The sequence below is a fragment of the Bos indicus genome, chromosome 15, assembly GCF_029378745.1.
Source record: "Bos indicus isolate NIAB-ARS_2022 breed Sahiwal x Tharparkar chromosome 15, NIAB-ARS_B.indTharparkar_mat_pri_1.0, whole genome shotgun sequence".
Classification (NCBI taxonomy): Eukaryota; Metazoa; Chordata; class Mammalia; order Artiodactyla; family Bovidae; genus Bos; species Bos indicus.
The window spans coordinates 39344211-39488389 of NC_091774.1; the positions used below are offsets into that span (position 1 = coordinate 39344211).

General features: G+C 39.1%; 1 protein-coding gene and 2 pseudogenes across 2 annotated transcripts; 2 read left to right on the plus strand and 1 right to left on the minus strand.

Annotated features, from left to right (window-relative positions):
- Nucleotides 1-38763: 38763 nt before the first annotated feature.
- Nucleotides 38764-116707, minus strand: FAR1 (fatty acyl-CoA reductase 1). Of its 2 annotated transcripts, none has more exons than XM_019975126.2 (12): nucleotides 116360-116707; nucleotides 81462-81657; nucleotides 73637-73812; nucleotides 60395-60574; nucleotides 57244-57421; nucleotides 56081-56125; nucleotides 55841-55959; nucleotides 54693-54760; nucleotides 52572-52743; nucleotides 45665-45794; nucleotides 43368-43495; nucleotides 38764-41674 (listed from the first exon to the last, which is right to left on the minus strand). In XM_019975126.2, exons 2-12 carry the CDS (start codon nucleotides 81648-81650, stop codon nucleotides 41512-41514), a joined length of 1548 nt encoding a protein of 515 aa, XP_019830685.1. In that variant the 5' UTR covers nucleotides 81651-81657; nucleotides 116360-116707; the 3' UTR covers nucleotides 38764-41511. The 2 variants fall into 2 exon arrangements, with proteins under 2 accessions (XP_019830685.1, XP_019830684.1); XM_019975125.2 differs by lacking the exon at nucleotides 52572-52743 and adding an exon at nucleotides 53049-53220 and having other exon boundaries at nucleotides 116360-116686.
- LOC109569598 (small ribosomal subunit protein eS24 pseudogene) lies at nucleotides 102492-102907 on the plus strand (annotated as a pseudogene).
- A 3464-nt stretch (nucleotides 116708-120171) lies between the features above and the next one.
- Nucleotides 120172-121198, plus strand: LOC109568819 (ragulator complex protein LAMTOR3 pseudogene; annotated as a pseudogene).
- The last annotated feature ends 22981 nt before the right edge of the window (nucleotides 121199-144179 follow it).

The window sequence follows — 144179 nt, forward strand, 5'->3', positions numbered from 1 at the left end:
TAGAGAAAGCCCTCATGCAGCAGTGAGACCCAGCACAGTCAAAAATAAATAAATAAATAAAATTCATTTTTAAAGGAATGAAAAGATCTATTTGTGTAAAATGCAGGTCAGGAAGCAACAGTTAGAACTGGACATGGAACAACAGACTGCTTCCAAATAGGAAAAGGAGTACGTCAAGGTTGTATATTGTCACCCTGCTTATTTAACTTCTATGCAGAGTACATCATGAGAAACGCTGGACTGGAAGAAGCACAAGCTGGAATCAAGATTGCCGGGAGAAATATCAATAACCTCAGGTATGCAGATGACACCACCTTTATGGCAGAAAGTGAAGAGGAACTAAAAAGCCTCTTGATGAAAGTGAAAGAGGAGAGTGAAAAAGTTGGCTTAAAGCTCAACATTCAGAAAACTAAGATCATGGCATCTGGCCCCATCACTTCATGGGAAAACAGTGGAAACAGTGTCAGACTTTATTTTTGGGGGCTCCAAAATCACTGCAGATGGCAACTGCAGCTATGAAATTAAAAGACGCTTACTCCTTGGAAGGAAAGTTATGACCAACCTAGATAGCACATTCAAAAGCAGAGACATTACTTTGCCAACAAAGGTCCATCTAGTCAAGGCTATTGCTTTTCCAGTGGTCATGTATGGATGTGAGAGTTGGACTGTGAAGAAAGCTGAGCGCCGAAGAATTGATGCTTTTGAACTGTGGTGTTGGAGAAGACTCTTGAGAGTCCCTTGGACTGCAAGGAGACCCAACCAGTCCATCCTAAAAGAGATCAGTCCTGGGTGTTCATTGGAAGGACTGATGCTTAAGCTGAAACTCCAGTACTTTGGCCACCTCATGCGAAGAGTTGACTCATTGGAAAAGACCCTGATGCTGGGAGGGATTGGGGGCAGGAGGAGAAGGGGATGATGGAGGATGAGATGGCTGGATGGCATCACCGTCAGCACTCGATGGACATGAGTTTGGGTAAACTCCGGGAGTTGGTGATGGACAGGGAGGCTTGGTGTGCTGCGATTCATGGGGTCGCAAAGAGTCGGACATGACTGAGTGACTGAACTGAACTGAGGATATAAAATTTCTCCATATTCTACCAGGAAGGACAAAGGTAATCACCAGAGACAATTTTAACCCTTTATCAACCTGGAGACAACTTTAACCCCTTAAACAGAGGAATCTACAAACTTCACTAACTGGCCTTTATCTACAATTGTGTGCATGCCAAGTTGCTTCAGTCATGTCTGAGTCTTTGCAATGCTATGGACTGTAGCCTGCCAGCCTCCTCTGATGGGATTCTCCAGGCAAGAATACTGGAGTGGGTTGCCATTATCTCCTCTAGGGGATCTTCCCTACCCAGGATCAAACCCATGTCTCCTATGGCTCCTGAATTGCAGGCAGATTCTTGACCGCTGAGCCACCTGGGAAGCCATGTTTTCCTATATATTTGCCTTCCCACAGTTTGTTGCTCTTAAAGACTCAAGGTTATTTTCCTTTGTCTTGTGATAGCTCTAAAAATGTATTGTTCCTTTGCTAAAATGCTGTTTAAGCCTAAATTCTAACCAATCCTTTGAGTTACTGATCTCTGAGTTCTCCCATATGTAAATGTGACACTCTAGTGAATAAATTTCTGCTTTTCTCTTGTTAATCTGTCTTTTGCCAGCCCAAGTCAATCAGTCCTCAGGCACAGAAGTTAAGAGGGTTGTTCGAAAGAGAATTATCCTTCCCCTTACCACCCAGTCTCTGATATGTTGTTATGGCAGCCTGAGGTGACTAATACACACTTTTTGCAGCTAGGTCTCTTGAACAAATTGTTTAAGCTGACTGAGTCTCAGCTCCCTTATCTCTAAAATGAAAATGGTAAACTAATGGTAATTCTTATTTTACAGGACTCATGAGGGTGGAATGAGCTATACAATTAGCAAATGGAGTTTATTTGAAAGCTCTTTGTAACCTGTGAATTAAAGTAAAATAATAAATATTCCTTCCATGAGTGCCCTGGATTAATAAAAGATCAAGATATTTTCAATCATTGCATCAATTTAATTATTGTACTAACCATAATATCTGTCTCTTGGATATATTTTAAATATATATGTATAATTAACCAATAATCAAAAACTAATTGATCACAGATGTATAAAGGTTTGCCTTTCAAATTCAAGGATGGTAACCAATGCCAATAAAACCATTTGGGGAATTTCTATGTTTTCATTAAAAAAAAAAAGCCCACAGAATTCCAAATATATGAAGTACTCCAAATACAGCCCATATAAGAGATTTCTTTGAAATGCTTAACATCTTTAGACATATGCTGAAACAGGAGTCTTCAACATTCATTTTGTTTTTACTAGTATTTCTGTTACATAGAAATCTTCTAATAATAAGCATGGACAAAAAGATATTCACATAGAAAATATATTTGTATTACAACTTATATAAATATTCCTTTTATCTTAGGATTTTAAGAGAGTTTCTCAACCATTTTTATCACTGCCCTTAAGGAGCCTGGTAGACATCTTTCTCCCTAATATCCCCAGTGAAATTTTAATGCCACCAATATACTGTATGTATATATATATGTACACACACATACATACATAGAGTATATATACTGCTTAGATATATGTCTGTGCTTTATACACAAAGAATATAAACAAGAACCAATTTCCCTTAGTGTGATAATTGCCCCTGTCAAGAATGAATGACCTTAAGAAGATTCATACATTGAAGCATCTAATTGGTCTTCACAATAAATCTGATAGAAAATGCATTCAGTGTGAGACGTGAACCTGTTTTGCAGAAGGCATACCTGGACATAAAAAAGGCAAACATAGCCGAAGGCCTGGTTTGAAGGCCAAGCTGTAGTTACCCCAGGAACTACATATGACTAGCCTTGGAGGGAACTGTCTACTGAGAACTCATCTGCATGAGGAGGCCGAGAGTCTTCTGGGAAGGAACACAAGTTTGGTTTAGAGACAGCGAGCCAGTGGGGGAGGTGAGCAGAGGCCTGAGCCCAGTGTGGAGTCTGTCTATAGACTGCTCTTTAACCCAAGGACTTATGGGTTCCCTGGTGGCTCAGTCAGTAAAGAATCTGCCTGCAATGTGGGAGACCTGGGTTTGATCCCTGGGTTGGGAAGATCCCCTGGAGAAGGGAACGGCTAACTCCAGTATTCTTGCCTGGAGAATTCCATGGACAGAGGAGCTTGGCAGGCTACAATCCATAGGATCACAAAGAGGCAGACACGGCTGAGCAACTTTCACTACTACTACCAGACTCATGCTGAATCCTAAGGCAAAGGAGCTGTAATGTAAGAGAAATAAAAACTGCAATACCCTACATGCCCTCCCACGGCATACGGAGCAGCAAGGCACCTGCATCACCAGCACAGGGCCTGTGAGTGTACAAGTAGCGAGAGGACTCTCGTGGCTAATGCAGGTGACTTGTGATATTGTCCTTGTGCCAGTTTCAGCTCCCCTCCGTAGTGGCCTGGGAGCCCTGGCTCACCCTCATATCGCAATGGATGTTGATATGCCCACAAATAGCATCTAAACATCTTAGCACATCATCCAAGGTGCTTCATGAAAGAGGCTAAGCCTTTCTTTTGCGCTCTGGTGTTAAAGTCAGTGAGACCCAGGTTTAATTAAGCAACTTCCCAGAGATGAGTGGCAGAGCTAAATTCAAACCCACGACTTCTGACTCCTAGTTCTTGTTCTTCTATTACGGCATGTTTTCTGTCTCTGATACTGAAGCAGACTTAGGGGTTGAGGGATAGAACAGTCAACTTGTTTTAAGAAGACCTTTGAGGGGAGAATGGAGATGTTTTGTGCTCACAGAATTGGTATTGGGGAGTGAAGAGGTGGTGACAGGGACTATCCTACACACCAAGAGGGACACCATCCTTCCCATGGGTGAAGGGCCTGAAGCCTCCTCTAACCTCTACTCACCTGTATTCTCATCCTTCCCCATCCCAGTTCTACAAACACACACACACACAATTTAGGTAAAATCAAAGAAAGACTGAACAAATATCAGTCACCAACTATAATAAAGCTGAACGCATTTCCCAGCACAAGTCTGAAGGGACCTACTTCAGTGAAAAGATCAGGCTTGTTATGAACCCAATAAGCTCAGTTCCAAACAATAAACAGCCATCCTATTTTGCTCATTATGGTAATGATGGATAATAACTTTTGAACTTCCCAAAGAATAAGAAAAACTGAATTTAAAGTAATCTATGAAATTCCCTACATGATCCAGTAATTAGGACTCCTCACTCATACTGCTAAGGGCCCAGGTTTGATAACCTGGTCAGAGAACTAAGATCCCGCATGCTGCCTGCCATGGTCAAAGAAAAAATAATCTCAATCAACTTTTTGGGTAAAATAACTAAGTTCACTTATATTTGTACTTGTGGTGATCCTTGAACTCATCTTAGATTTTCAAATGGTTTACTCTTTCCCATGGGTAGCATCCCCACGACTGGAATTTGCCTCCACTCAGGAACAGCAATTAATTAAAAACTGACTTGAGCTCAGCAGCCAGTGAACTCAGCTTCAATCCCACCAAGACCAAAGAAACACTTAGGATAAGGCGCTTCTGACTGTGAAAAAGAAAGCACATTTCTTAACAAATGTCACAAAATAATGACCCAAGGGATAGAGCACTTGTGCAAAGCGAGTGCTTGGGGACGTCGTAAGAAATGCTGACATCCTGTAATGCCAGTTTAGGAGTCAAAGCCTAGCAGTATTTCCTCCTGGAACAATTATCTACTTTCTTTGTATGTTTAGGAGACAATTAAGCAAGAACAGAGGAAGATGCTTTCCCCAGGACCCTCAAAGGGTGAGCTGTGTAAAAACAGATTTTAAGGTGGGAAAAATGCCCGGGGAATTTATGCCAAATGGGTCCCCACTCCCAGTGGGTCTGGGCTGGTTTAGACATTTCTCTGCAAGAGAGTAGAAGTTCCTGTTTTTCCCCTCTGGGCACCAGGACTGTGATTCTATGTAGAGACTGGGTTGCTCTCCTAAATGACTCTTTTTATCAGTCATTGATTCAACAAGTACTTATTGGATGTCTACTCTCTGCCAAGTACTGAGACAAAACTGGCCTAGCTAACATGTTTATTAAGTGCAAGGCCCTGTAGCAACTGCCTTAAATGCATTACCCAGTTAATCCTCAGGATAATGCTGATCAGTTGCCATTTTCCCCATTTTACAGTTGAAGTCCCTGAAGCCTGGTGAGTCTATGTCATTTGCTCAAGGTCATAGTAATAGTGGTAGAGAGAGGATTTGAATCCAGGCACCCAGCTGGAGAGTCCATGTCCTTAACCATTTTGCCAGAATGAGAACCACCACTTGGAACTATTAAGGATTCAAATATACTAAAACATGATTGTTCCCCATTCTCCCTGTGCCCTGTCAAGGAGCTCAAAGTCCCGAAGAGTGAAAGCAATAATATTTCAATATTCTCTGGTAAGAGCTATTGTCATATGCTGTTCAAGATACGCAGGTGACACCAAATACACAAGTAACAAAAGAAAAAAAGCAACCAACTGGACTTCATCAAAATTAAAACTTTTGTGCTAGAAAGTTAAAAAACAATCCACAGAATGAGAAAATATTTTTGCAAATTATATATCTGTAACATATCTAGAATATATAGATGATTTTATATAAAGAATTAAAGTAAGTTAATGTTAAAAGTGATATATCAAAGGATAAAAAGACAAATAACCCAATCAAAAAGTGAGCAAAGGAACTGAATAGACATCTCACTAAAGGGAATGGCTGAATAAGTACATGAAATGATGCTCAGCATCACTACCCATCAAGGAAGTGTAAGTCAAAACTGCAATGAAATACAACTTCATACCTACTAGGATGGCTACAATAACCTCACACTGGTCAGAAGGGCCATCATCAAAAAAAATCTACAAACAATAAATGCTGGAGAGGCTGTGGAAAAAAGGGAACACTCTTATACATTGATGGAAATGTAAATTGATATAGCCACTATGGAGAAGACTATAGAAGTTCTTTAAAAAAAGCTAAAAATGGAATATCATATGACCCTGTGACTCCACTTCTGAGCATTTACACAGAGAAAATAATAATTTAAAAAGATACACGCACCCCAATGTTCACTGAATTATTTACAATAGCCAGGACATGGAAGCAACATAAATGTCCATCAACAGAGGAAAAGATGAAGTTGTGGTACATATATTCAATGGAATATTGTTCAGTTATAAAAAAGGAATGACACTGGGTCATTTGTAGAGAGGTAGATGGAGAAGGCAATGGCACCCCACTCCAGTACTCTTGCCTGGAGAATCCCATGGATGGAGGAGCCTGGTGGGCTGCAGTCCATGGGGTCTCGAAGAGTCGGACACGACTGAGCGACTTCACTTTCACTTTCATGCATTGGAGAAGGAAATGGCAACCCACTCCAGTGTTCTTGCCTGGAGAATCCCAGGGATGGGGGAGCCTGGTGGGCTGCCATCTATGGCGTCGCACAGAGTCGGACACGACTGAAGCGACTTAGCAACAGCAGATGGACCTAGGGATTGTCATATAGAATTAAGTAAGTCAGGAAGAGAAAAACAAATATCATATATTAACACAAATATGTGGAATCTAGAAAAATGATACAGATGAACCCATATGCAAAGAGAAATAGACACAGATATAAAGAACAAACATATGAACACCAAGGGGGGAAAAGGGAGTGGGATAAATGGGGAGATTGGGATTGGCATATATATGGTACCACGTATAAAATAAATAACTAATGAGAACCTAAAAAATGACATAACAAGTGATGGTGAGGATGTGGAAAAAACAGAGCCCTTATACACTATTAGGTGAAAAATGGTGCAGCTGCTTTAGAAAAACAGTTTGACAATTTCTCAAAAGGTTAAACAGAGTTACCACCTGATTCAGTTTTTGGATACACAAAAACTTGTACGTGAATATTCATAACATATAAGCATTCCTATTCATATGCTAGTATTTATGTAGCCAAAAGGTGAAAACAGTGAAAATGTCCATCAAATATTGGATAAAATAGAATAGAATATTATTTGGCAATAAAAAGAAAGGAAGTACTGATATATGCTACAACAAGGATGAAATGTTATTATACGTATTGTATTATTCCATTTACATCCATATCCATAAGAGGCAAATCCATAAAGACAGAAAGGAGAATAGTGATTGCTAAAGTTAGAGACAGTCGGAGGAAATGCAGAGTGACTGAGAATTGTACAGCGTTTCCTCTGGGGGAGATAAAAATGCTCTCAAATTAATTGTAGTGATGATTGCATAGCTCTGTGGATATACTAAAAAACCACTGAATTACATATCTTAAATGGGTGAATCATACGGTATGTGAATTATACTTCAATCAACATTAAAAAAAAAAAGACACTCTGGTTAACAAACAGAAGGAAGCAATCAGCTGGGAATGACTGCACTGGGCAAGAAGTGCTAGGGTGCCAGTGTGGTGCTGGGTGAGTGGTGATGCAGAGTGAATCGGGTGCAGCTTCTGTTCTCAGCTTGGCCAGTCTTTCCAGATGCAAGGCGAGTTCAGACAGTCGTGAGAACATCAGCATTTGTGGGGCACAGGGTGTGTGAGCCCTACGAGCTCCTGGGAGGGGCATACCTCCCCCAGAAAATAAGGAGCAAGGGGTGTGAGGTCACCTTCAGGGAATGAAACTGAAATAGAGGGTACCCAGTATGAGAGCAAAGAGATGCAGTCTTGAGGAACAGGGTGAGTCCCTGACCTCAAGGCTCACCTGGAACTCATTGCAGGGTATCGCCATACCTACAGCTGCTGCTGCTGCTGCTAAGTCACTTCAGTCGTGTCCGACTCTGTGCAACCCCACAGATGGCAGCCCACCAGGCTCCCCCGTCCCTGGGATTCTCCAGGCAAGAACACGGCAGTGCTCTAAGGCAGCAGTCCCCAACCACCCAGTATGTGGACCAGTATAGTCTGCAGTCTGTTAGGAACCGGGCTGCACAAGAGGAAGTGAGTGGTGGGCAGCAAAACTTCACCTGCTGCTCCCCATCACTCCCCATAGCTGGCATTACCACTTGAGCCATTCCCTCCCATCCCCACCCCTACCCCTACCCCACTCCCTGTTTGTGGAAAAACTGTCTTTTAGGAAACTGGTCCCTGGTGCCAAAACAGTTGGGGACCACTGCTCCAAGGGAATGAATTTGTTCCCCAACATTTAGCAATTCCTGGAGACATTTTTTATTGTCACAACTCAGGGTGGGTAGAGTGCTACTAGCATGTAGTGACAAGGCTCAGGACGGCCACCCAGCAACAAAGAGTTATCTGGTCCAAATGTCAATGGTGCCAATAACTTTGGAAATTCTGATCTAAAGCAAGTAAACATTGCTCATAGGGCAATGATCAGCTAGAGATAAGCTTAGAACAGGGAGACCCACAGAAGCCAACTACAGCAGAAACTATAGGTTGAATAATGTTCCCCAATTAACAAGAGTCCGACACGACTGAGTCCGACACGACTGAGCGACTTCACTTTCACTTTTCACTTTCATGCATTGGAGAAGGAAATGGCAACCCACTCCAGTGTTCTTGCCTGGAGAATCCCAGGGATGGGGAGTCTGGTGGGCTGCCGTCTATGGGGTTGCACAGAGTCCGACAGGACTGAAGCGACTTAGCAGCAGCAGCAGCCAATTAACAAAAAGATACATTGAAATCCTATCCCCAAGACTTCAGAAAACAATCTTGGAAATAGAGTCATTGTAGATGGGAGAAGGCAATGGCATCCCACTCCAGTACTCTTGCCTGAAAAATCCCATGGACGGAGGAGCCTGGTAGGCTGCAGTCCATGGGGTCGCTAAGAGTAGGACACGACTGAGCAACTTCACTTTCACTTTTCACTTTCATGCATTGGAGGAGGAAATGGCAACCCACTCCAGTGTTCTTGCCTGGAGAATCCCAGGGACGGCGGGGCCTGGTGGGCTGCCATCTATGGGGTCGAACAGAGTCGGACACGACTGAAGCGACTTAGCAGCAGCAGCAGCAGATGTAATTAGTTAAGATGAAATCATACTCACAGGGAGCGCAAACCAGGGCTCTCTGACTACCTAGAGGAATAGGATGGGGTGGAAGGGAGGTTCAAAAGGGAGGGGACATATGTATACCTATGGCTGATTCATGTTGATGTATGGCAGAAACCAACACAATATTGTGAAGCAATTATCCTCCAGTTAAAAATAAATTTTTTTTTTAAAAGATGAGATCATACTGGGGTAGAGCAGATCCCTTGACCCAGCATTAGTGGCATCCTCATGAAAAGAGCCAGAGAAAGCAATGGCACCCTACTCCAGTACTCTTGCCTGGAAAATCCCATGGATGGAGGAGCCTGGTTGGCTGCAGTCCATGGGGTCGTGAAGAGTCGGACATGACTGAGCGACTTCACTTTCACTTTTCACTTTCATGCATTGGAGAAGGAAATGGCAACCCACTCCAGTGTTCTTGCCTGGAGAATCCCAGGGACAGGGGAGCCTGGTGGGCTGCCGTCTATGGGGTCCCACAGAGTCGGACACGACTTAAGCGACTTAGCAGCAGCAGCATGAAAAGAGCACCATGTGAAAATGAAGACAGTTATTGGAGTGTTGCATCTACAAGCCAGGGAACATTGAAGAAGAGGTCTAAAATGGGATTCTTTCTCACACCCTCCGAAGGAATCAACCCTGTCAACACTGTGGTTTCAGACTTCTAGATTCCAGAACTGTGAAAGAATACATTTTTGTTGTCTAAGTCACCCAGGGTATGACACTTTGTTACGGCAGTTCCAGCAAACTGACACTTTATCCAGGCACAGTTTATGGGAGACAATGCCTTGGCCAGTAACATCCTGGACTGCCAGACACAAGCAGCATTAAGTCCCTATATGTCCCTTAGTTCTATTTCCAGGCTTACCAAGTTATAGATAATTATGATACTCACTGGCCTTCCCCGGTGGCGCTAGTGGTAAAGAATCTGCCTGCCAATGCTGGAGACACAGTAGACACGGGTTTGACCCCTGGGTCAGGAAGATACCCTGGGGAAGGAAATGGTTACCCACTCTAGTATTCTTGCCTGGAGAATCCCATGGGCAATCCCAGAGGAGCCTGCTGGACTATACAGTCCATGGTGTTGCCAAGAGTTGAACACGACTGAGTAACTAAGCACGCACACAACCTTGGAAAATCCAAGTTATTTTCTCAGTTTAAGAAAGAGTATTTGCAGCTGCTGAATTTGTTCTTGGAGCTCCGAGTGGTCCTTTGACAAATTACATTCAAGAGCGCCATCGCCTGGCCAAAGTTTAAAATAAAAAGAAAGTGAAAGAATAAGCAGGTGCCTAGATGGTCTTGTGCCTTTAATCAGCAGCTTAACTACTTAACCATGAAAATGAGCTTCCCCAGGCTAATGAGAAGTGCCCAATTTGCAGAAACCGGGCGTTTATTTTTGTAGCACAATTTTCCAGCTGCCTGAATCCGGAGTCTTTTACCGGGTGTAGCATCTGCTTAAGCTGCGTCATTGGTGTATATAGTTTTGCTTAATGGCCCCTCCTGGATGCTGAGAGGCAGAGCATGAGCTAGGTTTCCTAAGTTTGAATATTAGATTCAGGAAATTTTCTGGGTTCAGCCTATAAGGACCCAGGAATAAGATTCAAGTCTATTTATATTTCAATACTAGACTCAAAAAAAAAAAAATGATAAGGAGATAGGTTGAAATTTGATGACATTGTGTAAAAGCAAGGAAAATCAATGAGAACAGAAGCAATGTGGTCCAGGGTCAGCACATCCACAGCTATCTATCATTTTGCTCTTTTAAAAAATACAAGTGTTTCTGCAGTAATAAGATATATGTGTTCTTTGGAGAGAAGAGAAAAAAAAAGACAGTTTCTGCAAAATTGCAAACTAAAAATAATAAGACTTATGGGGAAAAGAGGATTGAGGCAGACAGTTTAAAACTTACACAATTTTGCAACTAGAGCACTAACAAAAGCAGTAACAATCATTATTTTACAATATCAGCAGTTTCAAAAGAATGCTCAGTGCCTAATAAATAAAATATTTTGCAGGAAACAAAAGACTTTGCCTTAAAAAGAAAAAAAGAGAGAGAGAAAGCAATTTGATAGCAGGCAGTATGAGAGAAGCTGTGGTCTTCTGAGTCTTGGAAGTAAGGAAATGCAGGATTGGGGGGTGGGATGGGTGTGGCACTGAGCGGGAAGTATTCCTCGATGACGATTTAGTGAAGGCGTCCAGGAGACAGGGAAAACCATGCACCACACCCACCTCCCTTCTCAGTTTACTGCCACCAGCCATGGTCCTAAACTTTGCTATCATCTTCTGACAGGCTGCAAATATCACCTATGAACCAGCACAATTTCCACATTTCACTGCCATCATTCCATTTATCAACCATATTTGAACTAATTTCTGTTAAAATCACTCACAAACACACAAGTGTTACAACAAGACAGACTGAATGTGGGCTGCCTCCCTGGCACACATCTGACAATAACCCCTGCTGAAAGGATGGACCTGTCAGCCCCGCTTCCTCCTCTGGCTCTCTCCCTACAGACTCAATGTTGGATTCCCAGGTGTCCTCACCTCCTGCTATGGGGGCGCCATCAAAGTTCTGGGCTCCGAGGCTTCAATTATGTCTGAGGTGCTAACAGGTAGTTAGCAATACAGTATATAGTCGACAATTTTACTTTGGTTACTAGTGAAGGAATCTAGACTCAAACTATCTTAAGAAAAGGATAACGCTTTGCTAACCTAATCCAAAATCCAGGTGTAGATATGGCCTCAGGCTCAGCTGGAGTCAGGTGCTCAAATCTGGTCCCTGTCTCTCTTTCTCACCTTCACTCTACCCATCTTCTACTTCCCTTGGTGATAGTGTTGTTCTTTTCTAGGCCCTCTTCCACTGATGGCACCTGGATTTTTCAGATCCATAATCCTCCTAGCTACCACCACCAGAGGAAAGAGAAATATCTTTCCCGATAATTTTTGCAAAACAACAGCAGCAAGCAAACAGAAAGGGTCTCACAGACATGGCTTGACGCAGTGCTCCCCAGCCTTGCCCTAGTCCACCAGGGATGACCAGAGAATGAAGCCTCTGACTGGCCAGGTCAGATGAAGGGCTGACCCTTGGATGCAGGGGTTGAGTCAGCGCCAGCCAAACCACATGTACTTAGAGAGGGAGCAGTTCCTAAAGGAGGGACAAGTTCGGGGGCAGTTGGCAAGAGCTCTCTAGTCAGGAAGGCCTGGCTCAGGTGCTGTTTTTCTTGGCCGTCCTGTCCTCACGGTGTCCCAGACACACCTGGACCTGAGTCAGTGGTCAGGCGCTCCAGTGCTAGGACTGCTGTCTCAGCTGTGCCTACAAAGCGAACTAGCAGGCAACTGACTGAGATATTTATTCTAGTTTACGCCCCACCCCACCAAGCTGAAGGCAAATGAAAAGGTAAATTTCCCTCCTATCTCTGGAAGCACAGACAAGCATTTGTGTCCTAAGTGATCTTCGCCTCGTGAGAGAATTAACAGGGTATTATTTTCTAGGACCTAGCCACCTAGAACCTAGAGCTGGATTGTTCCAGAGAGGAAGTATCCCAAGGACTGAAGAGAGGGAAAACCCCCAAACCAAAAGAGAATTACATTCTCTGAGGCTCAGCCTAGAAGGGAGAACCTGGGTTCATAAATGACCATGACCTTCACCTCACTTAATATCCCTAGGAGGAGATAGACTCAATAACTGTTAGGATTCTTTTTATTGCAAATGACAGAACACACAGCCAAACACACCTAAAGAGGAGAAAAATGATGAGGTTGGGTAACTTGTTTATTACTAAAAAGTGCATGGGTAACTAACTTCAGGTATGGGTTGATCCAGGGATCTAAAATATATCATGAGGACTGTTTCTGTTCATCTCTCAACATTGCATTTCCCTCTCTCCATTGACTTCATTGTCAGAATTCATGTAATGTTCCCCCAGCAGCTATCTCAAACAAACACAAACACTCACCCTGGCTTCTCAACATGTGTGTTTTGTATTAGTCGCCCAGTCGTGTCTGACTTTACGACCCTATGGACTAGAGTCCACCAGGCTCCTCTGTCCATGGAATTCTGCAGGCAAGAATACTGGAGTGGGTAACCATTTCCTTCCCCGGGTATCTTCCTGACCAGGGATCAAACCCAAGTCTCCTGCATTGCAGGCAGATTCTTTACCATCTGAACCACCAGGGAAGTCTAAATATATGTCAATTACTGAGCTAGTCACTAAAACCATAGGACATAATACTCTAATTGGCCAGTCACATGCCTCTTCCCTGAAACTGTGAGAACTGGGTACTATAACTGGAAGAAGTCAGGTACAGATGCTGACCAACAAGAAACTACTAGAGGCTCTAAACACTGGGCAGAAGGAACCAAGGCTTAGGTAGGAATCTTGGCAAAGACCTCTGTGCCTGAGCTTGTTTTAATGTGCCCAGAATCTGCTGCTTCTGAATGGATTCAATAGAACATGAGCCAGGAGAACCAAGAGCTGTACCCACCTGCAAAGAGCCTTCTTTGAGGGATACTTATACATAAACCCTCAGGGGTCTTGCATAATCACTGGGCAGGAAACATGTGCACCTAGGCATGCACATGTGTGCACACACACAGGCAATGACAGACTTCACTTTTCTCATTCATTCTGGCAGATAAAGGACTAAGCCAAAAGCTATTTGTTCTGGGCTGTGATGTTTCTAACACTTAAATAACTCCAGTGGATTCATTTTCACCATATAAACTTTGTCTCCAATCTACGGTCTCTTTCCTGTGGTCTCTGAGCAATTACAACTGTATTCCACTCTACTCTCCTCTTACTTCTTTCATCATTTGTAAGTCAACTCTTTCCAGGACTCTTTCACCACCTGGTGCCATATTTCACTCTCACACTTGTCTTTGTTCTGTGTGCAGTCCTGGCTAATCTACAAACTAATCCTAAACTACACAGTCGAAGGAGACACTTATATCCCTTCAAAATGCTTCTTCATTTACATTAGAAAGACTTGGCCAGAGGAGACAGTTGACAGAACTATATATTAAATCATCAGCACCCCTAGCAGGGGCAGCACGGTTTGCAGGCATCAACCCACATCAAGGAGTAGAAAAACATGAATGGACTCAGCCCAAGCACAGGTATGCAGAAAAATGGAGGTTGCAGGGAGGGGTGGGTTGTAATTTGGGACCATGGGGAACTCCTGTGTGAGCAGATGGGACTCACAACAATCAAGATGTGAGATTCTACATTAATTCAGTGTATTTTACACTCTCAGGCAGGTAAGCCAGGGGGATTTAAGGTTACATGGGTAATGTTATCAGTGGCCAGTAAACACTAGGTATGGCCTCTGTGGTCCCCCATCCACCCCTTGACAATAAAAGCCCCTCTAGCCCAAATTCTGTTGTTTTTGTGTTTCGGTCAGAACTCTTAGCATTTTACCTTATTGTCATTGTAGTCCAGCTCTTCCATGTCATACTGTGTATAAAGTGAACATATGTTCTCCATTGCCTGGCAACATGAGAAAAGGCTGATATATGAGGCTAAGTGAATAAGCAAAGATGATGATACTCATTCACTCATTCAACAAATATTTAGTCTAATATGTGCCAGGCACTGTACTGGTTCCAAACCAAATTGTATGTGTTCTATATGTTAATCACTCAGTCATGTCCAACTCTTTGTGACCCCATGAACTATAGCCCACCAGTCTCCTCTGTCCATGGAATTCCAGGCAAGAATACTGGAGTAGGTAGCCATTCCTTTCCCCAGGGGATCTTCCCAGCCCAAGGATCAAAACCAGGTCTCCTGCATTGCAGGCAAATTTTTTACCATCTGAGCCAACAGGGAAAACCATTTATTTAAAAACAAACCTAATAGTAGACCTGATACATCCAGATGATGCATTTTTCCTTCTGTGATTTTACTACTGAGAGAACTAGTACTTGTTACTGACATTAATACATGCACACACACACACACACACACACACAACACACACCAAAGCCTTAACAAGGTCTGGCTAAACATCGTAACACCCAGCACAATCTCCTGTTTTCAAATGTCATTCACTCTTAAAATCATGGTTGGACAAGCTGTCCCTCCATACTGAGAATGACCTGGGTCCAGACATAAGCAGAAAAGAAGCATTGCAAAAATAATTCTGTCTCAAGAGAGCTTATACCCTAGTTGGAAAGATAAGAGATACACCTGAAGTAGCTGCTGCTGCTGCTGCTAAGTCACTTCAGTCATGTCCGACTCTGTGGGACCCGAGACGGCAGCCCACCAGGCTCCCCCATCCCTGGGATTCTCCATGCAAGAACACTGAAGTGGGTTGCCATTTCCTTCTCCAATGCATCAAAGTGAAAAGTGAAAGTGAAGTTGCTCAGTCATGTCCGACCCTCAGCGACCCCATGGACTGCAGCCTTCCAGGCTCCTCCGTCCATGGGATTTTCCAGGTAAGAGTACTGGAGTGGGGTGCCATTGCCTTCTCCGCGTGAAGTAGCTACATGTCTTCAAAAGTGACAGACACTTTAGAGTTGGGACACTCAATAGGATTATTTTGTGCAGGGATGGGATCTTGTGACAAGTTTAGTGTCACTTTTGAGCCAAACACTTAATTGTCCTTGCAAGACTTTCAGAATTCTCTTTTCCTCTGGTACAATAACCAGCCACCATTTGTGTTACAGCAACTCCATTACTGTGGGTTCCTGTCTGTCATGAACAGAACCCCCTGCCCACCTGTGATGAACATGTTGCAGGAACGAGAAATAAACCTGTTTTTGCTTGAAGTCATCAAATGTTGGAGGCTGTTTGTTACCACAGCATAATTTTGGTTATTCTGACTGAAACAGCAAAGAGACAAAATGGTCTAACCTCTAGAGCAGGGGTCCCCATCCTCTGGGATCTAATGACTCATGATCTCAGGTGGAGCTGATATAATAATAATAGAAGTAAAGTGCAGAATAAGTGTAATGTGGTTGAATCACCTCCAAAAACATCCCTTTCACCTGCCCCAGTCCGTGGGAAAATTGCCTTCCAAGAAACCAGTCTCTGGTGCCAAAAAGTTTGGGGACCACTGCATTTTACAGCATAGAGAAGAATATTAAAGAACTGAGACTCTCAAATGCAGTTTTTTTTTTTTTTTTTTTTTTTTTTTTTTTTTAAGAGTTCCCTTCCCAGGTGGCGCTAGTGGTAAAGAACCTGACTGTCCATGCAGGTAGACTTAAGACTCAGGTTTGATCCCTGGGTTGGGAAAATCCCCTGGAGGAGGGCACGGCAACCCACTCCAGTGTTCTTGCCTGGAGAATCCCATGGACAGAGGAGCCTGGCAGGCTGCAGTCCATAGGGTCGCACAGAGTCAAACACTACTGAAGCGATTTAGCATGTATGCACGCCAAACTACAGGCTACAAAACTTGATGTTCACTCTCTACAAGTCTGGAAGGATTAAGTACTGTAAAGAGAAGGGTCTGTGGGGGGATTTCCCTGGTGGCCCAATGGCTAAGACTCCACACTCCCAAGACAGGGGCCTGGATTCAATCCCTGGTTAGAGAACTAGATCCCACATGTTGCAACTAAGACCCAGCACAGTCAAATAAATAAATAAATATTTAAAGAGAGACAGAATGATCTGTGAGCACTTAGAAAAAAAAGCAGAGACCATAAAGAGTCAATGTGGTTTAAAGACAATCACAACCAACTAATTTTAATTTCCTTTGAAGACAGATTTAATGTCAGTCCAGGTTTTGGCAGGTAATTGTGTCCTCATATTAGGATGGCTTTAAAGACAGTCTTATAAAGAGACTATACACAAAGATGAGCAGATATAGGAAGACCACAAGGAATAGTATAGTACCCTGGGCTAGGACAGTGGGGATGTAACCACCCGAGCCTGAAGGAGTGAGGGTGAGAGGGTAAACCTGGAGCAGAGTGACTGTCTGCAAAGCCACATGACCTGGCCAGCTCAAGTAATCTTGAAATAAGGGACTTGAATACATAACCCAACTCGTCCTTCTCTTTTCCTTCACATTCTTGTCTCCACTGGCCAACCCCAACTGGAAATCCAACCAGAGGACAGGGGGACCATTGATGTAGTCCAGAGAAGTCAGCCTCCTGGGCACAGAGCAGACCAGAGAAGGGTGGAGAGCAGATCTGGAGGGGCAAATAGAAGAAATCCAGCTGAGGGTTACAGGGAAAATTGAATATACATGACGTGCCTAGTCTTGAGTGAGGTACACAGCACACAGTTTATATTCATTGAATAGTGCTATTTAAATGCATGGGGACTTCCCTGGCAGTCCAGTGATTAAGACTCCGCATTCCCAGTGTAGGGGGCATGGTTCAATCCCTGGTCAGGAACTAAGATCCCGCATGCCTCAGGGCACAGTCAATAATTTTTTATTTAAAAATAAACGAATAAAAATGAAATGCACTGGACATACGCCTTTAGGGCCTAGCCCAAACGCCAAGACAGGAAAAGTCCCACTTAAGAGGCTGTTACATGTTTGCAAATCTCTTAGACAGCTGCCTGGCACATACTCAGTATTCAGTTATTAGGGAAGGGAAGAGAATGGAGGTGGAAGAAATGTTATTTTAGTAGTGGTAGTTGATGTTCTTAATATTTATCACCCTTTACTCACCTGTAAAATAATAATAATTTAAGCTCTGCCTACTTCACACGGTTACAATATGGTTTGCGTGAAATAGCGTGTATGAAATAAAAGCTCTTCAGGCTGTAAATATTTGCATAAACAGTGGTTGCCACAGTGATAATAATCCTGATGGCTGCTGTAATATCCTGGCTTATGCCAGGAGCGCCTCCGTAACTAGGCCTCAGGAGCCCAGGCTGCTGCGGGCTGGCTGCGAGCCCAGCCGCTCTTTCCATTGCATCAAACCGACCTCTGGGTCGCCGCCAGGTGGCAGTGGAAGCCCCGCTGCTGTCCCGCGGGGACCCGGGAGCGGGCCCCGCCCTGCGGGGTAAGACGCTGCGCTTCTTCTCCGAGGCACCCAGCATCAAGCACCTTTTGCATCTAGGGCTTGATGCTAGGCACTTTGATTTACCCAAAAAAAGCTTCTAAGATGTGGTCCAGCTTTTAGGAGCTGCTAGTTAACAAAAGAAATAAATCGAGCCCTAAACGACCCGTCCAATAGTGGAGGTCCCAGCAGGGTCAGAGAGGGAGGGGCTGACTGCAGTTGTGGCTTGACCTGCGTGGGAGGGGGCGGGGGGAGGAGCTTCAAGAGGTGTGACTTTTGAGCTGGGTTCTCACGAAGGAGGGCTTCTTTCCGTGGAGAAGCGGAGGGTTGGGAGGGACGTTCTAGGCAAAGGACTAAGCAAGTGCAAGAGAATCTGGTGTATTTGGAAAAGGGGGAGGGCATTTGGAAATTATTGGTAAAGGGGTGGGTGCTATGGGCATTTCGGAGAAGGCAATGGCACCCCACTCCAGTACTCTTGCCTGGAAAATCCCATGGACGGAGGAGCCTGGAAGGCTGCAGTCCATGGGGTCGCTAGGAGTCGGACACGACTGAGCGACTTCACTTTCACTTTGATGCATTGGAGAAGGAAATGGCAACCCACTCCAGTGTTCTTGCCTGGAGAATCCCAGGGACGGGGGGGAGGGTGCCTGGTGGGCTGCGGTCTATGGGGTTGCACAGAGTCGGACATGACTGAAGCGACTTAGCAGCAGCGCAGCAGCAGCAGCTATGGGCATTTAGTGAGCGGTGGCCAGTGAGGTTGAATGTCTCCAAACGTGCAGGATAGTTCTGTATTATGAGGACACGTCCTGCCTGAAATGGCAGCAGCAGCCCCATTGAGAAACTGAGAGTCTGGGTGGGGAAGGAAAACTTCAATGTTAGATATAAGCATGCGGAGAGAGATTAGGGCCAAACAGTAAAGGCTAGGTGCTGGGCTTTGGCCTTCTTGCAGGTTACACAGAGCCATTGAATTCCTTCTCGGCTACAGGGAATGGTTCCCACCATTTCTAAAAGCCAGCAGGCATCCCCGCAGAGCTCTGTGGGGAGGTGATGTGGTAGATGTGCCCACATGGTGCTCAGGTGTGCTCCCCAGGCTCACCCTGTTCCCCATGGCTCTCGCTCATACTCCCAGTCATCCTGCCCCTGGCCCCAGAATGATGCCATTCTCCCTTTGAAACTCTGGACTAAGAGTGGATAGAAATAGGCAATTAAAAAACACCTGCCAAATTGAATTCACTTCCAGATGGGGTACACCAACTTAGTGAAACTAAACCCTCATTCCATGTTGCTCATGTATTTTTAGATTGGGTAAAAGAGGGCACAACTAGACTGTCAGAATATTTGCTCCGAGTCTGTGACAAGGGTTTTCATCCCAGGAGCAGGTCAAAGAACTTGTCTGCCAGCTTACCTATCAGCTTGCCTGTTAATCATGATAGGAGATAGTAATTATTAAGCAAGCTACTCTGAGCCAGGCATTGTCCCAATATATTACATACATGATCACATTTCATCGTCATGGTGTCTCAATTTGCAGGTAAGAAAACTTGAGGCTGCTGCTGCTGCATCGCTTCAGTCATGTCCAACTCTGTTCGACCCCACAGACGGCAGCCCACCAGGCTCCCCCATCCCTGGGATTCTCCAGGCAAGAACACTGGAGTGGGTTGCCATTTCCTTCTCCAATGCATCAAAGTGAAGTCGCTCAGTCGTGTCTGACTCTTATCGACCCCATGGACTGCAGCCCACCAGGCTCCTCCATCCATGGGATTTTCCAGGCAAGAGTACTGGAGTGGGGTGCCATTGCCTTCTCCAGAAAACTGAGGCTAGGAGGGGTAAATGAGTTTCCTAAAGTGCCCAAGTGGAGAACCAGGCCTTGAATCCAGATCTATCTGATTCTAAAGGCCTTTGCCCTTTCCCTTATACCAGCCTGTTTATCTCAGTCACAAAGAAATGGTGGTTTCTTGAAAGGGGGGAAAGGGACCCATGGCCAGATAAGTCCCAGGCAGTGAAGACAGGCATGCTCTCAGCTGCCTGATAGGACAGGTCTGAAGAGGACTGCAATGGGTTGTTCCCTGCACGATGGTGGGAGCGCTTCATGCCCATTACTCTCCAGACCCTCACTCGGTTCAGAACTGGGCCAGGAGAGCTGCAGTATGGAAACAGGAAGGAGAGCAGAGTTTGGGCAGGGTGTTACCCCTCAAAGTTGCCTTGGCCAATTCCTTGCTTTGGTCTGGGGCCTTGGCTGCACGGGAATGTGTTGATTTTGCAGCTGTTCCATAGGGAAAAGAGGAGTCAGAGCCTGCGGAGGCAGCACCTCACAGAAGCACCTCTCCCCCAGGGCACCATAAAGGCCCATAGCTCAGTCACCAGAGCCATTACACAAGCCAGAACCACCACTGGGTGTTTTTCTTTGCCTCCTCCTGGGTGAGGGCCAAGTCTGAGGGCTATTATCCTGCCTGAAGAAACAAAAGAAATTTATAGCTATTGAGATTGGCCTGTGAACAGCTGCTATGGCCTTAAATTCCTTGGATTTGGGGCAAGGAATCAACAGAATAGTCTTTTCATCCATCCATCCATTTATCATCTCCTATTTTCAAGCACTGTGCTTGGCCTCAGGAAATTAGAAAGGAATAGGAATAGTTCAATCCTTAGATTTGGGGGTTGCAATAGAGGGAGACTGAAAATATAAACTCAACGTCCCCAGTTCTTAGCAGCTTATGAATACAAATGGTGGCTCATTCATTCAAGTAACTCACTCAGAGACTTCAATTCCCTGCAGAGTGTCCCTCAAATAATTTCTTGAAGGTTCCAAAGAGTGTTTGACCTACAATCATGAACCACCAACACTCAACCCCAACCCTATAGCCTGCCCTGCTTCTCTCTAGTCCATGTCCTATGTTCTCACAGCTGCACAAGGGACCCTTTACACATCCAGAGATGACAGTGCCCTTTCTGGGGAAGTCATGGCTACTCCAACAAAGGTCTTCCTTACTTTGGGTGAACTTGAGCCCCTCTCCCAACCCTTTGTCCAGGTGTCCATGTGTGAGTCACAACCTGTGCAACCATTCAAGGTAGGGCTGGGTGCCAAGAATGCTCCCCAGACCTCAAGGTCTCAGGGTGACAAAATGATACAGGCCCAGGTCTATGCTGAGGAGAGAACAGCTTCTCCTTACAAATATTTGCACTTTGTTACCTGGGGGCCAGCTAGTGCTGCCAGAGCCTCACAAGGTCTGACTCACCAAGGACTCAAACATTTCAAGGGGCTTGGCAAAGAATAAACACCTCTTCTGTACAGCTCAAATGTCCTCCTGTCTCCCATCTTTCTCAGTTGTCCAATCTCACTCAGTGCTTCCCCCCAAACTACCCTCATGCACATCAGCTCTTGCCAATAGACTCCAAGGGCAGCCCAGTCCACCAATTCCGACTCCCATTCTAGGCTCAGTTAGAATGCTCTTTTGCATAAGTAATTACAATGCAGGGGTAACACAAGCTATCATAGGTGCAAGCACAGAGGAGGAGCATGTAAATCAGACCCGTGTCTTGGAGAAGGAACATCAGAATTGAGTATTAAATAAGGAGTAGGAAAAGTTAAAGGGGAAATAAAGGATAACAAAGGCTTCCCAAGTGGCACTAGTGTGAAGAACCTGCCTGCCAATGCAGGAAATGTGAGAGACACAGGTTCAATCCCTGGGTCAGGAAGATCCCCTGCAGGAGGGCACAGCAACCCACTCCAGTATTCTTGCCTGGAGAATCCCATGGACAGAGGAGTCTGGCTGGCTACAGTGCATAGGGTCGCAAAGAGTTGGACACGACTGAAGCGATTTAGCATGCATGTAAAGGGTAACAAATTCCAGACAGAAATAACAGCGTGAACAAAGTTGCAAATGTCTTGGTGTTGCTGGAGTGTAAAATGCAAGGCAGGGAAGAAGAAAGGAAGCTGGAGGGATTAACAGGAGCCAGATCAAAGATGGCTTTATAGATTGTATTGAGGAGATTGTACTTTAAAGGAGCCATTGAAGGTGTCTAGCAGAGGAGTGCAATGGCACCCCACTCCAGTACTCTTGCCTGGAAAATCCCATGGATGGAGGAGCCTGGTGGGCTGCAGTCCATGGGGTCGCTAAGAGTCAGACACGACTGAGCGACTTCACTTTCACTTTTCACTTTGATGCATTGGAGAAGGAAATGGCAACCCACTCCAGTGTTCTTGCCTGGCGAATCCCAGGGACGGGGGAGCCTCATGGGCTGCCGTCTATGGGGTCGCACAGAGTCAGACACGACTGAAGCGACTTAGCAGCAGCAGCAGCAGCAGAGGAGTGAGATGATCAGTTGTGTGCTTTGCAAAGATTGTTCTGGTTACATAGAATGAGTTTGAGGAGTGCCAGAGAGGAGTGACTCTACTAGGGGGCTGCTGGAGAGACTGAGATAAAAGATGATAAGGACCAGAGTAGAGCAGTAGTGAAGAGAGGGAAGAAGAGCTGGAGGAGGAGGAGAAAGGAGACGAGGGAGGGGATTGAAGCAACTTTATAAATAGTGAAGCAAGGCTGCTTCTCAGGTTTCTGGTTTGGGCAACCACAAGTATGGAGTGACTAGGATAGAATAACATAGGAACATGTCTTAAGATATACAGGAGAAGGGAGAATTGAAAGGTGGGAAGATGATCAGTTTCTTTTTGAAAATGTCTTATGTATACCTTTGCTTCCCTGGTGGCTCAGATGGTAAAGAATCCACCTGTAATGCAGGAGACCCAGGTTGGATGCTCCAGAATCACTGCAGATGTAACTGCAGCCACGAAATTAAGACACTTGCTCTATGGAAAAAAAGCTATGGCAAACCTAGACAGGGTATTAAAAAGCAGAGACATTAGTTTATGACACAGGTTCGTATAGTCAAAGCTATGGTTTTTCCAGTTTGGATGTTTGGATGTCAGAGTTGGACCATAAAGAAAGCTGAGCGCCAAAGAATTGGTGGTGTTGGAGACTTTTCAGAGTCCCTTGGACTGCAAAGAGATCAAACTAGTCAATCCTAAAGGAAATCAGTCTTGAATATTCATTGGAAGGACTGATGCTAAAACTGAAGCTCCAATAATTTTTGTCCACCTGATGCAAAGAACTGACTCATTGGAAAAGACCCTGATGCTGGGAAAGATTGAAGGCAGGCAGCAAAGGGGACGACAGAGGATGAGATGTTAGATGGCATCACCAACTCAATGGACGTGAGTTTGAGCAAGCTCCAGGTGAAGGACAGGGAATCCTGGTTACTTCATGGGGTCACAAAGTCAGACACAACTGAGTGACTGAACAACAATGTACATCTTCAAGGGGTGACAGGTGGACTCTGGAAATGTGGATCTGAAGCTCAGGAGAGGTATCTGAGCTGAGGATACAGACTTGGAGTCACTAGAGGGGAACTCATGCTTGTGCACGGGTCCCTGCCAAGGAGCATCTGAAAGAGAGAAGAGTGCTGAGGAGAACGCTTGTGTGAAGAGAAGGTGGAAAAGGACAGTAGTGTCAACAGAGCAGATTGGGGACATCCAGGGTATCACTGTGTTAGGCAAAGCCCAGGGAGGGGACAGATCAAGGAGAATGGAGCAGTCAACTGTGCCAACTGGTGCAGCAAGATTGAAGGAGATAAGGACTTGCTGACAAGCACCCGTTGGATGTGACTAGCCAGAGTGCAATGTATTGAAGTGTGGGTGGCAGGGAGGGAGCTAAGATAGAAAAAAGCAAGAAAGAACTGCTCTTTGAAGACTGGAGGTGACACGAGAGAAACAAGAAGGTATTCATGTGGAACGGAGCCAGTGGAGGGAGTTTCTGCCTCTCCATGGATATGCATGAGAAGGTGGTTGAAGAGGGAAGGAAGCAGGGGGAGTGACAGGTTAGAAGGAATCAGAGAGGTAAGTGTCCTGAAACAGTCAAGGCAGGTAGGGCACCTGAGGCCTGACGGATGGGCCTGGCCTTGACCAGGTGGAGGGATGCAGCTGCTGAGGCCCAGGGAAGTGGGCAGTGCTGAGGTGGGTCTGTAAGCAAAGAGGTTCATTGCCTCGGGGTCAGGAGTCGGGGATGCTGCAGGAACTTGTGGAGTGTGGAGAAGGGCACTAAGTGGCAACAACAGGAAGTGGGCAAAGCAGCCCACCAAGGATGCTTAGAAGAATTGTGCTTTTTCTTTTCCCCTGTAGCCTAGGTGCAAGAGAATTTGCCCCAGCAGAAAATTACAGCTTGAGCATTCATGCTAATCCTTTCTTTCTCCTTTGGCTTTTCTCCAAAAGTCACGTTATCTTACAAAACCTTAACCTGCCTTTTTATTGCCACATATGCAGCATGTGCCAGGGCTTTGCGGGAAGGCCTACAATTGCCCAGAAATAATATTACTGCTGAAGTTTCTAAAAGGTCTCCCTTAGACAGGGTCTACTGGAATATTGGCTGCAGGGTGCCAGTCCTTCTGAAGGCCATTTTTCCTCACAACCTGACTCAATCTGCCTGGGTGGTGTAAGCAGGTTTGTTTTGGATATGGAAGCTGTCTCAACTTGGAAAACAGTTCCAGGTTAAAGACTACTGTAGAGGAGTTTTGGGCTTGTCCCAAGCTCCCCAAACAGCAGAGGCCTGAGAAACAATGGCTGCAGCCCCAGGTACACCAAGGGCATCTTCTTCCTTCAGCACAGGGTCACCACCAGTCAGGTGAGGCTGATCTTCCTCTTTCTCATTCGCTGTGACTTTCTCTCTTTGAAGATCCTGATGGGCGAGGCTCCAGTCAACCCCTTAAGCCAGGCTCCTCCTAAGTCAGCCCTGGGTCAGGGAGAAGGCAGCAGGAGCATAAAGGAGAGTAAGGAACTGACAAGTAAGCCCATGTGAGAAACAGGACCCTCAACTCCAGGAGGTATTTGACCTTCTGTCTCCACTGTCTGACTCTGTGGCCCTCCCACCTGTCACAGTCGCTGTTAGTGCCCTTCAGCTCACTCCAATCTGTTTCCTCATCTCTCATTTCTGGATCCACTATACTTTCTTCAGTCACTCAAAGGTCAGCTGTATTCTGTGCCCAGACACCTCAGGGCTCTGGCTCAAATGGACTCCTGCAGACTCTAGGACCTAGCTCTCTCATGCAACCCCAGGCACCACAGGCCCAGGCCTGACTTTTTTTGGCAGCTATTGCCAACCCAGCCTTGCCATGGCCTCATGGCTGGTACTTTCCCCCATGGGCTGACTTCTCAGTGCCTCCCACTTGCTTGACACTGGCTTCTGGGCTCAGAAGTAGGGGAAAGGCTGACTAGCTGAGGCCCTCCTGTTGTGGGTCCAGTCATCCACCCAGGGTCACACTGAGGCCTTCCATGCTCTGTGACACCACACTGACTCTAAGTTCCTTGAGGACAGACAAGGTGTCGTAGCCACAATTACCGTAACTTCATCCCAGTGGGGCTCCATGGCAGTTCTGCTTCCTGGTATTTCAAATGATGAGTCCAGTTGGTTCCAGAATTTTCTATTTAGAAGGAGCTAAGGAGTAGCAATCAGGTTGGGAAGATTGACAAGGGGACTGGTCCTACAGTTCCATTTTCTTAGCAGGCACTTTTCTTGTGTGGTAGACAAGTTTACTACCACATTCTCCTTAGAGGGCGGGCTTACCACTCAGCTGCAGGGAGTGTGGTCAGCAGACAGCCTTTGGTGCTAGTTTCTACAGGGGCTGCCTCAGCTGAAGAGCTGCATGTCCGAAATCATGCCCTCACCAGGGTGGGCCCTACCTGGTGATTGAGGGAGGTAGGGTATCTAGGCCCTGCCATTTTGGCTTGGTAGGAGACATCTGACAGGCAATGCTGACTCCTGGGCTCCCTGCCCATGGGTTGAGGCTCTATGCCATGCTATACTATGCGAAGTCACTTCAGTCGTGTCCGACTCTGTGTGACCTCATAGCAGCCTCCAACACAGTTTGACTTCTACCCCTGCCAATCCTGCCTCCACTCCTTTTCACAGGTATTCAGAGTTCAGTTGCTCAGTCATGTCCGACTCTTTGCGACTCCATGGAATGCAGCATGCCAGGCTTCCCTGTCCATTACAAACTCGGGTTCATTGAGTCGGTGATGCCATCCAACCATCTCATCCTCTGTCATCCCCTTCTCCTTCTGCCTTCAATCTTTCCCAGCATCAGAGTCTTTTCTAATGAGTTAGTTCTTCGCATCAGGTAGCCAAAGTATTGTAGCTTGAGCTTCAGCATCAGTCCTTCCAATGAATGTTCAGGACTAATATCGTTTAGGATTGCCTGGTTTGATCTCCTTGCTGTCCAAAGGATTATTATGAGCCTTCTCCAACACCACAGTTCAAAAGCATCAATTCTTTGGCACTCAACTTTCTTTGAGGTCCAACTCTCACATTCATACATGACTACTGGAAAAACCATAACTTTGACTATATGGACCTGTGTCATAAAGTAATGTCTCTGTTTTTTAATATCCTGTCTAGGTTTGTCATAGCTTTTCTTCCATGGAGCAAGCATCTTTTAATTTTGTAGCTGCAGTCACCATCTGCAGTTGATTTTGGAGCCCAAGAAAATAAAAGTCTGTCACTGTTTCCATTGTTTCCCCATCTATTTGCCATGAAGTGATAGGACCAGATGCCATGATCATTCATTTAATTTTAGGCCAGCTTTTTCACTCTCCTCTTTCACTTGCATCAAGAGGTTCTTTATTTCCTCTTCACTTTCTGGCATAAGGATGGTATCATCGACATATCTGAGGTTACTGATATTTCTCCCTGCAACCTTGATTCCAGGATGTGCTTCATCCAGCCTGGCATTTTGCATGATGTACTCTGCAAATAAGTTAAATAAGCACGGTCACAATATACAGTCTTGACATATTCCTTTACCAATTTGGAGCCAGACCATTGTTCCATGTCCAGTTCTAATTGTTGCTTCTTGACCTGCATTAAGATTTTTCAGGAGGCAGGTAAGGTGGTCTGGTATCCCATCTCTTTAAGAGTTTTCCACAAATTGTTGTGATCCACACAGTCAAAGGCTTTAGCATAGTCAATGAAGTGGAATACGATGTTTTTCTGTAACTCTCTTGCTTTTTCTATGATCCAACAGATGTTGGCAATTTTAACTCTGGTTCCTCTCTCTTTTCTAAATTCAGACTGAACATCTGCAAGTTCTCAGTTCATGTACTGTTGAAGCCTTGCTTGGAGAATTTTGTTTGCTAGTGTGTGAGATGAGTGCAATTGTGCAGTAGTTTGAACATTCTTTGGCATTGCCTTTCTTTGGAACTGGAATGAAAACTGAGTTTTTCCAGTTCTGTGGCCATTGCTGAGGCTTCCAAATTTCCTGGCATATTGAGTACAGCACTTTAAAAGCATCATCTTTTAGGATCTGAAAAAGCTCAGCTGGAATTCCATTCCATCACCTCAATTAGCTTTGTTCATAATGATACTTCCTAAGGCCCACTTGACTTCACACTCCAGGATGTCTGGCTCTAGGTGAGTGATCACATCATTGTGGTTATCTGGGTCATGAAGATATTTTTTGTACAGTTCTTCTGTGTATTCTTGCCACCTCTTTTTAATATCTTTTGCTTCTGTTAGGTCCATACCATTTCTTTCCTCTATTGTGCCCATCTTTGCATGGATGTTCCCTTGGTATCTCTGATTTTCTTAAAGAAATCTCTAGTCTTTCCCATTCTATTGTTTTCCTCTATTTCTTTGCATTGATCATTGAGGAAGGCTTTCTTATCTCTCCTTGCTATTCTTTGGAACTCTGCATTCAGATGGGTATATTTTTCCTTTTCTCCTTTGCCTTTTTCTTCTCTTCTTTTCTCAGCTATTTGTAAGGTCTCCTCAGACAACCATTTTGCCTGCTTGCATTTCTTCTTCTTGGGGATGATTTTGATCACCACCTCCTATATAATGTCACGAATCTCCGTCCATAGTTCTTCAGGCACTCTATCAGATCTAATCCCTTGAATCTATTTGTCACTTCTACTGTATAATCGTAAGGGATTTGATTTAGGTCATACCTGAATGGTGTAGTGGTTTTCCCTACTTTCTTCAATTTACGTCTGAATTTGGCAATAAGGAGTTCATGATCTGAGCCACAATCAGCTCCTGGTCTTGTTTTTGCTGACTGTATAGTGTTTCTCCATCTTTGGCTGCAAAGAACATCATCAGTCTGATTGATGATTTTGGTGATGTCCATGTGTAAAGTTGTCTTTTGTGTTGTTGAAAAAGGGTGTTTGCTATGACCAGTGTGTTCTCTTGACAAAACTTTGCCCTGCTTCATTATGTACTCCAAGGCCAAACTTGTCTGTTACGCCAGGTATCTCTTGACTTCCTACTTTTGCAATCCAGTCCCCTATGATAAAAAGGACATCTTTTTTGGGTGTTAGTTCTAGAAGGTCTTGTAGGTCTTCATAGAACCGTTCATCTTCTTCGGCCTTAGTGGCTGGGGCATAGGCTTGGATTACTGAATGGTTTGCCTTGGAAACAAACAGGTATCATTTGTTGTTTTTGAGATTGCACCCAAGGACTGCATTTCAGACTTTCCCATTGACTATGAGAGCTACTCTATTTGTTCTAAGGAACTCTTGCCCACAGTAGTAGATATAATGATCATCTGAATTAAATTCACCCATTCCAGTCCATTTTCGTTCACTGATTCTTAAAGTGTGATGTTCATTCTTGCCAGCTCTTGTTTGACCACTTCCAATTTACCTTGATTCATGGATCTAACATTCCAGGTTCCAATGCAGTACTGTCCTCTACAGTTCTATTCAGACTTTACTTCCATCAATAGTCACATCCACTACCAGGCCTTGTTTTCACTTTGGCTCAGCCTCTTCATTATTTCTGGAGCTATTTCTCCGCTCTTCTCCACTAACATATTAGGCACCCATCAACCTGAGGAGTTCATCTTTCAGTGTCATATCTTTTTGCCTTTTCATACTGTTCATAGGGTTCTCAAGGCAAGAATACTGAAGTGGCTTGCCATTCCCTTCTGTCTTCTCCAGTGGACCACATTTTGTTAGAGCTCTCCACCATGACCCATCTGTCTTGGGTGGTCCTACACGGTATGGCTCATAGTTTCATTGAGTAAGGCAAGACTATTAATATCACAGGTATTAATCCCCAACAAACAGCTTGATCCCAAAACCCCAACCCTCAGTCTGTTCTCCAAAACCCAAACTGCCACATTTAAAAAAAATTTAAAGATAAACACAAATATCAGTATTTTCTAAAATTCTTGTAATTCAAGCTTTTCATACATTTGAGAACAGTCATCCCTACTGAGGAATACCAATAGGTGACTTGGGGGAGTTAGATGATGGCTAAAGCCCCTCCAGCCCTCCGTTTCCACCCCACTAATACCTGGTAGAGTTCTTGGATTTGGAAGCCTTGCGGTTACAGAGAAATTTAGCAAGGGGTACATCAGAGAAAGGGAGCTGGGTGGCCCAAATGGATGAAGGGGGAGAAAGGGAGCTGCAGATTTCTCCCTGGATATCAGGCACCTCCCTAATCAGATGGCCAGAAACAGTGCCACCGTCACCTCCTTCTCTCTCAGGAGGGACTATCAGAGCCTTGAGGAGCTCAGGATTGAGGGTGATCTTGCTAGGTGGAGGAAACAGAAAGCACAGTCTGGAGCTGCTGAGGTGCCTGGAAATTTAAGATATCAGAGAGGAGGAAGTTGTGCAGAGAAGGAGCTCCTGAAACCTGTATGAGAAACCCCTTGGCTCTTTGGCCATGTACTCGTCTGTAGATACACAGAGCAAGATACCATAGATCTGTCAAAAAAGAATTACCCATGGGGTTTTGTGTAAGCTAAGTGAAGATTCTGAAGGTTGAACAGTTCTGGTGTTCTGACTAGCCAGAATAAAGTGACACCTCAGGCATTCAGTGGAGAGTTCAGAAGGGCCATCTTAGAAGTATAAGTCTGCTCTAGCCTTAGAATAAGGGCTACTCTAGTCCCACCCTAATAAAGCCTAAAAGTGAGTCCCAGTTGGATCACACCAATGAGTCAATACATTAAACTGCCTAAAAGAAGAAAAACAATACTCTTTGAGGAAGAACACAAAATCCAGACTCTCCAATAATGTAATATTCACCCACATGTTCCACAAGCAATAACAATAACCAGACATGGAAAGGACCAGGGGAATATGACCCATAAGCAGGAGTAGCAACAACAAAAACAAAACAGTCCAAAGAAACAGATTTTGAGAGGACACAGACACTGGCATTAATAGCCAAGGACTTTAAAACAGCTATTATAAACACATCCAAAAGGGAGTTCCCTGGCGGCCCAGTGGTTAAGACTGTGCCTTCCAGTGAAGGAGGTGTAGGTTTGGTCCCTGGTTGCAGAGATAAAATCCCACATGCTTCATACCCCCAAAATAAAAAAATATAAACCGGAGAAATACTGTGACAAATTCAATAACTGCTTTTAAAAATGGTCCACATTAAGAAAAAAAAATCTTTAAAAAAATATATGCAAGATTTAAAGAAAAAGACAGATATAAGGAATCTCATCAGAGAAATGGAAACTACAATGAAAGAAGAGAACACAATGAAAATTCTAGAACTAAAAACTATAATATTTAAAATAAAATTTTACTGGATGGGCTTAACAGCAAATTGGACAATACAAAAAAAAAAAAAAAAAATTCAGTGTTTGAGAACAGGTCAATAGAAGCTATCCAAACTGAAAAACAGAAAGAAAAAGGACTGAAAATTTAAACATAGCCTTGGTGATTTATGAGATAATATTAAGCAGCCTAATATATTTATATTTGGGGTCTCAGAGGAAAAGAGAAAAACTGGCACAGAAATGATTCTGAATATGGCCAACATATTCTAAATTTGATAAAACCTATAAACCCACAGAACCCAGAAGTTCAGTAAAACACTAGCAGTATAAACATGGGAAAAAAACCCAACAATACCTAAACATCCATCATATCCAAACTGCTACAACAAAATAAGGCAGCCAGAGGAAAAAAGGCACATTACCTATAGGGACCAATGATAATAATCATTGACTTCTCATGAGAAGCTAGAGATCAAAAGACCATAGAATGACATATTTAAAATGTTAAAAAAAAAAAAAAAAAGTCAACCTAGAATTCTTTTTCCAGAGAAAATATCCTATAAAATGAAGATAAAATATAGACTTTTCAGATAAACAAAGTCTAAAGAATTTATTACCAGCAGACCTACACTACAAGATAAGTTAATGCTTTCAATGCGTGTATTAATGTATGCTCGGTTGTGTCTGATTCTTTGCAACCCATGGACTGTAGCCCAGCAGGCTCCTCTGTCCATGGAATTCTCCAGGCAAGAATTCTGGAGTGAGTTGCCATTTCCTTCTCCAGGGGATCTTCCTGATCCAGGGATCAAACCAGAGTCTCCCACACTGCAGGCAGATTCTTTACTATCTGAGCTACTTCAAAGGGAAATGGCACCAGCTGGAAATACGAATCTACATGAAGAAATGAAGAACTCCAGAAATGTTAAATACTTATTCTTAAAAGTATTTTAAGACAATACAAAGTCTTGTTTTTATTAGAAGAAAAACAGTCGACTGTTCAAAGCAAAGACATTAACAATTTATTACAGCTTATAACATTTAGAAAAGCAAAACAAGAAAAAAGCTTAACAACTTTATCATGAAGAATGGGAAGGGGTAAATGGAAATATTCTGTTGTTAGGTTCTTATGTGTTAAGTGGTATAACATGAATTCCAAGTAAATAGTGTTAAGCAGAAATAAATATGAGCAAGCTGAATTCTGTAATGTATACAAAAGACACTATACCAGAACTACATTGGGTTTAATCCTAGAAAAGTGAGGTGGTTTTTTCATTTTAAGTGGAGTAATTCACTCTGTTTGCAAATTAAAGGAGAAAAAAACAAATAATCTTATTGTTTTTCCTGTTCTAGAATTGTCCTTTTCTATCCTGACAAGCTAACTACGAAACTTCTGTGAAACTTTTAACCAGGCCACTTAGAGATGCTTATCGTTGACAAAAGATGGCAGGTATCACTAAATGATCATTCTTCACATTCTCTTCTGCTAAGCCTCTTGGGTCTCAAACTTTTTCTCAATACAGGTATCAGTTATCAAATGAATGGCAATAATACCTAGAGTCTGTTTGTGATCCCTGGTTTGGATCAGAACGAGAATGTGGAATGGAATTTCATCAGAACTCTGAGACCACTTAGGAACAATAGGTTAGAAGACTAATACTATTATAGTAACAGTAATGATTATGATGACAAGTAATGAATCAATGCTATCAACTGCCTACCTCCAGATATTTTGTATGAGAAAAATTCCTTATTGCTTAGTAGCAATCTGTTTTTGGATATTTGCCATTGAAAGCACTCTTGATACAGACTTGAAGCCTAAACTTATATCTGAAAGATGGGTGAAAACAGACAAAATTTTGCAGAGAGGCACATCATGATCAAGACGAGACAGATGAGAACTTTGGTGACAAGCAAGTGGTTGGGGAAAGAGGAATAGGAAAAAATGTGATGAGAATGTCGAGAAAGGAGTTTTAGAAATTGTGTTATGTGAACTTGATCCTAGGGGCAGTGTATAAATGGGAAGTCACTTAGGGGTTTTAAGGGTCTGAAGTATGAAAACTAACATATCAGAATTGTGATTTAGAAAGATCATTCACTAGCTGAAGAGAGCATGCTTTGGAGAGGAACCAGGCCAGAGGCATGGAAATCAGTTTAAAAAATGTCATCATGATACAGGTAAGAAAAATGCGGTCTCTGGACCACACTGGTAGCAATGAAAATAGAAGGTAGTTAATATACCCCCATTGTTAAGGGAATAAAATGGCAAAGATCTGGTGATTGGTATAAAAATTAGTCTAAAGAAAGGGAAGAGCAAAGAATGATTCCCATTTCTAGTTTACCCAGGTAGCTGATGGGGTCCGTCAGATGGAACAGAGGAGGGAAATTTGGGGGACAGGGAGAAATTTCAAAGATCCTGAAATCTATTTTTGGACGGCCTTGAACAGTCTCTTCCAGAGCTGAATTCATCTTAAGGAATGGATGAAGGGCTCTGTATTGAAGTATTACAACTTTAACTCCATTGTCTGACATATAATAGAACAACATGTGTGTGTGTGTACACTTGTGTGTTGGAAATGGGATGTATATATAAGGGAAAACAAGACTAGGTTAAAAGGGTGAAACTATTTTTTTTCCCCCTCAGGCAAAGAATTTACCTTCTGTATGTTGATGGGCTGACCAAATCTGTGAATAAGCAACTGGTTCCATAGTGATTTATATGGATGAGCAAGGATGAGTTCCATGTGATGACGGTGCGCCCGTATCAGGTACTGACAGAGTGGTAGCCAACTTGAAAAATTAAGAAAGGTTGTAAACATTTTTTCAGGATCAATCAGTAGGCGTTATTCCACCACATTAGTGTTCTGAACTGTGTTAGCAGAAGGGATCAGCATTGCATAATGTAGATGACTGTGTTTCCAAGCCAGACAGGAGACGGCACGCTGAGACAAGTAACAGAGGTCAAGGAAGGGCCTCCAAAAGTATGAGCAAGGTTAAAGCAACAATGACAGTGAAATTGCAGGCAAGGGGAGGAGGTGGTAACTAGAATTCTGAGAAATGTGGAGCTGTAGGAGGGAGCAGCAGCATTTGGTAAAGCAGTTCAACAACTGCCAAACCACAGCCCAGAGGGAGTGGCTGAGGAACAAACTGCCCCATGCTTTCTCTCCTGTCATTTACTCTTGCTGGTGCCTCTCATGGGCTCAATCCAACTGGAAGCCAGAAGGCAAAGGAACCCAAATGTGTCATCCACAAAGGTCAGCTTGATGTGGCAAAGAACTGCATGGAGAAAAGTGTGTGTCTACAGGGGCAAAGAAGAACATTCCACATGAGAATTTTCTTTTCGGGGAAAAACATTTTCCCCTTCCATTTATTATTTTTAAATTTTTTCTGCATTAAGATTATGCTAATACATGTGCCCAGTAATAAGGAGGATCTCCGGATACACCAGGACCTTAGTATCGACAATTCTTGAAGAATCTGTTCTTATGCTCTGTGATGACCTAGAATTTTATTGTCTGTTAAGCAGAGTATGGATATATACAATATGCTTGCAGGTAAGATGCATCTGACAATATGAGAGATAGGAGGGTGCTCCTAACATGGTATAAGTTACAACAACACTGAAATTATACAATGAGGAAACTGAGGGCTGAAGTGAATGTCACAGCAGGGCAGGCATTCCATATACTCTATTGAACGTTACCTCTTGTCAGAGGGGAAAAGTTCAAAAGTTGGCCTAGGCCTACAAGATCATTCTGGTATACTGGGAAAGAAGGCAGACAGATGATATAGCCAGGTCAAAATGTGCATTAGGCCATTCTGCTGTGCTGCCAGATGTTACACGCATAGTCCACCTTCCCAATGGTTTCAGCATCACTGAGCTGAGAAGATTCATAAAGCTTATCAGGAGTTTCTGTTATCTAAAGAACACACCGCTTGAACCAGCACACACCAGGAATCAAGTTGCCTTTCAATCTAGACAACTGTAATAGATTTCTTTGGATAACTGTCTTTATAAAGAAAAACTCTAGAAGTATTACAGGCATCAGAACTAGTACTTTAAGATCTACTAAGATTTCAGAAGATTGTGTTTAGCATGACTTTATATCAGTGGATAACAAGCAGCCAATCAATGTTTATTGGTTAAAAGTAATATTTGTCATTTGTGAAGCTTCTAACTTGGGGCATTTGTATCATCTTCTGTAAGCATCTCTAGGTGAGGGGAGAAAAAAGAGGTTACTGGTGTCAGCTTTCATATTCTTTTTGGCAAGTTCTTCTTGATTGCAAAATTTTGTATATTAAAAGGAAGCTTAACACTTCTGGGGCTGATAGAAGGAAGGACAAACTTCATGTTCTGAGTTAAGTTGAGACATTTATTGAGTAACTTCCATGTGCCAGGTTGCTTAAAAAAACGGGCCCTGCCCTACAGGAGAGCTCACAATAGTACGAAGGAAACACAGTAAATATATTTTCAATCTAATGGGGGTAGGTTCTGTTTTCATACAGCTTAAGGCAAACTCCCGAATCATTTCAGATTTTCTCAAGTAAAACATTCTAAAATTAGCAATACTTTCAACTACCTGCATGCTATGGTAATTATGAGAGGTTCCCATGGCACAGGCTCTAGAACTCACCTTTAAGGACAGAAACACCTTCTCCATCTATCAAGAGTTGAGAATCCTCCGTGGGAGTTGCCTCTCCATAAACTCACACTTCACTGATGTGTAATGTGAGCATTATAATGGGAATTACAACAGGGAATTAAGCTAGTTAGAGGACTGTGGTTACTTGGCTGCACAGAAAGGACATACACTCATGGTTGGTACCACATAAAGACCAAGTAAGAAACTAGTAAGCATAGAAATGAATATAATTACCAAGTTCATCAAAAACATAACAAAGACTTGGACAATTTCAAGGGTGATCACAACATAGTAAGTTGTTGCTCTCTAATCATGAGACAAAAACGCCATCTCAAGATCTGGAGTTTCAAAACAGACCTTTTTTAGGTCCAGAATGAATGGACCTTTTTTTTTTTTTTTTTAAGCTTTATTCCCCCTCAGTGTCCTTGCACCCCTATCTGTAAGATACTTTAAAATAAAACTTTTGCTTTTGTTTATAACAAACTCAGGCTCCTTGCAGAAAACGGGGGGAAAGTCAAAGAATAAGGGACAAAAAGCTAGATAACCCATAGTTATCACATAAAGCTAACTTCTTGAACATTGTGACTTTATTCCTAGGAGGTCACATCTTTTCCTATGTATCACTACATGTTTTGTATCATGTTTTATGTGTTGATCTTTAGCTTTAAGACGTTCTCCCAGGTCCTTAGGACCTTGCTGGTATCTCACGATGACTGACTATCCACACCAGCAGTTCTCCTTAGTGTGCTTCACAATCACTTAGAGGGTGTGTCAGAATAGGCTGCTGGCCCACCCCAGTTTCTGATTAAGTATGGGTGGGACCTGAAAGCCGCATTTCTATTGAGTTCTCAGGTAATGCCAGATGCTCACTCATGCTGCTGGTTTAGGGTCACACTTTGAGAATCACAGAAAACTGAAAAACACAGAGACAAGTTGTTTCACCACTGGCACCATTAACACTTAGTGACACTATTTGAGTAGAATTTTTTTTCTCTTAAATTGATTTCATTTAGAAAATGAGTGTAATAGGTCAGTTCATTGAAACTCCAAAATGTATTCATATTTAACAGTAACTGGGTGTGCTTTGACTAGGAGAACCTTCTAAGTGGTTTTGACCATAGCCACTCCACATTCCATAGTGAATTCTGAGCACACAGAGGCCCTACTGGCGCCCAAATGTCCCCCCAACCTCATCTTCCATTAGTCATCCTTGACTCTAGCACCAAAATATTTACTCATGGCTCCCCACACTTCCCTTTACAGATGCCCTTCTCTGTACCTGGAATGCTTCCCTTTCCCAGCATTCTTCCAATCAGACTTAAAACCACAATTTGTATGAGCTCTTCCCTTAAAATACTAAGCAGTATATCACTCCTTTGTGCTTTTAGTATTTTGTTCTTTATATGTTAATTAAAACTGTGTTTACCTACCTATGTTAATTAAGTCACATGATCCTACATGGTAGGTAGTGTGTCATATTCCAATTCAAACCACTGACAAGTTTACAGTGTGCTGAGTGATACAGATAAACAGATAATTGCAACAGATAAAACATAGTGCCTAACACATGTACACGTTTTCCTGTAATAAAAGACAGTATAGCATACTGGACATGTGTAGCAGACTTTGACGCTAAACTACCTGAGTTCAAACCTTGGCTCTGCCACTAGCAGTGTAATGTGGATAAATTACTAACGTCACACACCTTAGTTATCACACCTATAAAACATGGGTAAACAGAGGTGCCCTCCTCAAAGGGCTGCTAGGCAAAAATGGGTTAATGCATGTAAAATGCTTAGGGTTGTGCCTGGCACACTTGCTCAACAAGTGTTCACTAGTGTTATTTCTACACTGCAAAAGGTTCAAGCTGGTTTTCTTCTCAAGAAAAACAACCTAGTTGGGGAAAATGACAGAAAATTGTGAAAGATGTAACATAAAACAGAAAAGTAGGTATTAGATGTCAAAAAATTAAGGACTAATGAAATAAAAACACATTCTCCTGGGATGACTATTTTAAATAAAATTGCATTCACCCATATGTTTACGTTCAGGTGTGTTTGTTAAAAAATAAAGAAAGCCACTCTAATACTAGGTTGAGTCATATGAGATTATCTTTGTAGTTCAAAGACCATCAAGTATTGGCATTAATAATTCGTGTTTCAGCCTCAACTTTCTAGTTATACTTTGCTCTCAAAAACTGAAGATAAGCTCTTCACAGATAAATGTGGAAAAAGTGAGAGAGAAAGAAAGAGAAGAAAGAGAATTAGATATTCTGTATAATATTCTGTATAACAGCAGAAAATAAAGGAATTCTGCTTCCAAAGCACCTCTGGAGGATCCCTAATTCAACCCCATAAAGCTGTAACATACAACTAAGTCAGATGTCTAGGAGAGAATCTTAAGGTAAATATTTTGAAGAGAATATTAGGAATGCTTATTATTTTTTAATGAATTCAGAAAAATCTCCACTGTCTCTTCATCTTGTATAAAAATACAGGTATTGTATGTGATCTGTGATGAAGGAAGAAAGGGAAGGAAGGAGAGAGGGAGTGGGGAGGGAAGAAGGAAAAGGAAGGGAGAAAGAAATAAAAAGACAATTATAGGCTTATTAGCCAACCATAAAGATACTAAACTCATACTTATCACTTAACATTTATCTATATAAATATAGTTTATAGCCATCAACTTGTAAAAGAGCATGTCAAACTTAATGTTAATAAAATTTGTTTTAATAAAGAAAAATCAAAGGAATTAACAAATATGCTCAAATGACAAAGATGATTTGTTTAGGAATCTTAGTGATAAAGATGTATGCTAAGAGTATCACCATTAAAAAAAAAAAGACATTCATTCTATGAGTAGAAAATACCTCAAGATAAAAATATTAATTCAATAAGAAAATATTTCATATTTCTTTATCACAGAGACTGTAGATTTAATTAACTCATTTCTATATTAAGTTATGCAGTATACATTCCTTTCTCTAGTTGCTCATGCAAAAGAATAGAGTTTTTCTCAAATAGAACAAGTCAGTGCCAACAGTTTCAAGTCATGACTTAGAGTCAAGCCTAGAAGAGCTTGACCTGGAAGGCCATTTATATTCATCTGTACCCTGGCCTGATATCAGCTCTCTCCTTTTTTATGGTTACACTCTATTACTAATGAATGGTTCTTTATACTTACTCAACAGACAAGTTACAACAAATATATTTATAAATTAATATGATATCATTCAATGGGGAGGAGAGTACCTAGAACCTAAGTGACACCCTGGCACTGTTTTCAGAAAAACCACCTTATTCCAGCTAATAAGTAAAAATAATATTTTAACAAAAAGTATTCATCCTGCCTATGTGCTTCCTCTAAAATGCTGTGTAAGAGACTTAGAATTCAATAAAATTAGGATACAAAAAAATAATGAATACACCTTAAGAAAGGTAAGAAGTGAGAACTGTTTCCTATAATTCTAACCACATTACCTCATGAGTAACTTTCAGGACAATTATTGTAAAAAACAATAAATACTATAATGGAAATATAGGGATTCATTTATTACTTTTTGGTTTACAAACAAAGGCACCCAATAATGCTTGTATTTCTTATAAAAGACTATCGATTTACATTTAAAACAAAAAAGCAAAAAACCCTGAACCAGTCCCTACAGACAAGCATAGAAAAGGAAGAGAAATAAGATTTTCCCTTCCTGCTTCCAAACTTTATTACACAGATTCAGAAAATGTTTATTTTATGCCATCCCCAAGTCAAAGAATGTATTGCCATGCTTCTCGGTGATGAGTTATTAAACATATTAATGTTGCCAAGTCAAGTTTACTTACAGTTACAATGACTTCACAAGTGACAAATGCATATGCCAGAATTATAAGAATCAAGAGTGAATAGGGGAAAAAAACAATGTTTAAAATATAGCTTTATCAAATGAGTTAAATGATTTATTAGATTTATTCAACAGGCTATCCTGTTAAAATTTGAGTCTGTGTGTAAAAATATAATCAGAAAGAACTAAAAAAACCAGGCCTAGCAAATGACATCAATACAAAGGATTTCTAAAATCTTTATGTTTGCGTTAAGCTCAAAGTCAAGTTGGCAAGGATTAACAACCTATGTATGTTTTATACTAATTTTAAAACTTTTAAGTTCCAGAATGACATATTAATTTATTCAATAGCTTTCTTTTGACAAAAGAATTCTAAACACACAAAATTAATGCAGTGGCCTTAGCACCCTCCCAATTATCATTTCCTCGAGTTAGATTACAATAATAATGACAGAGTTCAAAGACACACACCTCCCATGTACTTCACATGCCTGCTACAGTTGTGCCTGATTCTTTTGCAAGATACAAAGATAAGTCATCTAAGTATATTTGGCAGATGTATAAAAATCATACAAATGTTAGCTTATTTTCAACACATTATGGAAATGTATTGGAGAGATGGAGCATTCAAAGGATAGAGCATCTACAGTTAATTATGTGGGCCACTTTAAATCAAAGGCATCATCATTTATTCCATTCTTAGACACTGCCATGGTCTCTCACACCTTATAAAAGGTATGGTCCTAGACCAGAGACTTCAGTATCACTGCAAAGAATATATATATATTTATATTTATATACATATTTCTTTTAAAATAATGTTTTAAAAGTTTTACTACAGAAAATCTGGCTTCAACATGGAAGCATTTTCCTTTTCAAGATTATACACCTGCATGGAAGAAGGTGATTTCCTTTACATTTAATTTTTTCACAATAATAAAATAAACTTCTTATACATTGCATCTGAATTGATGAAGAAAATTAAGATTAAAGTTCTATGTAACTTTTTGTATTGTAAACTGACTTCATTAAACATATTCAAGATACACTGTTAATGATTTAAATATAGTACAACTTGATCAGCTAAATTAGAACATGTTATGCTGATCTGTTAAAGCAAATGTGTGTTACAACAGTAAGGAGAATTAACTACTATTAAGATTTAAAGGGAATTATAATGTATCATTAAAATATACATCAATGTTCTTGCTATTACTTGTTTCTATAACTCATTTCTTTCTAAAAGCTAAAACCACATGCACAAAAAATAAAAGTTATCTTAAAACTCATTCAACAGTTTGGTACTTTATGTGGTATGTAAATAAAGTTCTTTATTTAATCTTATACACATTATTTTATGCATTATTTTTCTTGAAGGAATTCAGCTCTCAAGGTCAAAAGTTAGTATGTGTTTACACACATATGAAAACATTTTCTTAATGTTATGACTACCTGCAAATACATTCTTCCATAGTAATGTACTTTTAGTTTTAATTGGACAGTATAAGCCTTTTAAAGTCCTATTAATAAAATTTATTAAGGGAGTAGAGCACAAGTATGATGAATTCCTCCCTGTACCCACACCTGCTTGTCAAAGTCTCAAGTAATCATCCAGCTTCAAAACATGAACAAAATGTCACAGAATTGGTTTTTATTTGGTCATAATGTGGTCAATAAAAATGTACTCCTATTCTTCTTAATAGTAATAGGTTTAGTGAATTTTCATTTTCCTTCTAAAAACACATGGCATATGCTGATACGGATTCTCAAACTCATTTAGATCCAGTAGGGTCTCTATAACAATATACAGCCTTCTGATTATGAAAGTAACTGATTGCTTATAGAAAATGATATGTGTCAGACCTCAAATCAGAGAAGGAAGGAAACTGAAAATGTTTTTCACATTTGAGACCATTCAGTAACTTATAGGATGATGTGAAAATAGTTTGGCTGTAATTTTAACAAAACTAAAAATCACTTAAAACTGATGATAAAAATCAAACACTGTAGAATCAAATATCTACCAACTTAGCTAGTATTCCCATTCAAATAAATGCTTTCCACTGCACTAAATATTATAATTAGAAAATCACTCTATGTTAAGGCATATTTTAATTAGTATGTTCCAGAATTGCACAGTTATACTGGTCAGTGTTCCTATCTCCCCCTCCTACCCTTACCCAACCATTTTCCCCCAGGGATCAAAATGTTAAGTCATGGTTTTGGTGGCTATTACAGATTTGAATTGGCATACCACAGTGTATTCACTAGGCTTTTATGAGCATACATTAAAATGTTACATAAAATGTACCATAATTTACTCCACATTCTGAGCTAAGATGGTTTAATGTCTTGACAAAAGGTGAAATGACTTAAGTACATTTTACATTTTATGCATTTAGACCACCATATGCATAGACGTTCTAATGCTAAATTCTTGTCTTCAGTATCTCATAGTGCTGGATGCTCGGAAGTAAGACAGAAACTTGTAACACAGACTAACCACAAAGTACCAGATGTTTCTTGCCATTTGTGATCTTGCAATAAAAATGCGCCAAATCAGGATCACAAGGATAGTATTGAAACCATAACGTATGTTTCTCAACCTGGAAAGCAGATCAAGAGATATATTGGATACTATCTTCTAGAAAAGAATATTGTTGGATAGCAGATAATTCATATTCAAATCTTAATCTAATCAAAGTTCAAATCCATATTAATTTGAAACTTACTTAAAAATTAACTAGAAATTAGAAAGTTAGCAAACATCAAAAACACCTGACTGTGCACATTCTGGACAGCAGTCCATCAAACAATGTATTATTTCTATTAACAATAACACAAAGTTTTTTGTAACATTTGGGATGTAAATTTACTTCTTAACAAGTACAATTAAGCAGCCTTCTGTATGCCCTAAACTGTGCTAGGCAACAAGTATGTTAGGTAAAATAGAAATATCTCTTGTAATTCCAGAGTTATCTCATCTAAAAAGGGAGATTCATTACATACATCATCCTACAGACAAAATAAATATTTTTGGACATCTTTAGCTGCTTACAAGTTGTCAGACAAAAGAACTTACTCCTTCAGTTATAGCTGTCCGTTAAGATCAAAAATCAACTGGACAAGTCCTCATACCATGAATGAAACATGGTACTTGCTCTACCGAGGAAGACACTCCCATTCTCAAAGAGCAAAATGCATATTATCTTGCTTATGTTTCAAAACATTTTTGATGTTTTTTTAATGGTGTTAGAAAGGAATCTAAATTGTTTAGGTATGCCATAACATTACATAAATTCCACTAACTTAAACAGGCAGTGAAAGATACAGGACTACAGTTGATTCTTCAACAATGTGGGGGTTGGGGCATCAATCCCGCACACAATTGAAAATCTAAATATAACTTTAGGGTCAGCCCTTCTTACCTGTATTTCTGCACCAGTGAATTCAACCAACTTCACACAGTGTGGTACTATAGTATATATTTATTGAAAAAACACCACATATAAATGGACCCACACAGTTCAAATCCATGTTATTCAATGCTTAACTGTACAATATATAAACAATGGGTGTAGACAAAAGAACTTTGCTCTGCCACTCAATGTGACCTTTCAAATACAACTTCCCTAAGTCTCTATTTCTTCATCTACACAACTATCTGCCCTATAAAGTCTCAAAGAGTTGAAAGAGCAAGAATAATGTGAAAGTTTTGAAAACTGTTATAAAAATTGTATTAAAAATTACTATGAATAAAAGAGATTACTATTAAAACTAATTGCATCTCTGAATAATGGACTAATAGTAATTTTTTCTCTTGTTTTCTAAGTGTTTTTTAACAATTAGTACATATTAGTTTTATAAGAGACTAAGGGAAAAGGAATAACTATTTTATAAACAAAGAAAAAGCTCTATACTGAATAATGTATTATTAGATCTCTTTTCCTCTTCTAAAGATGTATTTCAATAAGGTAGAAGAAACTTTACATTATCTCCAGTTTAAAATACATTTTTATTATCTCCTGATATCTTCACTTCTTCAGTAGCAATAAGGGAAGATCAAAGTGATATTTAAAACTAAATTCCACTTGACTTTCTTACTAATGAATAGTATAAACTGATGAAAACAGTAAGCTTCAATAGTCATAGGTTAAATCAACACTACCAGAGTTACAGTCCAAAGGCAACCACTTTCCTAAATACAATATTATTAGCAATATCTCAAGTTAACAGCTTAGGAAAAAACTAGTATTTCATAAAGAAGACAAGATGAAATCAAACCCATATAAAACTTACTTGTTCAGATGTTTTCTAGCTGCAGGAAGACCAGACATTTCTTCATTCAGTACATATTTCTTAGTTCCCATACAGTAGTTCTCTATATATTCTGCCCAATGTAACTGCCGTACATCAATATTAAAAGTCTACATAAACAAAAAAATTACTGGTTATTTTCTTGAATAATTTTCTCATAATTATTTCATATAAGTCAAAAATTCACTTTTTCCAAAGGCTAATTCCACAGGACATGCTTACAAAATGTTTACCATATTAATTTTAAAATCTTACTGCTACTCACAAAAAAAGTTCTTACTCCTATTTCATTATCTTCCATTAAACACAGAAACAATACACTTATTTCCAGTTTCCTTCTATCCACAGTATCTCTTCTTTTTGAACATCTTGCATACTATACAGATTAATTTTCCTAGAGAATAGTATTGACATTAAGAGAAAGAATGTGGCTTTCTTTAAGAAGAATGAAAGCCGGCTTAGGAGTTTACGTAACAGTAAGTAGGCCATTTGATGAAAATAGTAGATAAATACAGAAAAGAAAGCCTTACAAAAATGCTACTTCATGACAAAATAAGAGGGATATAATCTGCTCAGAGCTCTTCCACACACAATCAGGTAATTTTTTTGGTGTGATAAACAGATTATTCATAATTTAATTTACCATCACACTTCTCTGAAAATAGCAAGCTCTAGACTAAAAATAAAAAAGCTACCATAAACAAATCATTAAAGTACCACAGCACTGAAATGGAGACTTAAGATATGAGATAATATGAGAAGGTCATACATTTGTATAATTGGATTCCCATAGGAAAAATGAAAAATAATAGAAAAAAAGCAGTATCTGAAAAGACAATGGCTGGAAATTTTCCCAAAATTGTGAGACATCAAGCCACAGATTTAAAACACACACATACTATATATACACACATGTATCTATACATATTAGAGTAAAACTGCTGAAAGTCAAAGAAAGAAAATTTTTTTAAACCAGAAAAGGCACTGTAGATTACCTCCAAAGAAACAACCATTAGTCTGACCACTGACATCTCAAAGGAAGCAATGGAAGCTGTAAGATTATGAGACAATGTCTTCCAAATGCTCAAAGAAAGCTTGCTAACAGAATTCTATAGCAGTATGAATATCATTGAAGAATAAAAATATTCCAAGAATAAAAACTGAGATAATCTAACATCAATAGAAGACAAACACTAGAGAAAGTACACTAATGGGTACTCTTTAGGCAGAATGAAAATGATTCCAGACTGAAGTCTGAAATCATTAGAGGAGGATGGAGGAAGAAATCAGAGCAGTAAAAAGACAACTATACTGGTAAATCTATATGAATACTAATTGACTAGAGTACACGTTTTAGCCTTTGCATTATCCAAGAAAAGGTGGAAGTACCAATATTTTATTAGGCCTTGCTAAATTAAGAAATGATACTGTAAAGCAGGAGCAAATTAGCCCCCAGGCTTCCCTGATGGCTCAGTGGTAAAGAATCCACCTGCCAGTGCAGGAGATGCAGGTTCAGTCCCTGGGTCAGGAAGATCCCCTGGAGAAGGAAATGGCAACCACTCCAATATTTTGCCTGGGAAATCCCATGGACAGAGGAGCCTGGTGAGCTACAGTCCATGCAGTAGAAAAGAGTTGGACACTACTTAGCAACAACAACAACAAAGCTGAACAAAATAATCATTTCTAATTATGAGATTTAAGTAGAACACTAAAGTAACATACAACCACATAAGTTAGTGGGGGTAGTAATCAGAGCTAAAACATTTTATGGTCCTAAGTATCATTAAGGAAGAGGCTATCTATACAAATCACTCAATTTTTTGTTAAGTATGCATGTTCAAATATCTAAGGTAACCTTAAAAAGAAAATTCATAAGAGTTTAAGTTTCAAACTAACAGAAAGCAAAATGTAGAATGGCAAAAAGTAGAAGAGACTATTTGAAAAACAATTTCTGAGACGTTTTCCTTAAAACTTAAAACAGTATTTGGGGGGGGAAATGCATAAAAATTCTCTTTGAACCTGACATTAAAAGAGAAAAAGAGAATCAACATTTCAATCATGCTTTGAAAATATTTCTGCTACTCTCATACTTAATTAAAAAATTCTAAAATAAAGCAACTTTATTTTATTACCAATTATGATTGAAAATGGGACACTATAAATAGATCAACTTTCTTATTGCATAATGGTTGTAGAAAATATCCAACTATTTCTCAGGTTGCTAATTAGCATACTCTAATTAGTATGCTTCTTATTTTCTAATATAAAAAAATACTTGCCTTTTTATCTTCAGGGTTTAGTTGATTCATTAACATATTGACATTGTCAGTACTCCAAACCCAAGAATTACTTGTGAAATATTCAAGAAACACCATAGCTTTGTGAAGACGAGTTATTGTTTTCATCATCCTGTATTTTAAGAAAAATTGAGATTCATAATTTGCATAGATAAGGAAAAATCTCACCACCACCCAGGGAACCAGTTTCTATTTTGAGACACTGACAGTAAAATTGTAACACGTAGTTCAATAAGTGTACCAAATCACCAGGAAATAAGAATATTTCTGCATCTTGGAACATTATATAAATGCAAAACAAAGAAAAAAAATTAAGCAGCAGTAAATGAATTTAATATTGCCTAAGGAGAGTTCTGCTGATATATGAAATGGAATATTTCAAGGCCAAATTTTCTACATATAATACTAAGCAAATAAATGAATTCAATTAGCATTCTTTTCCTTTTTTGTTCCTTAAATCACATTTTAGTTCAGCTTCGTTTTAGTAAGATTTTCTGTGAATTCATAACATACTGTTACATTTTAATCTCAACTCTTCAGCATCATGGAAGCAAAGTATACAGAAATATTCATTTGCCATTTAGTTAACTCTCTCTATATATTTTAAACAACTTGCTCTTGAACACCAACAGGCGCCTGGATGTGCCATGAAATCAATGACTCATGGTGACAACTTTCTCAAATAGATATTCAATATATTCCCTAAACTTCCCAAATCCCCAATATCCATCTTTATAAAAATAAGAAAATTTGATACTTTGTTTCTTTTTAAAAGGGTGAGGGGCTTTAATCTTTAAATTTGGCATTTTATATATCATGGTTCACTGTAAGTCATTAATATCATAACACTAACCAGAACAGTAACATCTACACAATAATAATTATCAATGATAGGGAGAGAAATAGAAGGCAGAACTTTTTGAAACACACACACCAAAAATTCCTAATCTCTGATAAAAAGAAAAATTATATGTGAAGAAATACTTTAAAAGAATTCTATTTATAGTCCCACAATTAGGATTAGCATTATGCAGTTTAGAGATCTCCAAATCAGGGCTTAAGAAATGCGAGAAATAGAAGAAAATGAGAACATTAGAAATGAGGAGGAAACCAAAAGAGTAACATTAGCTAAGCAATTCTGACATTTTCAACACATTTAGAAAGAAATCCGGAATACAGAATACTGAAACACAATGAGACAACGTGGACAATGTATGTAAAGAAGAACTGTACTTCATTAAAGAAAGTAATTACAAAATAAAACCTCCATTAAACACAGAAAGAATTAGTGAGCATCAAAGGCTAAATCTAGACAGGAATAGTTCAAACAGAAAGAATTTGAAGGGAGGAGAAGATGTACAAGATTGGTAATTAATACTCACTATCACAGCCAGTATAGTATACATGAATCACACATATACACATATTTGGTTAATGTGGCTTTCTAACATACACCTTATTTAAAAAGTTTTTCTTCCTAACTCCATTTTCACTGACAATTCTCACTTAGTCTTATTTTCAGATTCATTCAAGTGACAGAATTACCCTAAGAGTCAATCAGTGATTCCACAATAATTACAATAAAAAACTGGAGAGGGAGAAGGAAATTCGAAAGGTCATATATATATATATGTTAAATTCACAGAACATTTATCAAGTAATAAAAGTCTGGACTGAATACTATGGGAAATATAAATAGAAACTTAAAACTCTGCCCCACTAGTCTTTGGTTAAACATGCTGTAAGAGCAGATGCCTGGGACCACATTGCCATGTATGTTCTGAATATTCATTCTTTATTACAGCAACCTGAAACAAATTCTTAAAAACTTTAGAGAAGGGCAAGAGCCTAACGATCATCTAGTCCAGGGTTTCTCAATCTCAGCATTATAGACATTTTAGGCCAGATAATTCTTTGTGGGAGGGGGCTGCCGTGTGCACTGTAAGACACTTGGCAGTATCTCTGGTCTCTACCCACTAGATGCCAGGAGCATCTACCCAGCTGCGATAACTAAAAACATCTCCGAAAACTGTCCAATGTCCCTTGAGGGAGGCAAAACTGCCCTCCACGGAGAATCACAAAAATAAAAAATTTAAGATTCAGAGAAGTTAAACTAGAGAAAGTGAAGCTAAATAATAAAACAATAACAAAAAAAAGGAGGCCACAGAACCATTTTTCTAAAATACCATTTTTAAGAGAAAATAACTACTACATTTCAGGAGCTAAAGCAGATAACTTATACTACTTCTATATGTGATAATATCATGCATTCTAGTCCCAAGAGACTAGTCACCAGAATCCATATGATGCATATCTGAGTTGTATTTTTTAAATTATACCCAGATATACAGTAAGTCATATTTTTATCAAGCCGAATGACACTCGGAACAAGGCAAATGAGTAAAATGGACACCATGAATGACATGACTGACATTAGTTTAATGCAGAAGCAGGCATTATATTAAGGTCCTAATGTAAGGTGTCGGAGAAGGCAATGGCACCCCACTCCAGTACTCTTGCCTGGAAAATCTCATGGACGGAGGAGCCTGGAAGGCTGCAGTCCATGGGGTTGCTAAGAGTCGGGCATGACAGAGCGACTTCACTTTCACTTTTCACTTTCATGCATTGGAGAAAGAAATGGCAACCCACTCAGTGTTCTTGCCTGGAGAATCCCAGGGATGGGGGAGCCTGGTGGGCTGCCGTCTTTGGGGTCGCACAGAGTCGGACGCGACTGAAGCGACTTAGCAGCAGCAATGTAAGGTGTAGAGGCCACTACTTTGCTCAGCAAATAATCTGAACAAATTTAATAATATAAATTGTAAGACTTTATATTTAACACTTGAGGCTTCCCTGGTGGCTCAAATGGTAAAGAAGCTGCCCTCAATGCAAGACACCTGGGTGGGGAAGATCCCCTGGAAAAGGGAATAGAAACCCACTCCAGTTTTCTCTGCCTGGAAAATTCCATGGACAGAGAAGTCTGGGAGGCTACAGTCCATGGGGTCTCAAAGAGTCAGACATGACTGAGCAACTACCACCATGTATTTAACATTTATAAAATTGCCTAAATAAAAAACCATTATGTCTCTTGTTGCTTTTAGAGTGAAAGCTCCCAAAGCATTCCTGGTTTGATATTTAGAAAGCCTTGTACAGGACAAACCTCAGTTAAGAAGACTCTTTATTTGATGCTTCCTATTTGTAGCAAATTTTAATTCCCAAAGGTGGCTGCAAATATTATCTCCCATCTTATACGTTCACCTACAGTATCACCTTAACTATTAAGAGGTTCCATTAAGAGGTGAAGGTAACATACCAACAGAATGAGGTGGAAGTGATACTGTGACTTCTGTGGGGAGTTAAGAAAAAGTAAGGTAGCTTTCTGCCTTGCTCAGTGGAATACTCACCCTTGAAGCCTTCAGAGGTCATGTATGCTGTTCAACTCCCCCTGAGGCTGCCACACTGTGAGGAAGCCCAAATTAGTCCATGTGCAGAGACCACACTGAAAGGTTCTGAGACTATATGAACAGAGACAGATGCCTGGCCACCCAGCTGCTCGGCACCCTTCCTTTCCTTTACCATTCCCTACAGTGTACCTGGCTCTAGTCCCTGTGACTGCAATCACTTCTAAGAGAGAACCATCCCATCAAAGCCTTCTAGAACTTCTGACCCACAGAATGAAATGATTACTGTTTTAAGATACTAAGTCTGATATCAATTTTATCTAAATTAAAAAAAAAAAAAGATTCTAAAATTTGAAAGATTTGTCATGCAGCACAAATAATGGGAACAAATATATCAGTACTGGGAGTGAGGGACTGCTGTAATAAAAATCTAAAACATGCAGTACTGGCTTTAGGATTAGGTAGTAGACAGAAACTGTGAGGCCCTTGAGACCACTGATAAAACATGGAAGGACCAAGGATGTTAGTGGAAAAAATAAAAGGGCTATACGGAAGCTGTTGGTCAGAGTTTAAAGGTAAGTGAGGAAAATAATGTTGGAAGTTAGAAGAACAAAACTATTGCCTATGGTCACATGGAAAATAGAAAATGTATCAAATAAACTTGATGATCTAAGCCAAGATTTCCTCAAAGAGGACAAAGATGATCTTAAAAAATGAACTATCTGGTTTTAGTAGAATTTGGAAGGAATGTAAAATTCTAGCCAGGAATTCATTTAGAAACAACTTCTGATCAAAGATCAAATCGAGAATGCAGATGTAAGATTCTGTTAGGACCTCAAAAAGATTAAAGTAGTATACTTCATAGAAACTTTCAGACAAAAGTTTCATTCCAGATGTTAAAGATATGTCTTACAGAGGCTCTAAGAGGCAGGATTTAAGAGTCTAAGGATATAAGAGGCAAAGATTTAAGACTCAAGGGTGCTGTTCCACAGCAACTTCATAAGGAAGCCAAGACAGAGAAAGGTATGTCTCAAAAAGATCTGTGGGTATGGCTTTGGTCTAATGGACTGGATTATTTTAAAACAAATACATGGGAAACACACAAAATTTTAAAGGAATTATGAGTTTATACTTAAAAGGACAGAGACAGTACTAAATGCAAAGAGACCTCTGCATTAAGGTTCAGCAAACCAGAGCTTAGGGCCAAATACATCTATTTTTAAAATAAAGTCTGACTGGAACACAGTCATGCTTGTTCATTTACATATTGTCTGAGGCTGCAGAACTGAGTGGTTATAAGGTGGAAGCTACATTTAACAGCAGAGGTGAAAAGCTGCAACAGAATCCATATGGCTCACAAAGACTGAAATATTTACTATATGGTGCTTTACAGAAAGCTTTTGGATCTCTGCTCTAAAGACTCCCAACTTTTTGTGGGCAGGAAGTAGAATAAGAAGGCAAACACAGGCCTTTTTTTTTTTTTTTTTTAAACGGGAAAAGAAGGATGACTCAGGAGAGAACCAAAACCTCAAAGAACAACCAGAGAGGGGGAATGAAACCCTAACTAAGAAACCATCAAACATACCCTGCTGGAATGCAGAATTATTATGGACCAGTGATTGCTGTGTGCCTCTTACTTTTTCTCTTTTGAACTAGACTGTCTAAATTATTTCCTATGCTTGTCTCACTATTATACGTCGCACGGGCAGGAGGTAACCTGACACTTTAGTTCACAGGTTTTCAGATCAATATTTGAGGAACTGTATCTGAAAAAGCGTCATCCACAATTAAAACAGATTTCACTAACCACACTGGCTTCAAGCTTTTGTCAGAGAGGTTTTGTGGGGAAAAAGCAAGAGTGTTTTCCATGTAGGAGGAATATAAACTGTTGGGACTAGAAGACTGACTATAGCAAACTGCACTTTCCAAAAACAGTTGCGACAATACCTTTCAGATATCTCACCAGCTCATTTACAAGATGATCTTGACTATTCTCTATATCCCTGCTCCTGGAATCTTGGAGCAAAAAAAAAGATCTGTGACTCGCCTGGGACTAAATGAATAAGATGGAAGTAGTGCTGCATGATTTTCTAAGGTAGGTCAGAAAATGCACATTGCTTCCACCTTGCCTGCTGAAGCACTTTTCCTTGAAGCCTCCAGTTGTCATGTAAGCAGTCCAACTCCCCTAAGGCGACCACTGGTCCTTGCAAAGACACTCTATGAAAAGATCCGGATACCACATGAAGAGACAATGATACCAGCTGTTCCACTACACGTCCCCCTTTCAGTTCCATCTGACCTCAGTCACATGAAAGACCTCTAAGCCAAAGCTGCCCAGTGGATTCCTTCCTAAATTCCAGATGCTGAGAGAAGCAATAAACCAAAAGAAATAATAAAATGACCGCTGCTGTTTTAAGCCACTAAGTTTGAGATAATTTGTTATAATAGATATTGATATATCTATTATAAATTATTTAATCAACTCTGGTCTTCATTTAAGTTTACTAAGCCCCCTTTTCTGTGTAAAGCATTGTGATATATTTAACTTATTTTACTTTTTGAACCTAGTTTTGACTTTTCTGTCCTAATCTACATAAAATCTATTAATATCAAGATAGCATGCACTGTTCAACACCACTCATATATTTCAATATTTAACATACACGATGAGAAACATAACAAGACAACTGAATCCACAGAAAATTCCCTACATGTAACTCAAATCCTGATACACTATAACTAGCAGATATCTCGCTTTTATTTTTTGAGCAGCTGACGAAAGTTCTGGAATCAGCCTCTTCTTTACACTTAAATACTCAAATCCTGAACTCTCCAATCAAAGGCTCCACTACAAATGCCAATGTAGTTAAAAAAATAAATATTTTTATAGTATATTTCACTATAATTGTGGTAAAGACAGTAGGATTACTTAAGTTTGTGAGCTTTCAATAAAAAAAGGCCTTTTTATAACAACTACAAGAAATCAAGTTTTCAATTTGTTAACTTTTGTTTTAAACTATGACATTATCAACCTGAAAAATTAGTCAAAAACTGTAATTACAATATTATAAGCTGAATGGGAAGCTGAGACAGCTCAAGCAATTAATTTCCTAGAAGCATCCTAGGTTTTTTTCATATAAAACTGTACAATCCACTTAAAACAAAACATTTAACCCTTAATCCCCTATAAAACTCACCTCCAAGTTATTAATGGGGAGAGAAGGGCTCAATTTCAGCTTATAATAACAATGACAACCTTGACGCTGGACATTTCCTGTAATATGGGATTTTGGAGGATCAATGGCCCAATAAGATGAGATCCACAGTCTCCCCAATATCCTCAATTTCTAAGAAATGTTCTAGCATCCGGATTGTGATTGTAATTAATTAGGTTAGTAACTAAAGGTAAAGCTCATGCTAGCGACTTTTTGTCTCTCCAGCAAGCCTCCACCACCTTACCAATACAGTGTATTTACTGCTATTCTTCTTACCACGGTTTCTGACCTGTCAACCTGAGTGCAAGATCAAGCAATAATGCAGGTACTGTATGTCTGACACCCTTCCAATAATGAAGCAATAAGTTGTTGGAACAAAACTTAATACTGGGGCGCCTGAATACTTGGTTTAAAGGATTCATCTTGAAGAAATGACTTAGATAATATCCTGCAGGAAAAATAAGCATCAAAGCATTTTGAATGTTATTTTGTTATTCAGAAAAAAATACTTAAAGTTAGACCTAGAATTCAGCATATGACAATAATTTATCATCCAAAATTTAGAACAGAATGAATTATAACAATACCTTTGCTTTTCTGACAAATTCTTAAATTCTAGAGTCTTCTCAGTCACAAAAGGCCATTAAGCCTTATCATAAGCATAAACAAATACAGAGTTAATACGCAGTTTAGTGTAAGCATGGGTTGTTTAACAGTCAGAGGAACAGATAAGACAGAGCTAGTCACCATTACCTTGGGCTTCTTCCAGTCATCCTGAGGTAGATATCATACAGGAATGCTGGGGCCTTATGGCTTACAGCAATCCAGTAATAATATAAAAGGTGATTGGAGGTTAGATTTACATTGGGCCGTCTGAAGGCCTGTTCGAGAGGATTCCTCTTGAAAGTGGAAATTACATGGTATTCTGAGGAAGAAAAGTTGTGTAACAGCTTTGATAATAACCATGTAGTGAAGTTTTGTAAAAAAAATCATGTTTTTACAAAGCAAAATATTTTACCAAAGATGTCAGAGTGTGCTCATTTAAAAAACAAACATTTCTACTTTCTATAGTAACTAAGGGAATATGGGTATTAAACTGCTGAACTCAAGTAGTTTTAGAACTCCCACTATTTATGAATTTTAATTAGATGAATGAATTTTTGCTAAAATTCACTCTTAAAAATCTTTTTAATGTTTTACCTATATCAGTTTACAATGTCACTTTCTATATTTCACCTCTCACGATAGCTTCTTTCTTTCTGTTCCTCTTTCCAGATTCTTATTACTGTACTTACTTAAAAAAGAAAAGGGAAATCATCATCCTTTGCTTATGAATAATTAAGTTGCTCAAATTAACATTATCAACAAGCTTAAAACAACCCCAAATTAACTTCTGCTGTAATTTATCTAGGTTATACAATATCAAAACAATCAACTCTATTATCGTCTCCGTTAATACTTCAATGGAAATGTTTACTGAGATATTCACTAGAAAATAAAGCTCAATTTGATTTTTGCTAAACTTTGTAACACAATGAAAGACTACAAAAAAACCTAACTCATTTGAAGTGTTTTAAAATTCTTAAAAGAACACCACTAATTATCATAAGATTAAAAGCACCCTAGATTTTTTTCCCTTATATTCTCTAACAGTCAATCATTAAATAGAAATAAAAATGTCATAGAATAACCTCTAGGATAAAAGACAAAGATTTACTTTAAAATCAAAATTATTCCACAAGGGTAACAAAAACTGTTTAATTAGAGATAGAATAAGACCTAGTACACTAAATCAACACTGTAAATATATTTTACTTTATATTTGACTTAAAAATGATTAAGTTTCAGTACGTTCTAAGTTATACTATTCCTGTTTTGAAACAAGTAACAGCATACACACTATTGCTGTGAATTTGTGAATTTAACAGATTAATAAACCCAACAGAAAATATTCTGGCAAAATGTATCCTACTTGCTTACTCCTTCCTCTTAGGACAACTAGCTATTTCCTATGATATATCAACTCTTGTAGCTACGAGTGATACTGCCTGTGAATAAGGAACATCAGGATTAAGAATGCCCATGAGGGAGGAAAAAAGGTTTATTTCCATACCATGGGTATCTATGGGCATTGCTGCAGATGGCAGCAGAGAAACAATAAGGGTCAGGCAAGGGTGGGATGAGGAGGGAATACACAGCTGGGTATTTTTAAATTTATGAAACATTATTAAGGACCAAAAGGCAGTATTAGTCGATGTTCTAACACGGCAACTAAAATAAGAATAAACTTGTAACTGGGTGGCTTTAATGCCTCATGGATTATTCTAATGTAATTGGTGAACATTTTAAGTTTATAAAAATTTATTCTAACATTCAAAACTACAGGTAAAATCATACCAACTTCACCCCAGTGGAAGGGATTAGTGCTTCCTGTTGTACAGTTATACACCATGATGTTTCTTGGTCTGCAAAGACAAAGATCAAAGCAATGAAAAATTTTAAAAAGCTAAACTTAACCAATCTAAATCTTGTATGATACTTAAGTAGGAAGAAATGAGGACTTTTCTACCATAAATATTTAAAATACTATCTTTAAAGGATTAATTTTTATGTCTGAACAACTATTTACACTACCCTTTTTTCCAATCCTACCCAAAAAATATTTATAAAAAAATAACACAGACTTCATATTTTTCTTCTTGTATTAGCACAAGTCTTTTTTTCATACAGGAAAAAGAACCACCTCAGCTCTTCCTATCTCCCTCCCATTTTCAGAGGCTCTAGTTAAAAAGAAATTGTGAACAGAATTCGCTTTTACCAGAAACAATATATTCATATAATCATATCCCTCCTTTTTGTAAAATATAAAACAGTGACTTGAAAAATAAGGGAAGATTATTATTTAGAAAAATGTCACTGAGTAGGTGTTTAGGTTTAAGTGTTAGACCTATAAATATTATATAGTATAGTGAAGTCGCTCAGTCGTGTCCAACTCTTTTCGACCCCATGGACTGTAGCCTACCAGGCTCCTCCCTCCATGAGATTCTCCAGGCAAGAGTACTGGAGTGGGTTGCCATTTCCTTCTCCAGGGGATCTTCCCAACCCAGGGATCGAACCCAGGTCTCCCACATTGCAGGCAGACACTTTAACCTCTGAGCCACCATGGAAGCCCCATGAGTTGATTAAAGTGTACTAGTGTGCATGTTTAATACATGTAAGTTGTTCTCTGTGAATTTCACCTCTTATATATAACAAGTTTATACCAAGTTTTAGTCTGTATTAAAAAAAAATACATTAAAAAAAATTTTCTAATGACCTTGTCTATCCTGTGCCAGTACACAAGAATTTATGTTAATTCTTATTACTGCTGATGGAACCACTTCATTGGCTGTGGTAAGTCAACTCTTGCAGTTGAAAGTAATAATATCTATATAATATTGGTATGGGTTAATAAACTGATAAATATCCATTATAGAGGATATTTTAACATTAGTTCTCTTCTCGGTTACTATACATCTAATAAACGACATTGCCATCTCATATACCTATTTACTCCGGAATACCAGGCTGCCGCAAGACTCATGTTGACAACTACATCTACAGGAACAAGATCTGCAAGGGCATTGTTGGAGGCACGCATTGTTCGAAGAATTCCTTTCCCTGCCTTTGTTGAAATTAAAAACAAAACCTTAAGATACAGAACCCATAGTGCATATACACAATACAAAGATACACAGGAAAAAAAACAACAGAATATTCAATACAATAAAAGGCTTATTACTTACCGCAATAAAAAGACCACTTGGTCCATTAAAGTTATCAATCCATCCCTAATACCAAAAATTAAAAAAAAAGAAGGGAGCTTAGAAATACTATAAAATTAAAGATTTACAATTTGAACTCTGTAACTCCACAAACATACTTGGTAGTCTTCTTCTAAGAACTAAAAATCTGACTATATTCAGGCCAGAATATTTCTCCCCACCTTAAATAGTCTTTTCTGAGATTGCAAATGACTAAATAAAATAATTTTCAAAGGGTTACCTACTCTTTCATTAACTCTGCAAAGAGAATTTTGCAAAAAGGAGTTTATATCTGTCAAATATTTAAGCTAAATTAAGATTGCTCAAGTTTGATTTTGTGCTAGTTACTAAGGCAGTATCCTTAGGTTGAAGGAAATGGTAAATTCTCAAGATTACTGAATAAAACAGAGTAATGTCAAAGTATCAAACAAGATAGTATCATTTACTACTACTACAGAGACTTAAGTCTTTCCTAAATCAATTTATCTCATTTTATATCTGTTTTCTCTTATTTCAGCGATTCACAAATACTGTAATGCCTTGCTTTTCTACAGTAAATCACAGAAATTTATCTTCCTTTTCTACAGCAAATCACAGAAAATTTTTATCTTCCTTAGCATGTGAACTATACTATACAACAATTGATGGCCTTGTATAGTTAATGTTAAGAAAACTAATGAACTTCTTAGAAGACCTGCCTCTTTTAGGTACTAAAAAGCAAATGAAATAAAATAAGATCTTGAGTATTCTCACTTCTATTCCCTTCACCTCCACAAGGGAAACTAATCCACAAATAATTTTAAAAGCCAACAAATGGTGATGTGTCAGTGTCTAATCTCTTATCAATGACAAAGACCCTTGAAAGGCATGGTCTCCTCTGACTCCAGACAATACCATAACCTTTAATTTTCAGTTAACATTTTAAAAGTTTATCTGCATTTCTATACATGCAACATTATAATACATGCACCTTACATAAAAGTACCAATTAGAGTGTCTCTCTCTACAATTGGAAACAACTTTGCCACAGTAAGCCATGTTCAGTAAACAAAACCTGCTCTTAAAAAATTGCCAACTCTTTTTGTACAAAATTATGACTTAAAATTCTCAATTCCAATTATTTACAAAGATCTCTAGCAACTTACTGGAAAAGGTTCTTTCCAACTGGCACCAACAATTGATGGCCTTACAATCACCACATTTAGCTTTGCTCCTTCTTGCTGTACAACATATTCTGCCAATGCTTTTGTGTATATGTATGTATTAGGTCTGTCTCCTATCAATTTGGGTGTGATATCATTTACTAAGCCATCATCCATCCACCTGGTAAACAAAGAAATTACATGCAAAAATATTTTCAGATATTTTTTCACTTCAATAAAATATTTTCAGATATATTTTCATTTAAAAAATGAAAAACCACTTTGCATATTTCAAATATATCTATGGCTCCAACTCAAGTGTTTGACAACTTCTACTAAAAAAAAAAAAAAAAATGGAAATCAGCTTTACTTTCATTAAACATCAACCACAAATCCAGATGTATATCCAGTTTCTATAGCTAAAAACCAAGAGTTTTTTCATATACCATATGGTAGGTAGCAAAAGTGAATTAGAACTGGTTTATGGTCTTTTTTTAAAAAAACATCTTCTAGTTGTTAAGTATTCATATACTTCCTATGTGTTTGACAAGGAGCACTACCCCAAATCTAAATAGCTGAAGTTGTTTCATATTACAAAATAGATTATATTTTTTTCTAAAGTCTAAATAAATTCCAAAATACATCTGGCCCCAAGGAATTAAAGATTTGTATATAATCACCATAACAGCATAACATATTAATTATATACATTTTAAATGAACATACATTTACAATATAAAAGGTCTAGTAATCTACTGTCAAGTCATAAAATTCCTTCAGTTCTCTCAGTATCTTTGAAGAAAATGTCTACTATAATAACCTATAAGAGGAGGGTGATATACTAGGTGATCTCTATAGTCTTTTTCAGTCTAAATTTCTAATTTCAATGTTATGTACTTGTTTTCAATTAGTTTTCCTTTTTGTCTATAATACTATGCATATTTGTTACTGTTGTATACAGTGATACCCATACTAACTAATGAGGATGTATAAAATGGGACTATCAAGATAAACTTTCTTCTGTATGTTAAAGTTACTTTTTTGTGTGGAAGGAAAGGAATATTTATAAAATTGAAGGTAGGTTACTATTCAACATAGGAAAAATTCCATAATGGAGATGAACTTCAAAAAATGGATCAAAGAGTCATTACATTAAAAAATAAAATAAAACAGGCTTAACTAGGAGAGACTGTAGAGCCAGTAAGACTTATCACTGGAGGGAGATTACATAGTCAATCTATGAGTTATCCTAAAATTATCTGCTGGCCAGATTTTTTTGTAAACAAAGGAAGGAAATAATAGAGTAGGCTTATAGGTTCTTTCTCAGCAACTCAGATGTTTGGATAGAGAAAAAATAAACAGATAAATTAACTTACATGTTCAACTTCTCCCAGAGATATTAAACACTTCTGCCTAATGATCTGAGGAAAATGAGGCAGATATTTGGAACCATCGGAAAAGGCAATGGCAACCCACTCCAGTACTCTTGCCTGGAAAATCCCATGGATGGAGGAGCCTGGTAGGCTGCAGTCCATGGAGTCGCTAGGAGTCGGACACGACTGAGCAACTTAACTTTCACTTTTCACTTTCATGCATTGGAGAAGGAAATGGCAACCCACTCCAGTGTTCTTGCTTGGAGAATCCCAGGGACGGGGGAGCCTGTTGGGCTGCCGTCTCTGGGGTCGCACAGAGTCGGACACGACTGAAGCGACTTAGCAGCAGCAGCAGCAGCAAGAAATGGAGTTAGAAAACAGAAACCAGGGAATTACCATAAGAATGTCCCAGAAAGCTCCCAATAATAACTTTCTTACAAATCTATTTTCTCATATTTCTAGGAAAACTTTAAAGAAATGGACTTCTATGCTTATTTTAGAAGAAAACTTGGAGAAGGAGCTATGAACATTCTGTAGCACCCCTGGGAAGTAAAGAATTCAACTGAGAAACAGGGGGTGGTAACTAAGGAGCTGAACGTGAACAGGATCTCTTGGAAGAAGAGAGACCTAAGGGCAAATAGAGAATAAAGGAAGAAAAAGCTTGCAGGAATATTATATGAGAATAAAAAAACACGTGAAGATATATGGATACTGAAATTTTCTATAATTATAGTCTATAAAAGAAGAAAAGACGCTGCTATTTATTCTTGCTTTGATCCTGTTCGTTTCACTCAATGAGAATGTACAGGCTAAAGCAAATGAAATCTTGGCCATGCCTAGTTGTATCCACCAAATCACAAACACTTCTCAAGCAATAATTGATAGTAGGATTCTAGTCCTTCAGTTTAGTTCAGTTCAGTCGTTCAGTCGTGTCCGACTCTTCGAAACCCCATGAATCGCAGCACGCCAGGCCTCCCTGTCCGTCACCAACTCCTGGAGTTCACCCAGACTCACGTCCATCGAGTCAGTGATGCCATCCAGCCTAGTCCTTAGAAAGATAATAAACAATAACACTAGGAATATCAATTAAAGGATCATGACTCCTCTGATTTCCTAAAAATTCAAGGCTCCTCTGAGGATATACAGTTGACACTTGGAAAAACACAGGGCTGGGGCACTGACTCTACGTGCAGTAAAAAATCCCCATGTAACTTTACAGTCAGCGCTCTGTATCATGGTTGTGTATCAACACATTCAATCAACCACAGACTGTGTAGTACTAGAGTACTTATTTACTGAAAAAATCTGCATATAAGTAGACTCACATAGTTCAAACCCATGTTATTCAAGAGTCAACCATATTCCACTGGGCAAAATAAAAGCATAATCTTTTAATAAATTAGACCTTGCTATTGAATAGGCAGTCATTTCTCTCCATGGATATCAGGAACTTCTTGATGGCTAAGATTGATTCCTTGAAAAAACTGAGACTCTAATACCATGAATAAGCTGTTTTAAAGGCTTTCCTCCAACCATCACACCTGTTCAAAAATGAAAGCTTCACAATGACTTCACCTAGAGTCATTAGGTACAAATCAATACAATAAACAGAACACAGTAGATATATAATAATTTGCTGAGTAAGGAAGAGAGCAATGCATACATATGTGTGGATGGAGAGAGAGAGAAACTAAACAGACAAAGAGATACATGTAAATAGATAAATCTGGATCCAAAGTTTGGGGTCAAAGCAAATTTGAATAAATTTCAAACAAACATACTCTAAAGAATCAATCAGCTTCTTGGGATCCACAGGGGGTGGATAGACTACTTCATCAATATGCTTTCGATTGCAGTAGGCATATGCCGTTGATACATGCATGAACACTTCCAGATTCTTCATCTGTTGTGCAAGCAGAATAAGCTGTCGTGTAGCAATCACATTTAACTGAACAGCATCTCTGTAAAACAAAAAGTCACAATAAAAAATTGGGAAGCTATGTCTTTCTTTCACCCACTAAAAAAAAACTTATTTCCATTTTAGAGTATCAAAGATAGAAAGGGACAAAGAGGTATTTGTTTCTTTACAACTAATCCCTTAGCTCAGATTTTGTTTGTTATTTTAACATGAAGTACAGCCATTCTATCAGTTGTATTTAAAATTTTTCTGATTATTTGAAATTTCCCAGAAATAGACACAGATAATTTCAGTCTTTGGCTTTTATGCATACATTTCAAAGTCATTTTACACTTTTTTTGCATCTTGATTTTTGAAAGCATACTGTTTTATGAACTGACTATACCACATACAAAGAAAAGAATAAGTAATTTTAAAATGCTATGGTAGAGTAATCAATCAGGACAAAACAGTCAAAGAAAACGCAAAAACCTTAAAATTTATTAACATAAAATCAAATAAAAATGTTTATCTCTCTTTTAGTAGCAATTAACCTAACCGCCTTTTTAAGGCTACACAATGCAAAGGGGTGTTAAGAACAAAACTGGTACATTTGTTACAAGAGTGACATGCAAGATCCCAAGGTCTATATATTCCCTTCTTGAAATTTATTTTGAGGCAAAAATTTCACAAATGCAAAAGTATATACGCAGAATAATAACTGATAAGGCACTACCTAGAAATAGCAAAAGGCTAGAGCTCAAATATTCACTATGATATGATTTAATAAAGTAGGTATTTTTAACACAATGAAAGAATACAGCCATTAAAAAAATTATGAGAACTATAAAAGCATGGAAAAATATGTGTGAATAATATTTTTTAAATTCATACATCCTGAAGTGAAGTGGGATTAAAAACAAGACTCTGGAATAAGACCTGGGTTCAAATCTGGCTTAGCATACCTATCAGCATCACGAGATGGTCAACACCAAAATCTGATTGATTATATTCTTTGCAGCCAAAGATGGAGAAGCTCTATACAGTCAGCAAAAACAAGACCGGGAGCTGAGTGTGGCTCAGATCATGAACTCCCTATTGCCAAATTCAGACTTAAATTGAAGAAAGTGGGGAAAAACACTAGAACATTCAGGTATGACCTAAATCAAATCCCTTACGATTATACAGTGGAAGTGAGAAATAGATTTAAGGGACTAGATCTGATAGAGTGCCTGATGAACTATGGATGGAGGTTCGTGACATTGTACAGGAGACAGGGATCAAGACCATCCCCATGGAAAAGAAATGCAAAAAAGCAAAATGGCTGTCTGGGGAGGCCTTACAAATAGCTGTGAAAAGAAGAGAAGCCAAAAGCAAAGGAGAAAAGGAAAGATATACGCATCTGAATGCAGAGTTCCAAAGACTAGCAAGGGGAGATAAGAAAGCCTTCCTCAGTGATCAATGCAAAGAAATAGAGGAAAACAACAGAATGGGAAACACCAGAGATCTCTTCAAGAAAATCAGAGATACCAAGGGAACATTTCATGCAAAGATGGGCTCAATAAAGGACAGAAATGGTATGGACCTAACAGAAGAAGAAGATATTAAGAAAAGGTGGCAAGAATACACATAAGAACTGTACAAAAAAGATCTTCACGACCCAGATAATCACGATGGTATGATCACTCACCTACAGCCAGACATCCTGAAATGTGAAGTCAAGTGGGCCTTAAAAAGCATCACTACAAACAAAGCTACTGGAGGTGATGGAATTCCAGTTGAGCTATTTCAAATCCTAAAAGATGATGCTGTGAAAGTGCTGCACTCAATACGCCAGGAAATTTGTGGCCACAGGACTGGAAAAGGTCAGTTTTCATTCCAGTCCCAAAGAAAGGCAAAACCAAAGAATGCTCAAACTACCACACAATTGCACTCATCTCACACGCTAGTCAAGTAATGCTCAAAATTCTGCAAGCCAGGCTTCTGCAGTACGTGAACCGTGAACTTCCAGATGTTCAACCCGGTTTTAGAAAAGGCAGAGGAACCAGAGATCAAATTGCCAACATCCGCTGGATCATCGAAAAAGCAAGAGAGTTCCAGAAAAACATATATTTCTGCTTTATTGACTATGCCAAAGCCTCTGACTGTGTGGATCACAAGAAACTGTGGAAAATTCTTCAAGAGATGGGAATACCAGACCACCTAACCTGCCTCTTGAGAAACCTATATGCAGGTCTGGAAGCAACAGTTAGAACTGGACATGGAACAACAGATTGGTTCCAAATAGGAAAAGGAGTACGTCAAAGTTGTATATTGTCACCCTGCTTATTTAACTTATGTGCAGAGTACATCATGAGAAACGCTGGGCTAGAAGAAGCACAAGCTGGAATCAAGATTGCCGGGAGAAATATGAATAACCTCAGATATGCAGATGACACCAGCCTTATGGCAGAAAGTGAAGGGGAACTAAAAAGCTCTTGATGAAAGTGAAAGAGGAGAGTGAAAAAGTTGGCTTAAAGCTCAACATTCAGAAAACAAAGATCATGGCATCTGGTCCCATCACTTCATGGCAAATACATGGGGAAACAGTGGCAGGCTTTATTTTGGGGGGCTCCAAAATCACTGCAGATGGTGATTGCAGCCATGCAATTAAAAGATGCTTACTCCTTGGAAGGAAAGTTATGACCAACCTAGATAGCATATTGAAAAGCAGAGATATTACTTTGCCAACAAAGGTCCATCTAGTCAAGGTTATGGTTTTTCCAGTGGTCATGTATGGATGTGAGAGTTGGACTGTCAAGAAAGCTGAGCATCAAAGAATTGATACTTTTGAACTGTGGTATTGGAGAAGACTCTTGAGAGTCCCTTGGACTTCATAGAGATCCAACCAGTCCATTCTAAAGGAGATGAGTCCTGGGTGTTCATTGGAGGGACTGATGCTAAAGCTGAAACTCCAATACTTTGGCCACCTCATGCGAAGAGTTGACTCATTGGAAAAGACTCTGATGCTGGGAGGGATTGGGGGCAGGAGGAGAAGGGGGCGACAGAGGATGAGATGGCTGGATGGCATCACCGACTAGATGGACATGAGTTTGAGTGAACTCCGGGAGTTGATGAGGGACAGGGAGGCCTGGCGTGCCGTGATTCATGGGGTTGCAAAGAGTTGGACACAACTGAGCGACTGAACTGAACTGAAAAGTCACTCAGGCACTCCGACCTGTGTACTCATCAGTAAAGGAGAACAGGTAAGAGACTACCTACTAAGATTTTATCTAAAATTAAATGGAAAAAAAAAAAAAAGCTTGCAAGTACTTAGCATTATTCCTAACGTAGTTCCAAAATAGGCATTTAAAAAATATTACTTAAAGGGTGAGTAGTTTTCGCAATCTATTATTTGCATGCTAAGTCACTTCAGTTGTGTCTCTTTGCAACCCTATGGACTGTAACCTGACAAGGTCTTCTGTCCATCGGATTCTCCAGGCAAGAATACTGGAGTGGGTTGCCATTTCCTCCTTCCGGGGGATCTTCCAGACCCAGGGATCAAACCCATGTCTTTTATGTGTCCTGCATTGGCTAGTGGATTCTTTACCACTAGCATCACCTGGGAAGCCCACTTTATATTATACTTCCGTTTATAACTTATTTGAGGGGGAAAAATGTTGAAATACTCAAAACCAGTATACTGTGAAAAAAACTGGCAAAGTTAATACAGTGTTGGTGACACTATAAGCTGATACAACTGATCTGAAAGAGATTACGATAAAGCACCAGGAATTACAGAAATAACAGTTACTAATATAGTTAAACTACTGAAATTTTAACTGAGAGGAAAAACTTATTCTAACCCTAATTTTTCAAAAAGAAATTAAAATTTCCTAAATTTGTTGTTTCAGGGGATTTTTGGTTGCATTTTTGCTTTTGTTTTTTAATTCAAGTATACTTGATTTACAATGTTGTGTTAGTTTCTGGTGTACAGCTAAGTGATTCAGTTATATATATATTAATATAAATATACTTCATATTCTTTTCCATTATGGTTTATTACAGGATATTGAATACAGCTGCCTGTGCTATATATTAGGCTGTTGTTGTTTATCCATTCTGCATATGAGAGTTTGCATCTGCTAGTCCCAAACTTTCATTTCAACCGCCCCCCACCCTTTGGCAACCACCAGTCTGTTCTCTATGTCTGTGAGTTTGTTTCATAGGTAAGTTCATTTCTGTCATACTTTAGATTCCACATATAAGTGATATCATATGGTATTCATCTTTCTCTTTCTGACTTACTCCACTTAATATGATAATCTCTAGGTCCATCCATGTAGCTGCAAAAGGCATTATTTCATTCTTTTTTTATGGTTGAATAACATTCCATTGTATGTATATATACCCACCTTCTTTATTCATCTGTCAATGAACATTTAGGTTGTTTCCATGTCTTGGCTATTATAAATAGTGCTGCTATGGACACAGGGTTGCATATATCTCTTTGGATTATAGTTTTGTGCAGATATATGCACCCAGGAGTGGAACTGCTACACCATATGGCAAATCTATTTTTAGTTTTTTGAGGAACCTGCATACTGTTCTACAAAGAAATTAGCTGCACCAATTTACATTCCCACCAACAGAGTAGAAGGGTTCCCTTTATTCCCACACCCTCAGAAAAATTCCCTAAATTTGCTATACTAAGTAATAACATGAAATATCACATCATGAAAATTATATATGAAAAAGTCAGAAATATAGAAATTGTTTCAATAGGAAAATTATAAATTTTATGCTTACATTTCATGGAACACTATATTTTCAAAGAGAAACCACAAGAAAGTTTTTTTAAAAAATAAAAATAGTTTTGAGTTACATTTTCAATATTTAAGAAGAAAAAAACATCAACCATTCTTTTAAAAGGCCAGAATATGTCACAGATAGAATCTGGTCCACTTAACTGTAAAGTAGTGCTTTGATGCATATCACATTTGCAAAACAGTCAGAATGGGGAGGGTGCTGTTTTGGAAAAGGTATACAGAGAATATCCTATTACAGGTTTCTGAGGACAGGACAACAAGTTCTGGGTCACTAGGAACAAGAAATAATTTATGAGAAAAAACTCTTGGGTCTTATTTTTTCTCTTAATAGTATCTGAGAACCTATGGAAACAGAAGAAAAAATTTTTTTCAATGAAATAATCGGGTTGGGGTCTTACAATCATGAGTTTATCTTTTTCTTTCCTTATCTCAACTGAAGGAGGAAAATCTGTTTGAACAGATATCCAGCAAAAAAGACATTTCACAGAGAGGATACTGTCCACTAGACTGTAAGGCAATGTGCTATCTACTTTCCCATTTGCAAAACAATCGTGGTAGGGAGAGTAATGTTTTGGAAGCAAGACACAAAGGATATTTTGTTACAGGCTCCTGAGGATGGTGACAGAATTTCTGGGTCACTGAAAATAAGGAATAACTTTACAAAGGAAAAGTTCTGTGCTCTGTCTGCTCACCTCTTACCATTCATCTGCAACTGAGAGCCCAAACCTGAAGGCATTTTGTGCCCACATAAATAACTCTTAATATCCCTGCCAGGCTAGTATCCTCACTCTTGTTTTACCATTGAGATCCTGACATGTTAGATCTGAAAGCATTCAGTAGTGCTAAACAAAAATAAAAGTTCTCACTAGGTTTTGGTTATATGAATTCTTAAATGCATTTTATGTAACACTGGCTTTTGGTGGGGAGAGCAAAATGAACAAATCTTTGTAATAATGGTCCATCATAAATGCAGACACAGAAATCATTTCAATAAAGGAGAAACCTCAACTTGAACAGCTAATAAATTTTCTTATTCACCTGTCTTCTATATTGGGTTGTTCAAAATCTGTGTTGATAACACCTCTAAGACATAGACCAGGGACTCATCCTTGGAATGACTGACACTGGTTGAGTTATTAAAAATGCAGACTGTTCGACCTCATCCTTAGACACTCTCCAATGTCTAAACTGAGTCCTGGGAAACTACATTTTCAATAAATTACCCAGGCCATTGTGATCTCTCCCTCACCACTCTCCTATGTCTGATAAAATACTACCTACATCACTGATTACAAAAATACTACCTACATTACTGATTTCATCACCAATGCTGCTGATTTTTCTTTTTAACTTAGTGAAGATACAGAAACAGATGTCGAGGGGCCAATTAATCGACCAAGGCAGGGGACCCAGACATCTGTCATTTAAATCACATCCTGCTGCTGCTAATTAGCTTCAGTCGGGATTCTAATTAGCTTTGCCGGGATTCTCCAGGCAAAAACACTGGGAAGGGTTGCCATTTCCTTCTCCAATGCACGAAAGTGAAAAGTGAAAGTGAAGTCGCTCAGTTCTGTCCGACTCTGAGTGAACACATGGACTGCAGCCTACCAGGCTCCTCCGTCCATGGGGTTTTCCAGGCAGAAGTACTGGAGTGGGGTGCCACTGCCTTCTCCAAATCACATCCTATTTTCTGCCCTAATTTTAAAGATTTCTTTCCTTCTACTAACCCGGGGGTTTTTCATTTCTTCCTTTTCTGGTTGCTTTAGGTGTAGAGTTAGTTTATTTATTTGACGTTTTTCTTATTTCTTGAGGTATGCGTGTATTGCTATGAACCTTCCCCTTAGCACTGCTTTTACAGTTTCTCACAGGTTTTGGGTTGTTCTGTTTTCATATTCATTTGTTTCTATGCATATTTTGATTTCCTTTTTGATTTCTTTTGTGACTTGTTGGTAACAAAAGAGACCACAGCAAAAATTAATAAGCCAAAAGCTGGTTCTTTGAGAAGATAAATAAAATTGACAAACCATTAACCAGGCTCATCAAGAAACAAAGGGAGAAAAATCAAATCAATATAATTAGAAATGAAAATGGAGATAACAACAGACATTATAGAAATACAAAGGATCATAAGAGACTACTATCAGCAAATATATGCCAATAAAGTGGACAACTTGGAAGAAATGGACAAATTCTTAGAAAGGTACAACTTTCCAAAACTGAAACAGGAAGAAATAGAAAATCTTAACAGAACCATCACAAGCATGGAAATGGAAACTCTAATCAGAAATCTTCCAACAAACAAAAGCCAAGGACCAGACGGCTTCACAGCTGAATTCTACCAAAAATTTAGAGAAGAGCTAACACCTATCCTACTCAAACTCTTCCAGAAAACTGCAGAGGAAGGTAAACTTCCAAACTCATTTTATGAGGCCACCTATCACCCTAATACCAAAACCTGACAAAGATGACACAAAAAGAAAACTACAGGCCAATATCACTGATGAACATAGATGCAAAAATCCTTAACAAAATTCTAGCAAACAATATCCAACAATATATTAAAAAGATCATGCATCATGACCAAGTGGGCTTTATCCCAGGGATGCAAGGATTCTTGAATATCTGCAAATCAATCAATGTAATACACCACATTAACAAATTGAAAAATAAAAACCATATGATTATCTCAATAGATGCAGAGAAAGCCTGTGACAAAATTCAGCATCCATTTATGATAAAAACCCTCCAGAAAGCAGGAATAGAAGGAACATACCTCAACATAATAAAAGCCATACATGATAAACCCACAGCAAACATTATCCTCAATGGTGAAAAATTGAAAGCATTTCCCCTAAAGTCAGGAACAAGACAAGGGTGCCCACTCTCACCACTATTTTCAACATAGTTTTGGAAGTTTTGGCCAGAGCAATCAGAGCAGAAAAAGAAATAAAAGGAACCCAAATTGGAAAAGAAGAAGTAAAACTCCCACTGTTTGCAGATGACATGATTCTCTACCCAGAAAACCCTAAAGACTCCACCAGAAAAGTACTAGAGCTAATTAATGAATATAGTAAAGTTGCAGAATATAAAATCAACACACAGAAATCCCTTGCATTCCTATACACTAATAATGAGAAAATAGAAAGAGAAATTAAGGAAACAATTCCATTCACCATTGCAACGAAAAGAATAAAATACTTAGGAATATATCTACCTAAAGAAACTAAAGACCTATATATAGAAAACTATAAAACACTGGTGAAAGAAATCAAAGAGGACACAAATAGATGGAGAAATATACCATGTTCATGGATCAGAAGAATCAATATAGTGAAAATGAGTATACTACCCAAAGCAATCTATAGATTCAATGCAATCCCTATCAAGCTACCAACAGTATTTTTCACAGAGCTAGAACAAATAATTTCACAATTTGTATGGAAAGACAAAAAACCTTGATAGCCAAAGCTATCTTGAGAAAGAAGGAAACTGGAGGAATCAACCTGCCTGACTTCAGGCTCTACTACAAAGCCACAGTCATCAAGACAGTATGGTACTGGCACAAAGACAGAAATATAGACCAATGGAACAAAATACAAAGCCCAGAGATAAATCCATGCACCTATGGACACCTCATCTTTGACAAAGGAGGCAAGAATATACAATGGAGAAAAGACAATCTCTTTAACAAGTGGTGCTGGAAAAACTGGTCAACCACTTGTAAAAGAATGAAACTAGAACACTTTCTAACACCATACACAAAAATAAACTCAAATGGATTAAAGATCTAAACGTAAGACCAGAAACTATAAAACTCCTAGAGGAGAACATAGGCAAAACACTCTCTGACATAAATCACAGCAGGATCCTCTATGACCCACCATCAAGAATATTGGAAATAAAAGCAAAAATAAACAAATGGGACCTAATTAAAATTTAAAGCTTCTGCACAACAAAGGTGGAGAAGGCGATGGCACCCCACTCTGGTACTCTTGCCTGGAAAATCCCATGGATGGAGGAGCCTGGTGGGCTGCAGTCCATGGGGTCACGAAGAGTCGGACACGACTGAGCGACTTCACTTTCACTTTTCACTTTCATGCATTGGAGAAGGAAATGGCAACCCACTCCAGTGCTCTTGCCTGGAGAATCCCAGGGACGGGGGAGCCTGGTGGGCTGCCATCTATGGGGTCGCACAGAGTCAGACACGACTGAAGTGACTTAGCAGTAACAGCAGCAGCACAACAAAGGAAACTATGAGCAAGGTGAAAAGGCAGCCTTCAGAATGGGAGAAAATAATAGCAAATGAAGCAACTGACAAATAATTAATCTCAAAAATATACAGGCAGCTCCTGCAGCTCAATTCCAGAAAAATAAACGACCCAATCAAAAAATGGGCCAAAGAACTAAACAGACAATTCTCCAAAGAAGACATACAAATGGCTAACAAACACATGAAAAGATGCTCAACATCACTCATTATCAGAGAAATGCACATCAAAACCACTATGAGGTACCATTTCATGCCAGTCAGAATGGCTGCTATCCAAAAGTTTACAAGCAACAAATGCTGGGGAGGGTGTGGAGAAAAGGGAACCCTCTTACACTGTTGGTGGGAATGCAAACTAGTACAGCTACTATGGAGAACAATGTGGAGATTCCTTAAAAAACTGGAAACAGAACTGCCATAGGACCTAGCAATCCCACTGCTGTGCATACACACCGAGGAAACCAAAATTGAAAGAGACAGATGTACCCCAATGTTCATTGCAGCACTGTTTATAATAGCCAGGACATGGAAGCAACCTAGATGTCCATCAGCAGATGAATGAATAAGCAAGCTATGGTACATACACACAATGGAGTATTACTCAGCCATTAAAAAGAAAACATTTGAATCAGTTCTAATGAGGTGGATGAAACTGGAGCCTATTATACAGAGTGAAGTAAGCCAGAAAGAAAAACACCAATACAGTATAATAACGCATATATATGGAATTTAGAAAGATGGTAATGATAACCCTGAATGTGAGACAGCAAAAGAGACATATGTATAGAACAGTCGTTTGGACTCTGTGGGAGAGGGCGAGGGTGGGATGATTTGGGAAAATGGCACTGAAACATAATATTATTATATGTGAAACGAATCACCAGTCCAGGTTCGATATATGAGACAGGGTACTTGGGGGCTAGTGCACTGGGATGAATGACCCAGAGGGATGGGATGGGGAGGGAAGTGGGACAGAGGTTCAGGATGGGGAACACATGTACACCTGTGGCATATTCAAGTCAATGTATGGCAAAACCAATTCAATACTGTAAAGTAATTAGCCTCCAATTAAAGTAAATAAATTTATATTAAAAAAAATAAAATAAGTCACATCCTAGGTTCTTCCTAAAAATGAGGATTCCCGGTTATTATCTCAAAACTACAGGATTTGAATTTGGCAAACACAGTCCAAGATTCTGCATTTTTAACACATTCTCCAGTAATTCTTAAACTGCATAACACACTCTAAAGTTTGAGTATCAATGCCCTTAAACTCAACAGTTTCTTAATCTTTTCTAATTATGGATCTTTACTTCCACTCCTTTCGGAACACCTACTCTCATATTCCTACCCTGGGCCTTCTTACCCCAAACTGTTCCATCTCTAAAACCTCATACTGTCAATTTTCCCCACACCACATTATCTGTCCTTCCATTTCTGCACTTAATCCTGTTTTACATTCTCATCATGGTCTCTAGTCTCTTGATACTTCTTTACTCCCAACTCCATTGGCCCTGCCTACCCTCACTTTCCTTAATACTTAAGGGATACCAGACTATGATCAACTATTTAAGTAACTCCCTTTTTTATCCTCAATATCACTCTCTCCTTTTGTCAGTATTTCTTTATAATTCCTAATCTTGATTCCATTTCTCCCCACTTCAAGATTTATAGACCACCATATGTGAAAAATAAATGAGCTCTGCTACCTCTCAATTAGCATAGCACTTTAACATATGCTCTTCAGTAACTCCACATTTTCTATTTTATGCTTATTTAAGCATATTCTATTAGCCTGTATGGACTTTGCAAATAGGATTTGTGCGCAATTTATTCTGATTTATCCAAAAATATAGTTTGGGGAGTAAAATCTAGATTTTTTTGCCCTGAAAGTAAAGACTTTGAACCATTTTTTTTTTTGTGAGCTAACATAAAAAGTGGCTATAAAGAATAGTTGCTCTGAAGCAACAAAGGTTTACTGTATAGCACAGGGAACCACATACAGTTAATATCTTGTAACAACCTATAATGGAAAATAATCTTAAAAATAATATATGTGTATATGAATAACTGAATCACCTTGCTGTGCACTTGAAACATGGTAAGGCAACTAGATTTCAATAAAATATATATTAAGAAAAAAATACATAAAAATGCTAACCATTAAAAAAAAGAATAACTGCTCTGTAAAAAGTAGTTATGTCAACCTACAGTATTTTAGAATGTTGTAATATCACCACTTAGACGTCAATATCCATTAAAACTGCTTCATAGAAAACAGTAATTTCAATGTAACAACTGGGATTAGGTGAATAAACATACATGCCTTGGCAAGGAAGGAAAGAACAATAAATGTTCATCAATCTCTAGTGAAAGAACAAATAATAATGATAAATTTTCCCTTTTGTTAATGGTAATGTTGCTTATCCTAAGGGGAAGACAAAGAGGAAAGAAAATGTTTGCCCCAAAAGTATTACACTTGGGTCCTTTTCATAAGGCTATTTAGATGAGTTTCACCTGAATGAATTTTGCCTGTTTGCAAAACAATATCCCTTTTGAAAACATCTAGTTTTCCCTTTGAGGATTATACCACAATTATCAAGTATGAATATACCTTTTTCCTCAAAACACTTTCCTAATGTTATGTGAACTTTTTTTTGGTTATGAAAAACATGAAAGCTAGAATAAGGGAAAATACCCAATAGATTGACTATTTCATAATAAAAACCCACCTATAATCACACTATCCAAATATAATACCTGGCCAATATTAAAAGATATGTATGTAAAACATGTATGTATACACACATATTTTATGAAAATGAGATTATACTAAGTTCTAATAAGATTCTTTTGTCACTTCTGAATCTTGAACACATAACTGCTGCATAAAAAGAACTAAAAAGTAAATAAGTAATTATCACCAGATCATAAAGGATAAAGCCAAGATTAGAACCAAGGTATGTAATTCCAAAGTTCATGCCTTTTCCACTACATAGTGCTGTCTCAGCTTCCTCAAGTATAAAATGGATTTGCCCGTTATATAAAGGTGGGTAATGTAAGCACGGAATGAAATAATGAGTGAGAAAACACCTTGAAACTATAAAACATTGTTACAGAAACATAAGGGACTATTAATCATTTCCCTCACCTGAAATATAAGCAGAACTCACTGTAATGTTTTGGTGCTGAACTGTCATGTCACACAGTGTCAATTAAGGTTTGCACTTCTACAGACAATATGGGGGATAATCTCAAAGTCCTTTATAATCAGAACTGAACTTAAAAACTTTTTAAGAAGCCCTTCAAGAAATCATGAAACCTAAAAAATATACACCATTCTAACCGATCTAAGACCATATAATTAGATTTATATTATAAAACTGTATATAACATCAAAAGTGCCCTGAATTAAGCATCATTATTTGAATTGCATATACGTGAGACTTTTTAAAACATAGTGACCATTTGGAAAGCTATGTTTTTTCTTGAAATAGGTATCTTGAAGGAAGTCCAAACTGTTTTTAAAGTAAACCTATATCCAATGTACCCTATTTACAGTGATACCAACATTTTAAAACAAAAACAAGGTATGACTTCAATGTATAAGCCATTTTTTCTTTCTCTGCAAAACCTGAGCCCAACTACTTAATACTTAATATCAGATCAATATGTGTGAAGTAGAAAAATAAGGCTGCTGGAGAATACACTTCTGAAAGAATGGAGGGAAAAGGAAATAAACACTATTAGTTGTTAAGACTAATACTCCTACCCAAGGTAAAGTTCTTTCTTCTAATCCACACCTCCCATTTGCTTTCTCCCTGCCCCATATTTAAATTCACAGCAACTACTTCTAAGAAACATACACTAGCAATCCCATGTTTTTAACTGTTAAGAGAAGGAAAATTCTTTTAACATGCTGTAGGATACTGAAAGCTACAATAGAGAGCAAACATTTTCAAAACATTTTCAAAATGACTAACAAGTAGAATTCAAATTAGATCTTTTAACTATGCTGCAGTTCAAATATCATACAAATACCTTTACTTACCTCAAATTTTCATTAAATCTTACTGTAGCTGCACAGTGGAATATAATATTAGTAGAATCTATGATGATCTCTTTATCTTCTTCACTAAGAGCCAGTTTAGGTTGGGTGAGTTCACTGTTGATTGCTATAATTTTCTCCCTAAAATCTGGATTTTCATCTCTCAATCTGTCAAAAAGCTATCAAAGGAGAAAAACATTTTAGGGCAGTATTTTTCAACTTTCTAAAATCCATCATCACCATCTTCTCCCCCAAGGATCAGTATATTTTAGATTTCAACTATGCAAATCCTAAGGTTGCTTAAATTGCTATCATTCTGTATGGAAACTACTATCCCCATTTTACAGATGAGGAATCTGAGAAACAGAGAGGTCAAGTAACTCACCAAGGACACAGAGGTAGCAGTTTGCAAAGTTAAATTTTAACTGTTTATGCCTTTTTTCATCAGGCTGTATGATCCCTCAGCACAGACATAAGCAGTATATTTATCAGATCAATGTTTAAAATGATCAGATTTCTAAAATCCAAACCTTATCACTTTTTTTTTTTGGCTGTAGTCCTCTTTAGCAGATTAGAGTAAAATGCCATTAACTACACTCTACCTCAAATCTTAGAAAAATTTTAAAGTGGAAAAAAAAGAAGTATATTAAAGGAAAAAAAGTTTTTAAGGAAATATTAAGATCAGAAGCTGGAAAAACCTGTGAAATATCATATATATAGGATTCTAATTTGAAAATAGAAAATTCAATATTCCTTAGATATATTCAAAGGAATAAATTTAACTAGAGAATCAGTCAGATCCCAAGATGGTTACAGTACAAACATACATTCAACTGTGAGTCAAATTTAATTTTTTACCCCAGATTTTATAGATGAGACCTCCAGATCATTGTTCTATTACACCCTGACTCTCCAATCCATTTAAAATCCATACTTGTAGTTTAAGCAGAGAGTCTTAAATCTGGGGCAAAAAAAAAAGTCTATAAAACACACATGGCACTCACTTTTACCTTCCTATATGATTTTTAGTAAGTAATAGTCTTCTCCACCTTTAGCTAATGACTTCAATATTACTGTTCTTATAGTAATTGTTAAAATACTTACTAAGCGTTTCAGATAAAATGAGTACTTTCCATACACTGAGAAAACAAGAAAATGACCTTTGTCTCAAGTTATTTAGAATCTTATAGGAAAAATTAAACAAGGAAACAGTTAAAATATAGTGTTATAAGTAATAAAACAGGGCTAACACAACGGTGTTATGAGTCTGTACGGGAGCAATAACTTGCCCTGATGGGGAAGGACTTGAGATTATAAAGTAGAAGAACAGTGTTTCGGGCAGAGAAAGTGTTACATATAACCACATAAGAGTAATAGAGCGTTTATGTTTGGGAAATTAAAAATAACTCAGTAAGACTTGGCCAATGACAGGAGAAGGAATAAAGAATACAAACTCCATGTAGACAGGGACCACATCTATTGTGCTCAGCACACAGGCCCCAGATAACAGAGTGCTGATAAACATTTGTTATGTGAATAAACTCATTAGGTGGAAAACACTGGAAGAATACCTATGGAGAGGAGTTCAGTTTTGTTCATGTTGACTGTAAAGTGTCAATGAGACTCCACAGAAGATCAATGCCATAGAGGTAACTGGCTCTGTGGGTCCTGAGTTCAGGGAAGAGAGAATCAGATTACTGATTCTATAAACCACACATGTAGCCCTAGGAGAATATCCCTCAGTAGCAACAGTGATGAGCACCCAAGGTCCAGACTACATGAAGCTTTTTCCAAATCTATTTTAAAATACAATCGTTCATCTCACATACAACAGAAGGTGCTGAGTAATCACCTAACTGGACCTAGTAAGAAGAGATCTAGGCCTGGGACAAATTCTGAAGAATATTTAAGGGGCTAGCAGAGAAAAAGGAGCCTGAGATATAACCAGAAAAGTACTTTTAACACATTGAATTCACTTTTTCATTCTCCCAGACTGCCAATGACCTTTAATTCCTCTTCATATTAGATATCTCCACTACCACCAAGAATTGATCATGCTGCTTCACAAGTTACATCTCAAACTTGATGCTCCTCCCTTCTTTAGCCACCATGTTGTTATTCAAAGCCATTTTTTCCAATATTTTTAACCCACTGGTACCCCAATTAGTTCCTACTTTACTAAGTCCACGAATGCTCTCTTTAATGTACTTTCTTCTCTTTCCAGAATTTATTTCATGGTCAGCTATTTTAATTCAATCCTTGCCAGCAATGAGGTTTATTTTCCACGGGACATTGCTGCATATCACTTCTCAAGCCAGGGCAATTTTAGCCCCGGGGGAACATTTGGTGATGTCTAAAAGACAATTTTGCCTTGTCACAACTGGGATGGTGAGGAAAGGGAGCTGCTGGCATTTAGTGGGCACAGGCCAAGAATGCTGACCACCCTACAATGCATAGGACAGCTCCCCACAATAAAGAATTAACTCTCCTAAAATGTGAAGAGTGCTGAAGTTGAGAAATTCTGCTAGAAGACAATGTCATACTACAGTAAATGCCCTACGCTTATGCTCTTTTATTCCTGTTTCAAAATCATAGTAGACTCTATTTAAATGTTTAACAACTTTAAGTGTACATATTAATTGCTGCTTGATATAAAAAGAACTCATTTTATTGATTTAGCAGCTACGCTATATATACGTGAGAATGAATGACCCTAGGAATAATCAGTAGGATGTGCCAGGGGGAATTAAAAAACATGATATAATATTTTAAGGCATAAAATAAAATGACATAATTTTATACAGTATTGTAGTCAAATATTTAAACAAATACTTGAGGACTGTATGATCCCTCAGCACAGACGTAAGCAGTATATATATGTTTAAAATGATCAGATTTCTAAAATCCAAACCTTATCACTTTTTTTTTTTGGTTGTATTGTAGTCCTCTTTAGCAGATTAGAGTAAAATAATGGCCATATGTTTAAACTAAAAAAGTTAAATGAAATTTCAGGCTTTGAGTAGAAAATAATCATTTCCTTTACAAATAAGGCTTACTGATGAGGAAAAATTTTAGAAGCATTACCCTGGAGACTCCAGAGAAGATGCCCAACTCTTTCACATTTTACTTAGGCCCTCAATTCCAACTAAGACATCAGCTTCAATAATTGCTCCTATCCAATCTCTCCTAACACCTCTACACTCTCTCTTCCTCAACCCACTTCTTAAAAACACTGTAGACTGTAGGTTCCATTAAAGGAACGACTCTTACTTATTCCTGAATTCAACCCTTTATATCAAGTCAAATGCCCAGCACTCAGCAGGCACAAAAAATGTTTTCTGAAAAATAAAAAATGAGTAAGAATAAATAACCTCTCAATAGAGGAAAAAAGTGTGTTGGGAAACAATTATTAGTGGTTATACCAATTATAGGGGTTCCCTGGTGGCTCAATCAGTAAAGAGTCTACCTGCAGCACAGGAGACCTGGGTTCAATCCCCGGGTTGGGAGGATCCCCTGGAGACGGAAACAGCAACCCACTCCAGTATTCCTGCCTGGAGAATCCCATGGACAGAGGAGCCTGGCAGGCTACAGTCCATGGGGTCACAAGAGTCAGACATGACTTAGCGACTAAACCATCATACCAATTATAATTATTACCAATTATAAGTGGTTCATAATAAAACATGAGTAAACAAATGGCAGAGACGGCAACAAAACACACAAGCAGGCATTATTACATAAAATAGGCCTTGTGGTCTTAAAGCCCCCTTGATGCCTCCCTGTTCGAAAGTTTTAAGGGAATTTTTACTGCCAATCTTGGGTTCAAATTAATTTTGGATACCTGCAAAAGTCAGCTCTCTCCTTAAAGCATAAAGATTTTTGCCCCTATTGGTATATCCCTAAGAATGTGCCAGAAGGCTGTCCCTAAATGGTCTAAGCAACACTGCACCCTCTTAATCTGCAGCAGTTCTCAAAGTGTGTTAAGTTCCTAGGCGTCTCTCAGACTATTTTAGGTATTTCACAAAGTCAAAACTATTTTCATAACAAAACTAAAACATTATTTATTTTTCACTTTCGTTCTCTCACAAGTATAGAAGAATTTTCCAAAGCTACATTTGTGATGATATCATCACTCTTGATGGCTAATGGAATGTGTGCTTGTACATATATTTTCTTCCTTTAAAAATGTCTCTGGTTTAGAATCTACTATGATAAATGTCAGTAAGATATTTGAAACAAAACCTCACAAGAACAAAACCTTTTTGAAGTTCTCAATAATTTTTAAGAGTATAAAGGGGTATAGAGACCAAAAGTTTAAGAATCATTGCTTTAAATCATTGAAGAATCTTTCAACCTATTTGGAGGATATGAAAAAATACAGCGATGAGGTAATAATACTATCTGCTACACACTGCAGTCAATGTACATTATCAAATAATTTGCTCAAGAGTTACAATTAAAAGTCACTTGGAAAAAAAGCTATAAATTATACCATGTTTTTTAAAAACATCCTTATACTAGGCTACCAAATAGTTTTAATTTTAAAATGACATTGAATACGGCTGAGTCAATCTCAGCTCTCACAAAAAAACTGAAAATGAACTTTGCACCTACCACACTTTAAGAAGGCAGATTCTTCAATCATAGCTATTATATAGCTAGGTTTTGTGGTGGTAAATACTTAAGTATTAACTCACATCTTTTTTATTGTCTGTACAGAATCTAGCCATGAAATTAAGACGCTTGCTCCCTGGAAGAAAAGCTATGACAAACCTAGACAGTGTGTTAAAAAATAGAGACATCATTTCACCCAAAAAATGTCCATATAGTCAAAGCTATGGTTTTTTCAATAGTTATGTATGGATGTGAGAGTTGGACCATAAAGAAGGCTGAGTGCCAAAGAACCAATGCTTTCAAATTGTGGTAATGGAGAAGACTCTTGAGAGTCCCTTGGACTGTAAGGAGATCAAACCAGTCAATCCTAAAGGAAATCAATCCTGAATATTCATTGGAAGGACACTGATGCTGAAGCTGAAGTTCCAATATCTGTCCGCTTGATGTGAAAAGCTGACCTTTGGAAAACACTATGCTGAGAAAGACTAAAGGCAAAAGGGGAAGGGGGCAGCAAAGGATGAGATGGTTAGATATCATCACCAACTCTATGGACGTGGATTTGAGCAAACTCCAAGAGATAGTGGAGAACAGAGCAGCCTGGTGTGCTCCAGTCCATGGGGTCACAAAGAGTTGGACACAACTCAGAGACTGAACACCACCTCTAATATAGAGTAGGACTCATATATCTTAATGAAAGGAAGGGCAAAGGGGAAGAACACAAGTGCCTGGGAGTCTGTGGCAACGGGGAGAATATTAGTAGAGTATAACTACCCTTGTGAGCTATATAGTCACTGAGTAGCCCTCAAAGAGCTAGATTTGTTTTTTAAAACTAATTCAGGGAAAAGAATTTTTTCTAGTTGAAGTAAGGACTATTTAAAGTTTTCATGTGGAGACAAACTTAAACACTGGGATAAAAGTAAGTATTATTTTTATTCTTTAATGTCTTACTAATAGTTTCAAATAATTTATTTTTAAAAGGAAAAACTAGTATTAATTTACATCTTACTATTAAAACCCTGTGGGTCTAGAACTACCTCTTAATGAATAAGAGGAAAATACAAACAAGAAAAACATGAATGCTTCACAAAAGAAAAAAGTTTATCCTTCTGAATCAAAATTATATTTGAACGGAAATCATTTCCAAACAATATAACACCTTGGTAAAGAAAAAATTCTAAATATATCAATAATTTAACCTTTTCTTAATTTATCCTAAATCATTGTACTGAACATTGGTGATTATATTTTATTATAATGCTATAATTTTAAGAAAATTAAAAGTTGTATTTAAACACTTCCACACTTCTGTACAGGTCTTACTCTGTATGGTGTTATCTTTTCTTTTAATTGATCTTCTGTTATCATACTTTGGGCTTCCCTGATAGCTCAATTGGTAAAGAATCCGCATGCAATGCAACAACCCCACTTCAATTCCTGGATCAGAAAGATCCCTTGGAGAAGGGCTAGGCTACCCACTCTAGTATTCTTGGACTTCCTTGAGGCTCAGCTGGTAAAGAATCTGCCTGCAATGTGGGAAACCTGGGTTCGATCCCTGGGTTGGAAAGATCCCCTGAAGACGGAAAAGGCCACTCACTCCAGTATTCTGGCCTGGAGAATTCCATGGGCTGTATAGTTCATGGGATTGCCAAGAGTCGGACATGACTGAGCAGACATGACTGAGAGACTTTCCCTTTATCATACTTTATCTGTCCTAGGAGATAAGCTTCCCATTACTGCCCTAATCCATAAACTGACTCATTCCTGCTGTTGTTAACTCTGTTTTTCTCTGGTCTTCATCGACTTCTTTCTTGCTTTTGCCATCTTCTCTTTTAATTTTTGTGAAAAAGGTACCAAGCTTTTTGCCATCGCCTTTGGGAAATTAAGCTATTTTCACTCAGCGTGTACCAGCTACATTTACCAGTAAACTATCCAACTCTCAAGATTACTTTTCCCACTGAATCACAAAGCCTTCCATCATCTTTGCCTTACTTTCTTATCTACTGAGGAAATAATACTATGAAGTAGAAAGGAATTTATTGTCAAGTCATCTATGTTATATGCAGTATCTATTAGCTACACAACTTCTGAGACTCACTGTCCATATCTGCAAAATGGGATATATCAACATTTGTCCCTACCAGAGCATGAGCTCTAAGGTCCAATCATTAAAAGTTCACAAACACTGGCTCTAACACTAACTATATGACCTTGTAGAATGGGAGTAACACCAACACTTACCTTAAAGAGTTGCTGTAATAATTAAATACATATACAAAGTGTTTTGCACATAGTGCCTGGCACAAGGTAAGCACTCAATAAAGGTCAGCCACTATTAACTATGGATTTCTACTGAAAGATCAAACCAGAATGGAATATAAATTATTTCTAATAAATTATTTATGTATCAACTCTAAGAGAGCTGTTAATCTAGAATTAATCATCATATCTTTTGATACTTCTTAGCAATTCTGCTTCAGAGTAACTCAGATGTTTCTGGTTTTGGTCTTTTTTTTTTTTTTTTTTTAATATAAGTCACAGCTGCCCTAGAAGGTTAAAAGGTACCAAATACTTACCTAGTAACTAAAAAAGTACATAGCTACTATACCAAAGTTATTAACAACAAATGTCAGATAAATCCATTCATTTTGAGAAAATTCAAAAGCTTATGACCATGAAATAATTTTACTCCAGCTCATCTCCATTTTTTCCTCAGCAATGTTTTTCTAAAGGTTTAAATGTATGACATAGTCTGTATTCTATATGACCCTTCTGTCATGTTATTAGTCAAATAGGAGTATGTGATTTTGCCACTTCCTAATGCTTTCGTGGGGAGCAATTAGTGCTTACAAAATTTTAACTCTTGTCAAAGTATTGTGTCTCACAGCACAGTAAGAATTAGAAAGTAACTTTTAAGTATTATTATTCTGAAAACTATTTAAAGCATCTAGTAATTACAGATAACTTGCCTCAAGTATTCTAAAAACACATTAAACATATAACGTAAAGGTACTTTAGAAGGTACTTGTTATACAGTTTTATCATGGAGGAAAGCTTTTATCTCCCTCCTACTGATCAGGACTCATATTCAGTTTACTGCCATTCTTATAGGACTTTCTGCTAATTTTTTTCAGGATACTAGGCTGTTGATGATTACAATAATATACACAAAAACACACTCTTTTCTCTCTTCTTAGTGATTATTTTCCATACTTACCTTGCCACTAATGACTTCTTCTACTCGCTCCTGGGGTGTCTGTCCAGCTTTCTGCCTCACCAAAACATACACTGAATTCACTTTAGGACAAGACCTCAGCAACTTTTCCAGAAGTACCTTCCCTAGGAAACCAGTAGCTCCAGTGAGGAGGACATTCTTGCCTTCATAGTATTCTGGGATGGAAACCATTCTGATCCTAAAAAAAACATGACAAATAAGTATCAGTTCAAAGATTTATGCTAATTGTTATCTACTAAAAATCTCTTGGTATTCAAGTATTTTAAAGGACAGGCAAAAATCCAAGATGAATGTTAACAAAACAGAACACTATTAACTTTTGGTTCATTGTAGTAAGGTAGAAAGTACAACAAACTGCAACACTAGCTTCTAAACCTTCTTCCCCTGGATCACCTCAGTCAAGTCACTCACCTTCTCTGGGCCTGGGTTTCTTTAACACAGCTTGAACCAAGTGACCTATAAGAATTCCTTCAGCAATAGGAACCAAAATCTTCACTTAAACCTCAGTTAAACTCCAAACACAAATGAATGGTATTTCTCTGTCTCCAAAAGTATTTATAACACCAAATAGAGGTCAGCAGCAAGACTCAATTCCTTAGCTTGTATAACATGGTGAGGTGTCATATTCACCTATCATCACCAGTTGAAACAAGAGGTAACACCAAGTCCTTTCTTTTATATGTCTGTAGTGATAACATATCCAAAAGGTACTTAAGTCTCCTTTTAAAAAAAGTCCTAGTAAGAAATATATAGGCTGAGTTATCTTCCTTACCCAAATTCCACTGAAACAGGAGAAAACAGAGTGAGTATGCTAAGAGAACAAACAAATAAAAGAACCAGAGTTAAGTGGAAAAACCAAGATGCAGAAAGATTCATGCAGTATGTCACTATTTAAGGTTCAAACATATTTAAAAGAATGCCATTTATTGTTTAGAAATGCACACACATGATAATCTTTATGGGTGCCTTAGAGAGAGTAACACAATCAGACAAGAGAATGAGGAGCTTCAACTGTATTTGTGTTTTATTTAAGCTAAGAAGTAGATACATGTATTTTACCCCTAAATTTCTCACAATTATAAAAAAATTAATTACATTCTGAAAACTGATTAACAAGCAGTAAGAAAAGAAGGAAGATAGGAAAAAATAAATAAATGAGACTAAAATGATAGAAAAGTCACAGCAGAAGAAATAAAACCTAAGCAAAACAAACATAGGAAAGGACCAAAATGAGGTAAGAACTATCTCAATCCTCTAAAGAGAAAAACCCAAGTTCAGGATCAAGAAGCTAAATTAAAGCATAGAGTAATCAAGGTAACTAAAGGTTGCTCAGAGAAAAGCAGAGCCACTCCCAACAGTCTTACTTCCTCTATAAACTTTGGCTCCTGACTTAGTACCCAGAACTGCTGAGAACACCCAGCACGGGCACCAGGGATGAAAGAGAAGGAAGGCTGAGCTTGAAGCCACTCTTAACATCCACAAATGCAGGCAGGGAAGACGGGGCATTGAGAGAAACAAAAACAACCAAAACAAAAGAAGTCTTCAGAGCACTGGATCCCCAGAAATAAATTTTAGGTCCCCAGGCTATCTGAATGCTGCTGGCCCTTAAAACAAATTCATACAGAGCTCTCAGTAATTCCACTTGGAGAGAAAGCTCTCTTGGAAAAACAGACTTCAGAAAACTGAGAGGAAGCCAGTATCAGCTACCAAAATCAACCATTCTAGTCCTTCATAAATATGGATAACTAAGGATCATCAAATATTTAAGAAAATTAAGAAGGACCAACATGAAAAGCAACAGAATCAATCACAAAGAACACTAAAGAAGTAAAAAATTAAAAGAAAATTTGAATTCTAATAAATACCCTCTAAGTCATTCAACAAGAATACTGCCCATCCATCAAATAATAAACTACTATGAAAAAGGAATACAGAATAAGAAAGCACTGGAAATCATAAATGCAAATGTGTGTAGAAAATTCAATCAATACGTAAGTAACTATCAGAATTACCAAGTGAATTTAAAAAGGTCACCAGTTATAAAGTTTATATATATATATATATATAAAAGTGCATCTCTATACACCAGCAAAACACAGGAAACAAAGTTAAAAAAAAACTATACCACTTATAATACCATACAAAAGCCCTGAAAATTATGGACAATAACAACTAGCAATTGATAAGGATATAGAGAAACTAGAACTCCTGTACACTGATGAAGAGAATGAAAAATGATTCAGCTGATGATAGGAAAAGTTTGGCAGTTTCTCAAAAAGTTAAACACATACTTATCATGACTCTGCAATTCCACTCCTAGGAGGTGGTTGTTTAGTCCCTCAGTCATGTTCAACTCTTTTGACCTAATGGACTGCAGCACACCAGGCATCCCTGTCCATCACCAACTCCTGGAGCCTACTCAAACTCATGTCCATCGCATCGGTGATGCCACCCAACCATCTCATCCTCCGTCGTCCCCTTCTCCTCCTGCCTTCAATCTTTCCCAGCACCAGGGTCTTTTCCAATGAAATGTTCTTCACATCAGGTGGCCAAAGTATTGGAGTTTCAGCTTCAACATCAGTCCTTCCAATGAATATTTAGGACTGATTTCCTTTGGGATTGACAGGTTAGATCTACTCGCTGTCCAGGGGACTCTCAAGAGTCTTCTCCAGCACCACAGTTTGAAGGCATCAATTCTGCTCTCAGCCATTTTTATTGTCCAGCTCTCACATCTGTACATGACTAGTGGAAAAACCAGAGCTTTCACTACATGGACCATTGTAGGCAAAATAATATCTCTGCTTTTTAATATGCTGTCTAGGTTTGTTGTTGTTTTTCTTCCAAGGAGCAAGTGTCTTTTAATTTCATAGCTGCAGTCACCGTTCAGTGGTTTTGGAGCCCAAGAAAATAGTCTGTCACTGTTTCCATTGTTCCTCATCTATTTGCCATGAAGTGATGGCACTCCTAGATATATACCCCAAAAGAACTGCAAATAGGTACTCAAAAAAGTACATGTATACATCTGTTTACAGTAGCAGTGTTCACAACAGCCCAAAAAGCAACAAATGAATGGATCAACAGATCATGGTATATACACAGAGTCTACTCATTCACAAAAAGGAATGAAGTATACTGACATGTACTACACAATGAGGATGAATCTCAAAAACATGCTAACTTTAAAAGGCCAGATATAGAAGATCACATACTACAGGATTTCATTTACACGAAATAACCAGAATAGATAATCCATAGAGACAGAATGCACACTAGCAGTTGGCAGGGGCTGAAGGGTGAGAAACCTATATGCAAGTCAGGAAGCAACAGTTAGAACTGGACATGGAACAACAGACTGGTTCCAAATAGGAAAAGGAGTACGTCAAGGCTGTATATTGTCACCCTGCTTATTTAACTTATATGCAGAGTACATCATGAGAAACGCTGGGCTAGAAGAAGCACAAACTGGAATCAAGACTGCCGGGAGAAATATCAATAACCTCAGATATACAGATGACACCACCCTTATGGCAGAAAGTGAAGAGGAACTAAAAAGGCTCTTGATGAGAGTAAAAGAGGAGAGTGAAAAAGTTGACTTAAAGCTCAACACTCAGAAAACTTAAGATCATGGCATCTGGTCCCATCACTTTACGGCAGATAGATGGGGAAACAGTGGAAACAGTGGCAGCCTTTATTTTTGGGGGCTCCAAAATCACTGCAGATGGTGACTGCAGCCATGAAATTAAAAGATGCTTACTCCTTGGAAAGAAAGTTATGATCAACCTAGATAGCATATTGAAAAGCAGAGATGTTACTTTGCCAACAAAGGTCCGTCTACTCAAGTTTTTCCAGTGGTCATGTATGGATGTGAGAGTTGGACTGTGAAGAAAGCTGAGTGCCGAAGAATTGATGCTTTTGAACCATGGTGTTGGAGAAGACTCTTGAGAGTCCCTTGGACTGCAAGGAGATCCAACCAGTCCATCCTAGAGATCAGTCCTGGGTGTTCATTGGAAGGACTGATGCTGAAGCTGAAACTCCAATACTTTGGCCACCTCATGCGAAGAGTTGACTCACTGGAAAAGACCCTGATGCTGGGAGGGATTGGGGGCAGGAGGAGAAGGGGGCAACAGAGGATGAGATGGCTGGATGGCATCACCGACTCGATGGACATGAGTTTGGGTAAACTCCAGGAGTTGGTGATGGACAGGGAGGCCTGGCGTGCTGCGATTCATGGGGTCGCAAAGAGTTGGACACGACTAAGCGACTGAACTGAACTAAAGGGTGAAGAGAGTGGGCAATGGAGGAAAACTACTTAAGGAGCTTTACTCTGGAGAGACAGAAATGTTTAGGAACTAGACAAAGGCAGTAGCTGCACAACATTGAATGGAATAAATGTTAGTGAATTTTTCATTTTAAAATGATCAATTTTATATTATTTGAATTATACTTTAATGAATTATTTTTGAAAATACCAAAAATTAGAAGTAAATGTAAAAGATACTAACTGAAAACTAAAAAATATTGAGAGAAGTTAAACAATACTTAAATAACTAGAAAGATGTGTATACTATATTCCTCAGATTCAACACATTAACCAAAGTTTAAGCTGTTCTTCTTTAGGTATAGAAACTAAGCCTCTAAAATGATACAGAAATGCAAAGGGCCAAGAGTAGCCAAGACAAGCAATGAGAACAACAAAGCTAAAGAACTTACATTATCATGTATTAAGATGTATTATTAAGCTACAGAAACATGGTATTGAGACAAGAAGAAAAGACTACAATATATCATCAGATCAGATCAGATCAGTCACTCAGTCGTGTCCGACTCTTTGCGACCCCATGAATCGCAGCACGCCAGGCCTCCCTGTCTATCACCAACTCCTGGAGTTCACTGACACTCACGTCCATCGAGTCAGTGATGCCATCCAGCCATCTCATCCTCTGTCATCCCCTTCTCCTCTTGCCCCCAATCCCTCCCAGCATCAGAGTCTTTTCCAGTGAGTCAACTCTTCACATGAGGTGGCCAAAGTACTGGCGTTTCAGCTTTAGCATCATTCCTTCCAAAGAAATCCCAGGGCTGATCTCCTTCAGAATGGACTGGTTGGATCTCCTTGCAGTCCAAGGGACTCTCAAGAGTCTTCTCCAACAGCACAGTTCAAAAGCATCAATTCTTCGGCGCTCAGCCTTCTTCACAGTCCAACTCTCACATCCATACATGACCACAGGAAAAACCATAGCCTTGACTAGATGAACCTTTGTTGGCAAAGTAATGTCTCTGCTTTTGAATATGCTATCTAGGTTGGTGGACACAACTAGTACTAATCAAAAAGGAAAAATGTTGACAAACTGGAAACCACTAAAACTGAGTTCATCTCACACCACTATTAATAGAGAGAAAAGGCAAACCAGGTAAAAGATATTTGTAGTAGCATGCATAATGCAATTACTACCCAGAATATATGAAGAGCTACAAATTCAGTAAAAAGAAAAGAAAAATGGGAAAGGCCTGAAAAGATAATGAAGCATAAAGGAGATCTTCACTTGCTTCAGACATTAGTCAACAAGTCCAGGAAGCACAAGTCCAGGAAGCACAGAGAGCCCCAGGCAGGATAAACCCAAGGAGGAACACACTGAGACACACAGTAACAAAACTGACAAACATTAAAGACAAAGATAAACTATTAAAATCAACAAGAGAAAACAACAAATAACATACAAGGAAAGGCCTACAAGGTTATCAGCTGATTTCTCAATAGGAACTCTACAAGCCAGAAAGGAATGGCACAATATATTTTAAGTGTTGAAAGGGAACAACCTACAAATAAGAACACTCAGCCAGACTCTAGTTCAGATTTGGTGGAGAAATCAAAAGCTTTACAGACAAGCCAAAGTACCACCAAACCACCTATAAAACAAATACTAAAGGAACTTCTTAAGGCAGGAAACACAAGAGAAGGAAAAGACCTACAAAAAATAAACCCCAAACAAATGAAAACGGTAATAGGATCATAAACAGTGATAATTACCTTAAATGCAAATGGATTAAATGCATCAACCAAAAGACACAGACTGGGTGGATGAAAAACTTGCATGCATTCACTTCCACTTACCACATCACTCTATTTAACTCCCCAAACTGTATGTAATTATTTTACATTGTTAGGTTAATCATGTTTCCATTATGGCTTGCAATTGTAATGATCTTTTTTGTCTGGCTATTGATTGTGAAAACTGATAAACATCTTTTACTTCTGAGATTATGTCACTATTATTCATTTTACTAACACTGTATCCCTGACTGGTTAACAGAAAATAATAGGATTCTATATCACTAAAACTACCATTTAATAGAAAAACCTGTAATTACTTTTTAAAACCCAGATGCACATTAGAATCACCTTGGAATTTTTTTTTTTTTTTAATACAAATGCCACAGGTATTTTTTTTTCTCCAAAGCTCCAGATGTGATTCTAATGAGCTGCCATGTTTAAAAACAACTGGACTATATGATGATCTTTTACTTTTATCTAGTTGGTTTCACTTTTCCTATTTCGTATTAAGTACTCCCATTTCATTTAGTTTATGTTTTCCAATTTCCCTATCTCTTTTTTGTTGCTCTTTCTCAAGTTTTTATCAAGTGTAGAAAAGCTTCTGATACATATAAAAAGAGAGTGTATGTACAAATGTACATATTATAGAAAACTTTAAACTTTTGCTTACCTAAAAAATTAATGACATTTTGGTTCCACCTGTCTAAGTAGGAATAGAATGCCAGATTTCTAATTTATATTCACTCAAAACTTTTGATATGGTGGATTCATTCTGGCATCCAGCATTACTGCTAGAAGTCTCTAGTCCAGTTATTATTTTAGAGATTTTTTTTTTAATTTGAATGAGGCTTGAAATCTCTAATCCAATTCTGAAAACATAAAGAAATATTGTGTTGTAAAAAACAAAATAGGAAACATGATACAGTATTAACTAAGGTACAGATTTTGTTCAAATTTCACAAAATTTTATGCTAGTGTCCACTATTTGTCTTCATACTTTCAAGATTCTACATTGTATTTAGTTGCAACGAACAGCTTCAGCTGCATGCAACAAATACTGATAAATTCTCTTTTCATTTTTACTCTATTACAAATATTTTCTACTTTTCCTTGTAATGGTTTCTTAGATACATCCATCATTTAAAAGAAGACATTAAATTTCCAAATACAATGGGGTTTTTTAATGTCCTTGTTATTAATTTCTCATTTAAATGCTTTCTTCTTCTCTGCAATCATCCTCTGTTTTTTCCAGTCTTTTAATTTTATCAAAGTTTTCAATGGTTAAATCAAAGATTCCTCTGGGTAAATGTCAAACTGCACTTGAAAACATGTAGGTTATTTCCAACTATCTTTTGATATTGATTTCTAACATAATTCCACAGTGATAAGAGAACAAACTCTGTATGATTTCAGTACCTGTAGACTGTGAAATTTCTGCACCTTGTTTTAGATCCCTTGTTTTAGTTTCAGTGTTTCCTGGTTTATAGTCTATGGGAACTTGAACAGAATGTGTATCCTGTTGTGTGAAAATTGTATAAATCTTAATCATGTTGAATTAGTTCACAGTGCTTTTCAAGTCTACTATATCCTTCTACTTTTCTGTCTATTTGTTCTATTAATTTTTGAGAGTCTGATATTGAAACTCCAACTAAAACTCTTAATATCTACTTTAAAAATAACTGTAATATATAGTGAAGCTATATGTAACTGTTTTCTGTATTTTCCAAGTCTCCTGCAAATGTGTTATCACACTTTCATAATTTAAAAAATAAAAAAAGATCAAAATTAAATAAATAAAAAGACTATTTCAAGACTTTGCCAACCCCAAATCTAATTAAAACTATAGAGCATTAAAGTTGTCATAGGGGAGAAATGAAGAATAATTCTGCATCAATACACCTAACAAATCTGGTAAATACTAATAACAACTACATACTAAATATATGTTAAACACAGTGTCCTGAGCACATGACCTAGAGCAAGTTATCTAATTCTCTGAGCTTCATTTCCTTCCTTTGTAAAAATTTGTTCAACAAATATTTATTAAGCACCTACCAGATACCAGGCACCAGAAAGTTTTCCAGAGGTGTACACTTGCATTTAAGACAGAAAAAGATACTAAGCAAATTTTCTCTTTAATCACTGAGGACTTATAGCCTGAATACATGCTTGGCTCAACCCTAAAAAAATCACATCTAAGTACTTTCTTCCTTATCTATCAGGGAGAACACCCTCCCTATAAAGCCTAAACAGCCAGTTTGTTAACATCAAATAACAAAAATTTTTACCAATCTTAATACTCTCTCCTTAAGAGTATAAAGACTAAAAGAGCTATAAAATGAAACTGCTTATTAGTTTCAGGTATTTAGCTTAAAACTATCTGCACGTGATTTTATCTTTAGGGTTTTCTTCATGGAAGAACGAACAGACTTCCACAATTCCCCAACTTTATCACAATGCAACCACAAACTTTACAAGCACCAAGTATTTTTACACTCTGTTTCCAGGTATTCTTGATCCTCCACCCACCAATACACTTTACCCTATTTAAACTTACTGGCAAAGCCAGTACAAATGAGAATTTTTTTAAGCAAAGTCTTAGACTGATCACATTTTCCAGAGTCCTGTCAGTATGGCCAAAAACTACTGGAAAAGCAAAAGCCAGGAGAGAAATGCTGCCAATCCTTCCAGAACATGCAGTTTAGATTCTTACTATGTGATTTTACTGAAATGAAAAGATATCTAATGCTCCTATGATCCGCTGAAAAGTATCTGAAGCACTGCAAGAATGAGAAAAGCAGCAGTATTATTTCCATGTGCCAGGGCAGAGAAGCAGTGAAACATGACTCATATTTATTTTCACTGTTCTTGAACTGTCTTAGGAAAACCACCGAGCAGTGGCAGCTGGGTATCTTCTTCAAAAAGTACCTTATCCTATGGTTCAAAAGTTAAAGAGGCAGAAATCTTTTGGAAGACCAGCAAAATGATGGGTACCAAATATCACAATTACTTTCAAGGCTTTCTTGCTAAAGTGGGTTTTGCTTGTGGGTTTTATATTATGCATGTAAACTTACATTAAGAGAACATATTACAAAGCTACTGAAACTAAGATACATTCACTTGCTAGAAGCTCAAGTCCAGGCTCTGCCACTTTGAAGCCATGAGATCCTAAGATAAAACTACTACTCCAAACCTGTTCCCTTATTCATAAAAGGAGAACACGCAGGCCTCATGGGCAAAAAGAGACTGAAAGGGAAACAAACAGAGAAACCACAGATAATTCTAAGACAGCACCCACCAATCAACATAAACTGCACCTTTGAAAAATAACTATTCTCTTAATAAAAGTCCCAATATTAATGAAAAGCCAATCATGTTGTCTCATTACTTTTAGAAACCTAGTTAAGATAAAATAATTAGGTAAGTTTTCTCTCATTTTCAACTTGTAAAAAGTTATTTAAACAAACAAAGCAATCAAAGTGAGAGATTGGGGTATTACAAAACCAAGAAAACCGTAAAAATCTGCCCCCAAAAAGTAGCTCTTTAGTGCCAAGAAATGGGAGTTCCTTTGCCGATATTGGGCTTCCCTGGTGGCTTAGAGGGTAAAGCGTCCGCCTGCAATGCGGGAGACCCGGGTTCAATCCCTGAGTCGGGAAGATCCCCTGGAGAAGAAAATGGCAACCCACTTCACTACTCTTGCCTGGAAAATCCCATGGATGGAAGAGCCTGGGAGGCTGCAGTCCATGGGGTTGCAAAGAGTTGGATGCTACTAAGCGACTTCATTTTCTTGCCTATATTAAAGCTAAGAACAACTCAAATTAAACTTTTAACACATTTCAAGTAGTTGTTTCAGACACTTGCTAAGCAGAAAGACAAATGTGAACAGTACTTGGAGATTAGGATATGGTGCGAGGAAGGAACAAGGCGGATCCATGGGCTTGAAGTAAAGCTTTATAGAAGACTCACCAGTGATAAGAAAAATAAATAATTAAGGCAAGCAGGAAAAGGAGAAGTTTAAGCACTAAAAACTGTATCTCTCATGCTTTCAGATACAATTTCCTACAAGTCTTCTTAATAATTTTTCTTCCTTAATGCAGGTAGACTCTTTAACAGTTAAAACTCAAAGGCTGTAGACTTTACCAGTATTTCCCTGAAGGCCATTTCCAGAGGTACCCAACAAAGAGAATGAGAAAGGAAAAGGTCTACTGTCAAACTCAGAATTTGACTCACAAGGCCACCAAGGTAGACTTAATTATTACCATTATCAGTTTAAATAAAAAGACAACATTCTTGGGTTAAGAAGTAAACACTTATCAAAGGTTAGTGGATTTATTTCCAAGTCTACTCTACCCGATCCACTGAAAGACTTTTCCTAAATATAATTATTTATTGGAATAAATTAAAAAAAAAAAACTCAGGGTAGTACAGGTAATAAGATAAGGCAGACAAGAAGCTCTGAGAGCATAAGGTCTTGCTTAAGATTGATAACAAAATTCAAACATGTTTCTACAAACACCTGTAACAATATATACAAATATCTATACCTATATATAAATATATATAAATACTACATACTACACTTAACTACCTTTGAAAAACAGTGAGTTTTGTGTAATGGGGCATGGGCTCAGAAATTTGTACTCCCAAATTGTCACTAATGGCACATGGATTACTTTGAGCTGAAGGAAGTGAGATCTAACATACGCAGAAAGAATTCTTCTCAGACCTTCCCTCATTTGAAGCTCATTAAAAGCTTCTGCACATCAAAGGAAACTATTAGCAAGGTGAAAAGACAGCCTTCAGAATGGGAGAAAATAATAGCAAATGAAGCAACCGACAAACAACTAATCTCAAAAATATACAAGCAACTCCTCCAGCTAAACTCCAGAAAAATAAATGACCCAATCAAAAAATGGGCCAAAGATCTAAATAGACATTTCTCCAAAGAAGACATACAGATGGCTAACAAACACATGAAAAGATGCTCAACATCACTCATTATCAGAGAAATGCAAATCAAAACCACTATGAGATACCATTTCACACCAGTCAGAATGGCTGCGATCCAAAAGTCTACAAATAATAAATGCTGGAGAGGGTGTGGAGAAAAGGGAACCCTCTTACACTGTTGGTGGGAATGCAAACTAGTACAGCCACTATGGAGAACAGTGTGGAGATTCCTTAAAAAACTGGAAATAGAACTGCCTTATGATCCAGCAATCCCACTGCTGGGCATACACACTGAGGAAACCAGAAGGGAAAGAGACACGTGTACCCCAATGTTCATCGCAGCACTGTTTATAATAGCCAGGACATGGAAGCAACCTAGATGTCCATCAGCAGATGAATGGATAAGAAAGCTGTGGTACATATACACAATGGAGTATTACTCAGCCATTAAAAAGAATACATTTGAATCAGTTCTAATGAGGTGGATGAAACTGGAGCCTATTATACAGAGTGAAGTAAGCCAGGACAAACACCAATACAGCATACTAACGCATATATATGGAATTTAGAAAGATGGTAACGATAACCCTGTATACGAGACAGCAAAAGAGACACTGATGTATAGAACAGGCTTATGGACTCTGTGGGAGAGGGAGAGGGTGGCAAGATTTGGGAGAATGGCATTGAAACATGTGAAATGTCATGTATGAAACGAGATGCCAGTCCAGGTTCAATGCACGATGCTGGATGCTTGGGGCTGGTGCACTGGGACGACCCAGTGGGATGGTATGGGGAGGGAGGAGGGAGGAGGGTTCAGGATGGGGAACACATGTATAATTTTTTTTTAATTAAAAAAAAAATAATAAAGGAAATAAAAATTAAAAAAAAAAAAAAAAGAAAAGAACATTTTTACATGAAAAAAAAAAAAGCAGAAACTTCCAAGAAATGAGGGCTGCCATAATGAGGACTCTCTGAGTGAGTTCTATGGTGATAAATAAGATGGAAAGTTAGCACCAAGATGCAAAAACTTTACTAAAATAACCCATATCTTCTATTGGTTTTCCCACATATTTACCTTCCCACGATATATTGCCCCTAAAGTCCAAACTCCTTTGTGTCTAGTCACGTCTCCATAATTTATAACCCTTTTTAATATGGTATATAAGCTCCCAAGTCTCAAAGTGAAAACTACCCTTTCGGGTCTTCACTTTTCTGTGATGCCCTTGCTGCTAAGTCGCTTCAGTTGTGTTTGACTCTGTGCGACCCCATAGACAGCAGCCCACCAGGCTCCCTGGTCCCTGGGATTCTCCAGGCAAGAACACTGGAGTGGGCTGCCATTTCCTTCTCCAATGCATGAAAGTGAAAAGTGCAAATGAAGTCGCTCAGTCGTGCCCGACTCTTAGCGACCCCATGGACTGCAGCCTACCAGGCTCCTCTGTCCATGGGATTTTCCAGGCAAGAGTACTGGAGTGGGGTGCCATCGCCTTTCTTATGCAAATTAAAAAACATATGTATGCCTTTTCTATTAATCTGTCTTTTGTCATTTTGATTTGCAAGCCTCAGTCATAGAGCATAAAGGGATAGAAGAAAAGTTTTTCCTCCCCTACATAAGCTATTAAAAAACCAAGTCTCTAGTGAGGCCATTTTCAGTATTCTATTGAATCTGGTCCTGTTATAAACTGTTTCCTGATAAGTAAATTAGGCTCACTTTGTCGAACAATCCTTTCAGACAACCCAGTGCCATAATGCAGCAGGGACCTGAGTCTGGCAGGGTTGGGCTAGAATCCAGGTGCACTCATTTATCTTGGGGGTGAGCTTACTTATCTGTTTGTTTCTGCAGTTTCCTCATCTCTAAAAACATATAGACAGCATATATACCTCCCACCCTTCACTTCATAGCATTTGTGTAAGATTAAGGCTGGGCACATAATTACACTTCTGTATTCATCTTTCCTCTACTTCTTTGTCAATGATTTCTCAGTATAGTCCCTCAACAATCAGTCTGATCTATTATATAATATTTCAGTCTAAAAATCATTAATTTATCTTTTTTTCCTGCAAATAATCATTTACTTATGGGCATAATTTTTAGACTAGGAAGAAAATTGTATTACCAAAGTAAAAGTCCAAGTGAAGTTGCTCAGTCATGTCCGACTCTTTGCGACCTGGTGGACTGTAGCCTACCATGCTCCTCCATCCGTGGGATTCTCCAAGCAAGAATACTGGAGTGGGTTGCCATTTCCTTCTCCAGGGGATCTTCCCAGCCCAGGGATCGAACCCAGGTCTCGTGCATTGCAGGCAGACGCTTCACCCTCTGAGCTATCGGGGCAGCCCAATTCATAGCTAATTTATCTCTGGATTATATACTATTACAGTCACATGCACATAAACTCATTTTGTAATTCTGAGAAGGAAATTAATGATTTTAGAAGGTTTAAACTAAACCTCTGAGGACCAAAAGAGGGAAGAGGTGGTTCAGCTTATATTGACATGAAACACAGATTCATGACTTATATTAAAGGCCAAGATGTAATATACTGTATGATATACCACCTTTTATGGGAAAAGAATGAAAAACTGAATGCATATGCTTACAAATAAATAAGATTTTTCTAGCAAAAAAAGCCAAAAACTTGGTAATAAAGGTTGCCTCTGGGAGGGAGAACTGGATAACTCAAGAAGAGAAATTATAGACATTTGTTTTTCATTATATATCCAGTGCATGTGTTATATATTTTTAAAAACCACTATTTTTGTAAAACAGAAAAATGAGAAGGTACCAAAAAAATTTTAAAGAGTGTATTTTCCCATCAATTAGCCAGTCTCCATTACCTTTTGTCCTCTAACAATTTACAAACTCCCTTTTATCTAAGAGGGAAAAAAAAGTTTGAAAAATCTTTTTAAAGTGAAAATAGAAGAGTATCATTGTGTAAAGATACACAGTATTTACCTTTCTTCTGGTAATCTTTATTACCTGAGCTTTTCCTTTTTCTTTTCATTTATTTTTGGCTATGCACATTTTCATTTATTTTGGTCTTTGCCGCTACGTGAGTCTTTCTCTAGTTGCAGCAAGCAGGGGCGGCTCTTGAGTTGTGGTGTGTAGGCTTCTCACTGCAATGGCTTCTCTTGTTGCGAAGCACAGGCTCTAGGGCTCCTGGACTATTCAGCACAGGCTCAACAGTTGTGGTGCACAGGGCTTAGCTGCCCCGCATGTGGGATCTTCCCAGACCAAGGATTGAACCTATGTCTCCTGCAATGGTGGGCAGACTCTACCACTGAACTAACAGGGAAGCCCTCCATTTCTTTATTAGATGGAAAACCTACTAGATTAAAAACAAGAAGGTGCTTTAACTGCGAAACTGCTGTTTAACAAGATTTTAACAGGCTGGATTTCCTAAATGGAATGTGAGAAATTCTTCCCCCATCAGGATAACGTTGATCTTTGGATCAGATACCCCTTTCTCCCATCTCTTGAGAGGACCTCTACATTCATCATGCTCACCAAGGAATCAAGTACACAAAAGTACCAAATACTGCAGTGAAGGTCTGCAGTGAGATTGGCTCTACCTGTAGGTTTTTTTTCTGTACCAGTATTTACTGAACACAAACAGTAAAAGCTGACAAAAGATAGTTGTAGTTCTAAGTTTTAGCTGCTACAAATTTGTTTAGAAAAACTAAGCACTGAATATGAAAGTCTCTAGACAATGTCCAGACATTCATTCCAGCTTCCTATAAATTTCCACCTCAGTTAAAGAAGGATCTGTTTAGCTGTCTTCCTCTTAAAAACTGACTCCTCTGTGCCTCTAACATGTCTACCAATGGAGACAGTGGGGAAAACATTAACCTACCAATGGAGACAGTGGGGAAAACAAAGAATAATCTACTTCATCTATCCTTCCATGGGGAGTCACTGATTGACTCCCAGTTAGGGACAATTCTGTGCTTAGCACAGTCACATCCAATGCTGTTTTGTCACATCATCCTACACCTCTAAGCTGGAGGACAACTTGGCAGGAGTACTCAAGGAAACTCAAGCAGCAGTAGAGAGAATGCTGAACTAAATGGCCTTATAATATCCCTTAGATTCTATGACTGAAAAACAAAACCACAACAAAAAAAACTTCAAATATTCTTAAAAGGGAGGAATGAATTCCAAAATATTTTGAACCAAGAGTCAGCAAAGGTTTTCAGTAAAGGGTCAAGTAATAAATATTTTCGGCGTGTGGGCCATACAATCTTAGCAGCAACTACTCAATTCTGCCATTTGGGGCACAAAATCAGCCATGACCAGTAAGCAAATAGACATGGTTGTGTTCCAATAAAACTTTATTCACAAAAACAGGAAGACAGTTCGTAGGTTATAGTCTGCCCACTCCTGTTATTTCTAAATAAAGATTCTGAATATTTCACATTCAGAAAAATGAACTAAGAAAGGTTATCAATGGGAAACCAGCACAGTCTAAATATTCATTGCCTATGATTCCACTATTACTAGAGTTAATGTGCATATCATTAAAATGGACAGTAAATACTCGACTGTTACATCTTTTAAAAAAATCAATAAATGAATGCCAGGCTTCATTTATACAGATATGCCACAAACTAAATGCAAAACAAAGACATGACCGATAGCCTTTTTTAAGATAGACTAAAAATATCTTTATTTTTAAAAGGTAAGTCCATTAAGTTGTTCAGGGCTGAAGCCTGGGCAAGACTGTTTTGGAGAAAAGGCTACAAATGAAGAAGAGCACCGAGTATACAATCCAGTCATAGACTCAGAAACCCTAGACCACTACCATGTTGATACAAAAATCAAAATCTTGATACAATAATCAAAAAATAACACAGAAGGTAAAGAGGTCAAGAGCTAACCCCAACACTGCGGAAGATACAAAGTCTGTTTATATTCTGTGTACAGCACAGGCTCAACAGTTGTGGCACACGGGCTTTAAGTAATAGGTCTAAAAGTACCTATTCTTTTCTACATAAAAGTATTACATGGCTAAAGGAATGGGATTGGAAGCAGAAAAGAGACTAAGCACAAAGTAAATATTACCTAAGTATGAAAATTCCCCCAAAAGCTACACTGAGTTACAATGATGACCATGAGGATATCCCATATACATAACTTCTGCTTCTTCCTTATTGTTTTTCCATTTCATTTGCTTTTCCACTAAAAGGGAAATTGAGATTAGGTATCTATAACTGCTAGGAATTAATATCTTTCTAATCCAGAAGTTCATGAACAGGATTGCATGGAGGTGGGTATCCAAGAACACTTAGTTTCATGAAAAATACTTTTCTGAGTTTGTTTATATGTGTGTGTGTTAAAGTGTGCAATCCTATGCTTATATCTCTACATTATTCTAGAGGAAAAAATCCACTGCTTTTATCAGATTCTCAAAAGGGTCAATAAGTCTAACAGTAAAAAAATACTATCAAATTTTAGGTATACTATGTGTGTATGCCAGAGGGAGGAGGACCTAAAATGCAGAGAACAGAGCTTCCTCAAGGTCACTGATTAAAAACCCCATTCACATATAATCTGGAGTGAAAAGTGAAAGTGTTAGTCACTCAGTCATGGCCAACTCTTTGTGACTCCATGGTCTGTCCATGGAATTCTCCCAGCAAGGATACTGGAGTGGGTTGCCATTCCCTTCGCCAGGGATCTTCCTGACCCAGGGATCAAACCTGTGTCTCCTGTATTGCAGGCAGATTCTTTATCATCTGAGCTACCAGGGAGGCTGGAGTAAAAATGTGTAAACGGTTTAAAACATAATTATACCGATCTCTCTCGAAGCCTGTTATGGAGCGAATTGTGATCCTCCTAAAAAGACATGTTGAAATCCTAATCCCTAGGATTTCGGAATGTGACTTATTTGGAAAGAGGGTCGTTCAAGTATAATTAGTTAAGGTAATTGATATAACACTGGAGCAAAATGGGTCTCTAATTCAACATCACTGGTGTCCTTATAAGAGGAGAGGCATTTGAAGACAGAGATACACAGGGAGAACTCCACCTGATAACAAAAGCAAAATTGGAGTTACACATTAGAGCTACAAGCGAAGGAATACCAAAACTGCTAAGAAAAAATTAGTAAGAGGCAAGGAAGGACTCCTTACAGGTTTCAGACAGACCATGGATTTTGGACTTATAACCTCCAGAACTGCTAGACAATAAATTTCTGTCATTTTAAGCCACCCAATTTGTAGTACTTTGTTACAGCAACCCTGGGAAACTAACAGAAGGTCAAATATCATAGTAACTAAAATTAAAGTACAGAACAAAAGGCTTTCTAAAGATGATCATGTGTCCTTATGACCTAATAAACACATCATGGGCACTTTCCAACAAACATGACAGTGTCAATTACCAAAACACACTCTATTAAATAGTTAATTAAGAGATGGAATGGCTTTTCTAAATGGGTACAGGCAAGAACAGAAGAAAAAAGTTTTATGTATCAGAGGTAAAAGACCAAAATAAAGTTAAAGATCAGATCCCAGAACAAATCAATGGGATATATCACTGACTGTTCATCTAAATACTGCATACAGATAAATAGTGTATATTGATAAATTTCAGTATACAGTAGCAGATTCAAGGAAAGCAGTGTTCTGATTACCTACTGCTATATAACAAAATCACACTAAAACTTAATGTCTTAAAACAACAATAATCATTTTTATTTTCTCTCACTGTATCTCAAAGTTAGGAATTTGGGAAGAGCTCTAATAAGCAGTTTTAGCTGAACAGTTCCAGCTCCTGCTGTTAGAGTCATGTAGTCTGTCCACATGAGGCAGTCTGGGATAGCATGGCAATCCCAGGCTATACAGCTTAAAGGCTGCTGAAGACTTCAAAACCAGTATTTTGTTGAGTTGGATAGGGAGCTCACCTTTTCTGACCACACCTTATTGTGCACAAGTGAATCACATGATCACCCAAATTCAAGGGAAGGGGGCATAAAATGCCACCTTAGGATGAAAGAATAATCAAGGGCACACTAAAAGAACATATGAGAAGGAAGATATTGTTACAACTACCTTCAGAAAATACAATCTGCCACAGAAAATATGGTAAAGTGACTCTTGAAATGGTCAACCATTTGAAACTGTCCCTCAGGTTAACAAACTGATGACTAAAAGAAATTCTTGAGCTTGTCTTACAGAACAGCAACTAAGGGAACACCTTATTAAAAACCCTTCTGCTTGGAATCTGCTTCCATCGATCAAACTCATCTTAATTATTTCTTCTGACTCTTTAAACACCCCCTACAGATATACCTCTGTTGAATGGGTCCCTACTGTACCAGGGGCTTATGCTGCTTTTCAGAAACTTGGAGTCAGCTCTTATCCAGTTTAAGCTGGCTAAGATTTTTGGTTGGAACTACTGACACTAAAACTGGGCCTATGCAAGTGTCCAACAAATAATGTCAGAGGGCTCAAAAATCCACCCTTAGATCATGCTAAGTGTGCCCAGTTTTGAACATGCACCTCAAGAAGCAGCATGTAACTTAGATACACCTGCAAAGAATACTGATTACCTCAGCTTTTCCCTATCAGCATTCACCTTTCCCCATGCCTAATACCACCCTGCTTCTTTATTCCATAAAGACTGCAAACCCCTTGCCTTCAGGGAAGCGAATCTGAGACCTGTTCTCCTACCTCCTCACTTGGCTGCTTCCTGAATAAACTCCTTCTCTACTGCAAACCTTTGGGTCTGTTGCAAGCATTTTGGCCTACTGCACATAGGGCAAATGAACCTGGTTTAACAGTACGTTTAATCCATGTCTGACCTATTTCATAGGAAATACTTAAGCCACCTAAAATGCCTTTTAAAAACATGGCCCATGGGTCTCATATTTTAAAGTACAGATGATTCTTGAACAACACAGGTCAAACTACATGGGTGCAATTATGCACAGATTTTTTTCAATAAATGCATACTACAGTACTGTGTAACACAGTCAGTTGAATCCGAGGATGCAGAACCATAGAGTGCTGTTTCTTAGTCACTCAATCGTGTCTGACTCTTGGCAACCCCACAAAGACTGTAGCCCACTAGGCTCCTCTGTCCATAGGGATTCTCTAGGCAAGAATACTGGAGTGGATTGCCATGACCTCTTCCAGGCAATCTTTTCAACCCAGGGATCGAACCCAAGTCTCCCACACTGCAGGCAGATTCTTTACCATCTGAGACACCAGGAAAGCAAGCCCATAGATACAGAGGGCCAACTGTAAAATTAACACATAGATTTTTTTTTTACATCCATGAGGACTGGCACCCCCACTGTTGCTCCAGGGTCAACTGATTTTGCCTAACAAATAATCTCATTCACTTAATAAAATTTTCATTTTTCCATATTCACTTAACTGCGAATTTCTAACCAGTAGATTTCTACTTGGAGTTGACATACTTGTAGCCAAAAACAACCCAATTCATTCTAGTTAGACTATTAAGAGGCCTCATATTATAAGTGAGCATATATTTTCTTTTAAAATTTTTGATAGACTCTCATCTAGAGGCAGCAGCAACCCACTCCAGTACTCTTGCTTGGAAAATCCCATGGACGGAGGAGCCTGGTAGGCTGCAGTCCATGGGGTCTTGAAGAGTCGGACACGACTGAGCGACTTCACTTCCACTTTTCACTTTCATGCACTGGAGAAGGAAATGGCAACCCACTCCAGTGTTCTTGCCGGGAGAATCCCAGGGATGGGGGAGCCTGGTGGGCTGCCGTCTATGGGGTCGCACAGAGTCGGACACAACTGAAGCGACTTAGCAGCAGCAGCAACATCTTTTTACTATATTTTAATAACTCTAGAATCTTTATTTATATAAAGATTAACTCAAAAAAACTTAAAAAAAATAACTTGAGAGTCTTAAGTCTTTTGCTTAAGACTCAACATAAATGAAAACCTCCTCTGCAAGTGAGCTGTAAACAACAAAAAAAGGGCTAAAATCCAAACTCAAAATGTACAAGTTGATAAGAATAGTGGGTTCCTTTTTCCTTTCAAAAATTAAGGCTTACAAAGCATTTTTCCCACAAACAAAAGAATAGCTCTAGCATCTTGGTTTTCAATAAAAGATGCTAGTGTCTAACCCTGTTGTAAGCACCATTGAAGTAAATATAATGGCCACTCTGTTTGCCTACACAGATACTGATGCCAATATTTAACTCTCTATATCCAATTTTCCCCAATGTCTAGGATACTTCTCAGTAAGGAATCTCAGTAGGTTCATCAGTCCTTAGGGCACTACACAACTATTTTGAATACTGACATTGCTGTGTAAGCAGGGCACTTTAGCAAGTTAAAATGGCTCATTATCCTGGAAAATTACACATTAAGAAAAATCAGACTCATAATTCCTTTAAGTGACATAAAAATCAAACACAAAAACATCTTTAAATATCAAGTTTTACTTCATCAGAGAGGAAATGTTAATTCTACAGCATTAAAATTATCAGCTGACAAGAAAACTTAAATTTTTCAGCAACGCCCATTTTCCTTTCTGTCCTTTCTGTCCCTTCCTTTCTGTATCAGTAGGGTAACGTTTCTACCATAAAGCCTACAGAAGAAGGACTGTGCTCTTGTTAACACGTTTGGTCAAAAGCAATTCCACTCCTTGCAAAAACATGCATTCAATTCCATTCTGGGAGAAAACAATTCTTAAAAAATAATCTCCAAAGTCACACATGATTTTTCTTTAGATAAATAATTGTGCTACAGGCTCTCCTTACCTAATAAAAATATTTTCATATAAAGACATGTAATTTCTATCCTAATACTTTCAAACTCAGAAAAGTGAAATACCGTATACAAAGGTATCCTAATATTTCAAGTGTATTACCAAAGATAAGATTTCTTAAACATCTACAAAACAGAGAAATCAAAATATCCTATTTTGCTTAAAAATTCATGAAAGTTTCCATCTGACTTCACAATATACCTAAAATTAATATAAAAATATTTCACTCGTTTCCTCTCTGGCTGCTTTAAGATCAGCAACCATCATGAATGAAACAGTAATTCTCCAGACCAGGAAGTTCATGACCAACCAAAAACAAATTGTCATCAATATCCTTCACCCTGGGAAGGCAAAAGTAGCTAAGATAGAAATTTAGGTAAAACTAGCCAAAATGTACAAGACCACACCAGATGTCATCTTAGAATTTGGATTCAGAATCCATTTTGGTAGTGGCAAGACAACTAGCTTTGGCAGGTTTTACTATTCCTTAGATTACAGAAAGAAAAACGAACTCAAACACTGACATGCAAGATATGGCCTGTATAAGAAAAAACCTCAAGAAAACAGCAAAAGGAACGAAGAACAGAATGCAGGAAGTCAAGAGGACTGCAAAGGCCAACCTTGGTGCTGGCAAAAAGTGAGCTGGAGACCGGACAACAGAAGGAGTAAAGATTCTGCAGTGACTATGCAAATTTTTCATAAGATGATTAATAAACTAAGAATGTTTATGTGAAATAAAAATATATATATATACTTTAAATTATTCAGTAAAATTAACTTTAACAGGAAAATGTTCCAGGTATACCCTGATCATTACATGTAGACTACACACAAGTTTATCCAAAGAACTGACTCAGGCAGATTACTAATCATGTGCCCTATGTGGTCTAATTTAAAGCTATCGAAGCCTATTCATGAAGCTTAGTAATTTTAAGAACAAGTTGACAGAATCAGATATTTCACTGTTTTTATAGAAGTAGTAAGATTTTGTTTAAAAGAGTTTTATTTAGTCTGATTACAACAGCAAATGTCTTTAACGATATAAAAGTGCTTTGAAGCTCCTGCTATATCCTGTATTTCCTGTTTCTCTTTTGTCACTTTCTTATGAATCCTTCTCAATCTGTTCCCAAGGCTGAACTTAAAAACAGGCTCTACCCAGCCAAAGCAGCATTTTCCAAATCGTGGCAAATGGGACTGGCAAACTGTACACTTTAGCCCTAACCAGGAGAGTTACAAAATACATTAGCACATCAAAGACCTACAAAATGTCCTGAGATAAAGAAACTCAGTAGACCTCTTTGAAAGCCTACCGCTAAGTCGCTAAGTCGTTTCAGTCGTGTCCAACTCTGTGCGACCCCACAGACAGCAGCCCACCAGGCTCCCCCATCCCTGGGATTCTCCCGGCAAGAACACTGGAGTGGGTTGCCATTTCCTTCTCCCTTAAATACAAGAATACAGTCTCTCAGAAAACCTCCTACAGAGACACAGAACTTCAGATCCAAGTAGGAAAATATCTCAGGTCTTCAAAGATTTTCAAAGGGAGGAAAGGAAGCCAGGTTGAAAGAAGAAGGGGGAGGAGGTGGGAGAGGGGGGCAAAAGGGTGGTCTTACAGACGTCTCCTGCCACCTGCAGATACCCAGGCATTATGGGACTTTACCCTGGGCCTCCAGAGAAGGGAGGACTGGAACTCGGCCCTACCAGAAATCAGAACCAGAATTCGAGTTCTCTGCCAAGAAGAGGTGATCAGTCTCCAATCCTCAGCTCAGGCTGAGGCCCTTCGACCAGATTCCTGCGTCCAGGACCGGGGGACTAGAAAAACAGGGAAGGATAGGAAGGATTAAGGAGAGGAAAAAGAGAGGGAAGGAGAGAGAGGTCAATATACCAGTCGGGGCACTCTGGCCAGTTGTCCGTGTCAGGAGACCAGGGACAAAAGGGTCTCAGTTGCGGCCGTTGGGTCTGGTCCATTGGCAGGCAAGCTGGCCCCTGAGTACCCTGAGTAGTCAGGATGTCAGTCTCAGTTAAGAAGAGTCTCCACCAGAGTCGCCATTTGTTGCAGGAAAGGGAACCCCTTCTAGGGCCCGAAACTGGGCTCTTGTCTAACACTCGGAAATGAACTGTCCGAGGAAATAGGTGCTGACAAAGCAAGAGATTTTATTGGGAAAAGGCACCTGGGTGGAGAGCAGTAGGGTAAGAGAAAGCCTGGCCTTTCACAAATTTCCAAACACGGCTAAGTAAGCAAAGTGCCTGAGAAGCTCACTGATTACCACATCAGCCTTCTGAGGTAATGACTGTACAAACATGAGCCAAACCTCCCACGAACTACAAATGATTTAGAAAGCATGACCTTCCATTGATCCTCAAGACTACTTCTGAATAAACTATAAAGCCAGTTATTAAGAGTTGCAAAAATGAGTATATATTAGAATGTACCAAAGACTTCAGTTTGTACACAATTACTAACTCTGGATGCTGCAACTCAAGATGCAGCAAAACTTCTACCAAATACACACACTCAAAACATGGAATTCTGTAATTTTCAAGAGGAACAATCAATCATCATTAGTGAAACTGTGTTGTCTTTAGCTGGTTATGGTTTTTAATTATAATTATTCTTATTCCTAATTAAAAATTACCGTTAGTTGAACTTCATGCTTCCCTGGTGGCTCAGAGGATAAAGCACCTGCCTGCAATGCGGGAGACTCAGGTTAGATCCCTGGGTTGGGTAGATCCCCTGGAGAAGGAAATGGCAACCCACTCTAGTATTCTTGCCTGGAGAATCCCATGGACAGAGGAGCCTGGCAGGCTACAGTCCACAGGGTCGCAAAGAGTCAGACACGACTGAGTGACTTCACTCACTCAATAAACCTGTGGAATGTGTTATACAATTCCATCACCAGTATTTGAGACCTACCATTTTCTAACTAGTCTAAACTTTAAGATAAGTATACTTTTTTGTCATTCAATTAGGAACCATCCATATTCCTAACTGCTGAAGAAAGTTCCTCTCCCCCAAAATGCTTCTACCTTGACAATTTAGTTGCTATTACTCCACTAAAAAGAAGGAATTACTGAGCTACAGAATGACCCAGCTAAAGGGCTTGGATTAAAAGAACTGGACAGTCACTGTTCTAAAAGTCCTCACCTTACCTATGGAGCCACTAATGTACGGACAGGTCTTCTCCCTGGTCACCATGTCCACACCAACCAAATACGGCACAAGGACTTCGAATTAGGGCCCTTCGTGGAAGTAATAATAACTTCTCTCATCTTGAATGTCAATGATCCCTCCAGTCTCAAGTATTGGGTAGGAAGCTTCCAGGAAGGTCTTAAAACAACTTAATCCCATAATGAAGTCTCTTCTCAAAAATATTTTCTGGTCTATCTTTAAAACTTTCCAGGTTCTGCTCTCTGATGACTGGGGGGGTGGGGGTGAGGAAAGATGGGGGCAGGGGAGGGGTTGGGGTTCAAGAGGGAGGGGATATATGTATCATTATGGCTGATTAACGTTGCTGCATGGCAGAAACCAAAACAACATTGGAAAGCAACTATCCTCCAATTTTGGGGAAAAAAAAAAACTTTGCCAGGTTCATATGTACAGCTTGCAACAAAACGCTGTCAAGCACAGAAAGATACAGAAAAAAGGAGGGAAGAAGCCTACCCTATTAAGCCTTGTAACCATAGATTATTGTGCTAAAGATGGGATTAGAACACATACAACAAAGTAAAAATATCAGAGTTTAAAAATTCAGAGAATTCTTGGTCAATTTATCAATTAATCAAAGTCACAATGCTAAAAACTCTAGTGTTAAGATATTTCCTTCTCTAGAAACTGAGATCCAGAATGAAGAGAGTCAAGATAATAAGAGCAACACTGCACCTGACCTTGGGCAAGTCAATTAACTGCTCTGATAATCCACAGAATTTACTGAAGAGGAGGCTAAACCACTGATGGATAAATCCTCCTCTTGTTCTCAAAGTCTAGATATTACCATGTATTGGAAGATGCTATTTCCCAGTAATACATTAGATACTCAGAAAATTATTAACTCAAATGGGTCACAAGGGTTATCACTTTAAAGCCATACACCCAATATTCATTGATCTTCAAACAATCTATGCTCTGCTCTGCAGAGTCAAATGTCCCATTTAGCAGCTAACTGATCTGTTCCTATCTCCTAAGGATTCTGCTCATGCTAATACCCACAATTATGATTATGTTTGGAGAAGGCAATGGCACCCCACTCCAGTACTCTTGCCTGGAAAATCCCACGGACAGAAGAGCCTGGTAGGCTGCAGTCCATGAGGTTGCTAAGAGTCAGACACGACTGAGTGACTTCACTTTCACTTTTCACTTTCACGCATGGGACAAGAAAATGGCAACCCACTGCAGTATTCTTGCCTGGAGAATCCCAGGAACGGGGGAACCTGGTGGGCTGCCATCTATGGGGTCGCACAGAGTCGGACACGACTGAAGCAACTTAGCAGCATGATTATATTGGGTTAGCCAAAAAGTTCACTCAGATTTTCCCATAAGGTAGTACAGAAAAACTGGAATGAACTTTTCGGCCAACCCAATATTGTGAGCTACAATTCACAAGTTTTTAAAACCCTGTACTTCTCAGAAATGTATTTAGGACCATCCTTCAAACTAGATGCATGATAAACACTTATGATCTCAGGGCTCTACTGAAAATTAATCCTTTGTCAGATCAATACATCTTTCTAAGCCCCTGTGTATCACATCTAGGAGTTTTTTTTAACACAAATGTGAACCTCAAAATACTTTAACAGATCATTTCCTCCACAGACCTGAACTATTTAAGAGCAACAAAAGTCAAAGAAGTTTTTCCTTTACCTCTGAAAAAGCAGTATTTATGTATTTATTCATTCTTAAGTCATATTCTACCTCATGTTAATTCAGGATGGACAGCAGCCATTATATAAAGTTCCATACATTTATTCCAAAATCTTTGGTAAAATCATTTCTACATACTCATTAAATTGGCTACAGGTTGTTCTTCCCCAAGAATCCAATTAAGAATGGGTCTTTTAAAAAATTAGGCATTTGCATAATGAAATTTATAATTTCACTCAATAATGAAAAACACTTGTTTGTAAGAGGTCAGGAGCACATAGAAATAAATTTAAATTGAATTTTACCAGTATGCTTTCTGCCTAAACATTAAAGAATGAATTATTAAACCAGAATCTCTATTATACAAACACTCAAAGATATCTGAATGTGTTTTAAAAGGCTCATCAGCCCCTTGAAATTATATGAAAAACTGTGCATATGTGTATTTTTTCTGAGGAAAAGAGATAGCACAAAGCTATGAGGAGATGCTCAAAGGGGTTTATGACCTTTGACTAAAACTCTACATTATGGGAGATATTTTAAAATGTTAATTTTCAGTTAATAGTTCAAAGTTTTTAAGTCAATACTCCAAAATAATAAGATACAGTGGTATGAATTCCTTACATTCAAGAAGGAGTTTTCAAGTGACTGCCATGCCAACATTTTTTGGCAAAAATTCCGTAATGACAAGAATGACCTAGAGGAGATATTTCAAAGTAATCTTAAAACTGTCAAATGGTTAAAATTTACATACATACATATCACACACCTCACCAATGTCATTTCCCATTTAGAATCTCTAATCCAGGCACATGATCTGATGTTCCTATATTCTGTTTTACATACGAATAGTCAAGTCTCTTCAACTACTTATCCCTGTCATATAGTAAATTATATCTAATTTCTCTTGCTCAAAACACTGTAACATACAAGTCTCAAATATATTTACATGAAAAAATTTCCACTTCGGTTAGATTAGCATGTCCACTGTTACACTTATCAAGCTGTAGGGTAACAACTGGTAAAAATGTCTAGGACTTGCTTCAAAATTTAAAAGGCAGGGGGGTGGGGGGGAGTGAGTGAGGATACAGATAAAAAAGATTGTCCACAAGCTGAAAATTGTTAAAGCTGGTGATATGTATGTATAAAAATATATACAAAGAAGAAAGCTCTTGAATCTGTCTTTAAGAAGCTCTCTGTTCTACTAGAACCAATAATTTCACAATTTGAATGGAAACACAAAAAACCTTGAATAGCCAAAGCAATCTTGAGAAAGAAGAATGGAACTGGAGGAATCAACCTGCCTGACTTCAGACTATACTACAAAGCTACAGTCATCAAGACAGTATGGTACTGTCACAAAGACAGAAGTACAGATCAATGGAAAAAAGCAGAAAGCCCAGAGATAAATCCACATACCTATGGACACCTTATCTTTGACAAAGGAGGCAACAAAATACAATGGAGAAAAGAAAATCTCTTTAACAAGTGGTGCTGGGAAAACTGGTCAACCACCTGTAAAAGAAGAAAACTAGAACACTTTCTAACACCATGGTGGTAGTGGTGGTTTAGTCACTAAGTCTTGTCCAACTCTTGCAATCCCATGGACTGTGCCCGCCAGGCTCCTCTCTCCATGGGATTCTCCAGACAAGAATACTGGAGTAGGTTGCCATTTCCTTCTCCAGGGGATCTTCCCGACACAGGAATCGAACCCAGGTCTCCTGCATTGCAGGCATATGATTTACCAACTCAAACTGGATTAAAGATCTAAATGTAAGACCAGAAACTATAAAACTCTTAGAGGAAAACATAGGCAGAACACTCTCTGACACAAATCACAGCAAGATCCTCTATGACCCACCTCCCAGAGTAATGGAAATAAAAACAAAAATAAACAAACAGGACCTAATTAAACTTCAAAGCTTTTGCACAAGGAAGGAAACTATAAGCAAGGTGAAAAGGCAGCCTTCAGAATGGGAAAAAATAATAGTAAACAAAACAACTGACAAAGAATTAATCTCAAAAACATACAAGCAACTCCTGCAGCTCAATACCAGAAAAATAAACGACCCAATCAAAACATGGGCCAAAGAAATAAACAGACATTTCTCCAAAGAAGACATACAAATGGCTAACAAACACATGAAAAGATGCTCAACATCACTCATTATCAGAGAAATGCAAATCAAAACTGCAATAAGGTACCATCTCATGCTGGTCAGAATGGCTGCCATCAAAAAGTCTACAAACAATAAATGCTGGAGAGGGTGTGGAGAAAAGGGAACCCTCTTACACTGTTGGTGGGAATGCAAACTAATACAGCCACTATGGAGAACAGTGTGGAGATTCCTTAAGAAACTGGAAACAGAACTGCCATGTGACTCAGCAATCCCATTGCGGGGCATACACATGGAAGAAACCAGAATTGAAAGAGACACATGTACCCCAATGTTCACTGCAGCACTGATTACAATAGCTAGGACATGGAAGCAACCTAGGTGTCCATCAGCAGACGGATGAATAAGGAAGCTGTGGTATGTATATACAATGGAATATTCCTCAGCTATAAAAAAAAAAAGAAAGCGTTTGAGTCAGTTCTAATGAAACTGGAGCCTATTACACAAGTGAAGGAAGTCAAAAAGAGAAACACCAATGCAGTGTATTAACACACATATATGGAATTTAGAAAGACAGTAATGATGACATTATATGCAAGACAGCAAAAGAGACACAGATGTAAAGAACAGACTTTGTGACTATGTGGGAGAAGGCAAGGATGGGACAAAATGAGAGAACAGCACTAAAACATGTATATTATCATATGTAAAACAGATGACCAGTGCAAGTTTGATGCATGAAACAGGGCACTCAAAGCTGGTGCTCTGAGATAACCCAGAGGGATGGGGTGGGGAGAGGTAGGAGGTGGTTCAGGATGGGGGGAAACCTGTACACCTGTGGCTGATTCATGTCAATGCATGGCAAAAACCACCACAATATTGTAATTAGCCTCCAATTAAATAATTTTAAAAAAAAGAAGCTCTCTGTTCTATCACACAAGGCAGACTTCTTTAAACTTTGTGTTTTTATGTTTGCAATTTTCCATAATATAAAGTTTAAAGAAGTCTGCCTTGCCTATTAGAACAGACAGCTTTTTAAAAACAGATTTAGGAACTTTCTTCTTTGTACATCTGCCCAGTAAAGAGCAAATACTTACTTTTATAAACATATTTCATTATGTGAAAGAGAGCAGTATTACTTCTCAATGAAACCTCAACAACTCGTTGATGATATTTTATTTAAACAATTCTTTTATTAACCCAGATAAAACATATTCATTAACTACTTACTGTTTACCTACTTTCTCAGATAGTCTGTCTTGAAGAAGATATAAAAAGTAATTCATATTCTCTAATGAACCAAGAATCTGAAAATACCCTCAAGGATCCAGGGGAAAATGGGCAGGGAAGGAATACAGTGGATGAAGAGAAAAAAAAAGTAAAAAGCAACAAATACAGTTGTTTAAGAAAGGGCTTTAAGGCTTTCATATTTTTTAATAAGAAAAAAGGCATACAGTTTCTTCAAGCTAGACAGGTCTTTTAAGTTCCCCTCCTCATTCTGTTCTACAGATGAGGAAGCTAAAGCTCAGAGAGAGGAAGTGACTTGCCTCAAGTTACACGTCAAGTTGCTAACAAAACGAACACTAAAATTCAGATCTGCTGATTCACAGCGCAATGTAAATTTTCTGTATCAAAATTTTTTCTTCTACACTATAATATTCACTACCTGAAGAGAATGACTATTTTATTATTAATATACACTTCAATTTCGTATTATACCATACTAAAAAAAAAGTAATAGACTAGGTAAAGGTGGAAGACTGGGAAGAAAATGCAAAGAAACTGCTAAAACAGTTATACACAAAGACTACATGCACATACCACACTTCCTTAATTCTGAGACATATTTGGCTTTAAGACATAGTATCCATTTCACAAACATTTTTTAAGAAATATAGACACTGTAAAATATTCATTTCAAAAAATACTAAAATGTGAAACCATATACCTCTAAAGCAATAAAATATAATGTACCCTCTAAGACACACAAATCACTGTTATTTAAAACCCTGTGTCACAAGGCACAAACACACAGAGCAAGAGTCCCATCTTCAAAGGTAAGGAAAAGTTACTAAATACCTAAAACTACGTGGCATTCTTTTCAGTCATATGTACTAATAAACAAGTCCTTATAGCCATACATCTCATATGCATGAGCTATGGGACCAGGAAAAGCAAAATTTGAATCTCAGCCCTGCCACTTAGCTCTCTGGAATTTGGAATATTACTAAATTCTCCGAATCTCATTCTCTTCATAAAATGAGATATCCACCTTAGAGAACAGCATGAGAATGAAATGTGATATTAATAATTTATTTAAGGAGCATAGTACAGTGGCTAGATGAAATAGTTTCCTCCCACAATTCCTATGCACCAAATGAAATGAAACTAAAAAGTACATCCCATTCTTGACTTACAAGGTTGGAATAAATCTATACTAGGACAAACATTTCTAATTTGCTTTGGAATGATTATTTGATAAGCAAAGATAATCTTGAAATGTATCTCATTTCTTCTTCAAATTGGGAACAGAAAACATGACAAATTTTAAGTGTTTAGGTTAAATTTGTAAAATATGTAAACTCAGCACTTTCATGTAGCTATACTGAACTGACCCATTACAAACCCACTGAAGAGAGGAACTATAAATCCACAAGTGGGAGCAAGGAAGGGCTACATGTAGGTTTAGGGAAGGCCAAAAAGATAGATAAAATGACTCAGTGTGTGATCTGTAAGGTCTGGTTTTTTTAACTTTAAGTTCATTCATTAGACAATGTTCAGAAAAGCCAAGATCATATATCTATGATTCGGAGTGCTTTAGTAACCAGATCCTTCAGATTAGGCAAATGTACAGTTTCAGGTTGTTTCCAATAATAATTCATTTTCAAGATGGAACTGTGCCCACCAAAGTGGCTCATATGCAGTAGACACTGAGACAAGACTATCTTCCTTCCTATCCCAAACATAGATTGCTAAGTCGCTTCAGTCGTGTACGACTCTGTGCGACCCCATAGACGGCAGCCCACCAGGCTCCCCGTCCCTGGGATTCTCCAGGCAAGAATACTGGAGTGGGTTGCCATTTCCTTCTCCAATGCATGAAAGAGAAAAGTGAAAGTGAAGTTGCTCAGTGGTGTCTGACTCTTAGTGACCCCATGGACTGCAGCCTACCAGGCTCCTCTGTCCATGGATTTTCCAGGCAAGAGTACCGGAGTGGGGTGCCATTGTCTTCTCCAAACATAGACTAGGCCATCCACATATTCCCTCGCTATTAGTTCATTTTAGTTGAACAGTTCCCCCCACTAATTACAAAAATAACAATGCTTGTTTTTATAAACTTGGAAAAATACAAAGAGCACCAGCATTTTTAAATTACCCATCACCTTACCAGCCAATAATTAAATTATTACAAAGGGACATACCAACATCTTTCCTATGAATTTGACCATAATTGTGATCATACCAAACTTTAAATTTGTACAGAGCACTTGCCACTAAACACAATTAACTACCAGCCTGTATCTAAATGTCTTTATTTTGGCTTTCTTGAGATTAAATTCACACTAGTTTTTTCCTTACTCAACTCAATGGTTTCTTCTCAATCTTTGTTCTTCTGAGTCTCTCAGCTACATATTTTGCTACTGATAACTTCCTCTTTAGCGTAACTCTATCTTAAGTTTCCCTAAACAGTATATTCCTCAGTGTCTACAAAAGTCTCTCCAACTAATCTTTTTCTATTTCTTCACTGGCTGTCTTCTGTTAACTGCTGACAATCTCTAAAAATGGTCCAGGCCTGACCTTGAATTTGCTTGCCAACTTTGAATCTCCAGCACTTACCACAATGCCCGGCACAAAGTAGGTGTTCAATTCACATTCACTTATTGCCTTTGCCAACCCTGACCTGCCACTTACTAGCTGTATGACTCTGGTTAAATTAAATATCCCTGAACCTCAGTTCTCTCATCTATAAAGTAGGGATAATCAAAGAAAGATGAGGCTTGGAAAATTCAAAATAGCTTCTGGCACATAGTAGTACCCAATAAATTTTGCTATTAATATCAACATAATCTAGCACAGGAATCAAAAATATTTATTATTATATAAGCTTGAACACTAAATCTGTGAACAATCCAACTTACTTTCACTATATTCTTCTTACCATAACTATCAAAAAATATTCTTGTACTCATTTCTTTATTACCATCTCCAAGCCATCATTAAGTATTCTAAGTTCTCTCTCTGTAGCCACCATACAAAACCATCATTTATCAATTAGGCTATAACAAGACTTAGTTGATTTCCACACCCTTAAATCTTCAATCAAATCTAATTCCTCAAAACAATTTTTAATTTGTCACTCTTGCCCACAGGTGCTTATAACATGTCCATACTACTGGCATATCATCCTGTCTTGCAATAACCAACACCCCAACTCCTAGTTCAAAAGATGGCTCAACACTCACCTCTTTCAGGAAACTTTCCCTGATTAATTCCACACCACTCAGATTACTCCTCTGCTCCCAGTCGCCTCACCACCTCAGCACTTAGGTATTCTGTTATACTAAGAGTAAAATGTGATCACTAAATAGCATTACCAAGAAAGTACTTCCACAAAAGTATTTCTACATCCTAAAGAATGGTCCATTACCTACAATGCTTTGTTGATGTGGTTAATAAAGAAACATACAACAAATGCCCTCTTTGGTTTTCGTCCTTAACACTGTATTATTTTATGTTGGTAAGTGAGTGAGTGAAAGTTGCTGAGTTGTGTCTGACTCTTTGCAACCCCATGAATTATACATATACAGTCCATGGAATTCTCCAGGCCAGAATACTGGAGTGGGTAGCCTTTCCCTTCTCCAGGGGATCTTCTCAACCCAGGGATCAAACCCAGGTCTCCCATATTGCAGGCGGATTCTTTACCAGCTGAGGACAAGGGAAACCCTATGTTGGTAAAGAAGTACTTAATTCTTCATAATCCTTTTGCCCTACGCTCAAGCAGAAATTACACCTTAGTGGTAATCACCTTCTCCTGCTTAAATCCAATAGAAATGCATTAATGGACCATTTCATTTTCTACTGCCTTTTCTCTTCTCACACCCCCAAATAAAAATTCGAAAGCTTTAAACAGTAAGGCAGTATCAATGACACCAAGTTAATCTTCCCTCTAAGTGAAAGGAACTTTGAACCTATCTAACCACAAAACTCTTCCCAAGGCTAAACAATTTCCCAACAAGCATGATACACAATCAAATTCTACATCAAAATGCTTGACTCTTATACAGCAACAGGATGACCTGTGTTCATTCTTATTGGGTTACTGTAAGAAATCTTATATTACTTTTATATTACACAGACAGTTGAGATACTCCCTTACACGGCACAATTTCTTAAGTATCCTCTCATGTTCTCTTTAAACCAACACATTGGATTAAATGAGTCCTCACTGTCATCCAATCAAAAGCAACCAATAATTGTGCCATTGCTTCTGGGAGGATGAGTTCCTGCTGAGGCAAAACAATGAGAGTTCATCAACAACAATTAGTGTCACAGGGGTTGGAGGAGGGTTGGGGAGGAGGACAATCACCCTCAGAGGTGAGAGTTAACAAGACTGAGCGTTTGGCCATCGATGGCAAACAGATGGGGAAACAATGGAAAGAGTGAGAGACTTTATTTTCTTGGGCTCCAAAATCACTGCAGATGGTGACTGCAGCCATGAAATTAAAAGACACTTGCTCCTTGGAAGAAAAGCTATGACCAACCTAGACAGCATATTCAAAAGCAGAGACATTACTTTGCCAACAAAGGTCCGTCTAGTCAAAACTATGGTTTTTCCAGTAGTCATGTATGGACGTGAGAGTTGGACTATAAAGAAGGCTGAGCGCCAAAGAGTTGATGCTTTTGAACTGCGGTGTTGGAGAAGACTCTTGAGAGTCCCTTGGACTGCAAGGAGATCCAACCAGCCCATTCTAAAGGAGATCAGTGCTGGGTGTTCATTGGAAGGACTGATGCTGAAGCTGAAACTCCAATACTCTGGCCACCTCATGTGAAGAGTTGACTCACTGGAAAAGACTCTGATGCTGGGAGAGATTGGGGGCAAGAGAAGGGGACGACAGAGGATGAGATGGCTGGATTGTATCACTGACTCGATGGACATGAGTTTGAATAAGCTCCAGGAGTTGGTGATGGACAGGAAAGTCTGGCATGCTGCAGCCCATGGGGTCGCAAAGAGTCGGACACGTCAATAACTGAATGACGAAAGACTGAACTGAACTGAGTAGTGAATGAACCTATTGCCCTGGCTTTTGGACTCCTACCTGACGAAATGGACAGTTACTCTTGCTGACTTACTCATAAAAGATCCACACCCTTCAGCTACCACACATAAACCTACACCCTTCAGCTACCACACATAAACCTACACCCTTCAGCTACCACACATAAACCTATCTCCTTTGCTGCCTGTATACTTTCTCCTAACTGGCCTCCTGATGCCTTCTAGTCAAACAGCGTGCACCCACACCTCACCTAAAACCTTCGCCTCTCAGTCATCTTCCGGTTTTAGGAAGTGCCTCGTACTCCAGACCCACGTGTCCCAAGCCTCTCCTCCCTTCACTCCCCGTTGATTTCCTCCCAGTTTCTGTCAATGCCGACTTCCGAGAGGCCAAACACGCGCCCTGGCTCCGCACCTTCTCCGAGGACTCCTTTTTCTGAGCATCACCCTATTCCCATTACTTTCTTCGTCCCCAGATCCAGAATCCTTCCATCACAGGCCTCCTTTCACTGCCACACTCGAGCACACAAACCTGCTCCTCCGTTAACTATTTTGCCCCACCTTCGCCACCTCTACGCAGTTTCCCCGCCCCAGGCGGCGCCCCCAGGCTCCGCGTCTGCAAACCAGGCCCCTCCCTACGGCTCCGCTCTGGGTCCTGGCCCTCCAGAGGGCGGTGGCCCCGCCAAGCCGCGCGGAGACCATCCGGCAGAAGCTTGCACCCCCGGCTCGGGGCAGCAGGAGGTGGGGGTTGGGGGTGGGGCGGGGGCTGGGCGGCGGGTACTGCCCCCGCCTCAACCGGGCCTGCCTCCACAGCTCCCAGAGCCGCGGCCCGGGCCAGGCGAGGAGGGGCCCGCAGCCCGCTTCTCCTGGCTGGGGTTCCCGCCTCTCACCTAGTCGCAGAGGCTCTGGCCTCGCTTTCCTCCCGGCCGTCCAGCGAGGGCTCAGCCGCCGTCGCCGTCGCGCTCTCCTCACTCGCTCTTCCACCGCCCCCGACAGGCTGCTGAAGAGCGGACGGGTAGTGGCAAGCCCATTGGCTGTGGCCCGTATTCGCGTCAGCCGGCCCCGACCCGGACCTCGGAATGTGACTGGCTGGCGCGGCGCCTTTTCTCCAAGTCTTGTCCTGATTGGCTCTCCCGCGCCCCGTACCAGAGGACCGCTCACCCTCCTCCGGGTTCTGGCCTCCCACCCGCTCAACCCCGTTTCCATCCGGGCGGGAGGGGGACGCGAAGGGCCAATGGGAGGGCGGAGAGAGGGTCGGGAGGTGGGCTCTGCAGCCGACCAGCCCGCGGGACAAGTTCAGCCAATGGGCGCGCCCCCCACATCCCGGGCTCAGGAGCGCCCCCGCTGGCCGCTAGCGTTCCGGCGGGTCTCGCCCGCGGCCACGCCCGGGCTGCCCGTCGCCTGGAAGCGGCACCGGGTGGAAAGGCTGGGAAGATGCGGCGAAGCGGGTCCGAGGGACCGCGGGTAGCCATTGTGGCGTGCTCCAGCACTGTCTACGTGAGGCCCAGCGCTCGCCTTGGCGAGGCTGGTTCGGGTCGGTGAAAGCCGAGCTGCGGATCTGTGGTCCCCTGGAGCCTCCGCGAGGTGCTCTAGAGAGAGGGAGCCGAGCATACGTCTTGTCCAGCCCCGCGGGACTGTGGGCCAAATATTTCCACTTAGCACTTCTTCCAGAATAATTTCATATAAAACTTATCCATGGTGAGAAAAATTAGAGTAAAGTTTACCTCAAGGAGGGAAGAGGGGGAAATGGAAGGGGCCCAGGGCACCCGCAGGGTAACTGGGAGCGTTTGCCTCTTGATCCGGGTGGTAGTTACTGAGGTGGTTGTATGCCTCGGTAAAAATTCTCCGAGTCGTACAATTAAGATGTTGGGCACCCAACGCACTTTATGTATAAATATCTCAATTTTTATAACCTTAGGCTCCATGGGACACCCACGGTATAAACAATCCACTGGGATTTAACTATAATTCAAAAAGTAGAAACTATAGGAAGGAAAAAAAAAAGGACTGAGAATTTAAAACGAGTGAAGTTCCTGGCACGCTGAATAAAACTCACAGATTGGTGCTTTCAGTTCAGTTCAGTCGCTCAGTCGTATCCGACTCTCTGCGACCACATGAATCGCAGCACGCCAGGCCTCCCTGTCCATCACCAACTCCCGGAGTTCACATAAACTCATGTACATCGAGTCGATGATGCCATCCAGCCATCTCATTCTCTGTCGCCCCCTTCTCCTGCCCCCAGTCCCTCAGGGGCTTTTCCAGTGAGTCAACTCTTCGCATGAGATGGCCATTGGTGCTTTAAGGGTGGGCTAAGATGGTTCAGAAGATTTACAGCCTGTTTCAGTGCCTGACATTCAGAACAAAAGCACCCAGGGTGCTGCACCTAATTGAAAACTACATAAGTGTACTGAGCTGCCTACTTTGTGGTCTCCCTAAGTTATAAACCCAGGAAACTTTATAGTTCTGTAAATAAAAGTAAATTGCACCAAGTCAAAAATTTATTATCATAGTTTACAGCCTAAGGTTATTATATATTGCTGAGAATATACATAGGAATAGACACCAAAAACACATATGCTACTGAGGAAGTTGTTATAGCTGTTTATAAATTCCCTCAGACTTTCATAACTTCTTTAAAAACAGGAGACAAGATCAAGCTTTAATTTTTTTATTCAAATAGTACCTCTTCCTGCTGTGAGGAAATACTTTTCTTATGATATGTATTAATAACATTTTCTAACTCATATAGTGTTCTGTCAGGGTTTCATTAAACAGTTCTTTTGAGGTTCTTCACTCCATCTTTACAACAACTCTATGCAACTATTCATTTATTAATCTGAATTTTGTAGAAGAGAAAATTGGGGCTCGATGAGACAAGTAATTTGCCCCAAATCATATATTTGTTAGGTGGCAGAAGTGGGGTTGAAATCTAGGTCTATTTGATGCAAAATTCCATAATCTTTCTACAGTGCCACATTTGCCTCCTCCAAAACAAAATCAGGTCATTTTGCTTTGTTCTTATTCATCTTTGTACTCCCCACAATGAGTAGCACAGAATCTTGCCTATGTCTCTGATGGAACTCATGGGGTTAATAAGTGATTATCACCATGCTTTATTTTTATAGATTTCATAACAAAGTGTGAACTACTTAAAAGTAACTTTTTTTGATCAAAGGAAAGGGAACACAATTTTGTAGCTGCAGTAAACAACCCATTACAACTATCTAGAATGCATCATAAATGCGCTTTCGTAGTATAGACTGAGCACAGCATAGAAAGAGTTTTAGGCAGCTTTTGTGAAGAGAGTCAAATTTCTAGTGAGCACAGTTATTCTCTGCAATTCTTTTGTGTTCTCTACCTTGGCTGCAAAGAAAGGCAAAGCCAAAGAATGCTCAAACTACCGCACAATTGCACTCATCTCACACACTAGTAAAGTAATGCTCAAAATTCTCCAAGCCAGGCTTCAGCAATACGTGAACCGTGAACTTCCAGATGGTCAAGCTGGTTTTAGAAAGGGCAGAGGAACCAGAGATCAAATTACCAACATCCGCTGGATCATCGAAAAGGCAAGAGAGTTCCAGAAAAACATCTATTTCTGCTTTATTGACTATGCCAAAGCCTTTGACAGTGTGGATCACAAGAAACTGTGGAAAATTCTGAAAGAGATGGGAATACCAGACCACCTGACCTGCCTCTTGAGAAACCTATATGCAGGTCAGGAAGCAACAGTTAGAACTGGACATGGAACAACAGACTGGTTCCAAATAGGAAAAGGAGTACGTCAAGGCTGTATATTGTCAGCCTGCTTATTTAACTTATATGCGGAGTACATCATGAGAAATGCTGGGCTGGAAGAAGCACAAGCTGGAATCAAGATTGCCAGGAGAAATATCAACCTCAGATATGCAGATGACACCACCCTTATGGCAGAAAGTGAAGAAGAACTAAAGGGCATCTTGATGAAAGTGAAAGAGGAGGGTGAAAAAGTTGGCCTAAAGCTCAACATTCAGAAAACTAAGATCATGGCATCTGGTCCCATCACTTCATGGGAAATAGATGCAGAAACAGGGGAAATAGATGGGGAAACAGTGGAAACAGTGTCAGACTTTATTTTCTTGGGCTCCAAAATCACTGCAGGTGGAGAATGCAGCCAAGAAATTAAAAGACGCTTACTCCTTGGAAGGAAAGTTATGACCAACCTAGACAGCATATTCAAAAGCAGAGATATTACTTTGCCAACAAAGGTCCATCTAGTCAAGGCTATAGTTTTTCCAGTGGTCGTGTATGGATGTGAGAGTTGGACTGTGAAGAAAGCTGAGTGTCGAAGAATTGATGCTTTTGAACTGTGGTGTTGGAGAAGACTCTTGAGAGTCCCTTGGACTGCAAGGAGATCCAACCAGTCCATTCTAAAGGAGATCAGTGCTGGGTGTTCATTGGAGGGACTGATGCTAAAGCTGAAACTCCAATATTTTAGCCACCTCAAGCGAAAAGTTGACTCATTGGAAAAGACTCTGATGCTGGGAGGGATTGGGGGCAGGAGGAGAAGGGGACAACAGAGGATGAGATGGCTGGATGGCATCACCGACTCAATGGACGTGAGTTTGAGTGAACTCCAGGAGATGGTGATGGACAGGGAGGCCTGGCGTGCTGCGATTCATGGGGTCACAAAGAGTTGGACATGACTGAGCGACTGAACTGAACCTTGGCTGCATACAATTATAACATTCAGAATTGTTCCGCTTTAAACATAAAGTTTGTTATTAAAAAAACAGACAAATCATGTGATGGCAGCATTTAGAGGAACCTATCCCAGAAGCTATCCTGAAGAGACAGCTCAGAGAACCAGGCAGCCCAGAAACCCAGGCATGGAGATTAATCCTGTTGGAGAAAGGGGTTCATTATGGTGGATGAACTGAAACGCTTCCTGTATAATTACCAAGTGTTGAAAGGCTCCATGCTACTGTTGTGTCAGAGGTAGAGAGCTTATCATTAAAGTGACCAGTGATAACACTCCAAAGCATGCTTTGAGACCTGGTTTCTTGTCTACTTTTGCCCTTACAGGGGCTTCCCTGGTGGCTCAGACGGTAAAGCGTCTGCCTGCAATGCGGGAGACCCAGGTTTGATCCCTGGATCGGGAAGATCCCTTGGAGAAGGAAACGGCAATCCACTCCAGTATCCTTGCCTGGAGAATCCCATGGACAGAGGAGCCTGGTAGGCTACAGTCCACAGGGTTGCAAAGAGTCGGACACGACTGAGCTACTTCACTTTTCACTTTCTTTGCCCTTAAAAAGACCAAGGGGGAAAACTCAGACCTTCAAAAAAGAAAGGTGTATCATCTGTTACTATAATACTTACCAGGTGGTTGAATTCAGTCCTTTACCTTAGGTGGTGAGTTTCATAGCCAGCAGCAATGCTAATACAGTACTAATTGTCAGCTTAGAAAAGGAAATTGCTCCATTATTTGAAGAATTGAGACAAATTGTGGATTTCTTAATCTGGCAGTTTCTTACCTTCATCGTATCAAACACACTACGAATCCGTCAGTCTTTAGGCCACAAGGAAGGGCCCCTTTTCCACCTTACACTGGTGAAAGAGCCTATAGATAGAATTTATGAACAGATTGATTGTTATCTTTTCTTGTGTAGGGCTTTTTCTTATTTAGTGAGATCACAGAAGGTTCAATCTATCACAGCTCCTATGCAGTTAGTCCAGTCACCAAATATGTATGAGATCCTATTTAGTGGCTCAGAATCAAAATGATACTTTGATCCACTTGAGCAATGAACTGTTCAGTATGTACAATATTGTACAATATGCCATGCCCGCAGAATGAAGCAGACTCTTTATTATGAATAATGAGGGCATATTTTTCTTTATATTACTTTCTTTGCATTGAGTATTAGGAAGAAAAAATGGCTTGTGGGCATTTTTCAGTCGCTAAGTTGTGTCCAACTCTTTCTGACCCAATGGACTGTAGCATGCCAGGCTTTCCTTTAACCCTCTATTTCCCAGGGTTTGCTCAAGTTCATGAGTATTGAGTCAGTGATGCTACCTAACCATCTCATCCTCTGTCATCCCCTTCTCCTCCTGCCTTCAATCTTTCCCAGCATTAAGGTCTTTTCCAGTGTGTTGGCTTTTCGTAACAGATGGCCAAAGTACTGGAGCTTCAGCTTTAGCATCAGTCCTTCCAATGAATATTCAGGGTTGATTTTCTTTAGGATTTATTAGTTTTATCTCCTTGCAGTCCAAAGGACTCTCAAGAGTCTTCTCCAGCACCACAATTTGAAATAATCAATTCTTTGGTGCTCAACCTATTTTTGTGGTCTTTTTTTAATGGCTTAACAAAAGTAATAAAACCAATATATCACTGGCTTTCCTTTGTACATACTTTTTTTGGGGTGTAAGGAGTCTTACTAACTGATTTGATTCTTGCCAGAGAGTGCTGCTCTTTAATGGAAATGAAAATGATACCAAATGTTTTTTTATTCCACTCTGCTTTCTATAACCAATCAGTATTTTTTAATGTTTGTGTGTTTTTTATAACATTTAGATGTGATTCATTATTGAATTCTGTTTCCACTGTTAGTATGTATGTAAACATAGTAGTATAGCCCTTTTTTTCATATATGAGTATAAATGAAATAGTATTTTTTAAAAGTACAGTTTGAGCACTGCATAAGTTTTCTCTCCCCATACTGTTTTCAAACACTTAAAAATTATAATTCATTTAACTCACTCTTTCAACCACATGAATAAATGATTGTTTTTTATCTGGTCTGGAGACAACTTTACCTAACATCAGTTAGTCATTCAGTTCAGTTATTCAGTCATGTCCAACTCTTTGCAACCCCATGAACTGCAGCACGCCAGGCTCCCCTGTCCATCACCAACTCCCGGAGCCTGCTCAAACTCACGTCCATTGAGTCGGTGATGCCATCCAAACATCTCATCCTCTGTCGTTCCCTTCTCCTGCCTTCAATCTTTCCCAGCATCAGAGTCTTTTCCAGTGAGTCAGTTCTTCGAGTCAGGTGGACAAAGTATTGGAGCTTCAGCTTCAGCATCAGTCCTTCTAATGAATATTCAGGACTGATTTCCTTTAGGATTGACTGGTTGGATCTCCTTGTTGTCTAAGGGACTCTCAAGAGTCTTCTCCAACACCACAGTTCAAAAGCATCAATTCTTTGGTGCTCAGCTTTCTTTATAGTCCAACTCTCACATCCATACATGACTACTGGAAAAAACCATAGCTTTGACTAGACGGACCTTGTCAGCAAAGTAATGTCTCTGCTTTTTAATGTGCTCTCTAGGCTGGTCATAGCTTTTCTTCCAAGGAGCAATCATCTTTTAATTTCATGGCTGCAGTCACCATCTGCAGTGATTTTGGAGCCCCCAAAATAAAGTCTGTCACTGTTTCCATTGTTTCCCTATCTATTTGCCATGAAGTGATGGGACCAGATGCCATGATCTTAGTTTTTTGAATGTTGAGTTTTAAGCCAGCTACTTCACTCTCATTTTTCACTTTCATTAAGAGGCTCTTGAGTTCCTGTTTGCTTTCTGCTGAAAGGGTGGTGTCATCTGCATACCTGAGGTTATTGATATTTCTCTTGGCAATCTTAATTCCAGCTTGTGTTTCATCCAGCCTGGCATTTCACATGATGTACTCTGCATATAAGTTAAATAAGCAGGGTAACAATATACAGCCAAGAAACAAGATGACAGAGTAGAAGGATGTGTACTCATCTTCTCCTGTGAGAACTCCAAAAGTGCAACTCACTGCTGAACAACCATTGACAGCAGAATGTTGGATCCAATCAAAAAAAGATACCCCACGTCCAGGGGCAAAGGAGAAGCCCCAACAAGATGGTAGGAGGGGTGAAATCGCATTTAGAATCAAACGTCATACCCACTAGTGATGCTCAGATGGCTCAAACAAAACCTTGTATGCACCAGGACCTAGAGGCCCCACAGACACTGAGCCAGACTTGGCTTTGAGTGTTGTCTCCTGTGGAGGCGTGGGTCAGCAGTGACCTGCCCCTGGGACAGAGGCTCTGGCTGCAGCAGACCTGGGACACCCAGAGTGTGGCATAAGCTCTCTTGAAGGAGGTCACCCTTACCCTCACCATACAGCTGCCAAGCAGATGACCCACAAACTGCAGAAAAATTTATACCAAAGAAACTCTCACCCTGTTAAGGAAGTTCTAGGAGTCACAACTGATTTCCCAACCTAGGGATCTGGCAAAGGGACTGAGAACCCCCAGGGAGTTTGACTTTGGAGGCCAGTGAGAGACTTGAGTCAGACTTGCCTGTGAGTGTTCAGAAGTGCGTCAACAGTGTGGCCTCAGGCCAAACAACAGGGAGGGAACACAGCCCTGCCCTTCCAACAGTTGAATTCTCAGACCTAGCCAAAAAGCCTTAGGAGGCAAAATTTTGCCTCCCCTACAATTTCTTGGTGATAAGGTTGGGAGCTTAACAGTTGGGACACTCAGATATCCTAGGACCTCTGACAAAAAACTAGCAGAAGGTAACAATTCTTACATAGTGGTCCTTTAAATCTCTGCCTGCATGCCCCAACCAAAACAAGAAAAATAAGTCTCTCCTTATCTTTTCCCTTTCTAAATGTAGATTGTCAGGAGAAAAATACATGTGAAAATTAGTTCTTTGAATTGTGGCTCTTGTAAATTTGGTTCCCAGTACCTATTGGCAATAATCCACAGGCTCCTTGTCTTTGTTTTTTTTTTTCTGTTTCTTTAGTAGTATTTGTCATAAGGAGAAAAATCATAAAATGAGATGCCCCATTCGTCTTATTTCTTGTCATCAGAGCTTGGCTTTGTGACCAGTGAAAATATTCTATCTGGTCTCCACCAGCTGGACTGGACGGTACAAGTGTTGGGTTGAGTCAGGTAACCAGCCAAACATGCTAGAAATCAAGACACAAAACGACAAGCAGCACTCTTATTGTCCAACCTTGCCAGCTTTGTCTTAATTAGAGATTCCAACTCCTAGGGAGCCTTTGTTTTACCTTCATTGTCTTCCTAGAGCTGCTGCTGCTAAGTCGCTTCAGTCGTGTCCGACTCTGTGCGACCCCATAGACCGCAGCCCACCAGGCTCCCCCGTCCCTGGGATTCTCCAGGCAAGAACACTGGAGTGGGTTGCCATTTCCTTCTCCAATGCATGAAAGTGAAAAGGGAAAGTGAAGTCGCTCAGTGGTGTCCGACTCTTCTCGTCCCCATGGACTGCAGCCAACCAGGCCCCTCTGTCCATGGGGTTTTCCAGGCAAGAGTACTGGAGTGAGGTGCCATCGCCTTCTCCATTCCTAGAGCTAAGAAGCCCTTATCTTAGTATTGCCCACTGGATGCCACATATTATCTAGTTAATGCTGGGAGCATTTCGAATCCCTGTAGGAAGCAAGAGACAACAATTCACAAACCCTGTTCTTACTGCTTATAACAGTGAAGCTCTTGCATTCTTAGGCTAAATCTGTGAGTGAACTTTGTGGGTCTTCGGAGGGCTGCATTTTTTCTACTCTCTGGGGATACCTGTCATGTCTGTGGTTAAGACATAAAAGGTTTATTGAATTTTAAGCCATAAAAAGGCTTGTTGGTTTTGAGTCATAATTAAAATAGTATGTCGTGTCTGACTCTTTTGCGACTCCATGGACTGTAGCTCACCAGACTCCTCTGTCCATACAGGAGCAGATGCCATTTCCTCCTCCAGGGGCTCTTCCTGACCCAGGGATCAAACCCACATCTCTTGCATTGGCAGGCAGATTTTTTAACTCTGAGCCACCTGGGAAACCCTTAGGTATATTCTTGAATATTTAGACTTTTATATCTCAATTTTTTTAGACAGCTGCTACTGCTAAGTTGCTTCAGTCGTGTCCGACTCTGTTCGACCCCATAGATGGCAGCCCATCAGGCTCCCCCGTCCCTGGGATTCTCCAGGCAAGAACACTGGAGTGGGTTGCCATTTCCTTCTCCAATGCATGAAAGTGAAAAGTGAAAGTCAAGTCGCTCAGTTGTGTCTGACTCTTAGTGACCCCATGAACTGCAGCCCACAAGGCTCCTCTGTCCATGGGATTTTCCAGGCAAGATTACCGGAGTGGGGTGCCATTTGCTACCTATGAAAGTGAAAGTGAAGTCGCTCAGTCGTGTCTGACTCTTTGCGAACCCATGGACTATAGCCTACCAGGCTCCTCTGTCCATGGGATTTTCCAGGCAATAGTACTGGAGTGGATTGCCATTTCCTTCTCCAGGGGATCTTCCCAACCCAGGGATTGAACCCAGGTCTCACGCATTGTAGACAGACGCTTTACCATCTGAGCCACCAGGGAAGTCCCTTGGTACCTATGGGAAGGTCAAATTGAAAGGAAAAAATAAGACAAAGGTAACTCTTGTTTAAGTTTGTAAATTTTGCTTTTCTGTATTTATACCTAACACATGGCTAAGATTTAAAATGAAAACTGTAACATCTCTTTTCATATCTGTCTCTATATGTCTATGTGTATATGTAATATTTTTCTATCTCTGTATGATATTGCCAAAATTACTTTGTAAAAGAGTTCTATTTAATTGGCTTAAAACATAAATGCTTACATAAATTAGGTATTCATAAAACTCTCAGAAATATAGAAACTAACCCAATGTTTCTCAGGTACACAGCATCTGGGATGAAAGCTAGCTTAAGTTTGTTGGTTTTAGTAAAAGCAGTTATGTCTCCAGAATTGTCAGCATTAAATGTAATGAAACACAGAATGTATTCTATTAATATTTGGGTTTACTAGTCAAAAGAATTTGTTATCTCAACTAGATGTTTGAGATTGTAAAATTTTAAAATCAGAAGGTATAATGAAAATAAATTTCTTGATGTATGTCAAACAAAACAATATGTTTAAAAAGTTGGAAAAAGTCATGTTTTAACTTTTAGGTTCTTTGCTTCTATGGTTTTTAAAAAATATTTGCCTGATTTATCTACAGGAAAAATAATTTATACTTGTTTTTTATTAACAATCAGTAGCATAATGAAATATTATATCTACTTAAAATTAGTTTCCAAAATCTGTTCTGAAGCTCGAGGCTGTAAAGTTATATTAAGTTAATTTATGGATATTCAAATCTGTATGCTTGTCCAGAAGCAACAGTTACAACTGGACATGGAACAACAGACTGGTTCCAAGTTTGGAAAGGAGTACGTCAAGGCTGTGTATTGTCACCCTGCTTATTTAACTTATATGCAGAGTACCTCATGCAAAATGCCAGGCTGGATGAAGCACAAGCTGGAATCAAAATTGCCATATCAATAACCTCAGATATGCAGATGACACCACCGTTATGGCAGAAAGCGAAGAGGACTGAAGAGCCTCTTGATGAAAGTGAAAGAGGAGGGTGAAGAAGCTGGCTTAAAACTCAACATTCAAAAAACTAAGATCATGGCATCCAGTCCCATCACCACATGGCAAATAGATGGGGAAGCAATGGGACATGACTGAGAGACTGAACTGAACTGAACTGAACTGATGGATATTCATTGAATATCTAGATCATTTCTAAATAAGATAATACACTAGAACATTAATTGCTAAACCTAAGTTTATTTACTTTTGGCTTCTTAATTGTTAGGTAAAGGATTTGAAGGTAAAGAATCTGCCTACAATGCAGGAAACCTGGGTTGATCCCTGAGTCAGGAAGATCTCCAGGAGAAGGGAATGGCAACCTACTCCAGTATTCTTGCCTGGAGAATCCCATGGACAGAGGAGCCTGGCAGCCTACAGTCCATGCGGTCTCAAAGAGTTGGACATGACTGAGCAACTAACACTTCTTAATTTTTGCAAAGAGAAAAAAGATATTTGAGGGTCTGTTACCATACATATTTTTTGCCACATTAAGAAAATGTGTATATGAAAAAGCATATATCTCTAAAACTTATAAATTTTTGTAATTATGTGCCAGGTATACCTCATTTTATTACACTTCACAGTATTGTGCAGGAGACTGCCTGCAATGCAGGAGACCTGTCAATCCCTGGGTCAGGAAGATACTCTGGAGTGTGAAGAGGCAACCCACTCCAATATCCTTGTTTGGAAAATTCCATGGACAGGGGAGCCTGGTAGGCTCTAGTCCATGGGGTCACAAGGGGTCGGACACAACTGAGTACATACACACCCATAAGATGTTTTTAAATGATTGAAATAATATGTGGATAGAAATGAGTAAAATTTTTTCTCTGTTAACATGACAAAGTTTATTAGATTATTGGTCTGCTTTTGTAAAATTTAAAAAAATTTTAATACAGTTTTTAAAGGCTATGTTACATTTGGTCTGCTTTTAATACAAGATCATAAAAGGATGTTTTCTTTATTTTTTTTTTAATCTGTCAAGGAAATAAATATTTTGTGTTTGATCAAAATAATTTCCTATTTCTCACACTGTATTTATTAAGTCTTTGCTTACTTACAAAAACTGAGTCTTCAGTATTAAAATAGCTGATGGGGTTTTTTTTTTTTAAACACCTATGTAATTTTTTGCATTTCCCTTTAAAATCTTTCAGTAGTCACCTTAATTAGATATCTGTTTTTCAGTTACCTGTGATACTACTTCAGTGTTTTAAACCTTTTGACAATTTTGATAAATTTCCCCCAATCAAATTCAGATGAAGACTTTTTGACCTTGAACTAACTTGGATTTTCCGTATGGCCTCCAGAAGATCTCAGAAGACTTGTTCCCTCTCCTTAAAAAGAGAGAGAGAGAGATTAATTAGCTTATTTAATGTGTTAAATTACATAGAAAGCATTGTTTAAAATGCTAAACAACTTTGATTTGTTTATATTTGTACTCCTTTCCGTATTTGGAACCAGTATGTTGTTCCATGTCCATGTTGCTTCCTGACCTGCATACAGAGTTCTCAAGAGGCAGGTCAAGTGGTCTGGTATTCCCATCTCTTTAAGAATTTTTCACAGTTTGTGGTGATCCACACAGTCAAAGGCGTTGGCATAGTCAATAAAGCAGAAATAGATGTTTTTCTGGAATTCTCTTGCTTTTTCGATGATCCAACAGATGTTGACAATTTGATCTCTGGTTCCTCTGCCTTTTCTAAATCCAACTTGAAAGTATATTGGGTACCTCAAGAAGAGCAGAATTCACCCAAATCCATGGGTACTATGGCACATGGGTACATAGGCAAAGTCTGATGGTGAATTCTTGATTGGCTTCTTATCCTTGAAAGACTTTTAAAGTTTCAGCCTAAGATTCCTTAATAAAAGTTCTATCAAAGCAGACTTTAAAAAAACCTATAAGTCATTCTTGCTGCACTTATGTAAATAATCAGGCTAAGTTTAACAAGACTAAACTTACTTTACAAAAAGAAAATAGTCTCACTGTAATTATGTTTAATAAAAATGGGGTTGACTCTAGAGAGAAAACATATTTCAGTGAAAAACTGTAACACATTCTTATAACTATTAGATTCTAATTGTGTTCACTGTCTTTGAGGTTTTGTTACCTACTCATAAACTGCTCTGGATTTTGAATTCTAGTTTCCTCCAGTATATGGCTACCACTCTCCAAATGATCACTTCTAATTTTTCTCCCACTTTTCTGACTTGAAATCACTAAGAACTAAAAATGCCCTTTTCCCCAAGTCCTAAAATCTAAAACTAGATGACAATATAAACTTCAGAAAAATCGCCACAACAAATCATACATTAAAAGAAAACCTTCATGCCTGCTGTCTTGTGTGGGCCACTCAGAAAATTCACCAGAACACCCAGCACCATAACCAGAGACTTTCAAACTTCAAACCAGGACATTCATCAAAGTACAAAACACTGCCCTCTCATTCTACCATCTAAAGATGCTTCGAAGCTTAAATCTAGAAATCTTCTCACCTGGCTGTCCTCTGTACTCAGAAACTAGGTTTTCAACTGTTAATATTTATTTTTCTTTTGTTTCCATTAAAATATACTCATTGAATGCCTGATTGTTCACATCAAATAGAGATCTAATTTAGGTGAATTACTACTCTCACCTGTACCACTGCCTCCTGAACTGAGACACTATTGTTCAAATGAACTGACCTATTCTCAAGACTAAGAGACTTATTCAATGAGAAACAGAATAATCTGCCAACTCAGATTCTGGATTATGAATCTTTAGGGGGAAGTTTCAAAGTAGAGGAATAAAAAGTGGCAGACTATGCCACTTCAAAATATGCTACTTTGACATAAGGATTATTTTGAACTAAAGGCACTTGAATGAATGCTGCTACTGTTACTGGGTCACTTCAGTCATGTCTGACTTTTTGCTACCCCATGGACTGTAACCTGCCAGGTTCCTCTGGCCATGGGATTCTGCAGGCAAGAATACTGGAGTGGGTTGCCAAGCTCTCCTCCAGAGGATCTTTGCAACCCAGGGATCAAATCCACATCTCTTATGTCTCCAGCATTGGGAGGCAGGTTCTTTACTACTAGTGCACCTGCTATTTGAAACAACAGATGCCAAAAAGGCTTCTAATCTCCCCATTTCTTCCTAAAAATAGGAGGTGAAATCTGTGTAAAGGATACCCTCCCTATGCCAGGAGAAAGAAACATTCTTCAATAGGGAATTAAAGCTGAGAGAATCCTGTATAAGCAGACCTGTTAAAATAATTCTTGTCTTTCTTTAACCTTCCCACATAATTTAGTTACTTTCCCACAATTTCTTCTTTGTTTCACATAATGTAAAAGCCTGCAGGTTTTGCCATTTTTTTGTGTGTGTGTGGTGCAGGGGGGAGGTCTTAGTTTTCTTATCAAACTCCTGTGTCATGTAAAACATATAAATGTGTGTATATTTGTCTTATGTCAGTTTAATTCTCAGACCCCGTTGAAAGCCTCTAAGAAGATAGAGGTAAATTTTGCCTACGTTTTTGAGCATCTCCTCTAGACCCTGTTTATTGATAACAGTGTTCTGTTGTTAGTTGGCTCACAGGTATTGGAAAAAGAACAGTAAATGTAATATTTCTTTAAATACCACCTGTTGTCTTTTTCCCAAGTGTCACTGTGAACAGAAGTAACTGTCTTGCTGGCCAGTTTTTTCCCACAACTAATTTGGTAGTCATTTGCCCATCTTTTGTATATAGCATTGGCATTTATTTGGAACTTACTTTGGGGGTGGTAGTAAATCAATAGAACCCTGAGACCTGGAGGTTATTTTCTTTTTCCTGCCTTTTTTTCTTTTTCTTTTTTAGTGATTTACTCCCTTTGTGCACCAGTCAGAAAAGAGTTGCTGCCAATGCCCAGAAGTGAGAATCACTAGTTCATTATCTGTATTCTAGCACCACAACATGTCCAAGGTGTAAGTCACAAACTCCGACTCCCCTCTGTCCTGCTCTTTGGGTGGTTCTTTTAGAGAACTGTGCCTAAAAAGTCTCTGAAATCAGTATCAGTTCACCCTTGAGCTTCTAGGGAGAGGCCTCTTAACAGAAACAGTTGAAACAAAGGACCTGAACTGGGAGAGCCTTAGGTGGCAAACCGCCGTAAAAAAATTGCCAGTGATTACACATGTAAGACTCTTAAGGAAATAAAATTTACATTTGACTCAGTCCCCAATCATTTATTTTCCAGAGTGGAGAACAGTGCACAGATTAGTTTTTCCATGAAAAAAAGCCATTTTACCACTATGTTATGATATTTATTAGTGCAGCCAATTGTATGGTTTTTTCCAATGAATTAATCAGTGGTTAGCTTGAGAAGAATATAACAGTGATGAAGAGTCCTGACTCTAGGGACTTCCCTGGTTGTCCAGTGGTTAAGAATCCATCTTCCACAGCAAGGGACACAGATTTGATCCCTGGTCTGGGAACTATGAGGGCTTCCTGGTAGCTTAGCTGGTAAAGAATCTGCCTGCAATGCAGGAGACTCGGGTTCGATTCTTGGGACGATCCCCAGAAGAAGGAAATGGTAACCCACTCCAGTATCCTTGCCTGGAGAATCCCATGGACAGAGGAACCTGGCAGGCTATAGTCCATGGGATCACAAGAGTTGGCCATGACTTAGTGAGCAAATCACCACTGGGAACTAAGATCCCACACGCCTTGTAGCAGATAAGGCCTCAAGCTGCAACTCCTGAGCCTATGTGCCACAACTAGAGAGAAGCCTGGTGTGCTGCAACAAAAGATTCTGCATGCTCCAACAAAGACCCGATGCAGCCACAAATAAATTAATAAAATTAGTTTTTTTTTTAAAAAAAGACTTCCCTGTTGATCCAGTGGTTAAGAAGCTTGTTGCCAATGCAGAGGACACAGGTTCCATTCCTAGTCCAGAAAGGTTCCACATGCCACAGGACAACTAAGCCCATGCACTACAAGTACTGAGTCTGTGTGCACAGCTACTGTAGCCTGCGCACCTGGGAGTCTGTGCTCTGCAACAAGAGAAGCCGCCACAATGAGAAGCCCAAACACCACAGCTAGAGAGTAGCTTCTGCTCACTGCAACTAGAGAAAACCCACAAATGCTGCAACAAAATAAAGAGAGGAGAGACATATGTCCTGACTCTGGCACTGAACACCTGGCATTACATCACCTAGTAAGTGGTACAATCCAAGCACTACCACTTACTATCTGTGTGACCGTGGGCAAGTTATTTACCCTCTTTGTCTCAGTTTCCTGGGGGTAAAATGGAAATAGCAGTAACAGCACTTACGTCAAAGAAATGCTATCAAGCTGAATGAGTTAATATTATACTTTAAAGCATTTTAGTATATAATAAGCCCCATGTAAAGGCTTATTTTTATGATTGTTATATCCTAAGGGGGCAAGTAGAGTGAAAGATTTCTCATAACCAATAATGTCTCTGTCTTTTGAAGATACACAAACATGCCAAACATTTTAGAAATACTACTTCCAAACTCCACAGCAAGATAGGTATTATTGTCTCCATTTTACAAAGAAGTGGAAGGTTAGTAAATTTAATTTCATTGCCTAAGCACACATAACTATCTGAATAATGAGGTTGGGGAATTCTAACAAGGTGTGCCTAATTCCAAAACGTGTGCCCTTCCACTGCACAATAGTCTTCTAAAAGTTACCTGACCATTCATTATTTTCATGACTCAGCTCAAAATATGCTGCATTTGTTTATATCCACAATATTTTAGGACTGGTCTAAGAGTCGTTTTGCCCATCTCCTTTCACAAGTGGGAAAATTGTGTTCTTAAGAAAGTAAGTGACTTTCCCAACCCTAATTATTACTTAATCACTGTTAAGTAGCCATTGAATATCAACTGGACATTAATGGTAGGGAAAGGAATGAATTCATGTGTATCGCTTATCACATTGCCTTTTACTTAGTAAGCAATCAACACCAGCTATTTTTGTCATTGTTCACTTATTCATTTAATAAACATTTGTTAGGTATTTCTGACAAACATCTGGGAGTACAAAAATTAATAGGATATGATTCCTTTTGAATGTCCACTAGTTGTTCAGTATGGGAGCCATTAACCACATATAGCTATTGAGCACATGAAATGTGGCCAGTCTAGATTGGAATATGCTATAAGTATAAAAAATGCAGAATTTTGAAGATTTAGTACCAAGAAATAAGATAAAATACCTCATTTATAAATATGTTGCATATTGAAATGATAATATTGTGATGTATTAGTCTAGATTAAAATATTTAAATTCTTTTAATCTATTTATCTTTACATTTTTAATATGACTACTAAAAAAATTACATGTGGCTAGTATTATATTTCTATTGGACAACATTGATCAAGACGGCAAAAAAATAATGACAATTAAAGGTAGTCTAACAAGAAGTCACTCAGTAATGTCCAACTCTTCGCAACCTTGTGGACTGTAGCCCACCAGGCTTCTCTGTCCCTGGAATTCTCTAGGCAAGAATTACTAGAGTGGGCAGCTATTCCCTTCTCCAGGGGATCTTCCCGACCTAGGAATCGAACTCAAAGCTACCATACAACTGCACACGCTAGCAAAATAATTCTCAAAATCCTTCAAGCTAGGCTTCAGTGGCACATGAACTGGGAACTTCCAGATGTATAAGCTGGATTTAGAAAAGGCAGAGGAACCAGAGATCAAATTGCCAACATCCATTGGATTATAGAGAAAGCAAGGGAATTCCAGAAAAACATCTACTTTTACTTCATCAATTATACTAAAGCCTTTGACTGTGTGGATCATAACAAACTGTGGAAAATTCTTAATGAGATGGGAATACCAGACCACTTTACCTACCTCCTGAGAAATCCATATGCAATGGTCAAGAAGCAATGGTTAGAACCAGACATGGAACAACAGACTGGTTCAAAATTGGGAAAGCAGTACAACAAGGCCGTATGTTTTCATCCTGCATATTTAACTTATATGCAGAGTACATCATGGTGGGCTGGATGAATCATAAGGTGGAATAAGATTGCTGAGAGAAATATCAATAACCTCAAATATGCAGATAATAACGCCCTAATGGCAGAAAGTGAAGAGGAACTAAAGAGCATCTTGATGAAGGTGAAAAAGAGAGTGAAAAAGCTGGCTTGAAACTCAACCTTCAAAAAAACTAAGATCATAGCATCTGGTCCCATCATGTCATGGCAAACAGTTGGGGGAAAAGTGGAAACAGTAGCACATTTTATTTTCTTGGGCTCCAAAATCACTGCAGATGTTGATTGCAGCCATGAAATTAAAAGACACTTGCTCCTTGGAAGAAAAGCTATGACCAACCTAGACAGCACATTGAAAAGCAGAGACATCACTTTGCGGACAAAGATCCATATAGTTAAAGCTATGATTTTTCAAGTAGTCACGTACCGGTGTGAGAGTTGGACCATAAAGAAGGCTGCATGCCAAAGAATTGATGCTTTTGAACTATGGTACTGGAGAAGACTCTTGAGAGTCCCTCCGACAGCAAGGAGATCTTTACCAATCAATCCCTAAGGAACTCAACCCTGAATACTCATTGGAAGGACTGATGCTGAAGCTGAAGCTCCAATACTTTGGCCACATAATACAAAAAGCCAACTCATTGGAAAAGACTGACACTGGGAAAGATTGAGGGAAGGAGGAGAAGGGGGCGACAGAGGATGAGATGGTTGGATGGCATCACCAACTCAATGGGACATGATTTTGAGCAAACTCTGGGAGATAGTGAAGGACAGGGATGCCTGGTATGCTGCAGTGCTTGGAGTTGCAAAGATCGGACACAACTTAGCGAATGAACAAGCAGAATAAACTGATTAGAAGAGTCATTAAAACATCAGTGGGAGCACAGAGGACAAACTGCCCAGAAGTCAAGAAAATCTTCACAGAGGAGGTAAAATTTGACTTGAATCCTAAAGGATAAGTAAGAATATCATCAGATGAATATTTTCCAGGCAGAAGATAAACATGTATAATGTCATATAAACATGAAAGAATAACTGACACATTTTTAGTTTGGGGATGAGAAAATGGGAAAGGAGGAGAGATTCAGATGGCTATAACTTGGGCCACGTTAGTGGGAATCCTTAAGAAGAAAGGGCCACAAAAGATATCTCAGAAGTAGAACTAACGGGACTTGGTAACTCTTGTCAGGGGAGCAACAAAAAAAGAGGGATGAAGAGAGATATCTAGTTGTTTTTGTACATGGCTATGTATTGACATTTCCTTCTGTTCATTCACCAAATAATTTATGAAGACTTATTTAGGTGCCAGGTAGCAGGCAGTAGTGCATAATGGGCTCCTGGTGACAATGTCTTAACATTATATGATTATGTTTTAAAGATTCATGAAGGATCAGAAAAGAATATATTATTAAATTCACATTTAATTACTGTCCTGGGCTTCCCTGGTGGCTCAGTGGTAAAGAATGCTCCTGTCAATACAGGAGACATGGGTTTGATCCCTGGTCTGCGAAGATCCCCTGCAGAAGGAAATGGCAACCCACTCCAGTATTCTTGCCTGGAAAGCCCCAAGGACTAAGGAGCCTGGCAGACTACAGCCCATGGGATTGCAAAGAGTTGGACACAACCTAGCGACTCAACAACAACAACTGGCCCACTATTGAAACTTTTATTTTACTTCTGTGGAATAATCTTATTTTCAGGGACATTAAATGATAAAAGATCATGTGTTAAGGTGAGAGTAGGGGGTTCCTTATCTAATGAGACAGTCAGAGCAGGAATCTGATTCCTGAGGGGAGAGATCAATCCACAGACTGGCAGGTATAAAGTCTTACCATATGAAGTTTAGAAAGAATGTGAGGAAATAAGAGCTCCTTCATAAACTGCTTGCAGATTAGCACATTGCATTTTGAAAAGCAATTTCAAGGTTTGCACTAAAATTGAAAATATACATTTCATAGAAGTCAGCCATTGGATTTCTGTATCCCTGAGCACTGTTATGGAAAGCAAGGCTCTAGCAACCCAGGCATGTGTGGGAAGAAAATGTGAGAGCTTCTATAGATGTGTTTTTAAACTATGTATATATTCGGAAAGTGTGGAACTGTTAGTCACTCAGTCATGTCCAGCTCTGTGATCCATGGACTGTAGCCTGCCATTTCTTGAAATTGTCCATTTCTTGATGTTAAGTTTAGTTATGGTAGTAGTCACACACACAAAATTATATGTAAGAAAGTTTGACTAATGAAGAAGAAACAAATGTTTAGCAACTTTATTTTTCATTTTAGCTTACATAAGAAGATGTTCTCCTTACCTCTGCCTGACTCACTAACATATTTCCATTTTTAGTATAGAGTTTGGTGAACTTTGAGTGGTAAAGAAAAGTTCTTGGTTACAATAGTTACTAAAAATTTACAACCAGATTAGAGTCATGTTGGCCAGAACTTGAGGTACATGGCAAAGCTTTAGGATGGGTAAAAAATTGAGAAGGGGAAAGGACCTCATACTTGAAATACAAATGACATGTGTACTTCTCTCTTCATCTCTGAGAAGTGGCAAGTCATGTTACACAGACCTTCAAACATAGAATGATAAGGAAAAGCACAGGTAATGTATAGAGTGATGAAAGAAAAATTATGCAGGAGAGAGAAAATCAAGTTCTTTTCTTTCAACACAGTAAGAACCTGATAGAGGCTGGAATCTAGAGTCATTGTTTATTGGTGTTATACCCTAACTTTTCCAGTATATAGCCACAACATTTACTTAATAAAAACATCAAGGGGGCTGAGGGAATCTCACTTTTTAAAGTGGTATTCACCTTATTCAAGAAAGTAAAAGGGATGCCAAGATATCAGGAATATCTTGTATGTAGCAAGTATGGTTGTTACTGGATTTATTGCTGGGAGAGCTGGCTATTGGGAAGCCTAATGGGCTGGACTGTGCTTTTGAACTGTGGTGTTGGAGAAGACTCTTGAGAGTCCCTTGGACTGCAAGGAGATCCAACCAGTCTATTCTGAAGGGGATCAGCCTTGGGATTTCTTTGGAAGGAATGATGCTAAAGCTGAAACTCCAGTACTTTGGCCACCTCATGAGAAGAGTTGACTCATTGGAAAAGACTCTGATGCTGGGAGTGATTGGGGGCAGGAGGAGAAGGGGACGACAGAGGATGAGATGGCTCGATGGCATCACTGACTCAGTGGACCTGAGTCTGAGTGAACTCCGGGAGTTGGTGATGGACAGGGAGGCCTGGCGTGCTGCGATTCATGGGGTCACAAAGAGTCAGACACGACTGAGCGACTGAACTGAACTGAACTGAATGGGCTGGAACAACAATATGGATAAAGAGGTGCTGGGAGGTGGGGGAGGACTTGGGGAGGGAACCCATCAGATTGTAAGGTCTGAATGTGAGGCTTACTAGTCCAGAAAGTAGACTTTGAACCCTAGAATGAACAGATTCTCAGTGAGAGATTCATAACAGAATTTTCTGCGTTGGTGCAAATAGCTTGAAAGCTGGATGATTGGTTTATACAGGGGATGTATTTTTCTAGTGACAGTATGTTCATGTGCCCTGCCACTGCACTGCATTCCTTTCCCAGAGCCACAGTTCTTGTAGGCTGAATAAATAATCTTAACGTTTTTGGGTAGAAGATCTTTCTGCAATGAGAAGTGCTGTGACAGAAATTCAAATAAGAATGCTTCCAAGGACAGAGAGGTTGTGCAACTTTTCCAAAGTCACACAAGATCACTGAGCTGTGGGGATATAAATTACCTCCCTGTGGTCACAAAGCCAGCAAATGACAATGTGTGTGTGTTCAGTTGCCAAGTTGTGTCCGACTCTTTGCGACCCCATGGACTGTGGCATGCCAGGCCTCCCTGTCCCTCACCATCCCCTGGAGTTTGCCCAAGTTCATGTCCATTGAATGGGTAATACCATCCAACCATCTCATCTTCTATCCCCCTCTTCTCCTTCTGCCTTTAAGCTTCCTGATCCAGGGATCAAACCTGCGTTTCCCGCACTGCAGGTGGACTCTTTACTGTCTGAGCCACCATGAAAGTCCTGACTCGCTGGGAAAAAACCCTGATATTGGGGAAGTGACAGACACAGGATTAAGAAAAGTCTGTATGAGATAATTGGATTAAGGTTTTACTGAGCAAGGCCTGCCCGCCAGAGCAAGACCCAGTTTTCCCCACCACCAGTCCCTCACATCAGGAAGCTTACACAAGCCTCCTAACCTCCTCCATCAGATAACAGAAGAAGCAAGAAGAACCACAGTCCCACATCAGCTAGAACAAAAAGCACATTCAGTTCAGTTCAGTTCATTCACTCAGTCGTGTCTGACTCTTTGTGACCCCATGGACTGCAGCACGCCAGGCATCCCTGTCCATCACAGAAAGTAAATCAGGATGATAAAGCAGAAAGTTATGTCCTAGATGAAGGGACAAGATAAAACCCCAGAAAAAAAACTAAATGAAGTGGAGATAGGCAACCTTCCAGAAAAATAATTCAGAATAATGATAGTGAAGATGATCCAGGGTCTTGAGAAAACAATGGAGAAGATGCAAGAAATGTTTACCAAAGACCAAGAAGGACTAAAAAACAAACAGATGAATAATACACCAGAGGAATCAGTAATAAATAACTGAGACAGAACAGATAAATGACCTGCAGGACAGAATGGTGGAAACCACTGCCACAGAACGGAATATAGAAAAAAGAATGAAAAGAAAAAAAAAATGAAGACAACATAAGAGACTTCTTGGACAACAGTAAATGCACAAACACTCACATTATATATGCTTCACCCAGTTTCCCCTACTGTGTGTTATATCTTTTACACAAACAGTACAATTATCAAAGCTTTCTACTGATGTCCTTTTTCTATTCCTAATCCAACCTGGTATCCCATATTGCATTTAGTCATCACATTTCCTTTACATTTCCATTACCATTTCCCTTCCAATCTTTGACAGTTTCTAAGTCTTTGAGTTTGGGTAAACTCTGGGAGCTGGTGATGGACAGGGAGGCCTGGTGTGCTGCGGTCCGCTGTGGGGTTGCAAAGAGTTGGACACGACTGAGTGATTGAACTGAACTGAACTGAAGTCTCTTTGTTCTTTATGACTTTGAGAGTTTTGAAGAGTACTGGTCAGATACTTTGTCAAATATCCTTTAGTTTGGGTTTTTCTCATGATTATACAAGAATTATGAATTTAGGGGGAAATTACCACAGAAGTAAGGTGACTTTTCCTCACATCATTTAGCAGGGGATATATGGTATCAGAGAAGGCAACAGCACCCCACTCCAGTACTCTTGCCTGGAAAATCCCATGGATGGAGGAGCCTGGAAGGCTGCAGTCCGTGGGGTCTCGAAGAGTCAGACACAACTGAGCGACTTGACTTTCACTTTTCACTTTCATGCATTGGAGAAGGAAATGGCAACCCACTCCAGTGTTCTTGCCTGGAGAATCCCAGGGATGGGGGAGCCTGGTGGGCTGCCCTCTATGGGGTCACACAAAGTCGGACACGACTGAAGTGACTTAGCAGCAGCAGCAGAAGCATATGATATCAAAATGATTTGTCACTGATGATGTTAACCTTATCCACTTGGTCAAGGTAGTACCTGCCAGCTTTCTCCATTGTAAAGTTACCATTTTTCTTTCCCATACTCTGTTCATTGGAAGCAAGCCACTAAATCCAGCCCACACTCAAGGAGAGGGGAATTATCTCTCTCTCCTAGAGGAAGAAATATCTACAAATATAGTTTTGAATTCTTTTATAAATTAATTAATTTATTTTAATTGTAGTCTAATTCTTTACAATATTGTGGTGGGTTTTGCCAAACATTGACATGAATCAGCCATGGGTGTACATATGTCCCCCATCCTGATTCCCTCCTCCCACATCCCTCCCATCCCATCCCTCTTGGTTGTCCCAGTGCACTGGCTTTGAGTGACCTGCTTCATGCATCGAACTTGCACTGGTCATCTATTTCATATATGGTAATATAAATGTTTCAATGCTATTCTCTCAAATCATCCCACCCTTGCCTTCTCCCACAGAGTCCAAAAGTCTGTTCTTTACATCGGTGTCTCTTTTGCTGTCTTGCATATAAGGTCGTCATTACCATCTTTCTAAATTCCATATACATGCATTAATATACTGCATTAGTGTTTTTCTTTCTGACTTACTTCACTCTGTATAATAGGCTCCAGTTTCATCCACCTCATTAGAACTGACTCAAATGCGCTCTTTTTTTATAGCTGAGTAACATTCCATTGTGTAGATGTACCACAACTTCCTTATCTATTCGTCTGCCGATGGACTTCTAGGTTGCTTCCATGTCCTAGTTGTTGTAAACAGTGCTGCGATGAACATTGGGGTACACGTGTCTCTTTCCCTTCTGGTTTCCTCAGTGTGTATGCCCAGCAGTGGGATTGCTGGATCATAAGGCAGTTATCTCCACACTGTTCTCCATAGTGGCTGTATTAGTTTGCATTCCCACCAACAGTGTAAGAGGGTTCCCTTTTCTCCACACCCTCTCCAGCATTTATTGTTTGTAGACTTTTTGATGGCAGCCATTCTGACCAGCGTGAGATGGTACCTCATTGAGGTTTTGATTTGCATTTCTCTAATAATGAGTGAAGTTGAGCATCTTTTCATATGTTTGTTAGCCATCTGTATGTCTTCTTTGGAGAAATGTCTGTTTATTTCTTTGGCCCATGTTTTGATTGGGTCGTTTATTTTTCTGGTATTGAGCTGCAGGAGTTGCTTGTATATTTTGGAGATTAATTCTTTATCAGCTGTTTTGTTTGCTATTATTTTCTCCCATTCTGAAAGCTGTCTTTTCACCTTGTTTATAGTTTCCTTCGTTGTGCAAAAGCTTTGAAGTTTAATTAGGTCCCATTTGTTTATTTTTGTTTTTGTTTTTATTTCCATTACTCTGGGAGGTGGGTTATAGAGGATCTTGCTGTGATTTATGTCAGAGAGTGTTTTGTCTATGTTTTCCTCAAAGAATTTTATAGTTTCTGGTCTTACATTTAGATCTTTAATCCATTTTTAGCTTATTTTTGTGTATGGTGTTTGAAAGTGTTCTAATTTCATTCCTTTACAGGTGGTTGGCCAGTTTTCCCAGTACCACTTGTTAAAGAGATTTTCTTTTCTCCATTGTATATTTTTACCTCCTTTTTCAAAGATAGGGTGTCCATAGGTGCATGGATTTATCTCTGGGCTTTCTGTTTTGTTCCACTGATCTATATTTCTGTCTTTGTGCCAGTACCATACTGTCTTGATGACTGGTAGCTTTGTGGTATAGTCCGAAGTCAGGCAGGTTGATTCCTCCAGTTCCATTCTTCTTTCTCAAGATTGCTTTGGCCATTCAAGGTTTTTTGTATTTCCATACAAATTGTGAAATTATTTGTTCTAGTTTTGTGAAAAATCCCGTTGGTAGCTTGATGGGGATTGCATTGAGTCTATAGATTGCTTTGGGTAGTATATTCATTTTCACTATATTGACTCTTCTGATCCATGAACATGGTATATTTCTCCATCTATTTGTGTCATCTTTGATTTCTTTCATCAGTGTCTAATAGTTTTCTATATATGGGTCTTTTGTTTCTTTAGGTAAATTTATTCCAATGTATTTTATTCTTATTGTTGCAATAGTTAATGGGATTGTTTCCTTGATTTCTCTTTCTGTTTTCTCATTGTTAGTGTATAGGAATGCAAGGGATTTCTGTATATTAATTTTATATCCTGCAGCTTTACTAGGTTCACTGATTATCTCTAGTAAATTTCTTGTTGTGTGTTTAGGGTTTTCTATGTAGAGAATCATGTCATCTGCAAATAGTGAGAGTTTTACTTCTTCTTTTCCAATTTGGGTTCCCTTTATTTCTTTTTTTTCTTTGATTGTGGTGGCTAGGACTTCCATAACTATGTTGAATAGTAGTGGTGAGAGTGGGCACCCTTTTCTTGTTCCTGATTTTAAGGGAAATGCTTTCAATTTTTTGCCATTGGGGATAATGTTTCCTGTGGGTTTATCATAGATAGTTTTTATTATGTTGAGGTATGTTCCTTCCATGCCCACTTTCTGGAGAATTTTTATCATACATGGGTGCTGAATGTTGTCAGAAGCTTTTTCTGCATCTATGGAGATAATATATGGCTTTTATCTTTCAATTTGTTACTATGGTGTATTACATTGATTGATTTGCAAATATTGAAGAATCCTTGCATACCTGGAATAAAGCCCACTTGGTCATGATGTATAATCTTTTCTTTTGTAAGAAAAATTTTTTCTTTCTTTCACACTTACATATCTACTTATTTATTCAGTAGTTTATTTATATCAGTATAAGTTCATGGATATTTATTTTATTCTATGTATTATAAGAGAATACTGTCATTATTTTGTTGCTGAAATAGTTGCAGCTTTGGTCAGATTTTTCTAGTTCTGAAAGTGATTTCAAGTTATTTCAGGTTGCCTCAGAGTTATTTCAGGTTATCTCTGTGTCCTTTTATTGGAGAATTATATTTAGGAACCAAGATCTGAGTCCTGAGTGTGCTTATTGCTGCTGAGTTGCCACTATTTCTCAGCCCACTCAGTGAACAGAACTAGCAAATGTGTGTGTGTGTGTGTGTGTGTGTGTGTCTGTGTGGGTATGTACATATAGACATTAATCCATGTAAACACACACACGCATGTTTCTGTATCTGTGTGTATATATCTTACAATAAACATGAGTTCATACATCCCTAACTCTAATACAACACTACAGGATTAATTCTAGCCTTTTCTCCTTAATTAATTTTTATTTTTTATTTTTTTCTTAATTGGTTTTTAACTTTGTTCTCTGAGAGTTGGAAATATGGCTCCTATTATCTATACCATTCAATTATTCTACCCTGTGTATGTGATAGTCACTCAGTGGTTTCCATCTGTTTGTGACTCCATGGACTGTAGCCCACCAGGCTTCTCTGTCCGTGGAATTCTCCAGACAAGAATAGTGAAGTAGGTAGCCATTCCCTTTTCCAGGGTCTGACCCAGGGATCAAACCCAGGTCTCCTTCATTGCAGGCGGATTTTTTACTGTCTGAGCCACCAAAGAAGACCTTATTCTACCCTTGTATGTATATAAAGTAATTTCAGAAATGTTAACTCATACTAACTAGTTCTTTCTGTCTTTAGCCTTGAAGTATCCTGTCAAAATATGTTTTTCCAAAGTCACTTAAGTCAGCTCCTGTTTTTTCCACTTCCTTCTGTCAAGTTATAGTGTACATTTGTAATATTAGGTTCATTCATCATTGTCTGCATTCCATCCTGAGATTTCTGCACATCCTGGTTGATATTTTTAAATTTGCATGCAGAAATCCACTACTTGTGATGCATAATTCTATGGGTTGTGACAAAGGCATAAGTCATCTGTCTATAACTACAGTATCATACAGAATATTCCCATTACCCTATAAATTCCCCTATGCAGCTGACTTGTAGTCCAAATTGTTTTAAAATACTAGTTTCCCTTATTAATTGATTTATTCACTTTAACTACATAGTTGTTTGTAGGGCCTAAGAGACATTTTGCTGGCTTCTTACATATGCTGAGTTGATAAGTTTAGTATTCAAACAGCAATATGCCTTTTCATTTCTAAAACTGTGGAAGGCTCCTCAATGCTTCTTACTCCACCGCCATCTGTTGATATTAACTCATTTATAGCTCATCTATAAAATTATTACTCCAGAATTGCTTCTAAAAGACTCATTTTGGGCTGAACTATGGGACTGTTCCATTTCCTTCTCTATGTAATATCATATCTGAGTAAGATATGGAAAACCTTATTGGAAAGCAAAGATTTATATTTAATCTGTTATTTGCAATTGATGAGTACTTCGTATAATAAGTAACTGCCAGGGCAGTTGGTAAAGATGCTGCTTGTTCAAACATTAGAACCTAGTCTTCAAATGTCAAAAGTGGTCCACTCAGCTTAGATGTCTGTTTATGATGACTCCTTGACCTTTCTTGGCCATGTCATACTCTTTCAGTCTTCTAAGAATGTGGTGAAAATTGTAGACCCATTACCCAGAAAGATGCAAAAACATACATCAGCTCAAATGCTGTGTATAATTAGAATGTTTCATGAACCTCCTCCCCACACCTGAAGATGGGAGATCCTCTAGAGATGGCTAGATTCCAGATTAAGAATCTTTAGGTCCATGGATTCCAGATTAAAAATCTTTAACTAGGTCTTCCCTGGTGGTCTAGTGGTTAGGAATTCCTCTGCCAATGCAGGGCACACCTGTTTGATCTGTAGTCCAGGAAGGTTCCACATGCTGAAGGACAACTAAGCCCATACA

What these genes read in the sequence shown, in the direction of transcription:
- FAR1 (XM_019975126.2), bottom strand. Translation starts at nt 81,650, where the DNA reads ATGGTTTCCATCCCAGAATACTATGAAGGCAAGAATGTCCTCCTCACT. An exon ending in GTTGGAAAGAACCTTTTCCA is followed by an intron (nt 56,126 to 57,243) that starts GTAAGTTGCTAG and finishes TTTTGGTATTAG; the next exon opens with GGATGGATTGATAACTTTAA. An exon ending in GCTAGAAAACATCTGAACAA is followed by an intron (nt 41,675 to 43,367) that starts GTAAGTTTTATA and finishes TCTGCTTTCCAG; the next exon opens with GTTGAGAAACATACGTTATG.